The sequence below is a fragment of the Pleurodeles waltl genome, chromosome 7 (genome assembly GCF_031143425.1).
Source record: "Pleurodeles waltl isolate 20211129_DDA chromosome 7, aPleWal1.hap1.20221129, whole genome shotgun sequence".
Classification (NCBI taxonomy): Eukaryota; Metazoa; Chordata; class Amphibia; order Caudata; family Salamandridae; genus Pleurodeles; species Pleurodeles waltl.
Genome location: NC_090446.1, coordinates 673,349,012 through 673,493,190, shown reverse-complemented (window position 1 = coordinate 673,493,190; position 144,179 = coordinate 673,349,012).

The window sequence follows — 144,179 nt, the reverse complement described above, 5'->3', positions numbered from 1 at the left end:
CATTTCCTGCTACTTCAAGCTTAGATGATGCAAAACAATACTAAATGTTAAGTTAAACAGGGTCACACAAAAACAGGTGAAATATATCTTATCCATGACCCAAAAACCATTGAGATGACACTGGGTAGAGAGTTAGAGACAGAAGTCATCAGAGAGGGAAAGAGGTTTAGACAGTAAAATAAAATAGACAGAGTCAGATATAAAGATGGTTCCCTTTTCTGGGGGCCCCTTGGAAGTTGGGGGCCTTAGAAAAATGCTCCCTTTGGACATGCTTTCAAATATATTTGTTGAGTTTCAGCTTTGGAGTTCTCAATCATGCTCCATCCTCAATACCCATCGACACTCTGAACTCCAACATCCGAAGGTGACTAAAACAGTAGGCATTTTGCAAGATTCCTGTATTTCATGGAAATCAAAACTACTGAAACACAACTGGAAGGAAATGCTTTTCTTGCCAGAATACCCCTAAAGTTTTGGACTGATGCTGCTTGTTTTTCGACTAAGGGAGTGCATAGAGGCCAACTAACCGGACCTCAGTGCCAGGATTCTGACCCCTAAAAGTATATGCTGGATTGGCTTATACCCAAACGGCATACATTAACTTACTTATAAATCCCTAGTATCAAGAACCAGGGGTACCCAGGGCCTGAAAGTTAAAGTGTCCCACCAGGGCTGCAGCACTTATTATGCTACCTTGGGTGTGATAACATGAAAAACATGTCACCCAGCTGGCTACTGCAGACTGGTAGAGCAGTTCTAAACTGCTAACTCAACTTTGCCATTTAAATTAATGGAAAAGCCCAAACCTCCCTTTTTAATATACAAAAGTCACCTCTACAGCAGGCCTATTGAGTCCTAAGGTAGGGTGCTGTATATTAAAATGTTTGCCATGTATTTCTATATGTCCTAACAGTTAAAAATTCCAAATTGTCATTTGTGCTGTGGGAAGGCAAATAGCCCCATTGGTGAGTACAGGGTTACATGCTGACAACTCAGTTGTGCTAGCTCCTGAATGTCACATCTAAAGTTGGTACTTCAAGGTATCAAACTAATCATCACATTAAACCTGACTTGATGCCCACATTGATTTTAATGCAACATTTAATTTAAGGCAACTTTTAGAAAGTTGCCACTCTGTTGCCCAAGTTTTCCAGTTGCCAATTGCAGATGCTGGCCGCAATACAGCATTTTTCCTGGGAGGAATTGTGAAACACTGTTTGCAATGAGACTCTAGAAGCAATATATTACAATACACGCAGGTCATTTCTTTTAGGGAATGCAGAGTAAAATGTACAGAAAATTATTAAAAGTCAGTTGCAGTACAGTGACTCTTTGTCGTCCTTACAAGCAATAGAAGTATTTAAAAAGCAGATTAACACAAATGCAGATTAATCGAATCCCTTTAGAGAAGATTAGCATAATCTCAGAGCCAAAACCCCTTTCTCAAATTGCTATTTAAATATGTTTTGCTGACATAATTTAATTGCACTTAGCTAAATACGACTATAGCCAGGCATAAAAAGGTATAGTAACACAAAACTAGAACTATAAAGAATAGTTGTAGAAAATTAAATAGCAAAATAGTAGAAAATATTAAAAGTGAAACAAGTGATGGGTTAGGTTTCAGCTAAGGGTTGTGGTGAGGGAAAAGTTTGGGGTTAGGTTTAAATTGAGGTAAGGGCTAGGTTTAGGGTTAGATTAGAGGTTAGTAACAGGTTTGAAATAAGGGGTGTGGACAAACTTAGCATTAGAACAAAGGAAAGTTTAAATAAGTTCTAAAGGATGGTGTAAAAAAAAAGATGGATGGCATGGGAAATGATGCAAGTATTACACGGGTATCCCCTGAAAATGGCAGAGAATTTGGTATAGGGAAGATAAGCTAAGGTCAGTTTTAAGGAAGGAGTATCTGTAAGGTTTTAGGGTAAGTGTTAAAAGGTGTCTGTTCAATTCAGGAATTTAGTCGTAAACTTTTTACTTTTCATTTGTTTATTTTTGTGTTTGCCACAAAGGTATAGCTTAGCCTTAACCTTTTTACCTCTACTTTTTATTAATTCATTTATTTATAATGTATTTTAACATACAATTGCTTTTTCGTTGGAGGTGTAAGTGCTTCCACGGAATGCTGGAAACAAGAGTTTATGACATATTTACAAATTGACGGTGATATTAGCATAAACTCAGAATATACAGTGAATCTGTTGTAGGGTTTAAACGAGAAAATTAGTAGTTTACGTTATTTTAAAGCACTTTTAATGAGAGAAGTCACTCTCTAAAAATAAATCCTTTGTAGTGAAGTCGTTGGCATTAGCTTCCAGGCACTTCATTCAGTTGAGTAAAAAGTAACTCAAAGAAACTTTGCAGTTCGTAAAGTTGGAAAATTCAGGAAAATTCCCACGGTAATTTGAGATACACAAACAAATACCATTTTGCTGGCTTATTTTTCATAAAGGCAAGTGAAACAGCTTTACGAGATTTTTTGCTTATTTTACTGAAAATAAAGCATCCAGAACAACAACTTGCTGGATAACTTTGTATTAAAGGGATTTTTATGGAGACATTTGGATACAGCCTTATTGGTTTGAAAGATAAAACCCACACAGATGTGTGGAGTTCAATAATCATCAATTTATGTCAATCCCACAGAGTTAGTAAGGCCCATATTTATACTTTTTGACGCTAAACTGCGCTAACGCAGTTTAGCGTCAAAAAATTTAGCGCCGTCTAACGCCATTCTGAAGCGCCATGCGGGCGCCGTATTTATGGAATGGCGTTAGCCGGCGCTAGCAGACCGGCGCTGCCTGGTGTGCGTGGAAAAAAACCACGTAGACCAGGCAGCGCCGGCGTAGGGGGAAAATGGCGTTAGGGCGTCTTAAAATGGGGCAAGTCAGGTTGAGGCAAAAAAATCGCCTCAACCCGATTTGCGCCATTATTTTCGACGCCCAGACGCCATTTAAATGACTCCTGTCTTAGTAAAGACAGGAGTCATGCCCCCTTGCCCAATGGCCATGCCCAGGGGACTTATGTCCCCTGGGCATGGCCATTGGGCATAGTGGCATGTAGGGGGGCACAAATAAGGCCCCCCTATGCCACCCAAAAAAAATTAAAAAATATAAAAAATTATACTTACCTGAACTTACCTGAATGTCCCTGGGGTGGGTCCCTCCATCCTTGGGTGTCCTCCTGGGGTGGGCAGGGGTGGCAGGGGGGGTCCCTGGGGGCAGGGGAGGGCACCTGTGGGCTCATTTTGAGCCCACAGGCCCCTTAACGCCTACCCTGACCCAGGCGTTAAATAGTGGCGCAAATGCGGGGTTTTTTGACCCGCCACCTCCCGGGCGTGATTTTTGGCCGGGAGTATAAATACGACGCATTTGCGTCGCCGTCATTTTTTTAGACGGGAACGCCTTCCTTGCATCTCATTAACGCAAGGAAGGCGTTCACGCAAAAAAATGACGCTATTTGCCCATACTTTGGCGCTAGACGCGTCTAACGCCAAAGTATAAATATGGCGTTAGTTTTGCGCCGAATTTGCGTCGAAAAAAACGACGTTAATTCGGCGCAAACGGAGTATAAATACGGGCCTAAGGCCCATATTTATACTTTTTGACGCTAAACTGCGCTAACACAGTTTAGCGTCAAAAAATTTAGCGCCGTCTAACGCCATTCTGAAGCGCCATGCGGGCGCCGTATTTATGGAATGCCGTTAGCCGGCGCTAGCAGACCGGCGCTGCCTGGTGTGCGTGGAAAAAAACCACGTAGACCAGGCAGCGCCGGCGTAGGGGGAAAATGGCGTTAGGGCGTCTTAAAATGGGGCAAGTCAGGTTGAGGCAAAAAAATCGCCTCAACCCGATTTGCGCCATTATTTTCGACGCCCAGACGCCATTTAAATGACTCCTGTCTTAGTAAAGACAGGAGTCATGCCCCCTTGCCCAATGGCCATGCCCAGGGGACTTATGTCCCCTGGGCATGGTCATTGGGCATAGTGGCATGTAGGGGGGCACAAATAAGGCCCCCCTATGCCACCCAAAAAAAATTTAAAAATATAAAAAATTATACTTACCTGAACTTACCTGAATGTCCCTGGGGTGGGTCCCTCCATCCTTGGGTGTCCTCCTGGGGTGGGCAGGGGTGGCAGGGGGGGTCCCTGGGGGCAGGGGAGGGCACCTGTGGGCTCATTTTGAGCCCACAGGCCCCTTAACACCTACCCTGACCCAGGCGTTAAATAGTGGCGCAAATGCGGGGTTTTTTGACCCGCCACCTCCCGGGCGTGATTTTTGCCCGGGAGTATAAATACGCCGCATTTGCGTCGCCGTCATTTTTTTAGACGGGAACGCCTTCCTTGCATCTCATTAACGCAAGGAAGGCGTTCACGCAAAAAAATGACGCTATTTGCCCATACTTTGGCGCTAGACGCGTCTAACGCCAAAGTATAAATATGGCGTTAGTTTTGCGCCGAATTTGCGTCGAAAAAAACGACGCTAATTCGGCGCAAACGGAGTATAAATACGGGCCTAAATGTTTTGCCATCACTTAGAGGGGTATACAATGCAAAAAACGTTATCTACATTCATTTTTTTGGGAAATAAAGACTAAAAGCACATATTAGATTGTAAAACAACATTTACTTGTAACCCTGAACTTTATTAGTAATATCACACATTGTGAATGGAGTATGATGCCACAGACTGCATAGTGCTCTTGTAAACTGTGCGAACATGCACACACACTCCCTTCGGAAATGAAGAGTATATCATTTTATGCCCTCCTATCCTAGATTTGGGGTACGCTGTGGCACCACGTGCAGAGTGAATGTACCCAGAAGAGTTAATGTTAACTGCTGTCTTAGTAGTAATTGCCTACTTGGCTTGCCATGTGTATTTTTTCCACTGTAAAATCTTGATTATGAATGCCTCGTTAATTAACAATCCCCACTTAAACACCTATTTGCACATGGATTGCAAGTGCATTTGTAATAATTCAAAGGCATGGATGTGTGGCCATTTTTTTATGGATTTTAGTAAAAAAGTAAGAAAAACATTTTAAACATGTTTGCTCCTGTATTCACATTCATAGGCTGTAATCTGTGACTGTCTTATACTTCAAGAAAACTATTAAACAAATAATCGGCAAAACCAATAGCTTAGCAGCTATATTGGATTTGACAATGTTTTCTTATATATATATATTATGCAGTCCAGCTCCTACGAGTTGCATCAAAAATAACAACACATTTCCTCACCTCGGAAGCAGAACTGGGTAGGAACCCTACGAGTGGGACTGAATCTTGTGTACAATATGTCGTCTCAAATTTCTTTGGGTTGTTTAGGACACAGCCCATGGTCTTCTGCTAATATGCATGCTTCAGACTAGTTGGATGCCCCAAACAGACCCAGCCCCCATATAATATGTTGGTTTGACCAGCATATGACTGCTCTGAGCCATTAGAAAAATGGATCGACTTTAACAAAAATATCACTTTTGAAAAATGACAGTAGGGATTGACGTGGATACTTAGAACCTGTTCATAATTAGGGGGGACCTTTAACACACCTCTCCTCACAAGTATAACTAAGCCAGTGTTCCCGCACCCAGATTTCCAATGCTTGGTAACACGGAAAATGTTTTAATTTAATTTTGAGAAAATCTGGCCAGTAAAATCACATGAGGGTCGAGTGGCTTGTGGTCCCCTCCTAACCCCTTCATGTCGTGGGTGAAGCACAAAACACTCAAGAACACTCCTCCCTACCTTCTACAATCTCTGCTGCCAACAAATGTCACACTCCCTGCATCACCCCACATCCCATTTACCACCGGCTTAGAGTAGCTGGTGAATGGAAATTATTTGTTCCTGTCATTGAGTCACCACAAGTTTGGCTAAATCTCGGGCCCTAAATTTTCCTCATTCAGGCTACAAATGCTCATGATAATCAGATTTGTGTGCTGGGATACTGGCTTGATGCATTATTTACTGACACGCGGCATACCAGCACATACATCAGAGCCCTTGTAGTCAGCCAAAGGTGCATCTGGACAGAGGGGAGAAGAGGGGGGAAGAGTGGATCACCTCAGTACTGAATACCAGCAGGAATCACAGCACAGGGACTTTACAGGTCACATCACCGAGACCGGCTTTAGCGCTGGTGGAGGTGCCAGGTGTGACAATCTTTTGGGCTTTCCCTCTCCCCTCCAATGACCTTATTCTCCACAAATTCCCTCACTACTACCCTCCCCATGTACCCCTCATTTCTCCATAGCACTTCTCTGACATACATTTCATCTTTTTTATAGCGCTACTGGTTCACTTATTCTCACTTCTGCGAAATGCATGGTGCACGTTCTTTGAAGCCGGCATGTTGACCCTCTGAGGTACTTGAGAATAAGTCAGAACTGCCACTGGACAAAACTACCACCTCTCTCCAACAGGAATGTTAATCACCAGTTAGCTTGACACGTTTTTGTTGGATGACAAGCGCTTGGTATACACGGAAATCGGCAACACTGATTTTATGCACGTTATGTTTTTAACACAGCGCCAACACCCCATTGCCCTCCTCCCCTGAGTCAGGACTAGGTTCGGCAGCAACTCCCAAAGCCGGCGCTGCACATCCTTCAAGTGCAACAGCTTGTTTCCACTGTAAATATTAATACGCAAGTGAAAGGACGAGCCCCTACCTTCCGCGTCCCCAATGTCAGCTGTACCTTTCACTTGAGAAAAACTCCAATAAACCTCCTGAGGATTGTCCTCGAACCCTGCCAGTTGAAAAAAGAAGCAAGCAAATAAACTTGATATATGCTGAACTCTCAAACCGCGTTCCACGCATCTGCTGTTCCAGAACATTCTGCACATTTATAGAACGTCGCGCCATACCTACCAGGTATCATTTTTGCTCTCACGTAGAGGGAGATGCTCTGGGAATTCTGCCTGTGTACGAGTGCCCGTACTCTCCAGCCAGACACGTGCTCCTCTGTACCATGACAGATGCAAGAGCAGTGCAATTAGTCAATCGCTGCCACATCCTGGCAGCATCACCGAGGGCGCGGGGAGCCTGTAGACACCCTCTTTGTAACGGGGCCCTACCACCAGAATACTAATGAGCGCGCTTCTCCCCCCTTCTTTGTCGGAGAGAATAATCTCTTACAGTTTGCAGGAACCGCCCCCTCCCTTTAGTCTTTCAGCGGAACATCACCCTTAAACTACAGACGAATGGCTGATAATTGTTGTTAATGATAATTACCGTATTTGTTAACTCCTCCCACTGATTAGCCAAACCTGTTCGTTGTTGCTGGCACTGAGTTAGGGTGTGTTTATTATGCAGACTGCAGCATACTTCATACTTAAAATGTGTTTTTCAACACAGATATCAAGGAATGGTTTGTGGTGATGAACTCCCCGTTGCCAGGCTTGTAGGCAGCGCATGCATGGGGAAAGCGACATTGCTGGCGTTCATTTTGAAAATATGTTTTTTCGGGGCAAGTCAATTTTCCATGAGAAATAGTAGCCATTTGTCTTCCACAGTGCAAGAATGAGATTAAAGATGGTTGCACCCACTACCACGCCTCTTGCTTCAGAGAGAATTATTTTTCGCACAGAATCCAAATCATAGATTTCAGCGTCCACGTACAGCAATGGTCTTCAAAATGTAGTGTTGCTCTCTCCCTCGTGGAAAAAAATGCCATGGGGACCATAAACTTCTCTACTCACAATTATTCTATGAAATGTGCATTTCTGAACTTATTTAACAATCCAGACTTTGCAGTTCCATTCAGTTATTCTCGTTTCAAAATGCAAACACGAGATTGTCTATATTCTATTGCCGATCTGTCATACTAGTAGTGCCCACAGAGTCCTACTTTATCAGCAGCAAGGAGTGGGGACTTTAAGGGTTGGGCATCCACCTCTAGCCAGGCTATCAGTGACACAGTACATTACAGACAGCCATTGGAGAATACCTCACAGCCGCGTAGTCTTCCTCCGCTGAAAACAAAGCACTGCTTTCAGCAAGTTTGGTTGCAGTCCCCGGGTACTTAGTAAATACTCTTCTTGGTAAGAGCTCCACCCCTCCCAGGGGTTGCAGCTGTGACCCCTAGATTGCCCCTTGTGACCCCTGGCATTGCCTTTGCCCTTGGCATCAGAAGTGGCAAAATACATGCATGGAACACAGGGGCACCGCCTCCTAATCAACGTTGGTTAGGGTTCCCCTTTCCAGGATTTTATTACACATATAGTGAATACAATTATTCACTGTTAGAGTAATAAAAACGGTGTACAATTATCTGGAAATGATCCTATCTGGCAGCTGAGGTAGGTAAAAAAATACTTTAAAATGTATGTTGTATGCATGCTTGTGGGTGAGAGTGTGTTTATGTGTGAGAGTGCGTGAATGTGTGTATGTGCAAGCATGTGTGTGTATATGAAAGTAAAGGTCAAATGGTGTGTGATATCACTTCTGCTACCCCTGGGATTCTGGTGAATTGATGCCCATGACCCCTCCTCGCTTCATCTCCTCCTTCCTTCGCCCCAGATGAATTCAGCCACCCAGGTATGAACGCTCCACAGATCAAGGCCCATGACTTGCAGGAAGATTTCGAGTTTTGCTGGTGAGAGCCCACAAGTAGAGTGGGGCAGCAGGGAGTACAAACAGATTTATGACATACCCAGTGCTTAATTTGTGCTTTTTGTTTCCGGTGCAGAGCACCGGCACTTATTTTCGAGGGCCGGAGCTTATTTTTCTGCCTCAAGCATTTACTGTGAGCAAAAGAGACAAATGGGAAAGACGGAGGAGGAGAGAAACTAAAACGCGCCACAATGGTAGAAAGCAGAAAGCTGCAAGATTGAGCTGAAAGGGCAGGGAGTGGCTTTAAATGTATTGAAGAGGCCCGAGATGGCTTCAGGATTATGCAGCCTCAGTATTCAGTGTTTGCCCATTTAATTGCAGCAGCAGCCACATGTTTAAGAGGAGGGCTTTGAGCACTGGCACCTTTTTATATACAAATTAAGCACTGGATATACCAAAAACTCCCATAAGTTAAGTGAGACCTGCGTTCTCCACCAATCACAGACTGCCTCCTAAGAAGGATCCTCTCCACCAGCTGTTCATTATGAAAGATTAAAAAAACAGTTTTCGCTGCCCTCTTTTATAAGTATGATCTTGTGCCCGATCCCTATAGTAAGTAGCCAGTGATGTCTTTGTGTGTGACACACGTTCTTTCAGATTATGCTTTTCAACACGAAATGTAGCACTGGCTTTATCTTGGAGAAAGGCTGCAGACACGAGCACCATTGAAGCTCTTAACTGTCTAAAAAGGGAACTGCCCAATATTCAGTGAGCAATAATTGTATCAGAGATATTAATATGCCCTTAATAGAATAAATGATGCTCATTGGTGCTTGACTTGATGAAAATAAAACACTGGCAGGAAAAATATTAAACTGTTGCAAAGAAGAAAAAGCCTGCTTTATTACTATTATGATTCATGGAATCTGCGATCCCTGAAGGAAAGCCTGTCTCTAACTTCCTTTTTTTAGGTCTCGCCTGAGACAGCGAACGTTTAGTGGCCTCTCCAACAACTAGCACAACAGTTTTATCTCCATTGAGCTTTATTCATTTATGAATGCCCAAGACACAATGTTTTAGCATGATAATGGAGTTATTTGACCCTTGATCACACTGGATTTTGTTGGCGCAAGGGAAGGTGTTGAAGTCAAAGAGCCTGTTGAGGTTGCTCATGGAATAGGAGAAAAGGCTGATCCCTGTTCCACTCTGTAGGTGGCTGAAATTTCAGACAAGCAGAAGGTTGACTGAGCCACCAATTGGCACCATTTCTACAAAAAGGAGGCAAACCATTTTAAAGCCAGACTTTTAAATCCCACAGTCCTGAGTCGATCCAACGACAGTTTGTGGTTGACAGTATCAAAGGCTGTGGCGAGATCTGAAAGAATAATTCTTGTTCTAAACCCATTATCTTAACAAGCTCTTAGTTGGCCAAGAACTACCATTTGCAATACTGCTTTTTCCACCACCTTATCCACAAGAGGTTACCACCTTAGCCATAAGTGGTTACAAGGTTATGGGTCTGAAATGCTTTGGGTCGACAGTGATCCACTGTACCTTTTAGTACCTGTATGCACTGGTGTAGTCATCAAATAAGTTGCACCATTGGTTGTATGGGCATTTTGTGATCAACTGAAAGTGTATGGTGGGAGCTAACATCAGCACCAGTAAGTCAAATTACAGTGAACCTAATTTGGCTCCACAAAAACGATAGAGAGGATGGTTTCCAAACCATATAGGTTTATTAGCAGAACTAATGAGGTTACAACGCTTAGCAATTAAATAAATTACTTTATCAAATAACAATATGTATTGGAACATTGCTCAATCTGAGGTTATATATCATGTAGATGGCAATGCAAATTATCACAAGATACAAAAGGCAAATAAAAACAGTAATGGTTCCATGTAGTTACTTACCTAATCTAAATTAAGCATCAAGGGTGACAAAGGGACATTATAAGCCAAGAGTGACAGTCTCAAATTAGCTAATTGAAGGTTCATTGAAATAAGCAGTAATGTTCAGCAGATAAACTCAGGAACAAAGCACAGGGGAATCCAGCAGAGTTAGGGAACAATTTCCTTAAGTAACGTCAAGTCAAGATCTGCTAAATATTCTAAGGGACACACAAGTAAATCACACCAAATTCTTCTCAAACATCCTCCCTTTAATTCCCAACCAATGTAGCGAATCAGGGTGTATAGCCTTTGTGGAGCAGGTAATTTCTCACTGTACGACAAAGAAACACACAACTGCACAGCCTTAAGGATATCAACAGTCCAGTTGGCCTGGCACAGGAGGATCTTTCCCTTCCCAACACACATTGTAAATCAGAACAAGTATCCAATTAACGTGCTAAGGTAACATTTCCAAAATCAAAACAATGAGCTACTCTTTTAGCTATCATAGATTATTAGACACCTTCAATGAAAAGAAAAATGTGAAAGCATATTGAAATCAAATTGTATAATAGTAATCAACTTTGGACAACAAAAGGACGACTAGCAGTAAGGCCCATGTTAGTAACACATTTTGATTAATGTGAATATATTATAAACTAATGATTATAATAAAGATGTGTAAATGTGCCTTCCTTATATATGTGTGTACTGGTAGATATTAACCCACAGATTATTAGTTTAGCACACCGAGTAACCTGCAGATTAGTAATAATAATGGAGCACTACATTTCGTGACTTCATCTGTATTCATCTCTTGTTTCTTTAGAACCTTGTGCCTTGTTTTCTAATGCTTTACAACCTCTTTTTAGGTTTCGACTGCACAGCTCTTGAGCTGTGCTTACAAAATCTGTTGCATTTTAAAAAAATCTTAAAAGGGGCTCAAAAACCCACCTGTTACTTATCATTACTTACCATTGGCTTGCTTCCATGTGGCTCTCACTCCACTTTACTTACACTGGCTGGCTTCCACATGGCTCCTACGTCACTCTTATTTCCTTGCTTACTAGTGGTCAAAACCTCACCTCCATCTTCCTCCTGGGCTTCGAGTCAGAGTGTTTGTCCTGCCATGGAACTGGAGCCTGGGTCAAGTACTGCTTCTGGTGGCTAGTGCCTTCCACTGCATGTTCCTGCAGTGCAGGTATTCTTTTTTAAAATCTTTTCTCCATCTCTCCGGCCACTGAACTCCATTCACTCCTCCCCCGCCCCTAATCCCTTGGATGTTACCTGCACTCGCATGTTGAGAAGTGAGGCTGCGCCTATATTTAACACCTGGTAGACATGATGCACGTCATATACTTCTTGAGCCTGCAGAGCCTGCAGCATAATTTAAAGCCATGGTCATGTCCTGTAGTACTGCAAGACACACCTTGCAGAAAGGACCTCTATCGAAAAACGGTGTCTGATGAGTCTACTTTTTCTTCATCTCTCTGGACACTAAAATCCACCTGCCCCTCCCCCGCTCCCAGGCATTTGGAGTAACATGCACTGGATGTTGAGAATCCACATGCCTCTATTTAAAAATCGGTAGACAGGATGCATGTCATATACTTCTTGAGCCTGCAGCATAGTTGTAAAGCAGGGCCACGTCCTGCAGTACTGCGCAACACCCCATGCAGAAAGACCTCTTTTTAAAAGGGATGACTCATTGGTCCCTTTGTATTTGTGAAAAAGTCACACCCGAGAAATGAGTCTCCTCATAAGCTTACACCTTGGGAAATGAAACTCTCCACACTTCACGCACTGCTTGGAACTGCTCTGACTATGTGTCGGTCATTTACTCGTGTTAAGACTTCCTGACTCGTCTCTCTGGTGCCTGCTCACACCATCAGATGTGGGAGCGGTGTGTGTGCAGTGGCACAGGTTGCTTCCACACCTTGCATACTGCCTACCATTCACTGCCACGGTCGGTGGGGAGCTAGTGCAGGCCCTATGAGAGGATCTCCCACCACTGCCCTCCACCAGGGCTCACCAGCTCTTCAATCAGTGAGGCAGGAGACGGGGCTGGCCTTTATTAAAGTATCCCCCAAAAAAGCAGTTAAGCATCTGGGATTAGTTCATGAAAATCTAAGTCATTTCTCAATTCAGTAACCAGACTCAGTTTATCATTTCTAGAGAGCAAGTTGCAGAATGGAGCTGAGGGGTGTTGCTGCTTCGTTCTGTGCAGCCTCGCTTGAGGGTTTGCTTACAATGTATCTGTCTTTGTAAGGTGTGTGCACCAACGTCACAGTCATTGTTTTATTTGGACACTTTTCTAAAATGTGTTTGATTCATAATAATCAAAAGTGGTGAGATAGTAACACATACAAACATTAGAAGTGAAATCAGTTACATATTTATACCTCAACGAGTAGCTCTTTAAATGTTAATTATTTACTATGCTAAGGTAAAAAATATCTACTATTTACAGTTCGAAATGCATTTGGAAGAAGTGGTAAGAATAATATGAGCTGGCTCCATATTGCCATTTCTACTCAGCCCAATCCACGGAATGTGTAGATGTAAAAAACTCAATGTCACAACCAATAGATTCCACATAGGCAATACCTATTGGCTTTTTCAGTGTTTTTTTATAATTCCTCTGGAACTGATCTGATCCTAATGATGTGTTAATGGCCACTAAAACATGTTTCTTAGTGCCTGGGAATAATCCTTAAAAACCTTTACAGTCAGGGATCATCTGAAGAGGCTGGTCGTAATGAAAATATAATGCCCTTTAACTTTACAACAGAAGCAGCTCATAATCACCAAAATCTTTCAAAGCAAATAGGACACAGGGGCTTCCATATTTGCTGAAGTAATGCTAAAAATATTTGCAACCACACTGATGTTACCTACAGGTAAAAAAATCAGCAGACACTTGGCTATAAGCTTATTAGTTGGTCTCATGCTGAAACGAGCAGTAATGCTACTTACACCTTCATGTCTATAAGTCAAGGCTTCCAAGTTCGATATACATGCTAGGTTTTACTGAAAGTTGTACTTTAAGTCTTATTTTAAGTGCCTCAGACTACGAGACTGTGTACATTGTTTGCACTTGGCATAAGCCAGGTCTGATGGTTCAGTGGACCAATGCATTATTATTATTAATGTTCTTTGTAAAGTGCAGAACTGTCAGCTAAAAAAGGTATCCTGGCGCTGAACTAATTACAGACCCATCGAGACAAATAAGAACTTCAGAGCTTAGAGAGCCAGCTCTTCAAAGCTTTCATAAAGGCATAGAGATTGCTACTAGAAGCAAGACTACCAGGCATACTGTTCAACAAGCAAATCGCCTGTGTGGAAAGTGATCTACCACCCAGGCGGGTTTTCTTAAATTTAGGAACAAACGTGCATTCACAGAGCACAATGATGTAGTTGTAAGATAACATTGCAGCTTACATGGAATCAAAGGGGACCAGTGTGATGCAACGCTGTATGTGCTATGCCTAGTGCTTTAAACCTTACACGCTTGACCACTGGGAGCCAGTGAACAGAAAATAGAGCTACTGATGTAAAGAAAAAGTGTGGCCTTGAAAGATCCAGTTTTGCAGCCGCTGTTTGTATGCGATGGAGATGTTGTACAAGATATCTGGTCCACCTAAAAATAAGGCCTTGCCGTAGTCAAGTCTACTTTAAGTAATACTTTGTACAACAAGCAGGCGGAGATGCATTGGTAGCAAAGGTAGAATTGTAGGGAGTACCGTCATTAGCCCAAAACAAGCGGAGGATAGTTGATTAACATGAGTGGAGAGAGATAGATCATTATCCACGTAAACTCCCAGATTTCGAATGGCTGACCCTGGATTGGATCTGAGCTATCTGCCAGTGGAAAATATTGCTGCCAAAGGTTTAAAAATAGACCCTGAAAGACAATTCATTAACTCAGTCTTGTCCCCATTGAACTTAAAGGAATAAACTCTAAGCCACTGCAAGACATCTTGCATGCATTTATGAAAGCTGCCAATGGAGAATATGAGGTGCAGTCCAAAGTGAGGATTAGCTGAGTGTTGTCAGAAAAATTAACAAACTGTAGATCATAAGATATAACATGCTCGGCCAGTAATTTTAAAGATAAATTAAATAATGTTGAGCTGAGTGATGAGCCTGGGACACTCTCTGCTTCACTGGTAAAGCAGAGCAAAATGGGGCAAATAAGATGCCCATGTTCTTCCTTCCAAGAAGAAAGTCACCCATTGTTGAGCTTTTGCTTTCACTCCTATTTCTGCCAGCCCAGTGAGCAACACATCATGACTGACAGTGTCAAATGCAGCAGATTGATCACAGGTTCAAATCCCAGTGGATCACGTACTCTTCAAATGTTGATAAAATAAGTACCGTTGAGTATCAATAAAAATCAGGTATTTTAGAGAGTGTCAAAATGCTCTTGCTGGGTGAATGTATGATTTCCAAATACATATGTTATATTGGCATATTTTCCCTCACACCACTTTTGCGGGTTTTATCTAGCACAATTTGTGCAAGGAAAGAATTGCAGGGATCCAAGTTTTGAAGCTTGGATTGATGAAAAGGGAGGTTTTAAGGTGTTAGCCTATTTTCTGGGTTACAGAACTCAGAGTAAACCCTGCACACTGTAGGATCATATTTTTCATTACCTTTAATAATACACTTAATTAAAAAATAATTCAGTTTCTTAAACGTTTTGTAAAAATATGAAAATTATCTAAATTATTTAACTGCATATGTTTACAAAATTATAAATATTGCAAAACTGTTAGTGAGGCTGGGTTAATTTAATAGTAACTTTATCCTTGTAAATTCAGTCATAAGGCCATCCACCCTCTCATTTGAGGGATGGAGACTTGTAAATGCACACATAGGTGTAAATATCCACTCAGTAATTGAGAAGATCAACAAATGCAAATTTACTTTTTTGATTCGGACCCTATCTTCATATCAAGAACAAGTGAAACCATACAAAATTAGAAAGTGATAGTACAAATCGAGTTTATTTTCAGCTTTATAGTCATGTTAAGTTATCTCCCTATAATGATAAAGATCTGATTTGCATATTGTTTAAAAGTAATTTACACACCAAAGGAGATGCTTTCATGGCCCCCACTCCTTTCGGGGTTCCCTACCCCCTAAGGTGGGTGTGGGGCATTCAGCCCAAAGCCTACAATATTTGTGATATATTGGAGACATGAGACATTCTGCAGGAGGGCCACATACTATTGGATCACGCCACTCCCCCTTTAATACTCCGCTTCTACATACACGTACATCTGTGACGCTGAAACCTGACAAACTCTTTTTTTAACAACATCCTTTCCTGGAATTCCTGCCAGCACTTAGGTTGTTTTTTTCTGCAACCTGAAGGAGAAGAAAGGGTCTTCGTTTCTTAAGGATGGTTCTCCCTGCTAATAATGCATTGAATCCGCTGTGGGGAAAAAGAGCGAGGAGTTGTTTATTTTAATGTTTCAGTTTGGCTCGACATTTCAGTGCAACAGCAGGGGAAATCTTGACAGGAGCTGTACAGCTTGAATAAACATCCTAGCTTTTTATTCTGATTGTGTGTGGTTTAGTGGTGTGGTACTTGAAATAATAGACAGGAGCCCCGAGTGATGACAGCAAGGGTAGGAGACTGTATGCACGTTTCCAATTACAGCTCTGCTAATGCACCTCAGTTTACCCAGATCAGTATTGTTTGTGCCAGTCCTGCACAGCCTCCCAACTGAGCAGATTATGGACTTTATTATGACTTTGGTAATCTATTCCGTAGACAGCCGAAGTCACCACCGCCATATGACCGCCAATGCTGTCTTCAGACCGCCATATTATGGCTGCTGGCTGCTCTCCGCTACTATTTGGTGGAGAAGCCGCCAGCAGCATACTGGCGGTCGACGGTCTGGTGGAGCTTGCTCCGCTGCCACCGTCACGTCACCACAACACCACCCGCCTTGGAGCTAGTGCCATGGACCCCGTTCCCTCCCAGATGACCACAGCGACCACCAGGTAAGATGGTCATCTGACGGGGGGGTGTTGAGTGTTGTGTGCGTGAATGGGTGTGTGTGTGTGAATGGAATGGTGTGGGGGGGTGTTGTGTGTGTGTGTGCAAGTGTCTGTGTGCTTGTGTGAATGCGTCTATGCGGGGTGGAGGGAGTATGTGTGTGTGTATGGGGGAAGTATGTGTGCATGTATGCGGGGGTGTGGTGGCCATGTGAACATGTGTGTGTGAATGAGTGAGCGTGGATGTGTGCGTGTATGTGTGTAAGTGCGTGCGTTCCTGGATCGGAGGCAGTGGGGGTCAGTACGGTGATGGGGGCACAGGGGGGTCACTACGGTGATGGGGTGGGGGTCAGCACGGATATGGGGGAGGTATGGGTATTGCTGCTGGGAATGTGGGGGGCTCTTACATGGGGGACAGGGGTTGGGAGTCCTGTTGTGGTGACAAGAACTAGCATTCCTGTCACCAGTATACTTACCGCCAGGGATTTCGTGGTGGGGCTGCAACCAGGGAATCCCTGGCGGTAAGGATACTCATTATACCACTGCCGGTGTTAGGTGGACCACCAGGTCGAAGGTGGTCAACCTTCGGCCAGGCGGTCCCACCCCCCTGGCGGTACAGGCGGTGAACTGGCTGCGATGCAGCCAGTTCACTGAGGAGGTTCTTATTTGACCGCGACCGCAGGACTGCCAAGGTCATAATGACCACCTTAATGTCATTATAAAAACTGAGCTCCAACAATGCAAGGGGGGTGGGAATGTCATATCTCACACATTGATGAACACTGTGACCCTCAATTGCATTTATTTACTGACTGTGTCCAATCAAGAATTATGGATAGAGAACTGGTGACCTGTTTATATGAAGTATAGTGCTATGTTCATGACTCGTGATTCCCAAGCGAGACTGCTACTTTGACCTATCAACATATAATATGATTTATAATATTGTAACAGATGTATTGCGTATGCACTCATAGCCTGACTCAAAACCCGGTTTTCCTTTGCTATTATATCACAGCAGTCAAAAAAATATTTTTCTGCTGTTGCGCTATCCTCGGGAAGTTGATGTGTCCTTGGCCTGCTCCTGTGTTTCCCGGGTCTACAGTATTTGAGGGAAGTGGTGGAAATATAGGCACTTTGGTGATTCCTCTGGCCTTCACCCAAAGGATGCAGTGGGTTGGTGGGTGAGCTCCTTCACCTTCTTACCTGCCTCACTCTGGGTTATGCAGACCGAGGGAGGTATAGAACATGACACTATGGATCGTCCCCTTGCCATCTTCTTCACCTCCCACTGGTCAGTGGCGAGTTGCAGAACATAGGTTTTCTTTCAGTGCCGGCAACAACTCCGACGGAGGTGCTGCCACGACAAGCTCAGCTATCCGCCCCTGAGGACAGAGAGTGCTGCTTATGGTAGGGCGGGAGAGCAAAGACCAGAAGGTAGCTGTAAAAATGCCAGTTTTTTATTTTGTGATGGGGTGTTTCTGAGAAAGACAGAAAGGTGGCAGGGTGTTTAGTGTTATTTTTTCAAAGACAATCAAGATATTGAAGGAGAGAGGAAAAGGGGGGGTGGCATTATGCCAAGCATACTGTTTTAAATATATATCTAGCAAGTGGGAAAGAGTATGGAGTTGGGGGAAGGGGAGCAGTTCGTGCATGCCTCGCCGATGTATTGTCTATCCATGCAGAACTGCTCTTTGGTAAAAGGAGGAAGGATTAACATGGGGCTATACACAACATACAATTGTAGATGGAGTAGTTGTCAGTTTTATCAATGGGGAATATATGCCTCAGGGTTCTAATCACATTGTAGAACATTCAAGGTCCATCGTCTGTGCTGTTACTTGTAATAACTACATTTTAAACAATCCCATTACTGACACCTAATCAAAGTGATGGTTCCTGAACTTTAAAATTAAAGGGGTGTTAAACTGCGCAGAATGATATTTTGAAATGTGGGGTTCACTATTTTTCACATGTGGAAGCAAATTCCACTACTGATTATTAATAAGAAAGGGACGCACATGCAATATTTGTTCTGTGTTTAAAAATACTACCTTTAGGTTTGACCTAAGTAGGCCTAGTCCGGTTTTCAACTTGCACTTTTACAATGTGTGAGAGGTACAACCTGACACAGACTTGTCTTCTCTTTCTCTGCACCGAGAAGCCTCAAATATGGCCTTCATTTTTATATTAATTGTGCGAAATTCAGTTAGCTAAACGCTGTCCTTAGCTCTGTAACATGTGTACCTGTATACAATTGAAGGCAACTTTCCTAGGTCGAACAGAGGTGTTGTTTACATTTTTGAAAGTGCTTTTGTTTTCTTTCGAAGGACATAATACAGGATTATTCAGCAGATGCAGAGTGAAAGTCATATACCATGTGATGACATTTCAGTTTTATTACTGGATAGCTCAATGCAATTTTCCTCATTGTACCACAGTGGCTCTATATTTTCTCTGCTTAAAAGGCTATTAAAACTCACCATTTGGGAAACGAGCAAGGGTTCCTTCCCGCCCCCCTTAGAAAATAGACTTAATGTTATTCTATTTACTGAGTAAAACCTAGAATATTTTCCATGTTCTTCTCTCCTGCCTACTGAGCAGTCCTTATGATAATTGCTTCTTGACTTCTTATTTGCATTGTGCTAAGCCATATTAGGTTCTGGCCTTTAAGTAGATAAGGGCTCGGTTTCCACTTCCAGTGCCAATTTCCATTTATTTGCATTTATGAACATTTTTACTTAATTGCCTAACCATTGCCCTTCGCCTTCTGTATTGATTATAACGTTTAAGGAATCTTCATAGTTTGTTCTTTGAACTTTGTCTCATGTGGATTTCGAAGGTTTGAAGCAGCACTCATGAAGTATTCTAATACAATCAAGGTGCTACAAGCATGCAGGACCCTCATCTTGAGTATTGGTTGGTCTCCCTCTGCAAGAAAAACTGAAACTTGGTGGTAAGCCAAGAAATGATTCAGCAAAAATGTAGGATAAAACTACACAGGTGCAGAACATCAAGGTATGCACTTTGCAGCTAATTCTGGCAATGTTAGTGCACTGATTTGTTTTAACTCTGCCTGTTGCATTTGACATTGTTAATCTTACCTTCTTGCTGTATCACCTGCCAGTTCCAAAGATGACCATTTGAGCACATGGCTGGTTTAATTCCTTCTTTGTATCTGTTTTTCTTCATTCTTAGCCTCTCTTCTAGATTTTGGGTGCAGAGCCCCTCAGGGATCCACCCAATACTCTCATATGCTTAACCTGAATGCTGAGCCTTTGGCTGAGCTTAATGCTCCTTGAGTGTTAACGTTTACATGTAAGTCAATGGCACCCACCTCATTGCCAGGCGATGTGCAGGAAAGTAGCATCTTTCTGACATGGTTATACCCACTTTTTGCCTGGTGTCAGTGTGTTTAGACTGCAGTACACTGGGATCCTGCTAATCAGGATCGCAGTGTCTGTGCCCCCTCCTCCAAATTTGGTTTCTGGTAAACCTTTACACCCCTCAATTAGTATACTGGCACACCCATGTAAGTCCCTAATATATGGTATTTAGGTGCCCAGGGCATTGGTACACCAGGGGTGTTCCATGGGCTGCAACATGTATTATGCTGCCCATGGGAGCCCATGCAAACTGTGTCTGCCGGCACGCCTTTGCAGCCTGCGTGAAATGGTGCATACACCTTTCACTTAGGATAGAAGGCTTGCCGAATATTGCAGTCACTGCACTTGAACACTATACGTCACCCCTCGGGTAGGCCCTTCAGCCCAAGGGTAATGTGAATGTTCCTATGTGCGAGGGTACCCCTGCATGAGCAGAGGTACCCCTGCAAACCCCAGACTCCAATTCCTGGGCTTTGTAAGTGTGGGGAAGCCATTTTAAGGCATGTAGTAGACACTGGTCAACACAAGTGGTCCAACCACATAATGGCTTCTCTGAACGTAGGCATGTTTCGTATCCAACATGTTGAAATCATTCAACTACACTGATTCCAGTGCTAGTTGCATGATACCATGTCCTCTGGGGGTTCCTTAGAGGATCCCCCAGTTCTGTCTGTGCAGCCTTGAGGGTCTGCCTGCCAGCCCACGCTGCTGCAGATCCCAGACACAGTTCTGCCTTCCTGCTGCTGAGCCTAACTCAAGCAGGGGAAGAAAGAACAATGGGTTTACTGTAGGAAGAAAGGGTGACCTCCTTTCCTTTAGAACTAAGTGTCTCTGGGCTGGAATGGGGTGGCCTCCCAGCACCACCAAACTGCTTAGAAGGGCACATTTGGTTCCCTCCTTTCATAAACTGGTTTTGCACCAGTGCAGGAACCCTCAATTCCCACTCTGGCATGAAACCACACAAAGGACAGGGAAGTGACCACCACCCTGTCCAGCTCCTCCCCTAGGGAGGTGCACAGAGCTCTACCAGGAGGCCAGTGGATTCTGCCATCTTAGAAACAAGGTAGGCAGAGGCCCCTGGGAGCATCTGACTGGTCAAGCTAGGTAGACGATGTCCCTGACCCACTGTGATAGGTAGGTCACTACAGAGAATGACCATCCCCCTTTTAGGGTTACTTAAGAGCTTCCCCGAGGGTGGGTCCTCAGATTCGTTAAGCAAGACTCTACAAGGAACTCTCTACAAGACATCTTCTGCTCTTGACCTCCAGAACCGCCGAGGGTCTGCTTTTGGAACAAAACAAGACTGTATCCAGTTGGAATGGCTCGCACTGCAACATTGTGCCTTCAGCCCCTGCAAGAATTCTGCAACATCCGTGGCTGTGCATCCTCCAGGGTCACAAGGACTCTGTTTGTACCAAGCAGCAAGAAGGAATCTCAATTGGAGTGAAGGAGTCACTCCCCTGCATCCGCAGGCACCTTAAGGCGAGAACAACTGACTGGTGGATCCTGCTGTCCCATGGATATCAAAAGGCTCTGCAACACAGGTGATAATTCTGTGTGAACCCCCCTGGGTCCAACTTATCCTCTGACTAACGAGGGAGATGGTGGGCCCTTGCTGCAGCCACTTGAATGGAACCCCTGAGCACTGTGACTGTTGCTCTTACCAAGGCTTGTTGGCTATTCCTGCAAAAGATCTTCAAACTCCAAGAAGCCCCAGCCTCCATAACTCTGCAACTCCAAGATCAGCTTCCACTGTACAGCTTCTGAGACGAGGGACTCCTGTTTCATTGTGCTGCTGAGGCCTCCCTGTGAATCCATGTGCCTCTTGCCAGTGAGTCACTCGTGGGTGCTCCAAAAATTCCTCCTGGCTCTTCTGTGTACTGATGGTCACCCCTGACTCCCCTCCAAGAGTCGAGTCTCCTGGACCTTGCTGATTCCCCAAATCCTGCAAGCTTCCTGCAACTTCTTCCAGCATTTGTTAATGCTTGTTAGTGGTTCTGCTGAACACTAACCCTCATGCAATCCGGTGACCGACATGGGACAGCTTGTGGGTGACTCCAAGGATCCTCCTGCATCCCCTGGACTCCAAAGCTGGACTTGACCCTTCACCGACCTACAGGAACTTTACCCGTAGGAAGGTAGGCATTGCCTATCTGCATCTCCTGGACATGTTCAAGTGGTCTGGACTGTCTCCTTCTTTTTCAGGTTCTTCACATTTGGAATCCACCTTTGGGTTCCACTGACCTGGTGCACGGGTCCCAACAGCAGCTGGACAACCAAGGCTCCCGTTGACTCCAACAAGGGTTTCCAACATCACTTCACTCCTATGCATCTGGGTTCCCTGGTGTAGGTACTCCAATCTTCTGGGTATCTATTGTTTGGGGTACTAGTAACCGTTGTGCCAACTGGTTTCTTTGGGCGCCTCTGGGAAGAGTCCTGAATCCAGAAAATTCCAACCGTGACGGTCCTGTGTTAGCCTATGGACACCAGGCTTGATAACTACTTTTCACCCGTGCGCCTGTTGGATTTCTAATACTTACCTCTAGTAATTCTTTACCACCCCAGCCCTTGGTATTCTAAAACACTTACCTTGGTTGGGCACCTCCATTCTTATACCACTTTCTTAGTCTTTGGTTTTCCCCACCCTTGACCCCTCCCCCTCAAATAGGGTCCCATGTAATACTATGCTCTTCCTGCTTGTTGCTAAGGGTATATTTGTGTGTAGATATCTTCAAGTGGAGATATACCAATGTTAGTACAGAAGTAGTGTTGCAATAAAGAATTATTTATTTTTGCAACACCGTTCTTGTGTGACAATCACTGACTGACTAGTGTGGTATTACAAGTGCTTTACACTCCTCATGGATAAGCTTTAGCTGCTCATCACAGCTACCCCTTGAGAGCTTTTCCTATCTGGACACCTAAACACTATCACCCAGGGTTCCCTGGACTCAGTATAGAGTGCCACACCTTAGGTATACACCATAAACTGAGCCAGCCTCCTACAGCACGGTTCAATATTTCATCTGCTGCACAATTCCAGTGAGGTTAGAGACAGCCATTGCCTCAAACATAATGATAACAAGACACAGATGATAGAAGTTAAGGGCAGATCCAATTTGTTGATGCAGTCTTAATAGATGAGTGTTATGGGTAATCCAGTTATTACAGTGTGCAATTCAGGATCCAAATGGGAACTCAAGCTCACCATGACTGTCCAGAGCTATCCGTTAGTGTCATCCTGTTTTTTACACTTGGCAAAACTGAGAAATATAATTCACTTCCTTACGATAAGGAAAGAAGAGTAGCTCTAGATGCAGTCATTGACTGGTTTAGGTTAGTCTAGTGCTGCCTTCCCTGGCCTTCCTGAGTATCTACTAAACTATACTCAACCATTCTGTGTCAAAGCTGCCCAGGTAGCAAAAGGAGCAGATACATTTTCCAAGCTTATCATGTGTTGTTTGACTTCTATTGTCTCCCAGTTAAGAAACATACTACTTTCCAGGTACTTTGTACCACTCTTTGATCCCTTTAGGACCATGCACTCATAATTATTCAAAGTTGTATTTCCCCCTAAGTTACCAGTTTGGTGTAACATTCCTCTTTGCTAAATCTCCTCATTGTTGCTAAAGTTGCTTGTTGGTGGCATTTTCTCAGTAGAGCAACTGGCTAGCGATTTTTGCTTAATCAATCACTGAACTGTTTCAGGAAAATACATAAAACGTGAATGTTTCTAAAAAATTGTCGAGAGGTTGGTTTGAGTATAGCACCACAACCCCGAGTTTTAAATATTGTGTTACAAAACTATCATATAACCACTAAGGGTGTGGGGTAGTAGGGGTTGAGGGTGGAACTGGATCAGTGTTCCCTCAATAAGCGGTATCAACTTGGTCGCTTTGAGGGAACACTGATCCAGTTCCACCCTCAACCCCTACTACCCCACACCCTTAGTGGTTATATTGATTTCTCTTGGGAGGTGGTGTGGGGTAGCAATACTCCCAGTACTCTCTTTTCGTGTTCTATACAAAACTATCATAGTCAGCAAATCGATCAACAACGTATCATGTAGGTAAACATGATAAGCATACTATTCTAAGCTCCACATACATGTTAAGGTAATCTATATGTATACATTTCATATATATATATATATATATATATATATATATATACACACACATATGTGTATTGTATAGTGGTGGTCGTACTGTGTAGTTATACATGACCCAGAATTTCCAAAGGAGAGTATTTGTTTCTGCTAAGAATTTTGTCACCAGTTTAGTAATCTTCACCCAACTCTTAAAAAAAGGGTTCATCCACCTCAACGCATTCCTGGAAAGTTACGGGGTGATCTTTCAAGTTGGGGCAGACAAGAAGGGGTGGGGAGGTCCCAGTAGTCCATGTTTCTATGTTAAGTCCCACAGAAAACTTTGCTCTCCAATACATAGAAAATGGCAGAATGGAATTACATCAAATTTAGATAAAAGTTAGAACTTTACTCAGAAAGTGTGCTTTTTGTGATTTGTTGATGTTCATTCAGCGGTTTTTGAGGAATTAGCTTTTAAAGAAGTGCTTGGGGTGGGAATGAAGAGCTAAAAAACTTAGCTATATCTATACTGCTGGTGCTCAGATATGCACTGATTGTCTAATTTGAAGGGGATAGTCAATCCTGATTGGCTGGCCACACTATGAACACTATAGTGTGACAAACTTTACAAGACAATGAGACATGATCCCTACATCCTAATGAATGAAATAATATAATAGCAAACCCTGACCCCCCAGCCATTACAGGACTCGGGGTCATGGTCCCCATTTAAATACATTGTAGTGAAAGCCTGTTTTGAGGGTCACAAAAAGGTACACATATGAAGGGTGATATCAGATTTTAGTCACAATATAAATCATTTGTTGGTGGTGCTATACTTATTTTAGAAATGAAATTCTAGTGAGTTCTCAGGAGATTTTACCTTGCAAAAATGCATATTCTCTTTGTGAATATAATGAACCGTGTTTGAGTGTCATCTGTTCTCTGTCGTGATGTTCTCATAAAGGTTATAGAAAGTGCTCCAGAAGCTAAAATGAGAACAAATTAGTTCACACTATCTTCCTCAGCCGTTTGAGAACACAATCTGATTTTCTGAGTAAAACATGTTCTTCCAATAGCAGCTGTCATGAATTCAAACTAATAGCTGAGCTCTACTGCGGGCGGATCATGAGTGTCAGTAGAATATTTCACTCCTCATCCCTCTGTTACTCCCACCCAGGGCTAGACTTGAGTAAAGGAGGCCCCAGAGAAAAAGGAGATTGAAAGAGATACAGTGGCCAGTTGTTCACTGTAGCACTAGACGTGGATTGGTTACCTAACAATATAGAAATACACCAACTACTACAAATGTTGTAAAAGATGTGAATTTTATACAGACAAAGACTCTTGTCACCAACTTTTATACTACCTGAACTTTTTTGGCTGCCTGCACTCTGTTACAACACATATATATTATTGCCAGGAACTCTCTGTTTTAAAACAAAAATACATTTGCTTAGAACAAAAGAACAAGATCTGAGTGCAATTGTACATTAACAATTTTCCCCTCCTGCCATCTTTACCTTTTCTCATGAAAGTCTGATTTATAGGTCCAACAAAAACGTAGTTCAGTGACTTGCCAGGCATTCATAAAATAAATATACCGGAAATTAAACTGGTCCCAGGTTGTAGTCACTTTCAAACAAATAATGCCATGCTTTTAAATAATCTCCAAAGCAAAGGATATGCACATTACTAGCTCCTGAATAACTCTGTTGTTAGTCTTCTAAATCTACCTTTGTAAAGTCCTCAAGTCCAGCAACTGAAAACTCATAAATCCAAAGATGACCTTTGCAAACTCACTTTTAGTTAAGCAAATGAAAATTTATAACCCAAAGGAAAATAATAAATGCTGTTCCAAAGACCTTTACAAACTATTCAAGACAAGTAGCTGAAATTAATCGTAGTTAATGTCTTCACAATGCACATACCCAATTCGTCAGAGAAAGGGTAGTTTGGGAAGCATTATATTGATGTTCCCAAGACCTTTTAATGTAACAAATCACTGCATCAGCAAAGACCAGACCACAGTTTAAAAAACTTATTTATGAGGCTTGAACCTGGACAGTAGTTCAGTACTGCAATTCCTTTTCATTCTGATTGACTACTTCTATTCTATTCTACCAGGATTTATAGAGCGCATGGCTACCCAAAGGCTTCTCATCGCTATGCTTCTCAGTGACCCCTCTACAGATAAGGACTAAGCTAAATAGAGCCATGCTGCTAAATTCTTCTTAAACGTGAATTAATTCTCCATCAAACACAGGCTAATGGGCTTAGAGTTCCACAGCTTGGAAACAAGATAGCCGAAGGAGCACCCACCCCATCGTTTTCTGTGTATTTTGGGCACTTTCACAAGTTGAGCCTTGATTGACCTCAGAGCCCTGCTTAGTAAGTATGGTACCATAAGGGCCTGTAACAAAGGAGAACCTTTTGCATGAAGTCACTCTGTCACACTATGTGTCAGGCATAGAGCTTTGAACCTTCACCCGCTGACCAACGAGAATCCAGTGAAGAGAAACTAGGGCATTCATAGCTGAGATATGTCTTGGAACATTAAGCAGAAGGTGGGCCTGTGCGTTTTGGATGACTTGTGGCCTTCTGGTCACAAGTCGTGGGACCCCCAGTTATGGGAGGTTCGCATAATCCAAGCAAGAAAGTATGAAAGCCTGAACAACAATTGTCCCAGAGAGAAGGGGTAGCAGATCTATAATTTTTTAAAGTGTTCTAAGGAGACAATACCAGCTGGTGGCAATTTTTTGTGCCTGTGCTTCCATTTAAAGTGATTTGTTAAGCCACATCCCCAACATTTTTATTTGGGTATTAGGAGTTGGAGCTGAACCAACACAGTCAGGTCATCCTAGCATCAGTTGGAAATTTGGAATATTGCCCAACACCATAATATCCATTTATTCCTATTGAGCTTGAGGAAGCCGCTCACCATCCAACTAGTTACATTTTCCAAACAAAGGGCATGTTGTTGGGACTGTAGTCCCTGCCTTGGTGCAAGGGAGCTACATGGCTGTGTATCGTCTACATAAGAAACAATTGACAGCCTGTATTCAAGGACAATGTTTACCAGCGAATGCATGTTGAGGTTCAAAAGCATGGGACTGAGTGTGGATCCCTGTGGCACTCCGCACTTCAATCAATCAATCAATCAGTGATTTGTAAAGCACAACTAATCACTTATAGGGTCTCAAGGTGCTGTTTGTGGGTATGCTGCTAAGTCGAAGAGCTAGGTCTTGAGGTCCTTCCTACTTTATAATGCGGTCTGTCTGAGCTTGAGAGGTAGCGTGTTCCATGTCTGGGCTGCTAGGTAGCAAAAGGATCTTCCTCCTGCTGTGCTTTTCTGGATCTTGGGAATGGCTGCAAGGTCAAGCTGGGAAGAACGGAGATGTCTGTTGGGTACGTACTTCTAGGCGTGGTTGAGGTATGCCGGTCCTGTGTTGTGCAGTGCCTTGTAGGTGTGGATCAGGAGTTTGCATGTGATGCGCTTGTTGACTGGAAGCCAGTGTAGGTCTCTGAGGTGGTAGGAGGTGTGGCTGTGTCGTGGGATGTCCAGGATGAGTCTGGCTGCTGCATTCTGGATTCTTTGTAGTCTTGATTGTAGTTCTTGGTGATGCTGGCATAGAGTGCATTGCCGTAGTGAAGTTTGCTAGTGACGAGTGCATGTGTGACTATCTTCCTCGTGTTGGAGAAGATCCAATTGAAAATCTTTTGCAGGAGTCGGAGGGTGTGGAAGCATACTGATGAGATGGCAATGACTTGGTGGGTCATGGATAGAGAGGACTTAAGGATGATGCACAAATTGGGTGCGTGGTCCGTGGCGGTCTCCCAGTGGAGTGGGCCACCAGGAGTCATTCCAGGCAGAAGGGGTGGAGCCGATTATGAGGATCTCTGTCTTGTCCGAGTTGAGTTTGAGGCAGCTGGCTTCCATTCAGACGGTGACAGCTCTCATCGCATGGTGGAGATTTCTCTTGGACTTTGCAGAGTCCTCAGACTGGGAGAGGATCAGTTGGGTATCATCGGCATAGGAAACTATGTTTAGCCTCTGTTGTTTTGATGATCTTGGCAAGCAGTGCCATGCAGATGTTAAAAAGTGTTGGGCTTAGTGAAGAGCCTTGGGGCACTCCGCAGCATGTGTCTTTGGGTTCTAACATGAACTGTGGTAGTCTGACACTATGTGTTCTGCCGGTGAGGAAGGACCAGATCCAATCCAGTGCTTTATCTTGGATGCCAGCGTTGTGTAGTCTGGTGTAGAGGATAGAGTGGGAGACGGTGTCAAACGCAGAGGAGAGGTCAAGCAAGATGAGTGCGGCCGTGCGTCCGTGGTCTAGTATGGTGCGTATGTCTTCGGTGGCTACTTGGAGTGAGGTTTGTGTTCTGTGGTTGTGTCTGAATCCAGATTGGGATGGGCCTAGGATTTGGTGTGTCTCGAGGAATTCAGTGAGTTGCTCGTTGATGGCCTTTTCTGTTACTTTGGCTGGGAAACGGGGCAGAGAGATGGGTCTGTAGTTTTTCAGCTTCCTTGGGTCAGCGGTGGGTTTCATGTGCAACAGGTTAATCTCGTCGTGCTTCCAGTCTGATTGGAAGGTGGCGGTCTCGAAGGATCGGTATATAGTTTGGCAGAGCTCTGGTGGCGCTGGCCATGTTGAAGATATGATGAAGGTCTGGACCCGAGGATGGATGGAGTTCATGAGTCTTTGGGTGTCGTCTCTGGTAATGGGGGTCCAGAAGTTCAGGATCTGGTGAGGTGCTTGGTCTGGGGTGGTGGGCGGTGCAGGCGAGTTTTGGTTCCTGAAGCATTCATAAATGTCTTGGACTTTTCAGTGAAAGAAGGTGGCAAGGTCGTTGCAGAGGTCTTGAGAGAGGGGGGATGATTGAGGGGTCTCTTCCGGAGGTTTGTGAACTATTTGATGATGGTGAAGAGCTCTTGTAAGTGCTGGTGCCGAGGTGTTCTTGAATGGTTGCTTTTTTGGCGGCTCTGATGTTTTGGTGGTACATGGTGACTGCATTCTTGTAGGTTTCAGGGGGAAAGTGTCAGAATAACATTTTATTCACAAACCTCAAACTGCCTGTCCTCTAGAAAATAAGTGAGCCAATTCAGAGCATCACCTTTTATTCTGGCTCCACAAATTCTTTGAATAAGGATTTTGTGATCTACTGTATCAAATGCTGCACTCAGGTTGATGAGAATAAGGGTGGCAGACTCTCCCTTGTCCAGCAACATCTTATGCAGTTACTGCCAGGAGTGTGGTTTCAGTGCTGTGTACCAGTGCGAAACCAGTCTGAGTTGGGTACCAGATGGCGTTCTCTTCCAGGAACAAGTATAGGCTCTGATTTACCTGTTTTTCTAGAACTTTACCCACTGCAGAGAGCAGCAAGATAGGCCGGTAGTTCCTTGGACATAATGGGTCAAGATTATCCTTTTTTAATAGCAGTTTTACAACAACATGTTTCAAGGCTTGGGGGACTAAGCCACTAGATAGAGAGAGGTTGAGAAGATCCAGCAGGGCTGGGAACATACATTCTGCTCCTTCAAGAAGGATATGGGGTGGTGGCCAAGAGGGGGACCCAAGTTTAACTTTACTAAAGAGCGTTGGAAGTAGTTCAAATGGGATGACAGGAAAGGTTGTTAGGTATGTCATGGCTGTGTTTACCGTCTTCCCCCCTGGGATAGGGTCAGGTGTACTTTTTGCAATTTGTAAAGCAGAATAGATATTGGAGATTTGGAGATTTTCTTTAGAAATAACATTGCCGGGTCATTGCAGTAGGCTACAGTGGGCGCTGGAAGTATACTATCCTATTCAATGTAGTTAAATATTTAACAGTTTGGAATAGTTCCTTAGGTAAATTAGATGCCCTGTCAGTTTTGGATTCGAAGTAAGATGCTTGGGCAGATTTAATTTTGAGTAGAAAGTTTCTAATAGCCAGAGGGTTATTCTTTTTTTCCTGCTCCAATTTGGTGCCCGGGGACTGCCAGCCCCCCAGGACCCGGCCATCAAGTAATAGGAGGAGGGAACCTCTCAGCCCCCTCCTGGGCGGATTTTTGCCCTGGGGACCACCACTTCCTGGGGTCCGGCCATACACAAATTGGGGGAGGGAGCCAATGCGCCCCCCCTCTCCTGGCAGATTTCAGCCCCTGAGACCACTACCCCCTGGGGCCTGGCCATGTACAAATAGGGATGCTGTTTAAAGTCCCAGGGACCCCGACATCCGGCCTTGCCATGAAAAGGGAAGGGGGCTGGGAGGCTCCCCAACAAGAGCCATTAATGGTCCTAGGGACCCCATCCTCCACGGCCAGGTGCTCACCCTGGGACATAGCAGTTTCCGTGGCTGCACTAATGTGAGCAGGGAAACCCATGTTTGCTCTCACTTGGTGGGAGCTGTTTAAAGATCTTGCCAAGCAAGAGAAAACAGTAAGCCAGCTCCCAGTGGGCGGGAGGAGGAAAAATGCATCATCCCTCTGGTAGTGGAGTTCTCATCTGTTTCCCTGCCCACTGCAAAGTGGGCAAGGAAACAGATACAATAATTGCTCCCGCACACAGGGAGCAGCATTTAGTGCTAGCTCCCGCTGGAGGCAGGGAGCCAGCAGGGACCATGGGGGTATTGGGGCTCCTCCTGCGGCCCCCAACAGCAAAAAACTGAGTGCCCTGGGTGGATGCCAGGGCACTCAGGCTTTAGTGGTGAGCCCAGGGGATGGGATCTCCGAGGTCAACAATGGCCCTCTTTAGATGCTGGCCAGGCCCCAGGGATAGGGATCCCAGGGCCAATATAGATCCGGGCGGTGGGGCTGCATGCCCCACTCCCCTTTAGATGCTGGCCAGGCCCCAGGAGATTGGGCCCCAGGACCAATGTTGGCCCAGTGAGGGGGCTTGCATTCCCCCTTCCCATTAAGAATAAGGCCGGCCTGAGAAGATGGCATCCTTGTGGTAAAAATCAGCCCGGGAGGTGGGCAGCCTGCCCCTTCCCCGATGGGCTCCAGAGCATCCACCCTTCACTGTGCATGCCCTGATGGATGGGGTCCCAGGAGCCAATTTTGGCCCAGGGAGGGGGGCTGCGTACCCCCCTTCATATTAAGGCCATAATAAGGCCAGGCCTCAGGAGCTGGGGTCCCCGGGGCTGAAATCGGCCAGGGGAGGGGTGGCTGCATGCCCCTCTCCCTATAATATAAGTACAGAGCCATGAGTGATAGGGTCCCCTGGGCCAAATACTGCCCGGGCTGGGGGCCACGTACCCCCACCCTATAAAATGGTGGGGGACCAGTGGGGATGGTACCCTGTGGTCATAATCAGCCTGGGTAGGGTTGAATGCATTTGGGGGGGTTGGTCCAATCATGGCCAAAAGCAGCGTGCAGCAGAAGTTGGATTAATACTGTGATGCCGCGGACCACCGCGGCGTCCCTCTTGCAGGCCGCGGTCGGGTTGATGTTTCGGAATGCCAGAAACGCTGTGTCCCGTTTTTTGGTCCTTGGTCCTGGCCTGGCATTTTCTGTCGCAATGCAGCCCAGGAGTCTAATTTCAGGCTCCTGGTCATGCCGCAGCCCCTGGCAGCCTCCCTAATTTCCCTTTTCCCACTTACCTTCACTTGGGTCCTTTTTTTTTTTTCTTTCTTCGTGTCTTCTTTTTTCTTTGGGTGGCCATATTGTCTTTTTCTGTCTGTGGTTGTCCTTCCAGCATGCATTGTTTCTTTCCTTTTATACTTGGCCTTTCTTCCCATTCATTTCTATGTGGCTTTTCCCAATCCAAGATGGTGTCTTTTGTTCTTCTTGTTTGTCACTTCCTGTCTGATGGTATATGAGCACTACAGTTTCCTCTTTCCTTGCGTTGCAAACACTTCCGTCTTGGTGGTGCTCCTCACTCCTGTCTCCAGTTTTCCTACTCGCTTCTTCCTATTTTGTTCCTGCAGATTTGACTTCTATTTTTGCCTTTTTTCCATTGTTTATTTTCTTTTTCAGGAGTTCCTGTGGTAGAGGTTTTTCCCCGCTTGACGAATCACTCAAAAACTTTCAAGACAGCAGCAGAACTAACTTGTGTGCCTGTTTTGAAAATTGTGTAAAAATGCATCAAACATTGGCAAAGTTATTGGTGCTTTGACAATTTCAATTAGCTCCTAACTATAACTACCTACTGGCTATCACCAGTAGGGATATATATATATATATATATATATATATATATATATATACACACACACAAAGTTGTCCTTGAAAGGAAGCATACTCCCAAACAGGTTAACATTTATTTTGGAATGCAGCAAAGCCAGCAACATATAGAGAATTCTTTAACATTTGTCCAGGCCTTACTCATTTCAGACATCTCCGTCCTTGTTAGAATGACTTCTGATTTTTGACTACTCAGGATTAACTCTACATTTTAAGCTTAATGTTATTTATGCTACACAGCTTGATTTTGACATTTTTGTAATAAATCCTTTCATATTTTCCCATCTCAAATTTAGTCATGGAGAGGTCCCAGTTACTTATTTTTGCTCCTTTGCTAAACTGATGTTGGGTTGTTTGCCTTTTTCCACAATTATTTTCTGTGGGAGTACTGTATGAGGTTAACTTTTGGGGTTTCAAAATTTTGGTGTGTCTTAAAATATTGGGGTATGGTTTTGCTCCCACAATATCGTGGGAAAGCCATGACAAAACAAATTTGAACACTTTTTCAAAGTCTTTACATTTACCTAGGAAGAGATGATACACTGATTACATGATCCTCATATTTTTAAAATAAATTACAAAGTAATTTGTGTAAAGAAAATCAGACTGAAATTCATGTTCATGAAATGTTACATCAGATTTCTAGTGTGCCACCGTGGCATTTAATAACTCTCCAGAACATGATTTTTCAGGTCATGTTTATCAGTAACCGAATAGTTCTTAAGCCTTCTGGAAGGAGAAGACTAGCTAAAAAATATACCTTTTGAGCCTTTCTCAGAACAAGTGTGCTGGATTCAAGAATTGTCCCGCTGTATGGAACTGAATTTCAAAGGAAATTTTCTTGGTGCTTTATGAAGGTTCTATGGAGCGGTGGGCAAGATAGATTTGTGCTGGTTCTGGATCTTAGGTCAGCAGTACATTTAGTAATATCATTTTTAGGCCAACAGATCTGGTAATGGTGAAAAGCCCCATGTGTACACTGGAGCAACTTGTCTAGCACAGATGCTTTTGTCACAATGTCGTAGAGGATTTGTGCATTGAAGTTAAGTAAAAGGTACAATCTGAAAACAGTTCTCTTGAGACTAGTCAAGCTGAGAGATGCCCTAGGTGATACATAATGCTACTCTACCAAGAAAAGTAAACATGGAGAGTTTCTCAATATGGATCTGCATTTCATAACAGTAGATTTTGCTTTTTTAAATATAGGTGGCAAAGATAGAACTTGGTTAAAGACAATTCTCACTATATGTACTATAAGGAAAAGAGGTGGGATTGCCTGGTTGTTCCAAACTCCTAATGGCTGTGAGGACAGATCCCAAACCAGAAATTTCACAAAATTCCAGCTGGTGGTATGTCTGGGTTTGAAATACCTTTTTTGGGAAATTCCTGCATCCTTGGTAACTGTGCACAATATCCTGTCACTGTCCAACTAGGATATTCTGGGCCATCCAAAAGGAGTCCCTGGGTTGTTATCGAATTGTGTGGTAATTGCCTTTTCTAAGAGCTTTGCACAAATGACGTGCATTTTAGGCCCTAGTTGTTAAGATCAGTCAATTAGGAGAATTTATAATTTTTAGTAGCTGTGACAAACATTGTGATGTGTAGAACATTTTGGTTCTTTTTTTGTAGGGGCGATTTTATATCTTGACATATCCTAATGCCGCTGCATTTTGCATTTCTGAGTTTAAAAATGTCAACACTTTCGCTTCGAAGTTAGAAGATTGTATCTGAGCTATTTCCTGTTTTTTTGCCAACTTGCTTAAAGACTGTCCTTTAGTGTTGATGAGGACAGCATTATTATGTGCATGTTTTTCAGGCTTTAGTCAAAATCTAGTATACTTAAGTTTTAGCAGGAAAGACCCAGCCTAGATACATGATTATATGTGCTATTTCTATAGTGCAAAGTCAGCAGAGAGATATACAGGGTCAAAGATAAACATATCATCAACTAGTGATAGGAGATGTAGCTGTTTATTGGATTGCCACTGCATCATGATGTAGTGCTTTAAAGAGGTATGTAGTCAACTCTTTCCTAAATTGGAGCAGCGTTGGGCTGTCCTGATGGATGTTGTTCCAGGCACTAGGTGCATAGATGGAAAGGTCCTGCTGCTTTGTTTTTTTCTGATGGTGTCCTGGCTAAGGGTGTACTGAGAACCACCACAAAGGGGGATGCTGTATATTTGTAATGTTGCATGTCTTTAAAATCCATGCCTTTTTCACGCTTGCCTTTTACACATATATGCCTTTACCATGCATGCCACTTGTATGACTTTACTACACATGCCTCTACCTTGTAAGATAAGTGTGTTTAAGGTAAGTTAAATCCCTACCTCTATAAATCCCCCCCGTTTAATTAATGTTGCCACTCTGCAACTCACCCACCCCTAAACCGTAAAAATACCTATACCACCCTTTGCCCCTACACACCAATAAATACCCTTAACAAATTGTAACCCTACCCACCCCATAACCCTAAAGATACCCTTACCACACTACACACTTACCCAACGCTAAACTGTAAAAATACCTTTACCACCCTATACCCGACCCACCCCTAAACTCTAAAACTACTCTTACCACCCTAAACCCCTACTTAACACTAAACCATAAAAAGACCTTTACCACTCCATACCCCGAAATACCCCTAAACCCTAAAAATACTCTTTTCACCGTATATCCTTAAACACCCCTTGTTATAGTCAGGTCAATGTTTCCATAGGAAATACCTTTTTATGCTAATAACTTTGGCTCCATTTGACACATTTTAACGAAAAGTGCTTTTTTTTACCTAGTTTGTGCTCAGATATTTCTGGATTTATCCATCAATCTTAGACTAGGAAAAAAAGGGGGTCCAAACGCAAAATCCCAATTAATTTTCCATAGACTTTTTAAAGAAGCACTACTGCAAAAACTGCTGAATGGGATGACACCAAATCTAGCAGGAAGCTAGATAATGGTCCAGAAAGTGTGCTTTTTGTGACTTGGTGCAAATCCGTATACTAGTTTTCCCCATCAAAGCATACTCCCAGCTGGCTGGAGCTTCAAAAAATCTCTTGATGGGAGCAGGCTTTAGATCTGTTTCCCTGCCTGCAGTGATCTAAATATTGTTCCAGCCTACAGGGAGCAGCCTTAGGAGCTGGATGTGGGGAGCCGGCTGGGGCAGTGGTTGCTTTGGAGCTACCTAGTGGTTGCCTTGAGTTGGCACTAGAGCACCCACTTTCAAAGGGATGAGCCTCCCTGGGCCAAAGTCGACCTGGGGAGATGGGCCAAATGATGGTGTCCCACGGGCCAAAATCAGCTAAGAGAGGGGGACCACACGCTCCCTTCCCCTAAAAAGCATGCCGCTCTGTGGCAGATGGGAGTCCCTTTGATAATAATGCCTGTCCCCGGGTGATGGAGCCCCCAGATCTGAAATTGGCCCAGTGAGCAGGGCTGCGTGCCACCCTCCCCTAATAATCATGCCAGGCCCTGGGGGATGGGGTCCACGGGGTCGAAATCGGCCTGGGGAAGGGGGGCATCTAAGCATACTTTAAACAATACCCTAGAAATTCACTGAAAAAAACAAAGGATAAAGTGACGTTATAAAAAAATCTGTTTTTATTTTTTGCAAAAACCTTAGAATTTCTTAGAAAAAAACAAAGGTTAAAGTAATGTTACAGTTAGGTGAATTTGTCAGTGACAACATTAACATTTTGAATTAAGAAAACCAGAGAAATTTGTTGCACTAACTATAACTTGCGCCCCCACCCGTGCTTTAAATGGGCAGGTACTCACCGGTACTGAGTACAGACACTTGATAAGTTTCTCCGTTTGAGTACCGGAACTTCTCCTCTGCTGAGGACAGAACTGGTACAAGGCAGGTTCATTGGAGTTGGAATGTTCATCAGATATGCTCAACTACTACTGATGAAGTTGACAGACTAGAACATTTGTGTGAGACACTCTAAAAGCCAAGCACCAGGAGAGCCCTATGGACTTTATTTGCACACACATTTTATTTGCCACTCTCCCTCTACTGATCCCGACCTCCACCCATCTGTCATAAGCGGTGCCCAGATTGTGAAACAAATTGCATTTCCTGTAGGTGACAATGATACAGAAAGTGTGTCTTCTTAAGAAAATGCACTACACACCTATCCCTTATAGACTCAACAGTGTAGGTGCATAGTGCTTCTTCTACCAACATGGCCTACTTCCTCTCTAATCACTCCGCCATAGTGCTTGAATTATTGGAGCTCCAGACTTGTCTTGGCATGTCTTCCTTGGTGTATTTAGTACGCTGATTTACACTTATAATTTTTAATGATGATGAAGAGGAAGAGGGAAGAAAGAGGATGAGAGAAGGACAGCTAGGGAAAAGAAAGACCGATAAGATAGTGGGGAGTAGAAACAAGGGAAAAGAGAAGAAACAGGGCAAGACAGCAGAGAAATGGGAAGGAAAGGGGAGAGAGGCAATGAGAAAGGGAAAGAAGAAAGCTGAATGAGAGAAAGGGAAAATAAAGAGGTGGAGGATATAGTGCCGAGAAATATGTAAAGGGATAAAAGACCAAAAATGAACATGAGAAATATAGATCTTGGAGAAAAAAGAGCAAAAAGGGAAAGATGTAAGAGGAAGGAGAGATATCATGTGAAGATTCAGTAAATGCTTGTCTCCTCACACTGCTTGTAGACCTGCCTCTGGCCCCACCTCTAGTCCACAGCTCAGTAAGGTGAGTACCGGCACTTGTTTTATCCGTTTAAAGCATTGCCCCAACCCTTGCACTGGTTGTGACCTGACATGACATCACCTTCGACGTCCTATGACACCGCTGATGATATCACTGATGACATTATCCAAACTTATTTTGTACACATTGCTCTCTAAACGTGTATACCATTAGAGCTATGAAAGTAAGTGCAGAATAGTTTAGAATAATATGAAGCATCTTTAGTGCCATCATACATACAATCCCATCGGTAAAGCAAGCTTGTGTTATATGAAGCATCTTTAGAGTTATCAAACATACAACCGCCATAGGTAAAGCAAGCTTGTGTTATTTGCAACATTGATCCTGTACCATACACTTAATTTAATGGGTAGCCTAGTTCATGTTGACTATGAACCACAGAGGAATGGGTAACCTATCCTGCACATGGTGTTCAGTCTGTACACAACTGTTCAGGAAACCCATGGGGCAGATTTACAAGAAAGTGGCTCATCAATCCCGAGGTGCCACTTTTCTAGCGTTGCCCCTGCTCTATCTAACAACACCATAGTTGTGTCATATATACAATAGGGTGCACCATAGTGGTCATTAGGACAATAGTAGAGAAAGGCCTCCATGATGCTGCCATAGCATAAAAAAAATGATGCTAGGGCGGCGTAAGGTGGCGCTTGGGGCTTGTAAATATGCCGCCATTTTCCTCCAGTTATTTCAGCCCTGTTACATAACAAATCCCTTACTATGGACACTCTTCTCCTGTTTCAAACCCCTGACAGTCACTGAACCTACACTTAGAAATGAAGTTGGTATGAGTAGAAAAGTGGGCAGTGTTAACAGTGTTTACTCTATGGAGAGAGCTTACCCTGTACCACACTGTTTGCAGACAGTGAAACTCTTGTGAGAAATACACCACAGAGTATTAAAATGTATTGACTAAACGCATTGTACACTCTATGTAAAACCTATCCAAAGAGTGGCTATTCACCTAAAATAACCAAGGTATGAAAGTGCTAAAGATCATACAACCTGCAGCCTTTATACAGTGGTGAAAACTTTACAGCTCATCTTCTGAAGCAAAACAAGCACATGTAACTAGGTAAGTTCCTGGTGCACACAGTCTTTTATGTTAAGTAGAGATTGACATGCTGAGATGATTCTGTCTAATAAGTCAAGGCTGCTTACAATACTTAGGCCCAGATTTATGGTGGCCTAGCACCATTCCAATGCCATATTAGCATCATTGTTGTGACGCTAATGTGGCCTTGGAAGGGCAAAATCGCTGCGCCATAAATGCTTGCATTAAGCCACATTGTAACCCCTGCTCCGCATTATGCCTGCGCCAGGCATAATGTAAAGAAGGGAGGCGTTCCGGAGCTAGAGGGGCTGTAAAAATACTGCAAAGGAATCTATGAGATTCCTTTGCACCATTTCAATAAACACTTTTTAACCCCTGCTAAGTGCAGGGGTTAAAAAGAGGGTCCCATTGTGTTCAAAGAGCCTCTGGGTGCTTTACAGGATTAGCATCAACATTATTGAAGGTAGTCCAGCAAAACGCCAGGCTAGCATAAAAAATTATGACGTTAGTCCCCTTGACTACTGCCATGGTGCGCCGTATATCAAATATTGTGCACACATAGTGGAGTTAGGGGGGCGCTGCCACTTTTCATAAATCTGGGCCTCAGTATGTAGTAGTAGATCTTTGCCGTGCTGGAAACATTTTCTGCAGTACCAGAACACTTGTGGGGAACCTAATGAACACAAGTCCACTCCCACCTGTACACAGAGTTACTCTTCAAACAAAGATGTATAATGTGTTCAATACCTCTACACCACTGTGATGCATTAGTAGCAAATGCGTTTTGTAAACACGTATACCAATTAGCTGGACACAGGATGTACAAAATGAGGTAGGAAGTAATATGGTAGTTACCTGCCACTATGTAAAATATACAACAATCTAACATACTCAGTGGATGATGTCATCAGTGATGTCATTAGTGATGTCATAAATGACGTCATAAGCAGAGCATGGGGGAGCACAAGTTATAGTTAGCGCTGCTAACTGTAACTGGTGAATTTCTATGTTTTTTTTTTAGATCAAAACGTTAATGTTGTCCCTGACAAATTCACCTAACCATAACGTTATTTTAACCTTTGTTTTTTTCAGTGAATATATATATGGAGGTCGCCAGTAGTTAGTTTAAGATAGGACCTAGTATATATATATATATATATATCTATATATATATATCTATATATATATACCTATATCTATCTCTCTCTCTCTCTCTCTATATATATATATATATATACAGTATATATATATATATATATGTATCTCTCTCTCTCTCTCTCTCTCTCTCTCTCTCTCTCTCTCTCTCTCTATCTATATATATATATATATATATATGCAAAAAAGAGAATAGAGAACTCTGGGTAGTTCCCAAGTTTAGGTGGAGAGCAGCTCTAATAAGGAGCACCCTGCAACACCAGCTACACTCTAGATTTGCTCACCTCAAATGTCTGTTTATCTAGCAAAGTATTTAAGCATTGGATCAGCACAGTGCTATCCACGCCGAGCTAGATAGTGACAAGGGGGCATATTTATACTCCGTTTGCACCGAATTAGCGTCGTTTTTTTCGACGCAAATTCGGCGCAAAACTAACGCCATATTTATACTTTGGCGCTAGACGCGTCTAGCGCCAAAGTATGAGTAAAGAGCGTCATATTTTAGCGTGAACGCCTTCCTTGCGTTAATGAGATGCAAGGTAGGCGTTCCCGTCCAAAAAAATGACTGCGACGCAAATGTGTCGTATTTATACTCCCGGGCAAAAATCACGCCCGGGAGTTGGCAGGGCAGAAAACCCCGCATTTGCGCCACTTTTTAACGCCTGGGTCAGGGCAGGCGTTAAGGGACCAGTGGGCTCAAAATGAGCCCACAGCTGCCCTCCCATGCCCCCAGGGACCCCCCCTGCCACCCTTGCCCACCCCAGGAGGACACCCAAGGATGGAGGGACCCACCCCAGGGAAATTCAGGTAAGTTCAGGTAAGTATAAATATATATATATATATATTTTTTTTGTGGCATAGGGGGGCCTGATTTGTGCCCCCCTACATGCCTCAATGCCCAATGACCATGCCCAGGGGACATAAGTCCCCTGGGCATGGCCATTGGGCAAGGGGCATGACTCCTGTCTCTGCTAAGACAGGAGTCATGTAAATGGCGTCTGGGCGTCGTAAAAAATGGCGCAAATCGGGTGGAGGCGACTTTTTAGCGTCAACCTGACTTGCACCATTTTTAAGACGCCCTAACGCCATTTTTCCCTACGCCGGCACTGCCTGGTGTACGTGGTTTTTTTCCACGCACACCAGGCAGCGGCGGTCTGCTTGCGCCGGCTAACGCCATTCAATAAATACGGCGCCCGCATGGCGCTTCAGAATGGCGTTAGCCGGCGCAAAATTTTTTGGCGCTAAACTGCGTTAGCGCAGTTTAGCGTCAAAAAGTATAAATACGGGCCAAAGTCTTTTGCCATTTATACAGCAAAGTCTTTAAGCGTAGGTTTGACACAGTATCAACCTTGCCGAGCTGTAAAGTGACAAAAGCCATTTACCACTCCAGGCACAGTATTACAGCTTTGGACTGATAAAATACCATCCAAGCCAACCTGAAATGAGTAAAAGCAACCCCTGACACGTGTTTCGCTCTCATTAGAGCTCATCAGAGAGGTTTAGCTTTGTCCAGACACAAGGGAGCACCCAGTATAAATCAAAACAAATCCCTTTCAGGGTTAGAGTGACGCATAAATTATGCAAAAAAGAGAATAGAGAACTCTGGGTAGTTCCCAAGTTTAGGTGGAGAGCAGCTCTAGTAAGGAGCACCCTGCAATACCAGCGACACTCTAGATTTGCTCACCTCAAATGTCTGTTTATCTAGCAAAGTATTTAAGCATTGGATCAGCACAGTGCTATCCACGCCGAGCTAGATAGTGACAGAGGCCCGTATTTATACTCCGTTTGCGCCAAATTAGCGTCGTTTTTTTCGACGCAAATTCGGCGCAAAATGAACGCCATATTTATACTTTGGCGTTAGACGCGTCTAGCGCCAAAGTATGGTCAAATAGTGTCATTTTTTTGCGTGAACGCCTTCCTTGCGTTAATGAGATGCAAGGAAGGCGTTCCCGTCTAAAAAAATGACGGCGACGCAAATGCGTCGTATTTATACTCCCGGGCAAAAATCACGCCCGGGAGTTGGCGGGTCAAAAAACCCCGCATTTGCGCCACTATTTAACGCCTGGGTCAGGGTAGGCGTTAAGGGGCCTGTGGGCTCAAAATGAGCCCACAGGTGCCCTCCCCTGCCCCCAGGGACCCCCCCTGCCACCCCTGCCCACCCCAGGAGGACACCCAAGGATGGAGGGATCCACCCCAGGGACATTCAGGTAAGTTCAGGTAAGTATAATTTTTTATATTTTTTAATTTTTTTTGGTGGCATAGGGGGGCCTTATTTGTGCCCCCCTACATGCCACTATGCCCAATGACCATGCCCAGGGGACATAAGTCCCCTGGGCATGGCCATTGGGCAAGGGGGCATGACTCCTGTCTTTACTAAGACAGGAGTCATTTAAATGGCGTCTGGGCGTCGAAAAAAATGGCGCAAATCGGGTTGAGGCAATTTTTTTACCTCAACCTGACTTGCCCCATTTTAAGACGCCCTAACGCCATTTTCCCCCTACGCCAGCGCTGCCTGGTCTACGTGGTTTTTTTACACGCACACCAGGCAGCGCCGGTCTGCTAGCGCCGGCTAATGCCATTCCATAAATACGGCGCCCGCATGGCGCTTCAGAATGGCGTAAGACGGCGCTAAATTTTTTGACGCTAAACTGCGTTAGCGCAGTTTAGCGTCAAAAAGTATAAATATGGGCCAAAGTCTTTTGCCATTTATACAGCAAAGTCTTTAAGCGTAGGTTTGACACAGTATCAACCTTGCTGAGCTGTAAAATGACAAAAGCCATTTACCACTCCAGGCACAGTATTACAGCTTTGGACTGATAAAATACCATCCAAGCCAACCTGAAATGAGTAAAAGCAACCCCTGACACGTGTTTCGCTCTCATTAGAGCTCATCAGAGAGGTTTAGCTTTGTCCAGACACAAGGGAGCACCCAGTATAAATCAAAACAAATCCCTTTCAGGGTTAGAGTGACGCATAAATTATGCAAAAAAGAGAATAGAGAACTCTGGGTAGTTCCCAAGTTTAGGTGGAGAGCAGCTCTAGTAAGGAGCACCCTGCAACACCAGCGACACTCTAGATTTGCTCACCTCAAATGTCTGTTTATCTAGCAAAGTATTTAAGCATTGGATCAGCACAGTGCTATCCACGCCGAGCTAGATAGTGACAAAGTCTTTTGCCATTTATACAGCAAAGTCTTTAAGCGTAGGTTTGACACAGTATCAACCTTGCCGAGCTGTAAAATGACAAAAGCCATTTACCACTCCAGGCACAGTATTACAGCTTTGGACTGATAAAATACCATCCAAGCCAACCTGAAATGAGTAAAAGCAACCCCTGACATGTGTTTCGCTCTCATTAGAGCTCATCAGAGAGGTTTAGCTTTGTCCAGACACAAGGGAGCACCCAGTATAAAGCAAAACAAATCCCTTTCAGGGTTAGAGTGACGCATAAATTATGCAAAAAAGAGAATAGAGAACTCTGGGTAGTTTCCAAGTTTAGGTGGAGAGCAGCTCTAGTAAGGAGCACCCTGCAACACCAGCGACACTCTAGATTTGCTCACCTCAAATGTCTGTTTATCTAGCAAAGTATTTAAGCATTGGATCAGAACAGTGCTATCCACGCTGAGCTAGATAGTGACAAAGTCTTTTGCCATTTATACAGCAAAGTCTTTAAGCGTAGGTTTGACACAGTATCAATCTTGCCGAGCTGTAAAATGACAAAAGCCATTTACCACTCCAGGCACAGTATTACAGCTTTGGACTGATAAAATACCATCCAAGCCAACCTGAAATGAGTAAAAGCAACCCCTGACACGTGTTTCGCTCTCATTAGAGCTCATCAGAGAGGTTTAGCTTTGTCCCTTTCAGGGTTAGAGTGACGCATAAATTATGCAAAAAAGAGAATAGAGAACTCTGGGTAGTTCCCAAGTTTAGGTGGAGAGCAGCTCTAGTAAGGAGCACCCTGCAACACCAGCGACATTTGAGGTGAGCAAATCTAGAGTGTCGCTGGTGTTGCAGGGTGCTCCTTACTAGAGCTGCTCTCGACCTAAACTTGGGAACTACCCAGAGTTCTCTATTCTCTTTTTTGCATAATTTATGCATCATTCTAACCCTGAAAGGGATTTGTTTTGATTTATACTGGGTGCTCCCTTGTGTCTGGACAAAGCTAAACCTCTCTGATGAGCTCTAATGAGAGCGAAACACGTGTCAGGGGTTGCTTTTACTCATTTCAGGTTGGCTTGGATGGTATTTTATCAGTCCAAAGCTGTAATACTGTGCCTGGAGTGGTAAATGGCTTTTGTCATTTTACAGCTCAGCAAGGTTGATACTGTGTCAAACCTAAGCTTAAAGACTTTGCTGTATAAATGGCAAAAGACTTTGTCACTATCTAGCTCGGCGTGGATAGCACTGTGCTGATCCAATGCTTAAATACTTTGCTAGATAAACAGACATTTGAGGTGAGCAAATCTAGAGTGTTGCTGGTGTTGCAGGGTGCTCCTTACTAGAGCTGCTCTCCACCTAAACTTGGGAACTACCCAGAGTTCTCTATTCTCTTTTTTGCATAATTTATGTGTCACTCTAACCCAGAAAGGGATTTGTTTTGATATATATATATATATATATATATATATATATATATATATATATATATATATATATTTAACTAAGGAAAACAACGGGTACAGGGACATTGTAGTTAGATTCACAATTTACACACACAAAACCATGGAAATTCATATAGTTACAGTTATCTAAAGTAACTATAACTCATACAATAAGGTAACTATAGCTCTGCCACCACCAGGCACAGTTTTCTCATCAATACTTTTACTGCAAATGTTGCAGTTATATTAACAATGATCTCTTAAGAGATGTCATGACTGATGTAATATGTGGGCTTAGTAGCATTGCATGGCAAAGACACCCATTTCAAGCCTGTTGAAGGCCGCAGGAGAGCTTCAATAGCCCCACGGCCCGAGTCGGGTACGCACCTCTAGCGGAAGCCGCATTGCTCCCGCCCACATGTAAAAATACTTTTCTCATTATGGGAATCAGCAATTTTTTTAATTGTTTTCCTGGCTGCTTCACAGCAGGAAGGAAAATACATGAAAAGTCTGCTTCCAGAGGGCAGGAGCATTTTTTAGCAGACTTAGGCCCTGATTACAACCGTGGTGGTCGGTGTTAAATCAGCGGTAACACCGACAACAGGCTGGCGGTAAAAAAAATGGGATTACGACCACGGCGGAAACCGCCAACATAGACAGCCACTTTAACACTCCGACCGCCACGGCGGTAGCAACAAACACCGCGACAGACACCGCCAACAGACAGGTGGAAGACAATGTACCGCCCACCCTATTATGAGAGGCCAATCTGCCAGCTTTTCCGGGGCGGTACCAACAACATCAAAACCATGGTGGAAACAGTACATCGAAGGGGAACCACTCACCTTTTGACACTCCACGAAGAACCAGGACGCCATGGAGCCCGAACTGCAGATCCTCCCCATGTTGGTGTATCTTCTAATACACTAGGAAATAGAAAGAAGGCAGTGATGGCGACGACGGTGAGTACTGCACCTAGCACACATGGAAGGGAAAAGAGAGTGACACACACATGCGGCACGCAACACCCCCACCCTCACCCACAACAACATACACACAAACACATCCAACAACATTACTGATACACCCCGTCACCCCCTGGAAGAACGCAAGGACAAAAGGAAATGAGTTTAACCAGTGTTCTATTGGAACATTCAGATATAGCAGTAGAAATTTAAATAAACAGTGTATACAAACTTTTACATTATATACACAAGGCCGTACCCTGCCCCTTCAAATGTCCGTGGACCAGTGATCCCAAAAATCATGGGCGAAGCCCACACATGACACCTGACTCAAAAAGGAGAGAACACTGCAGGGGCATCAGGTCGAAAATAACACAGAAACCTCAGGAAGAAGGGGAGGGTGGGCACCTCAGCCGGAAGATGGTATGACGCCACTGCTCCTCGAGGGGGCTCCATGACCACTGCCTGGGTGGGTGGTTTGCCCACTGCTTGGTTCTTTGGAGTGCAAAGCCACAGTCTCTCAAGTGGGTGGTTTGCCCACTGCTTTATCCTGGGGAGTGCAAAGCCACAGTCTCTCAAGTCTCTCCAGTGGGTGATTTTCCCACTGCTTGGTCCTGTGGAATGCAAAGCCACAGTCTCTCAAGTGGGTGGTTTGCCCACTGCTTGGTCCTGGGGAGTGAAAAGCAACTGTCTCTCAAGTGGATGGTGTCTTCCACTGGTTCTGGAGGGAGCTTTGTGCCCAGAGTGCTTCATCCTGCCAAGAATAGGGGGAGTGGATGCCTTTCTCCACTGGTTCTGGAGGTGGCTTTTGCCCAGAGTGCTTCATACTGCCAAGGATAGGGGGAGAGGACGCCTTTCTCCACTCGTCCTGGAGGGGTCTTTGTGCCCAGTGATGCTGCACCTGGGGTGTGGCAGTTAACAACCTCTCACCTTGTTGTCTGAACCACGAGATGTACACGGAACAGGTAGCATGATACTCCATTGAGGCAGAGGCATACTCCATCCTGCGGCGACTTATGCTGCAAACTGCTGGTAGTGTCAGTGCTGGTGGTGGTGCCTCAAGTGGCGTGTCCAGGGTCCAGGACATCACCTGCAGCCTCGGACGGCTGCCTACTGGGGATGCTGCTGACATCCGATATAGTGGCACCGGCTGGGCACGTTGTGGTGCAGATGGTGGTGCAGGTGGCGGTGGCTGCGATGGAGATGCTGCCGGTGCTGCCCGTGGTACAGGTGTCTGTAGTGGTGGAGGGAGACACCAGACCGTCTCCCGCAGCCTCGGATGGCTGATCCTTGGGGAGGATGCTGCAGACTGACATTGTGGCAGCGGCGGGGCAGGTGGCGGTGCAGGTGGTGGTGCAGGTGGCGGTGGTGACCGTGGTACAGGTTGCTGGCATCTCTGATGGAATGGTGGTTACCAGCCACTCACCAGGATGCATCGTGCCCTGATGTGACTTGCCCTTTGTTTTGTGTCCCTTCCCCACCTTGGCAGTAGCTGCTGGGACCTTGGCACTGTCCTCTTTGTGTTTGGATGAGGCCTTGCTGGGTGGTGGTGCGATTGTGCCCCGCTGGATGCCCTCCTTCTTGACCTTGGCAGGTGGCGGAATCGGGTGGTCCTTCACATCTGTAGGTGGCACACTGGCAGCTCTGACGGGTGCCCTCTTCAATCTACCTGGACTTGCAAGGACCACAGCAGGTGCAGATTTGGTGGCTGGGGTGCTGGGCTGGGATCTATACATCCTGGCCCTAGGGGAAGGATGGGGGGGAGTAGGGAAGAGGTTAAAGTTAGCTAGGAAAAGCTTTTTGGACACCCTGGGATGGGAAGATGGAGGGAGTGTGGGAGTGGAGGAAGAGGTATTGGTTGTAAGAGGCTGTAGGCTGTTGTGAGCTGGATGTCTGTTTAGTGGGTGTGTGCCTGCGTTTGTGTACTTTGGGAGGAGGGCTCACAGACACACTGGGAGAGGACACAGGGAACGTATGAATGGTTGTGGGGGTGGTGATTGCTCGTGAGCAGTGTGTCTTGATGGGTGTGCTGGGGATGGAGGCAGTGGATGGTGATGTATTGCATGCAGGTGTAAGTGGAAACCAGACAGGGAGGGAGGTGGAGGACATGGAGGAGGGGGACACAGTGGAGGAAGTGGATGTTGGTATGTGTGCATGGGTATGGTGATTGTATGAGTGCCTGTGTGATGATGTGTGGTGCTTATGTTTTTCTGAGCCACTTTTGTGTGTTGATGTGTGTGCATGCTGGTCTGAAGGTGTGCTTGGGATAGGCTGAGGTGGAGGGGATTGGTTCTGGGTAGTGGAAGTTGGAGGGGGGAGGCTGGACACAGGGACAATGGCTGCCATCAGTGCTGAGGCCAGAGCCTGAAATACTCTCTGTTGGGTCGCCACACTAGAATTAATGCCCTCCAGGTATGCATTTGTTTGCTACAAATGCCTCTCGACACCTTGGATGACATTCAGAATGGTTGACTGCCCGACAGTGAGGGATCTCAGGAGGTCAATAGCCTCCTCACTCCAGGGCTAACTAGGGCAGGGCCTGAGCTGCCTGGGGAAAGGAGATGCCCACCCTCCTGGGTGAGAGGGCACGGGAAACATGCTGAGGGGCTGCTGGGAGGGCAGTGCTGGTACGAGGGGTGGCGGCTGTGCCTGTTGGTGGGGTGGGCACAGAGGTGTCCGCCACCACCAGGGAACTTCCAATATAGGAGGAGTCACTGTCGCTGGTATCCCTTCCTGTCGCCGTTGTGGAGCTCCCCTCGCCCTCCGTCCCACTGGTACCTTCACCCTCCGTGGACTCACCCTCATGGGCCATGTGGGATGCATCTCCCTCAGTCGCTGGTGCCTCAGCTCCTCCGCCAGATGATGCTAATGCACACAAGGACAGGGTGACAAAACAAGAAGGGGGGGGGAAGACAGAGGATACACATGGTCAATGCCAGCAACACCACTTCCGTTGGCAGACACAACACGCACTGAGCTGCCCTATGCACTAGGCCTTGCCCAACCACTCACTATGGTAGTCACTAGCCCATGGGGTACAATGCCTAACGCCAGCACCTGCACACTTCACACCCACAGGACCCTGCACACTAGTAGCTACCCAATTGTTCCATTGGGGTAGGGGTGCTTCAGAGCCTGCAAACAAGGGATCTACCCTGGCATGATCGCCCTGGCCTAGGGGCACCCAAAGCCCACACACCCCCACCCAGCTTGTTCCTAAACCACGCAGAGTCAGATTTCTGATACTGTACTCACCCTCCTGTGGCTGCTGTGATGCCCTCAAGTGCACATCCAACTCTGGATAGGCCATCACCAGGATTCAGAACATTAGGGGGGGCATGGTGCGATGGGCACCCCTTCCACATTGGGAGGCCAGCCCCAGCTGGGCCTCCGCCGTCTTCTTGCTCCAGCGGCGCAGGTCCTCCCATCTCATGCGGCAGTGGGTGCTCCGTCTATGATAGACCCCCAGGGTCCGCACCTCCTTGGCGATGGCACGCCAAATTCCCTTCTTCTGGTGGGTGCTGACCAAGAGGGTAAACAGAGGGAAAAGCTTTATTTACTAACCCGTCCGGACCGTCATACTCATTGCCTACCAGTTCCCACCCATGGCCTGATGCACATACACTGACCACCTTACATGCAGCACTCAGGGAACCCCCCGAACATGTGGCTTACATCCACACCACTCCAAACAGGCTTTGCCCATGCATCATGCTCACAGTGTACTCATCTGTTTGTCTGGAGGATCATAGAGTAGTGTGTACTGGGTGAGGACCCCATCTACCAGTTTGTCCAACTCCTCTGCTGTGAAGGCATGGGCCCTTTCCCCAGACACTGTAGCCATTGTCGCTTCCAGACTCAGGTCACAGCAGCACTTGCGGTGTAGATCCTGTTGATGGTCAGGTATCAAGTTAGTGAAGAGCGAGAAAATGGCGGTGACGTCACCGCCGGCGTACATCTCCATTGGCTCCTAGGGCCCATAAGGCCCAATGATAACCAATGCGGAGTTGCACGGCAGTCTTTGACCTCCTACCGCGACTCTGCACAACGCCAGCGCAATTACCTAATTTCCCCTTGTCTCTCCTTACAATTCAGGCAGCCGCCATTTCTGGGGAGCACATGGCCTATCACCCAACTGCGTCACAGCACATATTGGCACATAGAAGGAGTCAGGATTTCACACACGACTTCTGTAACATTAGTTCTGATACAGTTGTGCTATCTATGTGGTAAATGACTTTCTGCTCACCGTTCTCTTCCATAGGCTACACCCGCTGAGCCAGCTTATGAGATGGCGGCACCCTCCGGTGTACAGACCCCTGGTGGACCTGTCGACAATGGAAGACAGACACATCATAATCACATACAAACTTGATCGTGCCACAATCCAAGAACTGTGTGCCCATTTGGAGCCAGACCTGATGTTAGCTATCTGCCAACCCACAGGTATACCCCCTCAAGTGGCTCCTTCCAAACTACAGTGGACATGGCATCTGGGATGTCTCAGCCAATGTTCTCAAACGTGTTGAGCAGGGTGTTGTCTGCCCTGCTGAAACACATGCGCAGCTACACTGTGTTCCCTCAGGTGGAGGATTTGCCCAAAGGGAAAGCTGACTTCTATGCCCTGGGACATATCCCCAACATCATCGGTACCATTGATGGGACCCATGTTGCATTTGTTTCCCCCTTCAGAAATGAACAAGTGTACAGAAATAGAAAAAGCTACCATTCGATGAATGTGCAAATGGTGTGTTTGGCGGACCAGTACATCTCCCATGTGAATGCCAAGTATCCTGGCTGCATGCATGACGCCTATATCTTGAGGAATAGCAGCATCCCTTATGTGATGGGACAATTCCAGAGGCACCGGGTGTGGCTAATAGGTGAGCCCAAGGACCCAACACTGTATGAGTAGGTGACTGGGTATGGGGTAGTCCCTAAGGGTGAGTGTGTGTCTAACAGGTATCCCTCAAAATTTGCAGGTGACTCTGGTTACTCCAACCTCTCATAGCTTCTGACCCAGTGAGGAATGCCAGGAAAAGGGCAGAGGAACACAACAAAGAGGCACATGGGTGAACTAGGCGTATTATTGAGAGGAATTTCGGCCTTCTGAAGGCCAGATTCCGGTGCCTCCATCTGACAGGTGGCTCCCTGTACTACTCACCCAAGAAGGTGTGCCAGATCATCGTGGCATGCTGTATGTTGGACAACCTGGCCTTGAGACGCCAGGTGCCTTTTCTGCTGGAGGATGAGCCTGGTGATGGTCTTGTGGCAGCGGTGGAGCCTGTGGACAGTGAGGAAGAGGAGGCAGAGGAAGAAGATGTTGACAACAGAACACACATCATCCTGCAGTAATTCCAGTGACACACAGGTAAGGGACTGTAACTCCTCTTCACACATCAGTTAACTTTAGGACATTGAACATGGCAGCCTCTTAAACTTTATGTATGGCCACTGACTGTTCCCTTTGGATTTCCTTTTTCAGATCTGTGTACCCCATTCTGCCTTCTGCTATGTGTACTGCTGCCCAACAACTGTCATACATTGGTATGAGTAAATGGACATATACCTTGCATTTTTGTTGCTAATGTTGTAGTAATACATTTGTGAAGCATCCGACTGACTTCAGATTGTTATTTGTTTAAAGGGTGTTTATTTAGGTGCTAATGGGTATAGGGGTATGTGCAATCGGCTGGGGTGATTGTGGAGGAACGTCCAGTTAGAGTCCAGTCTCTTGCTATCACAGGTGCATTGTCCAAAGGGGCATAGGAAGGGTAGCAATGGCATTTGCATTTCACACATAAGCTTTCTTCGGCCACAGACCATCAAAGCAATATAATACAGTACAATATAAATATAAATAAACATCATAATATCATAGCAGAGTTTTAAAAAAAGTAGAGTCCATGTTTGCCCGACTTGGAACAATTTCAAATCATTGTAAATAAAAAATGCGTATGCGCCATGCCATTACTAAAAACTTACTTACTGCATAAATTGTCACATTTGAATTATGGCTTTTTAAAATCCTCAAAGCTAAAAGACATTTCCTTAAGTTCAATTCCCGACATATTTTGTGAATCCATTTGAACCTTGGGATTGAGTAAGCGGGACAAAAAAACATAAAATGTTCTACTGTTTCGGAAGAAGTGCCACATACAAGGCAGATATCAGAGCTTAACTTGGGTCCCCATCTGCTCGTCAAGGCCTTCAAAGGTAATGTTCCAAATCGAAATCTGGCATACAAACTTTTGCCTAGTAGATCAGGTATTATATCTAAATATAGTTCGAACTCCGGATACCATTTAAAGTCAATAAACAAATTAGTTAAATGACCATTCGATTTTTGAGAAATGTAATTATTACGTATGTGGGACCAGTAAGCTCCTTTCAGTACTTTTACATGGGACTTCACGAGTTGCTGGGGATTCTCCCAAAAGTTCCTCAATCCCAGCGTGCAAAACCAACCGGATACGTATTTGATCCATGGAATGGACGTCGAGTTAGGGCATTTTAACAATTCTAATAGAGAAAACTTATATATGGCCAGTTCGGGAACTACCCAAAGCCTCACCCAATATAATAGAGGCCGTAAGATAATTAAATCAGCTATTCGTTTAAACCCTAGGTCTAAAAATAGGGGGGTTAATGGGGTGCTAATAGGGCAAGCACATGAAGCCCGTGCAAAGCTATTCTCAATTTTTGTTATCCTACTACTATCTGATGTGCCCCAGATCTCTGCGCCGTAAACAGCAGCACCCTGTGCCTTAGCCACATAAATCTTTACTGCTGGAGACACAACTTTAGCGATCGTATTCCTATAGAGGCGCAATATGGATGCTGCCCGGTGTTACAAGAGCCCAGCACTCTTGCCAACTTGTTCCTCCCAAAGGAGTGAATCTGTAAGTCTCACACCCAAGTAGTCAATGGAGCTAACCTGGTCCAAAATAGCTCCATCTAACCTAATAGTACATTTCTTACGAGGGCCAGAGCGAAGCACCATCAATTTCGTTTTCTTCGTGTTCAGCTCCAAACCAAAGTTCCAGCAAAATGATTTAAATCTGTCCACAAGAATTTGCAACCCCATAGGGGTTTTTGAAATCAATAGAGAGTCATCCGCAAAAAGGAGAATTGGGATTTTCTGATTGACTAGGGTGGGGGCATCGTTCTGGCATGTCAATAGTTCTTGGACCACCTCGTTGATGAATAAAGAAAACAGAAGTGGTGCAAGCACACATCCCTGACGGACACCTCTTTTAATGAGAAATTTGTTAGTCAATTCGCCTTGATTGCCCCATCTTACTTGCGCATATGTACCTTCATGCATGCGTATTAATAGATGGATAATATCGGGTGGTGCCCCTATTTTGTGTAACACTCCCCAAAGCTTATCTCTTGGGACCAAATCAAAAGCAGAACGCAGATCAACAAAAATGACATATAAAGTTTGCTTTGCCAAGACTACATATTTCCAGTGTAGCACGGTCAACCTAAAAGCCTGGTCAACCGTGCTAACTCTGGAGCGGAACCCTGCCTGAAGCGGTGAAAGGATCTGCTGCTCCATCACCCAGCTCGATAGTCTGACTAGCAACTGTTTGGCAAAGGTTTTTTGTAAATTATCAATTAAACTGACCGGTCTGTAATTGATTGGAAGATTTGCATTACCCTTTTTGTAAATTGGGATAATTTCTGCACCCTTCCACGTCTCAGGGATCTGTCCTCCTTTTGTGATTTTATTTGACAGTAGGTTAATGTACCAGGTCCATATAGATAACTCTGATTTATAAAGGTCGCCTGGAATTTTATCAGGACCTGGGGCTTTACCTGACTTTAAAGAGTTGATAGCCTCTGCAGTTTCTTCTAAGGAGAAACAAATATAACTCTCAGAGTTATATAGATTCCCATCGAGTGGAGAAGTGGCAAGGTTAGTGTTTTGTAGAATTAGGGGGTCTAATCCCACTTTATCACAGTCAACAGCCCCAGTGGAGATAGTTCCTTCATACAAGAGAGAGAAGTGCTCCACCCAGGTTCTGGGTTGAATATGGTTCCTTAGATTAGACCTACCCCCTCTCTCATGCTTAGTCAGCAATTCCCAGAAAAGCGTATTGTTGTTTGCTTTTGTAGCATCTAACAAATCCTGCCAAATAACATCTTCCCAAGTTTTCTTTGATTGTAAAATTGCCTTTTTGTACATACATCTTGCTTGTTTGATCGCCCCCGTGGACCCGGCCTTTATGGCCTTTCTTAGCTCGATCTTAGCCCTCATACATGCATCATTAAACCATCTACTGTTAGATAAACCCCCGTGTTGCCGGCTTACCATGGCTGCCTTTTTATAAAAAACACTTTGAAGTTTGACCATCATATCTTCGTGGATATCAAGAAGTGGGATGGCTTCGGGCTCGAGGTCTTCGTAAGCTGACAAATTATCTAAAAACACTTGATAAATCTTACGTAGCAAATAGGGGTTTGACATGACTTTAGGCCATCTCACCTTTGTATTAGCGTTATTTAAAATAGGGGGAGGAACCATTGATGGTTACGTATTCGAGGTTCTGCCAAAGATATTCCCAGAAAGGGTAAGCAGCAGTGGGAAGTGATCACTCTCGCATCTTGAATCTACCCTCATGTCTAGCAGCAGTGGCCAAAGACGCACATCCACCAAAAAATAATCAATTACACTGGCCACAGAGCCTCGTAGGAATGTCGGTGCGAGGTTTAAATCAGAAGGGGTTCGACCATTGCAGGCCCTTAGGCCAATCTTTAAGCATAATGTAGCGAGCTGTGCTGCGACACGAGAGCGTGGAGGATAACTATCACCATCCAATTGTGCAATCCCCCATAATTCGTCCTCTTCCACAGTTAAATCACTAAGAAATGCAGAGGGTTCAAAAGTGCAATTAACATCCCCTGCGATAATTAAATAGGAATTAGTTTGTATCGTGTCTAAAAAGTCAGAGAGTAAGGTTAAAATATGTGATTCTGTACCACGGGCAACAGAGCGGGCATAAACATTGATAAGAGTTATGTTAAACTTTTGATGAAAAGAAATTTGTAAGCCCATCAAGTCGGGACAATCAAATTCTAAAACCTTATAATCACATTGGAGCTTTGAATTTAAAAGAATTAAAAGTCCCCCTTTTGCACGACCAGTTGCTTTCTCTGATGGCTGTGCAGGGATATTAAAAGAGAGAAACCCATCCATACTTGATTGGCCCTCGACCCAGGTTTCTTGAAACAGACACACGTCTTGTGACTTGATGTAGGCAACCCAGTCCACATCATCCAGTTTCCTAGCAAGGAAGTTCAAGGTGGACAGGGTAAAAGAGTGGGACAGAAGGGTGACAATCAGGAGAGTCTTATTTCCTGGCGGGGGTCTTGGCAATGTTCTCTGTCTTCTGCCTGGATCACAGGGACCATTTGCGGGGTGGTTCTCCTTCTGCAGGGGGTGGGCTGCTGGTGGCCTGTTGGTTCTGTGGAGGTTCTCCTGTCCACTAGCGCCGGCGGAGGTGGAAGGCTGTTCATTGGTTTGGCAAGTGTCATGGGCCCTTTGTTGAGATACTGGCACCCTCATGGTCTTGGCCATATCAGCCAGCACCCCTGGATGGTGACCAGAATGGTGTAGATTTTGGTGAGCCCATCCCTGATCCCATGTAGTGTCCCTCCTGCAGCCGCTGGGTCTCCTGAAACTTGGCCAGTACTGTGCCCATGGTCTCCTGGGAATGGTGGTATGCTCCCATGATGTTGGAGTGTGCATCGTTGAGAGTGGGTTCCCTGGGCCTGTCCTCCCCCTGTCGCACAGCAGTCCTTCCAGCTTCCCTGTTGTCCTGTGCCTCTGTACCCTGAACCGTGTGCCCACTGCCACTGACCCCATGTCCCTGATCGTCCTGTGTTTGCGGGGTTGCCTGGGGTCCCTGTAGTGGTGGACACACTGCTGATTGACATGTCCTGGGGACAGTGGCATGGGCCCACTGGGTGGGTGCTGTGCTGGTGTTTCCTGAGGGGGGAGGCTGTGTGGTGGGTTGGGACTGTAGCAAGGGAACCGACTGTCCAGAGGTCTCAGATGGGCCAGGCTGGTCATCATGATCCAGGCGTGCAGATCTGCTGTCATCACTGTAGGCCTCTTCTGTGGGGGGACTGAATGTAGCTGGCACCTCCTATCCGGTGACGTTGGGTAGGGGTCCTGTTGGGATGCAAATGCAGTGTTATTGTATCTGCGTGTGCCATCTTGTGCATGGATATGTTTCCCTCTATGATTATTATTAGCAAGGCACCTTTGGGTTGTGTGAGATGTTATTGGTGTGGCTAAGTGATTGTCACTAGTGTGCATGCTGTGGTGAAGGGTGTCCATGTAGGTCTGTGTTGGGGGTCCATGCATAGGTGTTGAATGCAGGGCTTGGTATTAGGATGTGTGGGTTGTGATGGTGTGGTATGTGTGAGGTGGTGGGGTGATGGGTGTGAGGGTGGGGTTATGTGATGGCATGCAGGTAGGGTGGGGGCTATAGTAATAAAGATTTGCCTTACCAGAGTCCAGACCTCCTGCTACTCCTGCGAGGCCCTCAGGATGCATGATCGCCAAGACTTGCTCCTCCCATGTTGTTAGTTGTGGGGGAGGAGGTGGGGGTCCACTGCCAGTCCTCTGTACTTCAATCTGGTGTCTTGAAACCACGGAACACACCTTCACCCATAGGTCGTTCCACCTCTTCCTGATGTCATCCCTGGTTCTTGGATGCTGTCCCACGGCGTTGACCCTGTTGATGATTCTCCGTCATAGCTCCATCTTCCTTGCAATGGACGTCTGCTGCACCTGTGATCCGAATAGCTGTGGCTCTACCCAGATGATTTCCGCCATCATGACCCTTAGCTCCTTCTCAGAATTCCTGGGGTGTCTTTGAGGTGCCATGATGTGGTGTGAGTGATATGTATGAGGTGATGTGTGGGGTGCTGTGTTGTGATGTATTATGTGATGTGCGTGGATGGTGTATGGGTGATGGTGTTCTGTGCCTCTGGGTGAAGGTGTGCTCTTTGCTTTTCTCTCTCTGCTTGTTCTAATTTGTTTGTTGAAAGGGTTGTGGGTAATGTGGGTGTGTGTTTTATAGTGGTCTGAGCGTGAGAGTGTGTGTATGTGTGTCAGGTGTGTGTATTTTGAATTGTCCAATGTGGTGCATTTTTGTAAGTGTGTGTGTATTTTGAGCGCGGCGGTATGTACTGCCAATGGGTTACCACGGTTGAAAGACCGCCGCGTTGATTCGTGGGTCATGATACTGTGGGCGTATTCTTGTTGGTACGACGGTGTGGGTTTTGCTATCTCCAGTTTATCACTGACCTTTGGTGTGGCGGACTTGTGTGGGTGTCTGTGTGTTGTGGCGGTATTCTCAGGGTGGGTCATTATACCCATAGAGGAATACCACCGCAGTCACAGTATGTTGGCGGCCATCGGCACGGCGGTAAGCGGAATTTACCGCCAGGGTTGTATTGAGGGCCTTAGTGTTTGTGCTCACCTAGCAGGAGCAAACAGAGGCTTCCCGCACTAGTGTGGGCAGGGAAACTGCTACGTTCTGGGATAGGCACCCAGGGACATAGCAGGAGCCTGGCCCTGGGGTTTGGGATCCCTAGGGCTATGAATGGCTGTGGGAGAGGGGGCATGTGGTGCCCTCTCTTTTACAGTGCGTGGCCAGGCCCCAGGGGAGGAGTTCCTTGGGGCAGAAAATGGTCTGGGGAGGGGGCAAATGGCCCCCTCCCTATTCTGTGATTCATCTGGGCCCTGGGGGATAGGATCCCAGGGACGAAATTGGCCTGGGATGGGGGCGACATGTGCACCTCTCCCCTTCATTATAAAAACGATATTCCCCCCATGGACCAGGCCCACCTGGGGGGTGAAATTAAAGCAGGTGCAGGTAATCCTGTGGATTTGCAAATCCTCCAGGAATTTGTGGGGATTTTTTTTTTTTTAATGTTTTGGGCTCCCGGCAGGGTCTGTGAGACCCCACCACCAGACCCAGGGGGTCAGGGCATTCCTAACCTGCCCCTTCTGTCTTTTTTCAGCTTTAATTTGGTCTCTGTGTCCCTGTAGATACAAATTCGTTTTTTTTTCTTTAGTATTTCAAAAACTACTGAATGGATTTATACCAAATAACAAAAATGGACCTTGCTGGACCAAGAGCTAACTTTCGGCCAAATTTGGTGTAATTCCACCCAGTAGTTCAGGTTCTATTCCTGTTCAAAATCCCTATACGAATTAACATGGGAAATGCAACTTTTTGGACCTCCCCTTTTTCTTGGGCAACGCTTGATGGATCACCCCAAAACTTTGTAGACAGCAGCTGATGTAAGCATCAAAATGTCTGGAAAATTTAGTGAAGCGCTTTGTCAACCGGAGCTAAAGATATAGGCAAGTAAAAAATGATTTTTCCATAGAAACTAGATGCTAATTATAACTACCTACTGGCAACTGCCAGTAGGTTTTTTACATATATATATATATATATATATATATATACACACACACAGACATACAGACACTTTCCTTAAATATACTTACCTTTTGTGTTAAAAGTGTGCGTGATAATAAACCCAGTGCATGGTAAAAGATTTATGGTAGAGGCATTGTGTGGGAAAAATGCATTGTAAAGCCTGGTTTCCTGTTTGTAAATTTGGTTCGCCATTGAACCACGCCTATATCCTTAAATCTGCACGTTGCTCCATTCTCAAAATGGATCGAAATGTCTATTCGTCAAAGGCAATATTCCACGTACAATGATGCTCTTGAAAATAGATGGCAAAGTAATCAGTACGGAAGGCATGTCAACTAGTTGGCATTCGATAATGCTGTTGTTATGATTTGTTTGAATGTTATAGTTAATTTAGAAAGACAAATCAGTTACTTATTGTAAGCAATGATTGCGTGCTTCTCCATTTCTCTGATTTTTTTGTGCTGGACTATTGTGAAGTTATGAGGCATGAGATTAGAGCAGACACAGTTAGTTAATTGACCAATTCTCTTTGTTTCAGGCTAACTCAAGGAAATGTGTCATGGTTGTCATGGTGGTGATGTGGGGTCATTAAGGGTACTTGTTAGCGTTTGTTTCACGTGAAAGGAAGAGGTTAGAGTGTTGTAATGTGTTCATTTGTTGAGGCTCTGCAGTTTGAGAATTATGTCTGAAAGTCTAAGTACAGAGGAGTGAGATTCTGAGCCGTGTACTGAAAGACCAAAGGTATCTGGATTGTTCATTGAAAATTCCACAAACAAAGAATTTACTCTACTAATATTTGATCACAATGCAGGGCCTTCTACCACCATACCAAGGTGCAAACCTGAGGTTCCAAGGTACTGCAAGTGCAGCACCAACAGGCCACTCGATTTTTAACTGCAACAGAATTTTCCATCTCTTCAGTCCAGTTCTTCACTCCTACTGTCTGAAGGGCATACAAAAATACACGAAGGTGACAGGGCAGGCTCCCCACTATACGACCCTCCAAAGATGTGAGGGGCTTACAATCGAAGATTTAGAAGAAACATTCAAATGTCTGATGGGAGGTAAATACTCGTGGATTTAAGGAATAGAGGGGTAATGCATGGCTATGATGTTATGATCTGGCCTAGAACAGTCTGTATAATGTCACCACCAGAGACTACCTCAGCACTTTTGGTGCTAAATTAAATGCGAAAACACCTGGTTAATGAATCATTCTTCTAGGTTTAAAGTTTAAGTGAGACGTAAGTCAAAAAATCCAGTTTTATTTCGGTCTTCAGCCAGGAAAACCTTCATAATCAGAGCATAAGAGCCCAGTTCATTAGACAGATTTGCCGAATTATGCTTTGTAAAAGGTTTAATTTATACTTGGAGAATATATAGAATTTTATAAAGGTGTCAAATTTGTTGTCAGTGCTTGAACTCCGACTGCGTAATGTACGCCCATGTGCGATACCCACGTAGCCATACATTGTGTTATTAGTTAAATCTGTAGGCATGGTTAATCAAGGAGTGCTAAGGAAAACCCAGTCAAGTAAGGTGTAGCATCGCAAAGAGGCAGAGAAATTGTATATTCACATACATTTGCTTTTATTGCGGTTGTATGCACACCAAATCTGCTTCTGAAAGATCCAGGAACCCAGGATCCAGGAAAGTGCCCCAGGGCGCTCTGGTATTATGGAAGGATCACCAGATGTTTGTACGGCCCCTTGTGTAATTCAGATCGTGCTGTGCATATTTTGCAACAGCACAGTGTCAGGGGGGGCGTTCCCTCCTTTACACGTGGCGGTGCAACCTCAGACAGACAAGAAAACATTTTGGATGCAGATGCAAAGAGGCCGTCAGTAGGCACTCTGCATGTACACTTACAGGTGACAGTCAGTCAGTCCTCTTCCTGAGGGTGCCTCTTGGAAGTGGGGAAAGGAGGATCACAGGGACCCTATTCCAGGCATCTCACTGCAGGCAGGTGCAGTCACTCACGGTACCCACTGGCAGGGTAATCTGTGCCCTCCTTTGAAACACCGACTAGGTTGCCACCTGCAAAGGAAGTCGGACCGGTGGCTTCAAACAGCTAGTTTGACTTTCATTAATACACTGTTTACATTTCAGTCAAATTTTCATGTCTGCAGTGTAAACAGTACATTAGCTTGCAATGTCTTGTTCTGTGCTACCCCGTAATGGATGAGATGCAGTGCACAGTAGATGAGCTGCAGTGCACAGTGGGTCAATGCACCACCCATCTCCCCCGCCAATCCCTCCCATGACCGGATCATGTACCAAACGCTCTGATTTTGGCCTCCGGGGTCCACTCTGGCATGGGGCGTGGCTCAAAGTGAATCCCATGAAAGGCTGCCCATTCCTCTCATATTCCTTAATACTTTTTGGCGCATCCCCTGGCTATGTTGATCGGGCGCTCCAACGCCTTGCTGCGATCCAGCCCTTCCTTCCATACCTCCAGGGAGGGGGCCTGGGCATCCTTCCATGGCTTCTCTATATCTATGTTGCCCTATGAGAAGGCTCAGCCAAAGCAAGGCCTGCTTGTATCTATTACCATCCACCTGGTCCGTGATGTGTAGCAGGGCATACTGCGGGGTCCTCGGCAAGGCCAAGCCCAACTCTCCTTCCAAACAATGAAATACCCCCTCACAGAAACAAGCCAAAACCTTGGCAGCCCCAAACTGTATAAAGAAATGTCCTGCCGTGGTCTGGCAGCGTAAGCAACTGGCAGATTTAATCAGCCTTCTCCTTCACAATCTCTCCCTGAGAAGTAAACTGATGCAAATAATGCAACTGTTCAGGCGGTACTGCTATGGGATGGCTGTCTCCTGCGTAGAGGCCAGCACCTCCCTCCAGTCCTTATACATAAGATGGCCCACATCCCGACAGAAGGTCTCTCGCCGGTGCCTGACGGCATCAGTGGCATTGGGACTACCAGTGACCGGTAAATATTGGAAAACATGTTCCAAGATATGCGTCAGAAGTACCTTAAGCAGTGGACTGACCTCCAGGACGCCTACCAAGAGTGTGATATAAAGGGTGAGGGTATAGAGGAGTTGCAAATACTTGAAGAATTGAGTTTGCATGAGGCCAAACTCCTCCTCGAGGTCATTGAATGTCTTAAATAATTGTTTGTGAAAAATATCTCCCAGCCGAGAGATACGATGAGGTCCCAGTGCTGAAAGCCCTGCAACTCAGCTGTCTGGCAGGGCAGTGCCCACACATAGGGGAGTCTCCAGGTTGAATTGTCCCCTCCATCCCATAGACGGTGTTACCTTTTTACAAACTTTAAGGTCAACACGAAGAGCTGGAGGGAGCCACCGAGGAGCTACCCCATACAGTAAATGCTGGAGAGGGGTCTCACTAAGCACCCACCCCTGTGACGCATAGGCCTAATGTCTGAGCCTGAATCCCCCAAACTACCATTCATTCAGGACTGCTAGCTGGGCTGCCTTGTAATAGGACCGCACACCCGGTGCAGCGATGCCACCATCGTAGGTTGACTTGCAACATTTGAAAAATGCAATCCGAGGACGAGGTAAACCCTCTCTCCACAGAAAACCCCCCCAAAGTGTCAATGCGCGTGAAGAGGGAGGCAGGGACGGGGAACAGCAAGTTTTGGAGCTGGTAAAGCAAAACGATAGCTGATTTCACCAAAAGGGAGAGAGGAAGAGATGCCCAGAACTTGAAATCCCCCACAAATCTGTCCCACTGGGGTTAGATGTTCCATTCCCATGCATGAGTCACATCCTTGGCAATATAAAAGGAATTCTGGATAAAAAAAAAACTAATTTAAGTCCTAGTCTTAAATGAGCAGATGTAACTCAAACGTAGCGCTAGAAAAATGGCATAAATGATTGTAGTTCTTTAGTAAATATCACAATTTACGCTTGCTGCTATCGAAAGTCATATCTTACAGTGCAGTCAACACCTTAAAAAGTCACAATTTACAAACATGCATAGTCGTAAATTATAATAGGCTTAACTTATGACCACCTTTGCAAATCGGGAGCTTGATTCTCTCACACTTCGCGCTGTTCTCACAATTCACCAGTCCCAAGTTGGTCTCCTTCATATCGCTCTTTAAATATTTATTATTTATGGATGCTCAAACATTTTCTTTTTGTTCTTGGAAGCCTTCCAAGGAGCAGCAAGCCTGAAATGTGAGTTTTCCATTTTTAACAGACTGATAGGGTGCATTTGTCAGTGAATCGCTGTAAATTGCTTTTGCTCTCGGCTTCCGCCTGCAGATGGCTGCAGTAAATAATACAGAAATCAAAATAGCTTCTAAATCTTGGAAATGGGATGGAAATACCCAATCCCCGTGAGCTTCAAACAGAGGCTCAACTAAACTATATATTGGTTAAAAAAAAGTTAAATACAAAGTCGACTAATAAACACTGTTTAGCATTTAGTTCAAAACTATTATCATATATTTCCAACGTTAGATATATATTTCTACTTACTGAGAACCGTGCAGAACCCTGGCCCCGCCAAATATAGTTAATCCCTCATTAAAGGCTGTCTGTGAGGAGACACATTTTTCTCCTTTTTCAGGCATGTCTTCTGTCAGTTTGACGAGAAGAGGTCTGTAAGATGGAATGACGTCCATTCGCTCACTAGCCATGTGGCTTCTGGTCACAAGCCAGAGCAACATTAATGCAATTTAATAAAGACATAAATAAGTACATTTGTATCTTGCTTCCTGCTCAACAATGACACTTTTAAAGTCTATGTGAGTAGGGTTAGTTGAAATCTTTCTCGGGAATGCTCCTGCTCACCCATGAACCATCTCGGTGTGAAAAACACCTACATTTGTTTCACCAGTGGACTAGAAGAAAGGGCAGATCCTGTCACAAAATACTAAAAGAAAGAACGTGTGCTCGGGTGTCCTTCGCCTCCCGAATTACAAAAAAAAAAAAGAAGTCTGGGAATGTGTTAGCTGTCCATTATTAAATCTGGTTAGACGAAGCGGCTATTGGAAGACCTTATAAAATACAAGCAAAAAAAGTGTTCAGGAGAACTACAGAGGGACAGGATAAAAAAAATGCAGAGAGGAAGAATAAAATGTTCAAGAAAGAAAGGAGCATCGCAAACTGGGTGGACGCAATCAGTATACTAGCTATGATCCTTGTAGAGAGGTTCGCCTATAGTGCATAGGCACTTTGGTTGTACAAAGCCAAAATCCAAGAGGCACAAAGAATGTTCGGTGTGGAACCTTGGCTAAAGTTTAGTAAGGGCTTTAGACAAAAGATGCAGAAGTGGTCAGTGATGAAGTGGTTACACAAGGACATAATCGGATATGTACACAAGATGGTCGCAACAAGGGAAGGGATAGAGAAGCCAGAGTATCCCTGTAAGAAAGCTGGGCCCTCACTGTTTGCTCCCATTTGGACACCTCAATGCTGTTTTTTTGGGTCTGATAATACACTGTGATCTGCTAACCAAACTCCAGTGTAAGTGTTTTCTCCCTAAATTATTTGTTGATGTGGTAATTCCCTGATTGGCAAAACATTACCCCCTTGTAAACCCCTAGTAAATGGTATCCAGAGTACCCAGGGAACAGGTGGTAAAGGGGTCTGCAGCATATGTTTGTGCCACCCTAGCTGACCAATGCAAATTACTGATGGCAGGGCTGCTATCGCAGACTGCTAGAGTGGTGCAAACTTCTTGAGTTTAATTGTTACCTCACTGTGAGAGGCACAGTCCCATGCACTGCCTTACCAATATGTCAGACCCCCATAAGCAAGGCCTCTGCTGCCCTGGAGGCAGTGTGAATTATATTTAATGTGCAGCATATAAGCACAAGCTTATATGTCTCTATAGTGTCCTTTCCATTTTGGAACACCATAAGTGCAGGCCGGTCAATAGGATGACATGTGACTTAAGCCCGGGCAGACCCCGGTTGCTAGCTCCATTATGGTACCGCCTAGATACGTCACATTTGGTGTCAAACAACTTGCTTTCTCTCCCGCGAATTGAATCTGATGTCGAGGGACAACTAGAATATACCCAGGTGGCACACTAGTGGTTGCCCACCTGTTTGCTACCCTTCTTTGTGCTCTGGATGGTAATCCTGCACTTTTTCCCATGCTTCCTGCCACCAAGACAGGTTTGTGACCTCCTGCCAGGCAGCGTGGTTCTCCCACAGATCAGGAACAAAGGCTTAGGCTGGAAGGAGGTCACACCTTCCGCCCCCCCCAGCCAGTCTAGTGAATAGAACCATCAGAGGGATGAGTTTTAAATGCGTCACTGCCCCTGATAGCCATCTGTGCTGTTCCCCAGCATGGAAAAAGCCTTCCCCTACCCCCAGGCTCGTTTGCTCATGGACAGGTAGGAAAATATGTAGGTACGATGGTGCACAACCCCAGTAGGCTGACCATATCTCCACGGTGAGAGGTCCAGTCTATGCACAAAATTTTGATTTCTGCCATTTTAGGAGTGGCAGAAACGAGTGTTCTGGGTAGCTAAAGGTGACCTGTCCCACTGGATGTGGTCACCTCAGGGGCAGATTAGCTGCAGGAGCTAGTTGTCCATTGGTCACTAGCCCCTACACCCCAAACTCCCCTAAATGCAGGATTTAAGTGACACCCCTGACACCAGAACCTCAGATTTATTGGACTAACTTCAAAGAATGGCAAAGAGGAGCTGTGCATCACCGGTAACCAGACTCTTCCCACTGCACCAAGATAAAAGAGGGATACTCTGTCCCTGAGGCAACAGACTCGGAACTGCGTGAACAACCCTTGTCCTTGGCTGAAATTCATCTAAAGATGCACTAGAACCAAAGAATTACCAGCCATTGGGCCCCTCAAGGGATCGATTGGATTCAGTTAGTGAAGTGAATTGTGGAAGTCATAGTCTGGCCTTACCCAAAGTTACAGGACGCTACCATATTCCCCCGAACCTCAAGACGTCTCCACAGCCTTTTCCTGTGCTTACCGCTCCCAAGGCTTGTTGGTCATCAGCCCGGTAACTGACCCCTTAACTTGATGCTGCAACAGGAGAGCCCTGCCCAGCACTTCTGACAGACATCAGTAATGACGCTGAGTTTTTGCATCCCCTTTGTCTCAGCACTGTGTGCATGGTAAAATCAGCACCAGTGTGAGTCCCGTTCAGCACCTCAGACATCCAGGACATCTCTGCACCCGGGTCCCATGGACAAGGTAGAAGTGAACTGACTGCTGTGGACTAGTCCCAGGACCTGCACAACCTTAATCATGCAAGGGTTCCCCACAGCTCGACCTCCTTGCAGTGGTCATTTGTCACAAGTGGCTCCCTGCTATTGACTTCAACATGAGTCCCATTCAGCACCATGGACAGCCACGACAACTCTGCACTCAGATGCCATGAGCCAAGTAAAATTGCACTTACTGTTGTGATATGATCCTAGAGACTGCACAACCCTAACCCTGTAAGGTCACTTTCTAAGTGCATTTTTTTAACCAGTGATATTTCTCCAGTAGACTTCAATGGAACTTTTAAACCCAGTTCTGCTGTGATTTAATATTGCTTCTAAACTCTATGACTCCAGTTATACTTGTTCATGTTCAATTCTGCTTGTTTTAGTGTGTAATTTGAGATAAAAAAATAAGCTCTATTTTGTGGTGCTCCTAAAGGTCAGGAACAAAGGCTGAGGCAGGAAGGAGGTCACAACTCCAGCACCCCCAGCCGGGCTAGTGAAGAGATCCATCAGGGGGTGAGCTTCAAAGGCGCCATCGCCCCAGATATCCATCTGTGCTGTCCCCAGCAAGGAAATAGCCACTCTCTACCCCCAGGCACGTTTGCTCATAGACAGGCTTGAATTTAGGTATGCAGGGCTGTGCATACCCCCAGCAGGCTGACCACGCCTCTAGGATGAGCAGTCCAGTCTGTGCACTAAATTCTGATTTCTGCCATCTTAGAAGTGGTAGAATGGAGGGTTCTGGGTAGCTAAAGGTGACCTGCACCACCGGATGTGTTCACCTCATGCCCCAATTAGCTGCAGGTGCTAGCTGCCCACTAGCCTCCAACATCTAAATCCCCTAAATCCAGAATTTAAGGGGCACTCCTGACACCAGATCCTCAGATTTGATGGACTAACTTCAAAGAGGAACAAAGAGGAGCTCTGCATCATTGACAACGGGACTCTTCCCACTGCGCCAAGGCAAAAGAGGGATACCCTGTCCCTGGGGCAACAGACTGGGAACTGCATGAACAACCCTTGTCCTTCGCTGAAACTCATCACTCCCGACCAGAGGGACCCCTGTGGAAGCCAGAAGCACCGTCAGTCTCCCTTGGACTAGTGGCACTTGTCCTCTGCAAACTGCAGGTAAAAAGACGCTCTGGAACTAAAGAATTGCTTGCCGTCAAGCCCGCCAAGGGATCAACTGCATCCAGTTGGTGAAGTGCATTATGGGAGTCGTAGACCGGCAGTTCATGGTGTTACAGGCCACTACCGTAATCCCCTGGACCTCCAGACATCCCCAAAGCATTTTGCTGTGCTTACCGCTACTAAGTCATGTTGGTCACCAGCCCGGTAACTGATCCCTTAACTCAATTCTGCTACAGGAGAACATTACCCAGCACTTGGGACTGACGTCAGCAACAGTGCCACAGCTGAGTTTTTGCATCCCCTTTGTCTCAGCACCATCTGCATAGTAAAATGACCACCAGCACAAGTCCTGTTCAGCACCACGGACAGCCAGGACAACACTGCACCGGGCCCTACAGACCTGGTAGATGTGAAATGACTGCTGTGGCGTAGTCCCAGGACCCGCACAGCTTTAACCCCACAAAGATTCCTTGCAGCACGACTTTCAAGTGGTCGTTTGTCATCAGTGGCTCCCTGCCATTGACTTCAATGTGAGTCCCGTTGCGCACCACGGACAGCAGTACAACTCTACACCCGGATGCCACGGGCCAGGAAAAACTGCACTAACTGCCATGAACGGTCCTAGGGACTGCACAACCTTAACCCTGTAATGGTTTCACACACCTTGCTTTCTAAATGCATTTTGGCATCCAGTGATATGTCTCCGATAGACTTCCATGCAACGTTTATCTGCTGTAGTTTAATATTGCTTCTAAAATTTATAACTCTGGTTATACTGGTTATACTTGTTCAAATCTGTTTGTTTTGGTGTCTATATTGAGATAAAATTAAACTCTGTTTTTATAAATTAGTGTCAGATTTCTTTCAAGTTGTGTCAATTAATTATTATCCATGTTTGTGCTGTGAAATGCTGAACACGTTCCTCTAAGTAAATCCTTACTGCTCTTTGCCACACTACCAGGAATGAGCTAAGGATTTACTAGTGTGAATCCAAGGACCATCTTTGGAGTATTGTGAGAGTATCACATGGTGAGTACTCACTCCCCACACCATATAATGATCCACTTTCCAACAATCCATTTCGCCAAGGTGGAGAAAACGGAGCAAGTGAATAGTAATAGTACAAATTTAATCCAACAGCAAGGATAAACACATACACACACCGAAGTGCACAGAAGGGAACAAGGGCCATATACTGAAAATAAAGGGGAATGCAAATGGGGTCTTTCTTGGAAATTTAAGCATGCATGTAGTAGCTTTGGAGGTGAATACACAACAGGGGAAGGCAGGTGTTCAGAGGGAGCAGTGGACAAGGAATTCCCTCTTACAAAGAAACAATACACAGAGTAGTACCCACCCCACCCTGGTCCTCATCCCACTTCGGGAAAGGGTGAGAAACAAGGCCCCAGAAGGGCAAGTTCCCAGGGAAGTAGGGTGATAAGAGGAAATAAGAGGACACATGAAGCATAGACACCAATCCAGCTAGCAGTTATTAGGGGGCAATTGAATGGTGACCACAAGAAAAAGAATGCCAGAAAACCGATAGAGAATTTCCAGCAAGTTTTGGTCATCCTGTGTAGCGGCATGTGCAGATCTGTGCCACGTAATAACCTTAAATCAGTGCAGGGTCACCAAGAGATAATCAAACAGAAGATAGAGAAGAGCTGACGTTGAGGAAGATGGCATTGCCATTTGAAGAGTGCCAGTCCATAAATCACCACTAAGCCCCGTCCAAAGTAGGAAGAAGGGCAGTTTTGAATGGTACGCAATCTTTCATATCCTGAGGGAGGGTCGGTGAATGTTGGAATAAACCCCGAGCAGTGGAGCAGTGCTCACATTCATAGACAAAGCCATGAAGTCAGTAAGGACTGCAGGGGAAGAGACAGAGATGGGCAAGGCAGATGTAGAGTCAGCTTGTTCACTTTTTACCAGTCCCCCCTCCCAGCAACTTCAAACTCCTGAGGTTTGCAGGACAATATTACTGTCTGTCAATGGCTTGTTTGGTGTCCTGCTCGAACATTGAGCTGTTAAGCATATTCTTGAACTGTGCGTTTACGGAACACGCACCGAGAGAGCCAGGCTCCATTATCGGGATGACTTCCTATTTATGGGGATGAAAGCGTCTTGTCAATGCAAGTCACTCTTGCACACATTCATTCATGTCACAGGTTAGTTGGGAGTGCCACTTGCAGCAGACTAAATGGCGGGGCCCGCGAAAGTGATCACCTTTCTGGGGATGGAGATAGATTTGGTAGAGGGAGTGTGCATGTCACCGGATAAAATATTGAAGAAACTCAAAGAAAAGTTGACCAAAATGAAAAGAAAAGCTAAGGCCACTCTAGATGAGGTCCAATCGCTGCTGGGGAAGCTGAATTTTATAAGGCGAGGAATACCACCAGGCAGGGCATGTGCAAGGCAGCTAGCATGGATAATGCCAGGGACAAAAGCAAAACTCCACCACATAAGAGTGAAGGCCGGGCCAGATCAGATGTGTTATTGTGAGAAGAATTCATCAAGAAATTCAATGAAACGCAGGTTTGGAGGGACCCATAAGTATCATCCAAGCAGCTGGAATTATACACAGACATAACGGACAGCAAGGGCTTTGGCATCATAGTGGGCAAGGCATGGTGTGTGGTGGGGTGCCAACAAGCTGGAAGGCACAAGGGTTCACGAGGAACATATCCCTGCCAGAGCAATATCCGATAGTGGTAGCAGCGCACAAGTGGCTGGAGAGGCTAAAGAGCAAAAAGATTGTAATGCAGTCAGACAGCGAAGGGGTGGTACAGCTCATGAACAAGGGGTCGGCAAACTGCCCAAGGGTCCTTGACCTATTGAGGCGGCTAGTGAGGTGCCAGCTGCAGGGTAGCATTGATCTGAAGGTGAAATGTGTCTTAGACGAAGTTAACTCAGTGGTGGATGGTCTCTCTCGATTACTGTGGTCACAGTTCCAGGAGGTGGCTCCACACAGAGAAGACGCCCTTCCCCCAAACTTACAAAATGCAATTGTATTATGTAAGTTTGTGCCGCTTTTGCGTTAAAAGCAGCGCTAATGCGGCACTAAAAAAGTATAAATATGGGCCTTAGTAAATGAAAAACAGACGAGGTAGAAAACAGCCTGATCAGCCGGTTGGATTGTATAGCAGACCAACAAGCATGCCCAGTTTCGCTGCTATTAGGGTACCTCTGGATTCGGCCAGTAGGAGAGGGCATGCTTCTTAATCATGGCAATGTAGAATATTTGCACATTTACGAGTTCCAGCCGGTAATAAAGAAGGCCTTACAAGCGCCAGCCTTCCAGCACTGGAGTAGGGCATACACTCATTCAGGATTGGGGCAGCAACCAGGGCAAGCCTTTGTGGTTTAGAGGACAGGAGAATCAAAAAGATAGGAAGATAGGAATCAGGAGAGCCCAGGTCCTAAATTAGAGAGAGGAAGTTTATATATATATATATATATATATATATATATATATATATATATATACAAAGAAGAAGAAAGAAATACAGACAAAGAAAGAAGAAAGTGGCATGGTTTGTGGGGCACTCCTACATTTCATGGGCCGGCGGTGGGCTGATGGGTGGAAAACCTTTGGGGGAGTTTGGCTGGGAGACACAGAGGTAAAATGGTTCAGGTTTCCAGGGATGAGGTGGGGTCAGCTCATCCTCGAAGTCAAAAAGGTCACTAGGAAAAACCATATCCCTGAGACAGCTGTAATCCACTTCAGGGGAAACAAATGAACAGAAATAAGCAGAAAAGATATTTTGGAAGCCATAACCAGGGACCTTGTTCCAATAGCAAGAGTATTTGGGAGAACCTAAATCGTATAGTCAGAACTACTATCCAGATTTGAGAAGAAGAAAGCAGAGACTCAAAGAATGGTAGAGATATCAAAGAGGAAGCTATACCAGGTGATGGGTAAATTCCATAGGAGCAGGGGTTTTAAGACAATGAGGCATGGTCTCATAAATCTAAGGATTCTGGAGTATTAACCAAAAGATGGGTGCACCTGGAGGCCATGGCCATCGATAGGTTTATCCTGCACATCCCGGGGGTATTAATGTTAGCATGCAGCACATAAAAAAAGACAGATGGGGAGGAGCACAAAAGTTGGGAATGGAGTAGCCACTAGGAACGTAGGCACTTCAGCAGCGTTATGAAAGAATGACAATGTGCCCACAATAAACAGTGGGCAAGGGTGGGAATGGTGGCTGAATAACTCAGTTATCCCTTATCTATGGGCAGTCATGGCTCACTGTGCTCACAAGGGACGGGTGTGGCGCGCTTGGTGGACAAAATTCAATAAAAACAATAAAAAATATAAAAAAACGTACCTAATCCACCACCGCGCCGCTCCTCTTTCTCCTGTCGCTAGAGTCGCAGGCTCCCAGCCTGCCCTGCACACTGCTCAGAGCAGCATCAGGATTGGCTGGGAGTGCCCAGCCAGGGAGCTCCCAGGCAGACTGGGAGCCTGTGACTGCTTTTTACAGCCCGGAAACACAGTGCCGGCTGGAGAGAGCACACTGCACATGTGTGTTCGGTCAGCCCGAGATGGCCGGCCAAACACCCATGCTCTCTGAGGGGAGTGCACAGTGCCCCCCCCCTGACTGATCATCACCCCTAATGCCCTGCTCATTTCACAGCAAAAGGATAATAAACACAGTTTATTATCCTTATGTTGTGAAAGGTTTTGCAGCTTTTGCTGCTAGCGGGGGGCGATGCTCCTCCACCCTAATGGAGGCGCTGCCGCTTTCTAAGGCCTTCTAATGCCGAACGGCATCTGCGAGAATATTCAGGGTGGCCGCGGTGCAGGTACACACTGGCAGGCCAGGTATGTCAGACGTCTGAACTGAGATGGTAGCAAGTGGAGGCTAGAATCCTGCAGGAGGTCACCACTGTTGAGAGTTGGTAAGAGGAAGCAAAAGAAAGGGGTACCGTAAAAGTAATTGTGAGAAGGTAGCCTCTTTCTAGCCTTGTTACCCCCACTTTTGGCCTGTTTGTGAGTGTATGTCAGGGTGTTTGTCACTGTTTTCACTGTCTCACTGGGATCCTGATAGCCAGGCCTCAGTGCTCATAGTGAAAACACTATGTTTTCAGTATGTTTGTTATGTGTCACTGGGATCCTGCTGGTCAGGACCCCAGTGCTCATAGGTTTGTGGCCTATATGTATGTGTCACTGGGACCCTGTCACACAGGGCCCCAGTGCTCATAGGTGTGCATGTATATGTTCCCTGTGTGGTGCCTAACTGTCTCACTGAGGCTCTGCTAACCAGAACCTCAGTGGTTATGCTCTCTCATTACTTTCAAATTGTCACTAACAGGCTAGTGACCAATTTTACCAATTTACATTGGCTTACTGGAACACCCTTATAATTCCCTAGTATATGGTACTGAGGTACCCAGGGTATTGGGGTTCCAGGAGATCCCTATGGGCTGCAGCATTTCTTTTGCCACCCATAGGGAGCTCTGACAATTCTTACACAGGCCTGCCACTGCAGCCTGAGTGAAATAACGTCCACGTTATTTCACAGCCATTTTACACTGCACTTAAGTAACTTATAAGTCACCTATATGTCTAACCTTTACCTGGTAAAGGTTAGGTGCAAAGTTACTTAGTGTGAGGGCACCCTGGCACTAGCCAAGGTGCCCCCACATTGTTCAGAGCCAATTCCCTGAACTTTGTGAGTTCGGGGACACCATTACACGCGTGCACTACATATAGGTCACTACCTATATGTAGCTTCACCATGGTAACTCCGAATATGGCCATGTAACATGTCTATGATCATGGAATTGCCCCCTCTATACCATCCTGGCATAGTTGGCACAATCCCATGATCCCAGTGGTCTGTAGCACAGACCCTGGTACTGCCAAACTGCCCTTCCTGGGGTTTCACTGCAGCTGCTGCTGCTGCCAACCCCTCAGACAGGAAGCTGCCCTCCTGGGGTCCAGCCAGGCCTGGCCCAGGATGGCAGAACAAAGAACTTCCTCTGAGAGAGGGTGTGACACCCTCTCCCTTTGGAAAATGGTGTGAAGGCAGGGGAGGAGTAGCCTCCCCCAGCCTCTGGAAATGCTTTGTTGGGCACAGATGTGCCCAATTCTGCATAAGCCAGTCTACACCGGTTCAGGGACCCCTTAGCCCCTGCTCTGGCGCGAAACTGGACAAAGGAAAGGGGAGTGACCACTCCCCTGACCTGCACCTCCCCTGGGAGGTGTCCAGAGCTCCTCCAGTGTGCTCCAGACCTCTGCCATCTTGGAAACAGAGGTGCTGCTGGCACACTGGACTGCTCTGAGTGGCCAGTGCCACCAGGTGACGTCAGAGACTCCTGCTGATAGGCTCCTTCATGTGTTAGTAGGCTTTCCTCTCTCCTAGGTAGCCAAACCCTCTTTTCTGGCTATTTAGGGTCTCTGTCTCTGGGGAAACTTTAGATAACGAATGCATGAGCTCAGCCGAGTTCCTCTGCATCTCTCTCTTCACCTTCTGATAAGGAAACGACCGCTGACCGCGCTGGAAGCCTGCAAACCTGCAACATAGTAGCAAAGACGACTACTGCAACTCTGTAACGCTGATCCTGCCGCCTTCTCGACTGTTTTCCTGCTTGTGCATGCTGTGGGGGTAGCCTGCCTCCTCTCTGCACCAGAAGCTCCGAAGAAATCTCCCGTGGGTCGACGGAATCTTCCCCCTGCAACCGCAGGCACCAAAAAGCTGCATTACCGGTCCCTTGGGTCTCCTCTCAGCACGACGAGCGAGGTCCCTCGAATCCAGCGATGCTGTCCAAGTGACCCCCACAGTCCAGTGACTCTTCAGCCCAAGTTTGGTGGAGGTAAGTCCTTGCCTCACCTCGCTGGGCTGCATTGCTGGGAACCGCGACTTTGCAGCTATTCCGGCCCCTGTGCACTTCCGGCGGAAATCCTTCGTGCACAGCCAAGCCTGTGTCCACGGCACTCTAACCTGCATTGCACGACTTTCTAAGTTGGTCTCCGGCGACGTGGGACTCCTTTGTGCAACTTCGGCGAGCACCGTTTCACGCATCCTTGTAGTGCCTGTTTCTGGCACTTCTCCGGTTGCTACCTGCTTCAGTGAGGGCTCTTTGTCTTGCTCGACGACCCTTCTCTCTGCAGGTCCAATTTGCAACCTCCTGGTCCCTCCTGGGCCCCAGCAGCGTCCAAAAACGCCAACCGCATGATTTGCGTGTAGCAAGGCTTGTTGGCGTCCTTTCGGTGGGAAAACACTTCTGCACGACTCTCCAAGGCGAGATGGATCCGTCCACCAAAGGGGAAGTCTCTAGCCCTTTTCGTTCCTGCAGAAACCTCAGCTTCTTCTGTCCAGTCGAAGCTTCTTTGCACCCGCAGCTGGCATTTCCTGGGCATCTGCCCATCTCCGACTTGCTTGTGACTTTTGGACTTGGTCCCCTTGTTCCACAGGTACCCTAGATTGGAAATCCACAGTTGTTGCATTGCTGGTTGGTGTCTTTCCTGCATTATTCCTCTAACACGACTCTTTTGTCCTTAGGGGAACTTTAGTGCACTTTGCACTCACTTTTCAGGGTCTTGGGGAGGGTTATTTTGCTAACTCTCACTATTTTCTAATAGTCCCAGCGACCCTCTACAAGGTCACATAGGTTTGGGGTCCATTCGTGGTTCGCATTCCACTTCTGGAGTATATGGTTTGTGTTGCCCCTATCCCTATGTTTCCCCATTGCATCCTATTGTAACTATACATTGTTTGCACTGTTTTCTAAGACTATACTGCATATTTTTGCTATTGTGTATATATATCTTGTGTATATTTCCTATCCTCTCACTGAGGGTACACTCTAAGATACTTTGGCATATTGTCATAAAAATAAAGTACCTTTATTTTTAGTATAACTGTGTATTGTGTTTTCTTATGATATTGTGCATATGACACTAGGTGGTACTGTAGTAGCTTCACACGTCTCCTAGTTCAGCCTAAGCTGCTCTGCTAAGCTACCATTATCTATCAGCCTAAGCTGCTAGACACCCTATACACTAATAAGGGATAACTGGGCCTGGTGCAAGGTGCAAGTACCCCTTGGTACTCACTACAAGCCAGTCCAGCCTCCTACATTGGTTGTGCAGTGGTGGGATAAGTGCTTGAGACTTCTTACCACTCTTGTCATTGTACTTTTCATAAGAGAAAAATATACAAAACAAGGTCAGTGTATATACACATAGCCAAAAAGTTTTGCATTTCCTCTTTTCACTCTTTTCTAAGTGCTGAAAAGTACTTCTAAACTTTCAAAAAGTTCTTAAAAGTTTAAAAAGTTTTTTCTGTCTTTCCAAAAAGTTCTGAAAACTTTTTTCTCTTTTTCTATCACTTTAACTCTCTCTAAAAAATGTCTGGCACAGGCAAAAATGTTGAACTGTCCAAACTTGCATATGATCACCTTAGCTGGAAAGGAGCAAGGAGTCTCTGCATAGAGAGAGGTTTGAGTGTAGGGAAGAATCCTTCCTTAGAACTGTTAATTAATATGCTTAGAGTACAGGATAAGGCCATAAGTGCCAAATCTGGTGAAAAAGTAGCTAATGGTTCTCAATCTGATCCAGGGACTCCCCCAGGAAAAGGTTCAGGAAAGAAACTTCTCAGCCTGCCCATTACTAGACAGTCTAGCATAGTTGGTACAGAGGTTGAATCACACCATACTGATGGTGTGCTCTCACATTATACTGGTAGCCAAGCTGTTAGGGTGCCCTCTGTAAGGGACAGGTCTCCTTCTGTTCATTCCCATCATACCTCTGTATCTAGAAATGTCCCTCCCACCAACCCTGATGACAGATTGTTAGAAAGGGAGCTCAATAGATTGAGAGTGGAACAAACCAGACTGAAGCTCAAGAAGCAACAGCTGGATTTGGATAGACAGTCTTTAGAAATAGAGAGGGAAAGACAGAAGTTGGGTTTAGAAACCCATGGTGGCAGCAGCAGTATTCCCCATAGTCATCCTGCAAAAGAGCATGATTCCAGGAATCTGCACAAGATAGTTCCCCCTTATAAGGAGGGGGATGACATTAACAAGTGGTTTGCTGCACTTGAGAGGGCCTGTGCTGTACAGGATGTCCCTCAAAAGCAGTGGGCTGCTATCCTATGGCTATCATTTAGTGGAAAAGGTAGGGATAGGCTCCTTACAGTGAAAGAAAATGATGCCAATAATTTCCAAGTTCTTAAGAATGCACTCCTGGATGGTTATGGCTTAACCACTGAACAATACAGGATAAAGTTCAGAGAGACCAAAAAGGAGTCTTCACAAGACTGGGTTGATTTCATTGACCATTCAGTGAAGGCCTTGGAGGGGTGGTTACATTGCAGTAAAGTTACTGATTATGAAAGCCTGTATAACACAATCCTGAGAGAGCATATACTTAATAATTGTGTGTCTGATTTGTTGCACCAGTACCTGGTAGACTCTGATCTGACCTCTCCCCAAGAATTGGGAAAGAAGGCAGACAAATGGGTCAGAACAAGGGTGAACAGAAAAGTTCATACAGGGGGTGACAAAGATGGCAATAAGAAGAAAGATGGTGAAAAATCTCAAGATAAGCATGGGGATAAGGGTAAAACCAAAGATCCCACTTCAAATCTTAAACACTCTTCAGAGGGTGGGGATAAAACAAATTCTTCCTCTTCTTCCCAACCTGCACACATTAAAAAGCCTTGGTGCTTTGTGTGTAAAAACAGAGGCCATAGGCCAGGGGATAAGTCCTGTCCAGGTAAACCCCCTGAGCCTACCACCACTAATACATCAAGCTCTAGTGCCCCTAGCAGTAGTGGTACTAGTGGTGGGACTGCTGGCAACAGTCAAGCAAAGGGTGTAGTTGGGTTCACTTATGGGTCCATAGTGGAAACTGATGTCATCAGTCCCAAGACAGTTTCTGTCACACCTAGTGGCATTGGCCTTGCCACACTGGCTGCTTGTCCCCTTACAATGGATAAGTACAGGCAGACAGTTTCAATAAATGGTGTTGAGGCCTTGGCCTACAGGGACACAGGTGCCAGTTTCACTTTGGTGACTGACAACCTAGTGCACCCTGATCAACACATCATTGGACAACAGTATAAGATTATTGATGTCCATAACTCCACTAAGTTTCTTCCCTTAGCTATAATTCAGTTTAGTTGGGGTGGAGTTACTGGCCCTAAGCAGGTGGTGGTATCACCTAGCTTACCTGTAGACTGTCTCTTAGGTAATGACCTAGAGGCCTCAGGTTGGGCTGATGTAGAGTTTTATGCCCATGCAGCCATGCTGGGCATCCCTGAGGAATTGTTCCCTCTCATTTCAAGTGAAATGAAAAAGCAAAGGAGAGAAGGCCTGAAAACTCAGGATCCCTCTCCATCAACAGGTAAAAAGGGTATCACAGTATCCCCTAACCACCCTACCATTCAGGATACCATTCCTGTGGTGGGAGAAACCTCTCCTGGGGTGGCACCTGTTCCAAGGGAATCATCAGCTGGCAAAGCTGGACTCCCTGAGGTGGAAGTACCTCTCTGTGGGATAACTAACATTGGTGAGAAAAACAGCACCATTTTAGTTAACATGGAGCATCCCTCCAACCCTCCCAGAGAAACTTTAGTGCAGAAACCCTGCACTACCTCACAACACTTAGGACAGCATCCCTGCCCTAGTGTGGAGCTCATAGGACAGCATCCCTGCCCTGCTCCAACTCAAGAGAAACAGCATCCCTGTTCTCTCTTCCAGCCAAATGGACAAAGTTTTTGCCCAGCTATGGCTTTACTGAGACAGCATCCCTGTCTGGCATTTCCATCATTACAAATAGGTTCAGTGGATAATTCCCACTGCTCTAAACTAAAACTTACTGATAGAAACTCTGAAAATACATCTTCACATTGTTGGTTAGCTAAAAAACTTCAAACAGGGTGGTTTACATCCCCACAGGGAAGTAACCATATAGTGGATGATAAAGGGAGTAACCAGTCTATTGCAGAGCTACTCTCTACTTATCACCACTTAGACAATAAAGTCTCAACTGGCCAAGGTTAGCCTTATTGTCCTTCGTTTGGGGGGGGGTTGTGTGAGAAGGTAGCCTCTTTCTAGCCTTGTTACCCCCACTTTTGGCCTGTTTGTGAGTGTATGTCAGGGTGTTTGTCACTGTTTTCACTGTCTCACTGGGATCCTGATAGCCAGGCCTCAGTGCTCATAGTGAAAACACTATGTTTTCAGTATGTTTGTTATGTGTCACTGGGATCCTGCTGGTCAGGACCCCAGTGCTCATAGGTTTGTGGCCTATATGTATGTGTCACTGGGACCCTGTCACACAGGGCCCCAGTGCTCATAGGTGTGCATGTATATGTTCCCTGTGTGGTGCCTAACTGTCTCACTGAGGCTCTGCTAACCAGAACCTCAGTGGTTATGCTCTCTCATTACTTTCAAATTGTCACTAACAGGCTAGTGACCAATTTTACCAATTTACATTGGCTTACTGGAACACCCTTATAATTCCCTAGTATATGGTACTGAGGTACCCAGGGTATTGGGGTTCCAGGAGATCCCTATGGGCTGCAGCATTTCTTTTGCCACCCATAGGGAGCTCTGACAATTCTTACACAGGCCTGCCACTGCAGCCTGAGTGAAATAACGTCCACGTTATTTCACAGCCATTTTACACTGCACTTAAGTAACTTATAAGTCACCTATATGTCTAACCTTTACCTGGTAAAGGTTAGGTGCAAAGTTACTTAGTGTGAGGGCACCCTGGCACTAGCCAAGGTGCCCCCACATTGTTCAGAGCCAATTCCCTGAACTTTGTGAGTGCGGGGACACCATTACATGCGTGCACTACATATAGGTCACTACCTATATGTAGCTTCACCATGGTAACTCCGAATATGGCCATGTAACATGTCTATGATCATGGAATTGCCCCCTCTATACCATCCTGGCATAGTTGGCACAATCCCATGATCCCAGTGGTCTGTAGCACAGACCCTGGTACTGCCAAACTGCCCTTCCTGGGGTTTCACTGCAGCTGCTGCTGCTGCCAACCCCTCAGACAGGAAGCTGCCCTCCTGGGGTCCAGCCAGGCCTGGCCCAGGATGGCAGAACAAAGAACTTCCTCTGAGAGAGGGTGTGACACCCTCTCCCTTTGGAAAATGGTGTGAAGGCAGGGGAGGAGTAGCCTCCCCCAGCCTCTGGAAATGCTTTGTTGGGCACAGATGTGCCCAATTCTGCATAAGCCAGTCTACACCGGTTCAGGGACCCCTTAGCCCCTGCTCTGGCGCGAAACTGGACAAAGGAAAGGGGAGTGACCACTCCCCTGAACTGCACCTCCCCTGGGAGGTGTCCAGAGCTCCTCCAGTGTGCTCCAGACCTCTGCCATCTTGGAAACAGAGGTGCTGCTGGCACACTGGACTGCTCTGAGTGGCCAGTGCCACCAGGTGACGTCAGAGACTCCTGCTGATAGGCTCCTTCAGGTGTTAGTAGCCTTTCCTCTCTCCTAGGTAGCCAAACCCTCTTTTCTGGCTATTTAGGGTCTCTGTCTCTGGGGAAACTTTAGATAACGAATGCATGAGCTCAGCCGAGTTCCTCTGCATCTCTCTCTTCACCTTCTGATAAGGAAACGACCGCTGACCGCGCTGGAAGCCTGCAAACCTGCAACATAGTAGCAAAGACGACTACTGCAACTCTGTAACGCTGATCCTGCCGCCTTCTCGACTGTTTTCCTGCTTGTGCATGCTGTGGGGGTAGCCTGCCTCCTCTCTGCACCAGAAGCTCCGAAGAAATCTCCTGTGGGTCGACGGAATCTTCCCCCTGCAACCACAGGCACCAAAAAGCTGCATTACCGGTCCCTTGGGTCTCCTCTCAGCACGACGAGCGAGGTCCCTCGAATCCAGCGACGCTGTCCAAGTGACCCCCACAGTCCAGTGACTCTTCAGCCCAAGTTTGGTGGAGGTAAGTCCTTGCCTCACCTCGCTGGGCTGCATTGCTGGGAACCACGACTTTGCAGCTATTCCGGCCCCTGTGAACTTCCGGCGGAAATCCTTCATGCACAGCCAAGCCTGGGTCCACGGCACTCTAACCTGCATTGCACGACTTTCTAAGTTGGTCTCCGGCGACGTGGGACTCCTTTGTGCAACTTCGGCGAGCACCGTTTCACGCATCCTCGTAGTGCCTGTTTCTGGCACTTCTCCGGGTGCTACCTGCTTCAGTGAGGGCTCCTTGTCTTGCTCGACGTCCCCTCTCTCTGCAGGTCCAATTTGCGACCTCCTGGTCCCTCCTGGGCCCCAGCAGCGTCCAAAAACGCCAACCGCACGATTTGCGTGTAGCAAGGCTTGTTGGCGTCCTTTCGGCGGGAAAATACTTCTGCACGACTCTCCAAGGCGAGAGGGATCCGTCCACCAAAGGGGAAGTCTCTAGCCCTTTTCGTTCCTGCAGAAACCTCAGCTTCTTCTGTCCAGTCGAAGCTTCTTTGCACCCGCAGCTGGCATTTCCTGGGCATCTGCCCATCTCCGACTTGCTTGTGACTTTTGGACTTGGTCCCCTTGTTCCACAGGTACCCTAGATTGGAAATCCACAGTTGTTGCATTGCTGGTTGGTGTCTTTCCTGCATTATTCCTCTAACACGACTCTTTTGTCCTTAGGGGAACTTTAGTGCACTTTGCACTCACTTTTCAGGGTCTTGGGGAGGGTTATTTTGCTAACTCTCACTATTTTCTAATAGTCCCAGCGACCCTCTACAAGGTCACATAGGTTTGGGGTCCATTCGTGGTTCGCATTCCACTTCTGGAGTATATGGTTTGTGTTGCCCCTATCCCTATGTTTCCCCATTGCATCCTATTGTAACTATACATTGTTTGCACTGTTTTCTAAGACTATACTGCATATTTTTGCTATTGTGTATATATATCTTGTGTATATTTCCTATCCTCTCACTGAGGGTACACTCTAAGATACTTTGGCATATTGTCATAAAAATAAAGTACCTTTATTTTTAGTATAACTGTGTATTGTGTTTTCTTATGATATTGTGCATATGACACTAGGTGGTACTGTAGTAGCTTCACACGTCTCCTAGTTCAGCCTAAGCTGCTCTGCTAAGCTACCATTATCTATCAGCCTAAGCTGCTAGACACCCTATACACTAATAAGGGATAACTGGGCCTGGTGCAAGGTGCAAGTACCCCTTGGTACTCACTACAAGCCAGTCCAGCCTCCTACAGTAATGCTGAGTAATTATGATTAAAATCAAAACCTTGAGAGTGATGTCCACCTGCAGGTGGATGAGACTGCTTAATAAAGGTACAGATTTTGAGATTAAGTCCACCTGGCATGTGCACAAAACTGTTAATAAACTGTAGTAATTTAATCCTAACAAAGTCTCAGAGTGTTTCTCAAAAGAACGGCAAGAGTGACCCGAGAGCAGAGGTTACTAATTGAGCGAAGTGGCCCGTCCCATTAAGTATTCAAGATCTCAGTAGCCTCTGCACTTCATGAGCCCGTGTAGTGAACTGCATGGGAAGAATGACCTGTTTTATAAGCCCTTCACTGGTTTTCCCTCTTATGCCACATACATGCCAGAGCTGGAACAAGCAGTAAGTATATCAGGAAACAATCCTTCTCCAGCCCCTTGACACTGCGGGCCTTGGAGGCCACTTGTGAGTGGACCTGAGATGTCTCTGCAGGGTCCATCACTCTGTCCCGTCCTGCCAACCCTCCAACCACCTCTTCCCCCAGGTTTTTGCAAGCAGACATAGAGTAATAAGGCAGTAGAGAGGCCAGTGTGCAGCCCTGCTGAGCGCAGTACTTTTTGCATCAACCCCCACCTTCCATCTGTGCACGTATGGCGGCAATGGCAGATTGTAGAGGTTAGTGACACAGTTCAGGCTATCATTTTAGAATACACACATCAGTTTTGGGGAGTGACTTATGGTTTTAACAAGAGGTGCGTCTCTCCTCCCAAAACAATTTAAACCTTTTTGGTGTGGCAGCACACAAAGCTTATCATCTCTACCAGGCCGCCATTGCTCCTCCACCAGATGCAAAGTCATGGTGAATTGGCCGATTCACATTGGCTGAATCCAGCCAAAGTAGCCCAGACTGCCAGAGATATTCATTACCTTCTGCAATGCCCTGCATCACATGATGGGACAAACAAGTTGTGCGACTCTCTGAAGCAAGGTCGGCCAGCACAAGCAAACTTCAGAGGTTGTGGGTCAGACAGGCACTGTGGAGTTCAACCTCAGTGTAGGAAAGTACCATCTTGCCTGGCATGTTACCCCCATTTTTCACTGTATATATGTTGTTTTAGTTGTATGTGTCACTGGGACCCTGCCAGCCACGGCCCCAGTGCTCATAAGTGTGCCTGAATGTGTTACCTGTGTTATGACTAACTGTCTCACTGAGGCTCTGCTAATCAGAACCTCAGTGGTTATGCTCTCTCATTTCTTTCAAATTGTCACTAACAGGCTAGTGACCAATTTTACTAATTTACATTGGCTTACTGGAACACCCTTATAATTCCCTAGTATATGGTACTGAGGTACCCAGGGTATTGGGGTTCCAGGAGATCCCTATGGGCTGCAGCATTTCTTTTGCCACCCATAGGGAGCTCTGACAATTCTTACACAGGCCTGCCACTGCAGCCTGAGTGAAATAACGTCCACGTTATTTCACAGCCATTTTACACTGCACTTAAGTAACTTATAAGTCACCTATATGTCTAACCTTTACCTGGTAAAGGTTAGGTGCAAAGTTACTTAGTGTGAGGGCACCCTGGCACTAGCCAAGGTGTCCCCACATTGTTCAGGGCCAATTCCCCGGACTTTGTGAGTGCGGAGACACCATTACACGCGTGCATTACATATAGGTCACTACCTATATGTAGCTTCACAATGGTAACTCTGAATATGGCCATGTAACATGTCTATGATCATGGAATTGCCCCCTCTATGCCATCCTGGCATAGTTGGCACAATCCCATGATCCCAGTGGTCTGTAGCACAGACCCTGGTACTGCCAAACTGCCTTTCCCGGGGTTTCACTGCAGCTGCTGCTGCTGCCAACTCTTCAGACAGGCTTCTGCCCTCCTGGGGTCCAGCCAGGCCTGGCCCAGGATGGCAGAACAAAGGACTTCCTCTGAGAGAGGGTGTTACACCCCCTCCCTTTGGAAAATGGTGTGAAGGCAGGGGAGGAGTAGCCTCCCCCAGCCTCTGGAAATGCTTTCATGGGCACACATGGTTCCCATTTCTGCATAAGCCAGTCTACACCAGTTCAGGGACCCCTCAGCCCTGCTCTGGCGCGAAACTGGACAAAGGAAAGGGGATTGACCACTCCCCTGACCTGCACCTCCCCTGGGAGGTGCCCAGAGCTCCTCCAGTGTGCTCCAGACATCTGCCATCTTGGAAACAGAGGTGCTGCTGGCACACTGGACTGCTCTGAGTGGCCAGTGCCAGCAGGTGACGTCAGAGACTCCTTCTGATAGGCTCCTTCAGGTGTTGCTAGCCTATCCTCTCTCCTAGGTAGCCAAATCCTCTTTTCTGGCTTTTTAGGGTCTCTGTCTTTGGGGATTCCTTAGATAACAAATGCAAGAGCTCATCCGAGTTCCTCTGCATCTCTCTCTTCACCTTCTGCCAAGGAATCGACTGCTGACCGCGCTGGAAGCCTGCAAAACTGCAACAAAGTAGCAAAGACAACTACTGCAACTCTGTAACGCTGATCCAGCCGCCTTCTCGACTGCTTTCCTGGTGGTGCATGCTGTGGGGGTAGTCTGCCTCCTCTCTGCACTAGAAGCTCTGAAGAAATTTCCCGTGGGTCGACGGAATCGTCCCCCTGCAACCGCAGGCACCAAAGAACTGCATCACCGGTACCCTGGGTCTCCTCTCAGCACAACGAGCGAGGTCCCTTGAATCCAGCAACTCTGTCCAAGTGACTCCCACAGTCCAGTGACTCTTCAGTCCAAGTTTGGTGGAGGTAAGTCCTTGCCTCCCCATGCCAGACTGCATTGCTGGGAACCGTGACTTTTGCAGCTACTCCGGCCTCCGTGCACTTCCGGCGGAAATTCTTTGTGCACAGTCCAGCCTGGGTCCACAGCACTCTAACCTGCATTGCACAACCTCCTAAGTTGTCCTCCGGCGACGTGGGACTCCTTTGTGCGACTTCGGGTGAGCACCATTTCACTCCACTTTGTAGTGCCTGTTCCAGCACTTCTGCGGGTGCTGCCTGCTTCTGAGAGATCTCCTTGTGTTGCTCGACGCCCCCTCTGTTCCCAGACGCAATTGGCGACATCCTGGTCCCTCCTGGGCCACAGCAGCGTCCAAAAACCCTAACCGTACGATTTGCAGCTAGCAAGGCTTGTTGGCAGTCTTTCTTCAGGAAAACACTTCTGCACGACTCTCCACGGCGTAGGGGATCCATCCTCCAAAGGGGAAGTCTCTAGCCCTTGTCGTTCCTGCAGAATCCTCAGCTTCTACTGTCCAGTAGCAGCTTCTTTGCATCTACAGCTGGCATTTCCTGGGCATCTGCCCATCTCCGACTTGCTTGTGACTTTTGGACTTGGTCCCCTTGTTCCACATGTACCCTCGACTGGAAATCCATCGTTGTTGCATTGCTGGTTTGTGTCTTTCCTGCAGAATTCCCCTATCACGACTTCTATGTCCTTTGGGGAACTTTAGTGCACTTTGCACTCACTTTTCAGGGTCTTGGGGTGGGCTATTTTTCTATCCCTAACTGTTTTCTTACAGTCCCAGTGACCCTCTACAAGGTCACATAGGTTTGGGGTCCATTCGTGGTTCGCATTCCACTTTTGGAGTATATGGTTTGTGTTGCATCCTATTGTAACTATACATTGTTTGCACTGTTTTCTAATACTATTACTACATATTTTGGTATTGTGTACATATATCTTGTGTATGTTTGCTATCCTCATACTGAGGGTACTCACTGAGATACTTTTGGCATATTGTCATCAAAATAAAGTACCTTTATTTTTAGTATATCTGTGTATTGTGTTTTCTTATGATATTGTGCATATGACACTAGTGGTACTGTAGGAGCTTCACTCGTCTCCTAGTTCAGCCTAGGCTGCTCTGCTAAGCTACTATTATCTATCGGCCTAAGCTGCTAGACACCCTATACACTAATAAGGGATAACTGGGTCTGGTGCAAGGTGTAAGTACCCCTCGGTACTCACTACAAGCCAGTCCAGTCTCCTACACTCAGGGGGTCATTCTGACCTCGGCGGTAAAAGGCGATTACCGCCGGTCAGAAGACCGCCATAACACCGCCGCGGCCGCGGAAAGCCGCCACGGTCATTCTGACCCACAACAGCCAAACCTCCAAAAATCCGACCTCCACTGCAGCCCGCCACATCAGCGGGCAGCGATAAACTGGAGATGACCAAACCTCCACCGTCACGCCAACAGAAAAACGCCCATGCCATTACGACCCACGAATCAACGCGGTGGGCTTTCCAACGCGGTATTCCATTGGCGGTACACACCTCCGCGGTCAAAATACACACACAACACCAAAACATAGGCACATTGGACAATTACAAATACACACACCTGATACACATACACAACCCACTCCCACACAATCAATCAACTATAAAACACACCCCCACATCACCCACAAACCCCTACGACCACAATTACTGAGAGAAGGAGAGAGAGACACAGCAGACAATCCATAGCAATACACACTGAGGCACACTACACCATCACACACACCACATAGTAGCACAAAGCACCACACACCAACATACTCATCATCACATACACCACCCCACACCTCACCCACACCACCCCATGGCACCCCAAAGGCACCCACGCTTTTCGGACCAAGAACTCCGGGTCATGGTGGAGGAAATCCTAAGAGTGGAACCCCAGCTCTTCGGCTCACAGGTGCAGCACACCAGTATAGCTAGGAAGGCGGAGCTATGGCAGCGGATTGTGGACAGGGTCAACGCGGTGGGACAGCATCCCAGGAATAGGGAGGACATCCGCAAACGATGGAACGACCTACGGGGAAAGGTCCGATCGATGGTCTCCAGGCACAACATTGCGGTCCAGAAGACTGGCGGCGGACCCCCACCCACCCCTCCCGAATTTACATCATGGGAGCAAGAGGTCTTCAACATCCTGCATCCTCAGGGCCTCGCAGGAGTAGCCGGAGGAATGGACTCTGGTAAGTCCAATCTCAACTACTAGATCCCCCCCACCCCACCAGCATGCCAACCCATACCCCCACCCTCACCCCCAACCCCCCAGCACACATCCTCCCTGACAATGTCTCACCAGCACAACCCACCCATCCCAACACCAACTCCTGCATGCCAACACAATCCATGGACACCCATCACCCAAGCATGACCACTGCACTTACCCCCCCCCCCCACTAACTACCCTCACAACACCTCCCTCAAGGGAATGCCTGCACTGGGGGACGAGGGCACCCATAACACGCACGCTATTGCACACACAGAAACAATAACCAAACTCTCTTACCCCATGCAGCACCCGATCGCCAAAACACCAGCCAGGAGGGTCCAGAAATGTCCACCCCACCCCCGGAACAGGCCCACAGTGAGGACAGCAGCTCTGTCGACACTGAACCTGATGACCAGCCCGGACCATCGGGGACCTCTGGGCAGTCGGTTCCCCTCACCCAGACACAGGCCACACCAGACGCGACCCCCTCTGCCAACACCAGCACAGCTCCCACCCAGCGGGCCCATGCCTCTGTCTCTAGGACACGTCAATCAGCGGTGTGTCTGCCACTACAGGGCACCCAGGCTAACCCAACACCCCAACAACAACAGGGACCTGGGGGCAGTGGGAGCGGGCACACCGACCAGGAGACAGAGGCCGGGGGAAACCGGGCAGCTCGGAGGGCTGCTGTGCGACAGGGGGGGGAGGAGAGGCCCAGGGAACCCACTCTCCAAGAGGCCCTCACCACCATCATGGGGGCCTACCACCACTCCCAAGAGACGATGGCGACGGTACTGGCCAGGTTCACGGAGATCCAGGCACAGCAGGAGGAACGCTACATGGGGTTCAGGGAGGAGCTGAGAATCATCGGGACCGCAATGGGGACCATCGTCCTGGCCCTCAACAGGATAGAAGACGCGTTGCGGGACCATGTGGCACCACAGCCCGGACCAGGAACAGCCTACCACCTCTGCCGGCGCTAGTGGACAGGAGGCCCCAACACCACGGCAGGCCACCAGAACCCCACCTCCTGCTGAAGAACAACCACCCCGTAAGAGGTGCCTGAGATCCAAAAAAAAGACAGAGTAGGATGTCAAGACCCCCGCCAGCAGGACATACCCCCTGAACTCTTCCCACTGTCCCACATTGCCACCCTGTCCAACCATGAACTGCCTCTGCTCCATCCTTCCACAGGCAAAAGGACAATGCACCTGTGAGACTGAGAACTGGACTCTGCCATGGACATTACTCCACCCCCACCCATCACCCTTATAATCACATGTACCAATATCTAGCCCTGTAAATAAATCACATATTGCACACAAATCAGTTTGGAGTCATGCTGTATTATTAGCAAATGTATTACATATTACTGTTCAATATCTGTTCTGTCAATTAGTGATGACAACATACCAATGTCAATAAGCTGTAGTTCATGGGCAAACCAAGCAGAAGTCAGGCACTGAGTCATACAGCACTGAGAAGGGAAGGGAAAAACAAAAATTACCCCAAAAGATCTGGTGGGAACTACAGAAAGTACAGATGCAGGAGGCTAGAACCAATTGTGAAATGGCGTGGGTGATTCTTACCTGGGTGTTACTGGAAATACTGTTGTATCACTCTGTCCCTATTGTCTGTGTCGTCCTCTGAGTCTTCCTCCTCTTCACTCTCCACAGGCTCCACGGCTTCTACAACACCACCATCTGGACCATCCTCCTGCAGGAAAGGCACCTGGCGTCGCAAAGCCAGGTTGTGAAGCATACAGCACGCCACGATGATATGGCACACCTTCATTGGTGAGTACATTAGGGATCCACCTGTCATATGCAGGCACCTAAACCTGGCCTTCAGGAGGCCAAAGGTTCGCTCAATCACCCTCCTAGTACGCCCATGGGCCTCATTGTACCGTTCCTCTGCCCTTGTCCGGGGATTCCTCACTGGGGTCAGTAGCCACGGCAGGTTGGGGTAACCAGAGTCACCTATTAGCCACACACGTTGTCTCTGTAGCTGCTCCATCACATAGGGGATGCTGCTATTTCGCATCACATACGCGTCATGCACTGACCCTGGGAACTTGGCATTTACACGGGAGATGTACTGGTCAGCCAAACAGACCACCTGGACATTCATCGAATGATAACTTTTTCTGTTTCGGTACACCTGCTCATCGTCTTTTGGGGGTACCAAAGCCACATGGGTCCCATCAATGGCACCAATGATGTTGGGGATATGTCCAAGGGCATAGAAATCACCCTTCACTGTAGGCAAGTCACCCTCCTCTGGGAAAATGATGTAGCTCCGCATGAGTTTCATCAGGGCAGACAACACTCTGCTCAAAATCTTAGAAAACATAGGCTGAGACATTCCAGATGACATGGCCACTGTGGTCTGGAATGACCCACTGGCCAAAAAATGGAGGACTGACAAAACCTGCACCAGAGGGGGAATCCCTGTGGGTTGGCGGATGGGGGACATCAGGGCTGGCTCCAGCTGGGCACACAGTTCATGGATAGTGGCACGGTCAAGTCTGTATCGAAGTAATATATGGCGTTCTTCCATTGTCGACAGGTCCACCAGCGGTCGGTACACGCGAGGATTCCTCCTTCTCATCGCAAGTCCCAGCGGACGGTGCCTAGGAAGGACAACATGGAGCACAGAGTCAGCCAAACCACAGGTACGTACAGACAGCTTGCACAGTTAAAGAATGGCAATGGGTTGAAAGGCGTGTATGTGTGGCAATGCAAGGCCTAGGCCTGTGTGTCGCAGTCAAAATTAAGCCATGTAGGCCCTTGAAATGGCGGCTGCCTGACCTGTGAAGTGGGACAATGGGATGTGAGGTCAATGCGCTGGCGGGGCACACCGTGGCGGTAGGCGGTCGAAGACCGCGGCGCAAAGCCGCATTGGTTAACATTGAAGCCTATGGGTTTCAGGAGCCAATGACGAAGTGCGCCGGCGGTCGCGGTACGCACCGCCGCGGTACGCACCGCCGCGGGCGTGACAGCCATTTTCTATCTGCTTAATCACTCGAGACCTGATCATCCACAGGAGAGGACCTATACTGCAAGTGCTGCTGTGACCTCGGTCTGGAAGATACAATGGCTGCTGCGACTGGGGAAAGGGCCCCTGCCTTCACGTCTGAAGAGTTGGAGAAGCTCGTGGATGGGGTCCTCCCCCAGTATGTGCTACCCTACGGTCCTCCAGACCAACAAGTGAGTACACCGGGTGCACATGGAATGGGCTATGCCTGTGTGGATTGGGGTGGATGTAAGTTGGTGGGGTGGGGGGCGAATGAGGAGTGCAACGCCCGACAGATGAGAGCATGTGCCATATGGCAAAGTTGGTGGGGGGGCCAATCACATCTAACATGCAGGTCATTCATGATTTCCTCCTTTCCACCCTGTACATGTCAAATAGGTCAGCGCCCATCAGAAGATCGAGATTTGGCGTGCCATCGCCAAGGAAGTCCGGAACTTGGGGGTCCACAACAGACGGGGCACCCACTGCCGCAAGAGGTGGGAGGACATCCGCCGCGGAACAAGGAAGACCGCAGAAACACTGCTGGGGATGGCCTCCCAACCTAGGAGGGGTGCCAGTCGCACCATGACCCCCCTGATGTCCCGGATCCTGGCGGTGGCCTACCCTGAATTGGATGGGCGCTTTAAGACATCACAGCAGACACAAGGGGGTGAGTATCAGCACATTCTCCTATCTTTCTGCGCAGTGGAGGCATCTGGGTGGGGGAGGAGGGCTGTGGGTGACATTAGGCCAGGGCGCTTTCTGTAGTGTAGTCCTCTCCCTTAGGCATGGCCCTGTGCCCCCGGCCCCCACCTCGGTAGGGTGACAAGTACAGCCATTGAAGGTCCAGCATCTCCCATGTGCGTGTTTGACGTCTCTTGGCCTGTTGTCTTAGTCAGTAGTACTGAGTAGTGTACCCCGAATGCGCGGCTTAGTGCATTAGGCACCTGTGTCTGTCCTCTCCGCCAACGGTGTTGACATTGCATGCACTCAACCTGGTCTTCTTTTTTCTCCCCCCACCCTTTCTCTTCATCTTCTTGTGCATGTGTGCATTAGCATCATCAGGCGGAGGAGATTTGGCATCGGAGCACGAGGGAGCTGCAGGACACAAGGCCCCGGTGGGCCCAGGAACAGACACCGAGGGCACCAGTGATCCGGAGGGCGAGGGGAGCACCACGACGGGGACCGCTGGTGAGAGCAGCGAAAGCGACACGTCCTCGGATGGGAGCTCCCTGGGGGTGGCGGCAACATCCGTGCCCCCCGCCTCTACAGGTACAGCCGCCACCCAGCGCACCAGCCCCGCCCTCCCAGCAGCCCCTCAGTCTTCGCTCCGTGCCGGTTCGCCCAGGAAGGCGCGCGTCTCCTTCGCCCCAGGCACCTCAGCCCCTGCCCCTGTTGCCCCTGCTGCCCTCAGTGCGGAGCTCATTGACCTGGTAAGGACGCTCATTGTTGGGCAGACGACCCTTTTGAATGCCATCCAGGGTGTGCAAAGGGAGGTGCAACAGAGCAATGCGTACCTGGAGGGCATTCATTCGGGTCAGGCTGCCCATCAACGAGCGTTCACTGCTCTGGCCTCAGCACTGACGGCAGCCATTGTCCCTGTTTCCAGCCTCCCTCTTCTTACTGCCTCCAGCCTTTCTCTGTCTCCTGTTCCTCAGCCTATCCCATCCACACCATCAGACCAGCCTGCACACACCTCAACACCCAAGAGCAGCTCATCCAAACACAAGCACCACAGATCCCACAAACACTCACCCAAGCAACACCCAGATGCAGACATGCCAACTGCCACTGCCACCCCTGTGTCCCCCTCCTCCTCGTCTCCCTCCTCCCTCCCTGTGACGTCTACACTCACACCTGCATGCACCCCAACATCAGCCAGTGCTTCCATCACCACCTCACCCTCCAGTACAGTCCACACTCGTGCAGTCACAACCCCCACTGCCATTTACACGTCCCCTGTGTCCTCTCCCACTGTGTCTGTCACCCCCTCTTCCAAGACACACAAACGCAGGCAGACACCCACCCAACAGCCATCCACCTCACGACAGCCTACAGCACCAGCACCTTCACCCAATGACAGCACACCTGACTCTCCTACAACCACCTCCTCTACCTCCACTTCCATCTCCACTTCTCCTACCCTTTACCTTGGCCCTAAAAAACTTTTCCTGGCTAACCTTAACCTCTTTCCCCCCTATGAGCTCCCCCATCCATCTTCAAAGAGTCCCAAGAGCACCGCAGCCACCACCAGCCCAGCTTCGGGTGTCACTGTTGTGCCTGGGTTCTGGAGCCCACCCTTTGCCAGCAGTGACACATCGATCAGCAGCAAGGACACGTCCAGCCCCCCCCCCCGGCAAGAGGACCCGCAAAAACAAGGGCCGCTGTGCGAGGACCGACAGGGCTGCCCCCAAGGAGCAATGTGCGGCCACTTCACCACCCACACCATCTAGGGGAGGCAAGGGCCCGAGAGCCCCATCAAAGGAGCGGAAGGGCAGCAGGAGCGCAGAGAAGGTGGACCCCACATGCCACATCCCAGCTGGGAAGGAGGACACTAAGGAGGCCAGGCGTCCGTCCCCGAAGGGTCCAGAAACGTCACGGTCCGAGGGCGACTGAGCAGGGAGTCCAGGCCAGGTCTGGCTCCCTTGACCTGCTGGATGAGCACCGCTGAACAGGGCCCGCGGTGCAGAAGAGCACAGCTGAACAGGGCTCCGCTGTGGAGTAGAGCACCGCTGAACAGGGCCCCGCCGTGGAGTAGAGCACCGCTGAACAGGGCCTGCGGTGCAGAAGAGCACCGCTGAACAGGGCCTGCTGTGGAGATAGGCACCGCTGAACAGGGCCAGCGGTGCAGAAGAGCACCGCTGAACAGGGCCCGCCGTGGAGTAGAGCACCGCTGAACAGGGCCCGCGGTGCAGAAGAGCACCGCTGAACAGGGCCCGCCGTGGAGATAGGCACCGCTGAACAGGGCCCGCGGTGCAGAAGAGCACCGCTGAACAGGGCCCGCCGTGGAGTAGAGCACCGCTGAACAGGGCCCGCGGTGCAGAAGAGCACCGCTGAACAGGGCCCGCCGTGGAGATAGGCACTGCTGAACAGGGCCCGCCGTGGAGAAGAGCACCGCTGAACAGGGCCCCGCCGTGGAGAAGAGCACCGCTGAACAGGGCCCTGCCGTGGAGAAGAGCACCGCTGAACAGGGCCCCGCCGTGGAGTAGAGCACCGCTGAACAGGGCCCGCAGTGAAGAAGAGCACCGCTGAACAGGGCCCCGCCGTGGAGATAGGCATCGCTGAAATGGGCCCGCGGTGCAGAAGAGCACCGCTGAACAGGGCCCGCCGTGGAGATAGGCACCGCTGAACAGGGCCCGCGGTGCAGAAGAGCACAGCTGAACAGGGCCCGCCGTGGAGATAGGCACCGCTGAACAGGGCCCGCGGTGCAGAAGAGCACCGCTGAAGAGGGCCCCGCCGTGGAGATAGGCACCGCTGAACAGGGCCCGCGGTGAAGAAGAGCACCGCTGAACAGGGCCCGCCGTGGAGAAGAGCACCGCTGAACAGGGCCCGCTGTGCATAAGAGCACCGCTGAACAGGGCCCGCCGTGGAGAAGAGCACCGCTGAACAGGGCCCGCGGTGCAGAAGAGCACCGCTGAACAGGGCCCGCCGTGGAGAAGAGCACCGCTGAACAGGGCCCCGCGTGGAGAAGAGCACCGCTGAACAGGGCCCCGCCATCTCAAGCACCGCTCCGCTGGGCCCTTCCTCTCAAGCACAGCTCCGCTGGGCCCTTCATCTCAAGCACCGCTCCGCTGGGCCCTTCCTCTCAAGCACCGCTCCGCTGGGCCCCGCCATCTCAAGCACCGCTCCGCTGGGCCCTTCCTCTCAAGCACCGCTACGCTGGGCACCGCCGTCTCAAGCACCGCTCCGCTGGGCCCTTCATCTCAAGCACCGCTCCGCTGGGCCCTTCCTCTCAAGCACCGCTCCGCTGGGCCCTTCCTCTCAAGCACCGCTCTGCTGGGCACCGCCGTCTCAAGCACCGCTCCGCTGGGCCCTTCATCTCAAGCACCGCTCCGCTGGGCACCGCCGTCTCAAGCACCGCTCTGCTGGGCCATTCCTCTCAAGCACCGCTACGCTGGGCACCGCCGTCTCAAGCACCGCTCCGCTGGGCCCTTCATCTCAAGCACCGCTCCGCTGGGCCCTTCCTCTCAAGCACCGCTCCGCTGGGCCCTGCCATCTCAAGCACCGCTCCGCTGGGCCCTTCCTCTCAAGCACCGCTCCGCTGGGCACCGCCGTCTCAAGCACCGCTCCGCTGGGCAATTCATCTCAAGCACCGCTCCGCTGGGCCCTTCCTCTCAAGCACCGCTCCGCTGGGCCCTTCCTCTCAAGCACCGCTCCGCTGAGCACCGCCGTCTCAAGCACCGCTCCGCTGGGCCCTTCCTCTCAAGCACCACTCCGCTGGGCACCGCCGTCTCAAGCACCGCTCCGCTGGGCCATTCCTCTCAAGCACCGCTACGCTGGGCACCGCCGTCTCAAGCACCGCTCCGCTGGGCCCTTCATCTCAAGCACCGCTCCGCTGGGCCCTTCCTCTCAAGCACCGCTCCGCTGGGCCCTTCCTCTCAAGCACCGCTCCGCTGGGCACCGCCGTCTCAAGCACCGCTCCGCTGGGCCCTTCATCTCAAGCACCGCTCCGCTGGGCCCTTCCTCTCAAGCACCGCTCCGCTGGGCACCGCCGTCTCAAGCACCGCTCCGCTGGGCCCTTCCTCTCAAGTACCGCTCCGCTGGGCCCTTCCTCTCAAGCACCGCTCCGATGGGCCCTTCATCTCAAGCACCGCTCCGCTGGGCCCTTCCTCTCAAGCACCGCTCCGCTGGGCCCTTCATCTCAAGCACCGCTCCGCTGGGCCCTTCATCTCAAGCACCGCTCTGCTGGGCCCTTCCTCTCAAGCACCGCTCCGCTGGGCACTGCCGTCTCAAGCACCGCTCCGCTGGGCCCTTCATCTCAAGCACCGCTCCGCTGGGCCCTTCCTCTCAAGCACCGCTCCGCTGGGCACCGCCGTCTCAAGCACCGCTCCGCTGGGCCCTTCATCTCAAGCACCGCTCCGCTGGGCCCTTCCTCTCAAGCACCGCTCCGCTGGGCACCGCCGTCTCAAGCACCGCTCCGCTGGGCCCTTCATCTCAAGCACCGCTCCGCTGGGCCCTTCCTCTCAAGCACCGCTCCGCTGGGCCCTTCATCTCAAGCACCGCTCCGCTGGGCCCTTCCTCTCAAGCACCGCTCCGCTGGGCCCTTCATCTCAAGCACCGCTCCGTTGGGCCCTTCCTGTCAAGCACCGCTACGCTGGGCACCGCCGTCTCAAGCACCGCTCCGCTGGGCCCTTCATCTCAAGCACTGCTCCGCTGGGCACCGCCATCTCAAGCACCGCTCCGCTGGGCCCTTCATCTCAAGCACCGCTCCGCTGGGCCCTTCATCTCAAGCACCGCTCCGCTGGGCCCTTCATCTCAAGCACCGCTCCGCTGGGCCCTTCCTCTCAAGCACCGCTACACTGGGCCCTTCCTCTCAAGCACCGCTCCGCTGGGCACCGCCATCTCAAGCACCGCTCCGCTGGGCACCGCCGTCTCAAGCACCGTTTATGGTTCACTGTGCCCACCATGCCTCCTCCTTGACCAGTGGAGACTGTCATCCACCTGATGGATTGTGGCTTTGCACTCCCCAGGATGGTCCAGTGGGCAGCCCACCCACTGTAGAGACATTGAGAGACTGTGGCTTTGCACTCCCCAAGATGGTCCAGTGGGCAGCCCACCCACTGTAGAGACATTGAGAGACTGTGGCTTTGCACTCCCCAGGATGGTCCAGTGGGCAGCCCACCCACTGTAGAGACATTGAGAGACTGTGGCTTTGCACTCCCCAGGATGGTCCAGTGGGCATGGTGGCTCCTCGTGGATCTGGCGTCGTGGACTCATGTGGCTGTGGTGCCCCCCCCTTCCCTTCCCCCTGAGGTGCCTGTAGTTTTTACATCTGATGCCCCTGCAGTGTTCTCTCCAAAGGACTCAGGTCTCCTGTGTGGGCTTTGCCCTTATTTCTCAAGACTTTGGCCCACGGACATGCTGAATTCGTAGGATGTGCAGGACTTGGTACTTCAGTTATACACTGATGTGTATGTCATTAGTTTTGTTGTGAATATCTTTCATGGTTGTACGATAATTTTCTGGAGCTTTTTGGTACATAAATATTTATTCCAAATTTGATTATGTCCTAGCATTTTTCAGGGGTGTTTGGGTGGTGTCACTGTGACTTGGTGCTCTGCATTGGTGAGTACATAGTTGGGGGGGGGGGGTCGCATATGTGTGTGCCCGTAACCTTTCGTCCTCCCCCTCCCGTGTGTCGTAGGTGCAGTACTCACCGTTGTCGTCTGCGCCGGACTTCGTACTCGTGGTAGATGAGAAGGTAGACGAGAACAGGTAGGATGTTTAATTCGGGTTCCATGCTGTCCTCCTTCCTCCTGGAGTGCGTAGTGGTGAGCGTTTTCCCGTCCGTAGTCTGTTTCCGCCGTGTTTTTATCGGCGGTGCTCCCGCCCCGGAAAAGGTGGCGTATTGGTGAGTTGGAATAGTGTGGGCGGTACATTGTCTGCCGCCTGTCTGTTGGCGGTGACCGCCGCGCTGTTTGTTTGTACCGCCGTGGCGGTCGGAGTGTTAAGGTGGCTGTCTGTGTTGGCGGTTCCCGCCAGGCTCAGAATCCCATTTTTTTTACCGCCAGCCTGTTGGCGGGTTGGCCGCCGCTTTAACACCGACCGCCAGGGTTAGAATCACCCCCTCAGTCTTTGTTTTGTCCAGACTGCCTGTGCTGAGCTGGCAGTAGACAATGGCCTCACTGAGAGATTAATTTTTGACATCAAGTAAGGCTCCGTTATAAGTAGAGCAGAGCTACAGAGACTGGCTGGTTCCCCACACAAATAACGTTTCACCTCCAGTGTTGTGTGTAGCCTATTCCATTACTGTGTTCTAGCATACACTGAAGAATAATGAACAGGGGGATAGGGAGGAATGATGGTCCAGTGTATAACCTCCCGTAATTAATACTATGCAAATAAAAAAGATACACTGTTCCGAAGAAGAGATAGGCAAGAGGATACAGAGGAGTCCTAAATTTTAGGAGAAAAAGTCCTCACACACCCAAATGGGTGTCATGCTTCATCATCAGAGTTGGTCCTCATCAGACCGGCGCTGCAATGTCTGACAAGCAGCCCCCGAAAAGGGGGGGCACTTTGCCGCAGATCTTTTCTCGATGATGCCAAGACCCCAAAGGTGAGTTTGGAAAAGGGAGAAAACTAGGAGAGTCTAACTGGAAGTTAAAATTGGCTCACAAACCCAAAAGCACAGGGTAACAGTTTTATTAATCCATGAGGGGGGTTGAGACCAAGATTAAAAAACGGTCAAGAGAGTGAAACAGAGACAATGGTCAATCACTCTTTCCCACAGAAATGCAGAAAAAGGATTACACCCACTAGTTGTTGCGAGTTGTATTCGATAGAAGGAACAGCCCCTTTTAAGACTATTGTCTACTGAGGGCATGAACGATTGATTTCTATTGTTTCACCTTGACTTCGAGGTATTCTTCCATTAGCTCTTTCTTTTGACTTTACTTTCTAACAGTCACACCATTATGATACCTTATCAGCTAATTTTGACGTATGTCCTTTTTTTTTTGTACTTCCAGTCACTGTATGGGGATTTTTCTGTTTGACAGATGCCCGTTAATTAGCTATTAAAATTCTGTAAATTCTGTATGACCAGATTTTCCATTTCACACAATAACGGACTTTGTTGTTGTTTGTCGATTATTTACCCTAATCTTAGAGTGTTTGCGCCTGGCTCTAGGCCGATGCTGTCCCAGGAAGTATGTTCCTCGACAGGGAGGGCAAGCTGATATTTTCCCTGCATACATATGTGTGCCACGTCTTCCACCTTCACCATGTTGCTCACTATTTGACACCGTCTGTCCTATGATTCAAACTCATGATGTAGTCACAATGTAATTATGTGCTGATTTCACTACCTTTGAGTGACCTGTGTTTATTTAATTACAGGGTGACATTTAGGAACAGTACGCTCAAGTTTTTACCGGACTAGAGTAAGTGACTGGATACACCATAACTGATAATCTCAGGTTATAATCAGTCCCTTCAGTTTACAATTAGGAGAAGCATGTAGTCATTAGGTCCTGAAGAAGCGTTGCTCAATCCAGCTGGAGCGTAGAGACGCGAAACATGTTGACCCTTCTTTAGGGATGGTTTGGTAGTTCCGCACCACTTTTTCTGCATTTCTGTGGGAAAGAGTGATTGACCATTGTCTCTGTTTCACTCTCTTGATCATTTTTTAATCTTGGCCTCAACCCCCCTCATGGATTAATAAAACTGTTACCCTGTGCTTTTGGGTTTGTGAGACAATTTAAACTTCCAGTTAGACTCTCCTAGTTTTCTCTCTTTTCCAAACTCACTTTTTGGGTCTTGGCATCATCGACAAAAGATCTCCGGAAAAGAGGCCCCCCTTTTCGGGGAGTGCCCGTCAGACATTGCAGCGCCGGTCTGACGAGGAGGAACTCCAATGATGAAGCATGACACCCATTTGGGTGTGTGAGGACTTTTGCTCCTAAAATTTAGGACTCCTTTGTATCCTCTTGCCTATCTCTCCTTTGGAACAGTGTATCTTGTTTATTTGCCTAGCATACACTGCGCCTATTCCCTACTTCCCAACGGACCTTCCACAGAGTGGGTCATATTTAATTACAATGTATTTAAGTAGTACTGATAATCAGTTGCAACTTTAAGGCGCTATGACTTTATATAGGTGTATAAACCAATAGGTTTCCAAACGCTTACTATCTTCCCAGCCTATCAAGTAACCTTCTCTTTTCAGGGTGCTCAGGTACTGCTCTTTCCAGCAGGTTTAGTTATAAAACAGAGAACTGTTTTGGCCCATCTGTTCATGTTCAGTCTCTTTCCCCTGATTATTGTCTTGCTTTACTGCACAGCTGTTACCAAACAATTTTGTAAGAATCCCCAGGAGAGGGGATTGGCCCTGCGCACATGTTGGGAGCAAGGAGTACATGTTTTGATTGGGCAAAAGCTGTCTGCTTCCAAGCAAAAAATGCTATTTAAAGCTATCAACCTACTTGGTTTCTCCATCCCCCATAAGATAGTGGGTGAAGGGGAACCACAGAGGTTCGCATTTGGGAAGAGACCTTTGATGAAAGTTTGTCTGCAAGGTCCACCTGCCTCCTAACCCTCATGGAGCTCTACAAGGGATGCTACAAAAGAAATGCGGACAAAGAGACCAAATGGATCAGTATGTATGGCATATATAAGTATAGTGAATAGAAATTTCCCAACTGAATGCACACACATAGGATACTAACAGGATTTTTGTGAGGTCCTGATGAAAACCAACTAGCCCAGTTAGGAATTGGTGTGATTGCTGAAACATGTTGACCCAGAGTTACAAAGGATACTAGTCTCCCTAGTGCAGAGGTCTTCAAACTGGGGGGCGGGCCCCCCTTGGGGGGCCTCAAGTGATCCTAGGGGGGGGCGCCAAACTCTGGCCACAAGAAATATTATACAGATAACATGCCTTTGTTTTAAGCAGAAGCATGTTATTGCAGTTTAAAAAAGGTAACAGTGCTTAACTGCAATGTTTAAATAGGCTTAGAACTATTTAAACATTGCCATCTTTCTAAAATAATTGTGAAAAATTCTGCGGGGGCCCAATGATTTTTATTTTTCAACTGGGGGGGCGCGGCATAAAAAAGTTTGAAGACATCTGCCCTAGTGCTTCCATGCTTATTTTTAACTTTGTCAGGGTGCCCTTTGTAAATAAAATTAACCCTTTGGACACCTGAGATCAGCGTTTTTTAACTTTTTGACATCTGTGGTCCTCCTCTTTATCATTACTGGAACCTGGGGACCCCCACTGAATCATTATTGGAATCCGTGGACTCACCACAGAGTCATTTCAGGAAGCTGGGGACCCTGGCCTAAACATTGCCGATGACTGGAACCACAAAACAATACACATAAAATACAGAAACAAGCATTCATCAAATAACATACATAAATAATAACACATTTTATTTAATTTGCAAACAAATATAAATAAGAAAATAAAAACTTTAATTATAATAGGAAGTTTGAAGCTTTTCTAAATTCAATTGAAGCCATACACTGTCCATAATATATTCTGTTTGATGCAATTACATTGCTCCCACAAATCAATCTGAGGGTACTAATTTAATTTTTAGCCTCCAACTTCAAATTCCTTGACATTTACAATAAATTTTAAAATGTTCAATTGTACATTTAGCCACTTTATTCATATACGCTTTATTAATCTGTAGTCACGGACCCCCTGAGGAGGCTTCGCAGACCCCCTAGCGGGTCCCCAGACCACAAGTTGGGAACCACTGCCCTAGACTATTTTAAAACTAGGATCACACCCAATAACCAAACACCTTCCTTGGCTACCAAGGTTGAACCTGTACAGATACACTAGGGGCCAGATTTAAGAAAAGTGGTGCTGCACTCAGTGCAGCGCCACTTTTCTTGCGCCCCTTAGCGCCCCCCTAATGCCACCATGTGTGCACCGTATTTAAGCTATGGCGCACCATGTCAGTAGTTAGAGAACTAGTGTCAAAATGTTTGATGCTGGTTCGGAGCTTTGCAGGATTTGCGTAAAAATGTTGACGCTAATCCTGCAAATCCCATTGAGGCCGATTGTAAACAATGGTGTGCCTCCTTTTAACGCCTGCTCTAAGCAGGTGTTAAAAGTGCTGAAATAAATGACGCAAAAAAATCTCTTAGATTTCTTTGCACCATTTTTTCAGCCCCCCTAAAGGGGGAACACCCCCTTTGTATACAGTATTCCTGGCACAGCCATAATGTAGTGCAAAGAATTACAAAGTGGCGCAATGCATGCATTGCACAACCTTGTAAATTAGACGCAGCGATTTTGGCCTCGTTGGGCCACATTAGCATAAAAAAAGATACTATGGGGTGCAAGGAGGTGCCAGGGGCTCTTAAATCTGCCCCTAGGTGTCTGGATGAGGACTCTATGATGAAGCATGCCACTTGGAATCCCAGTGGGTGAAAATCATTTTAACACCTATTGGTGATCCCCTTGGGTGGGCACAAAGAGATATAATAAGCATAGTAGGCGTTCCCTCTGGCTGTTTTTGAATTATTTTATATGCAGCCACCTCAAAAGACCAACAAAATATCTACAGAATATTTTTTTTTTAGCCATACCTTTGACCCTGCCCCCAAACTCACTGACCCTGCACACATTGCGTTCAGGATCATATATCCCATACTTTTTTTAATGCACTTTAACCACTGCTGGATGTATTCAGGGTGAACAGGAAGAATGTGTAAATGTAATGGGAGAGTGCATCTATGAGTGTAGAATAATGGTAGGTCTTATGGGTGCAGAGTGTTTCTGTGTGCTTGTAGGGTGAGTGGTGAGCCTGTGTACTTGCAGGCAGAGTTGTATGTATGGGAACTGTATAGTGAGTAATGAATCTGTGAGCCTGCATGATCCCATAATGGATGGTATGCCTGGGCTACTGCAAGGGAAGGTGTGTCTGTAGTGAGAGTAGTGATTTGCACCTTTGAGTGCGGGATGAGGTGAGTTTCTATGTGAATGCAGAGTGTTTCTGTGTGCATGTGGGCTGAATAGTGTACCTATATGCATGCAGGTTACTTTGGGTGCCAGTGTGCTTGCAGACAGAGAGGTATACGAAGTGACTGGTGTGTTTGCATGATTGCAGGGAGCGCAGTGTGTTTGTATGAGTGCAGAATGAGTGGTGTGCCTGTGTGAGTGCAGTGTGACTGATGTGCCTCCATGAGTGCAGGGTGAGTAGTGTGTATGTGTGAGTGCAGGGTGAAAGGTGTACCTGGTGAGTGTAGAATGAGCGGTATGCTTGTGTGAGTGCAAGGGGAGAGGTGTCTGTATCAATGAAGAGCGAGAGATACCTGTATGACCTCAAGGTGAGTAGTGTGCTTGTATGCTTGCAGTCAAGAGGTGGGCAGGGTTAGGAGTATGTCTGTGTGCGAGGAGGATGAATACTGTGCATGTGTGGGTCCAGGTTAAACAGTGAGTGCAGGGTGAGAAGTGTCTTTGTGGGTCGAAGGTGAGCAGTATACCTGTGTGAGTGCAAGGGGAAATATGTCTCTAGGAGAGCAGAATTAGTTATGCTTGTATGAGTGCAGTGTATGTATAAGTGCTGAGTGAGGAAATTTACTTTGTGAGTCCCGGGTACTTCTATGTGCATGCAAGGGAGTGATGTACCCATTCGAGTGTCTGGGTTACATAGACGTTGATTCTCCAAAATGCCAGGAGTAGTGGAAATGACATCACATAACCTTTGACCTTAATGACATCACAGGAAGTCACATCTTATGACCCATGACCATGATTTATTTCCAAGAAGGCATGCCACATGACCTAACATCGCAACAATTGAGGATTTGTGTTGAATAGTGTCACAATGTGACACAGTTGCGCTGGCGACCCCTAGATGACATCCATTCTGGTTTAGGTTGTGAATGTACGAGCAGGGCCGAGGAGCTCCTGTGTGAGTTTATGGTGAGTTGTGTGCTGAGTGATGTCTGCATGATTGCAGGGTGAGCTATGCACCTGTGCTATTTCAGGGTAAGAGGAGTACCTGTGTGTGCATGGTGAGCAGTGTGCCTTTTTGAGAGCATGGCACGAAACCTATAAGCTTGTTTTAATGAATGATTTGCCATCTTTCAATCAGAAAAGCCTGCTGTTTCAGACTATTACAGAAATTGAGAATGTCTGCCATCAGCCAAGCAATGCTTCTACTCTCTGATTTACTGATAGCAGTCTGTTCAGAAATTGCCATGTTCTGTGCCTTCCAACCTGTCACGGGCTACTCTGTGTCTGGCAGTATGGGTGGTGGGTAATCTCGCAACAGTTTGTGGGGCGGTGCAAGGTCACTGTCTGCCTTCTGTCTTCTTCCATCTGAGGGGGGGCACAAGCAGATCTGAAAATTCTTAGATTTGCACCACGATATGCCTCCTCTTGCTGGGAGTGAAAAAAACATATTTTCGCAGGCTTAGGAGCATTATTCTTGGATATGATAGCTTCCATCAGTGTGTTTAAAGGGGAACCAACGGATAAACATTCTCTTTCCTCTAAATTTTCTCAAATAAAAATAGCATGCAGGAAATGGATTAATGATAAACAAGCACAGACAGAAAGAGCCAGAGAGAAAATCAAGCTGAATACGCTGGTCATGTCATTAGAGTGTTAATTTGTACTCTCTAGGCAAAATCACCATCCACTAACTGAATAGTAAACCATTTGTTTCTACAAAGTCACGATTCTGCCTTCAAGAGCCGACACGTTCGGATGCCCTCTCAGTCCAATATTTCAGCTCACATCACCAGATGAGGGGCCAATGTCTCCTGAGTAAAGACTTTCTTTTATGTCTTCTTTTTAAAAAAAAAATTTCAATGTTGTTCTCCTGGTGCAGGAGGATTGTCTCTCAAATCCTCAACCTTCTTGCTTGACCTTACCAACTAATGCTGCCTTCTTCTAGGATTGAGCCCCTGCTACAGTAAGTGTCCTATCAGCCCATAGACTGTGAATAATCCCTAGATACAGATATCTAATTAACAATTACTAAGTGTAGCCATTTGTGAACACCTCTGTCTCAAGAGTGAGATCAAGTGGGCATTCATCTGAGACACAGACCTACAGACCTTAGGTTCTAGAGTATGAGTACGTTCATGTGTTCAAAATAGCCAGGAGAATTGACACTGTTATGTTATGTAAAGTGTCTCCACTGATATGTCACTCTAGCGTTTTCTTGATTTCGGTGTCATTATCGTGTGTTTTTTTTCATCTGCAGAGGCAGCAAGGATGACTATGCTTCTGACTCTTCTGGGATGTCCAGAAAACCCTGTAAGACTGTTGGTAGCACTGCTGGGGGTCCTTCATTGAGCTTCCAGGGTGCATGGAATCATACTTCCAATACTTACAACAGTATTGGGGCATGATTCCAACATGTTTGATACCAAACATGCCCAGGTTTGGAGTTACCATTGTGTAGCTGGATATAGGTAGTGACCTATGTTCAGTACACACGTACAATGGTGTCCCTGCACTCACAAAGTCCAGGAAAATTAATCTGGAGTTTGTGGGTGCACCTCTGCAAGTGCAGGGGTGCCCTCACACTCAGGTACCTGCACCCTGCCCTTTGGGCTGAGAGGGCCTTCCATAGGGGTGACTTACAGTGACCTGGTGCAGTGACGTGTCGTGAAAACGGGTGCATGCACCCATTTCACGCAGGCAGCAATGGCAGGCCTACAGAACCCTTTGCATGGGCTCCCTATGGGTGACAGAATAACTGCTGCAGCCCCCAAGGTACACCTGGGTACCTAGGTACAATAGACTAGGGATTTATATGGGGTGACGAACATGCCAATTATGGAAGTAAAAGGTACATTTTACAGGATAGAGCAAAACTACTGGGGTCCTGGTTGGCAAAATCCCAGTAGACACAGTCAAACACATTGATAACAGGCAGAAAATGGGGGTACCTATGCCAAGAAAGAGGGTACTTTCCTTCAACAACTGAACAGGCATTGATTAGTTACAAGACTAATTACTTTTTGTTCTAATAAATCACCATTATATATCACACCTAATGTCTGAATCCCTTCAAATCACCTGTGATATTTCATTTTAAATTTACACAGCTAAGTTCCAACTCAATCATCCTTCCACTGTTAATGTTCTCCTTATGTATTTCTTCAAAAAAAAGGAAAACCTCTATAATTATGTCTCAGGTATTACAATAGCCCTAAAACTACACTCACAAAAAAGAGAAAATTACAGTAGTCTGATATTATTTTTGTTAGAGTTGCCCATGCAATCTCTACGCGTGTCTCCTTCCATAATTTGGACCTTCCATAAGCTTCACCTCTTTCTTAAACCTACATGTAAGGAGAAAGGAGTAATCACTTCCTTTCTATGCTTGATGTGAAAGCGAAAGTGAATGCTTACTTTGCATACTCTTATTTACTCCAGGGCTCTTCTAGAATCCAGCTGTGAGTGTTTCACTGCCTGTAATATTAACAAAGAAATCATGTCATCTGTTTTTCTCGCTGCTTTGTGGTACCTTAGGGTGCCATTTTAAAATCTTGTTGTGAAAACTGATGGGGACTACCTGTCCCAAACTTTCCTGGGGCAATGGAGGAGCCCCACTTTTGCTGCACCTGATCACTTGTGCTATATAACACCATCTGTGCTCCAGCGGTGCGGGAGAAACTGCTGGGGACTTCCTGTCCCAAACTTTGCTGGGGCAGAAGAGGAGCCCCGCTTTTGACGCACTTGATCCTGCTCACTTGCACTATACAGCACCATCTGTGATACTGAGGTGTGGGATGAACTGCTGAGGATATGCCTACCTGTTCCAAAGGTTTGGTGGGGCAGAGGAGGAGCCCCCACTTTTGCCGCACCTGATCTTGCTCACTTGCACAATATAGCTCCATTTGTGCTCCCGCGGTGTGGGACGCATATAGCCCGGGGCCGGGCAAAGCCTGGGCCAAGGGTGGGCCTGTCTTGTGCCTGCCATCACCTGGAAGAGGCGGGGCTGGGCCACTTCTCTTGGTTTTGCTGTCACCAAGCATCCTGCAGTCTGTTGAGAAGCCTTCGTCCGTGCCAAGGTAGGATGCCATTCAATTCTCTCTGTGCACTGTTTCCCCTTACCTGCTTCCACTTTGTTCACTATTCTTAATAACTTATTAGCACAAACGGGCAAAAGAAAAACTACAGCTGGGGTTACAAGCACTCTCACCCCACCATTGAAAGTTTGCTGGTTTGTGCCGTGAACGTCAGTGCAAAAGAGCTTCAGTCAGCTGAACATAGGCTTTCCCTCACAACTGAGGAGCTCAGTGATCATCCTACCCCTTCACCAGCGCTCCATCTGCTGGGTGAGCCTCATGGTGATGTGCTGCGGGTTGATGGCGATAATAGCAGTAGATTGTTGATTGACTCTTCTGGGGTGGCACATGCTTCAGGCAAAACTCCCATGGAAGGGCCTCATGAGGATGAGGACATAAACGGTAGTTTCAGTGCAACTCATGCCTTCATACCTTGGTCCTAGGATTAAGCGGAGGAACATTTTGGCTAAATCTAAGGGGGGGCAGGCTAAAGCCATAATCTCTAGCAAACGACAGCTGCCTTGAACCTATAGTCCTTCAAACTTCCACTCAGCCCCAGGGGATCCTTGGGAAAGTTTTTAAGGGAGGTTAAATGACCTTGCATATATAAAACTTCACCCCCTGCATGAGTGCCTTTTAGCCATTGAGGAACAATTAATATACTAACAAAAAAATCTCAGGAACGGTCACTGGCTCCTTTTCAGGCCCAGCCCTGTGATGAAAGGAGAGTATCATGCTCCTTAACCTTAACTGGAACCATCACTCGCTCTGATGATGGGGGTTCTCAAGAAAGGTGCCATGTAAACACTCAGCATAGGTTATCTCACTGGATGGCCCATGTGGGCAGGAGCCAAAGAGCATAAGGCTCCTGAGGAAGGATGGTGGCCCTTTGGTTGCAACCAGGTTACAACTTAGTCTGAACCCTCTCCTGGTAATAAACCTGCTCGCTGCCTCTTGCCCATACATGGTTGTGTTAACGAACATTTTCTGCTTACCACCTGGGGATACGGAGTCTACTTCAGATCTAAAAAAGAAGGCAGCGCACTGAATCTACAATAACATTGGCTCATCCCTTAATCTTCATGATGAAATAGTCTTGTGTGCAGGGTGAGGGGAATTGGACTATACCCTAGCGTGCATAAGAGTGACTGCATCATTGTAAACTTTCAGAAGCCATTGATTTTCCGGAGAAATTCTGATTCAAGTTAGGATAGTCGTATCTAAGTCGGGTGCAATAAATGCTCTTCCTTTGGGCTTTTTTTTACCAACACCTAACTTTCCCCACTCCTTCGTTAAACTGACATCAGCTTAAACAACCACTCTGCCACAATCAGTCTCTGCTTGGGAACAGAAATGCGGTACTCGCCAACCTTGAGGACATTGACTGACAAAGAGAGTGGGAGTGTGCATCCTGAATTTCATCAGTGAATAAGATCACGTCCCACACGGATATCTCTCAAGTAGTACCCAGATCATCTACGTCATCCAGCTCTAGGTGGGGATGTTCTGACTTTTTTGTGACTTCATTTGATTCTACCCGTGTGCTCAGTGGCCAAAATGAACAACCTGCCTCGCATTTGAGGGTATTAAAGGGTACAGTTAATCCTCAACCTGCTCTTGGGATTATTCTGACTGAGCAAATGTCATCTTCTGCCTGTGAAACCAACATTGAAGAGAAAACTGTTCTTGACTCCTTAGATGAAACATTGCTGTTTGCCATCTGAACTGTTTAATGATAAATGGATTGCCCTTATTAGAGCTTATGATCTGGTCACGGGACGATATTTGCTTTGATAGGTATACTTGCTTTGATCTTGTCGCTTCTCCTTCTAGTGTGAGGCGGGCAAAGGGTGGGTTGGTTACATGGTCTAAAGTAGGTATTAGATTAAAGAAATCCAGGTTCCAACGGAAAGGAACTATTTTCAAGCTTTCAACTTAAAGAGGGGCCTGAAACTTGGAGTTACATTGGTAAATTTAAACAACTTTTTAGGCAGGGTAACTGGACTTTGCAAGCGCCATTTACTAGGATAGATAGAATAGTAGCAAACCATACTCAATCACGAGGTTCTCTGAATTTATTATTGGCAGGCGATTTTAACGCAAAGATGTTGCCTTTGCCCTTTCCCTCTTTTGCGACTTCCACCCCAGAGTCTGATGTGCAAAATTATACAGCTCAGGATGTTATGGACCCAAGAGGGCAATTACTGCCACGTTTTTTCTAATACACAATCTGGATAGTGCTGTTCCTCCCTTGGCATCTGGTAACTTCCTGACCTACACTGGAAGGGGGCAGGGATCAGTAATTGATTACATTGTGGGGTCACAGAGCTTGCGTCCTTCGTTTCTGACCAGAAAGTCCTTCCTATGGTGTATAGTGACCACAAACCCTTAGCCCTTTTCATTGCTATTGGGAAAATGGAATGCACTGACAGGGTTAAGGCGCACACTAGCCACTAATGATGCAGGTCGCATGTTGGTTTGGCACTCTGCAGATGTGAACATAATAATGGAGCAGGTGGCTGGAGAGTGTGCTGATTTGGTGGCTGGGTGTACATCAGAATCACTGGGGCCTTCAGAAGTTTTATCAAGCTTTGCTGAACTAACCCTTCATATTAGGGATCTTCTGACAAAGCCTATGAAAATTAAGGATGGTAACATAAAGTCATGGTATAATAAAGCATGTAGAACACCCAACAATAAGTTACGTTGGGCTTTGAAGAACTCTCCTAGAGATCAGAGGCGAATTAGTGGCTGTACTAAGGCCTAAAGCTGGGTTCGTAAAAATAGGAAGTTGGGAATCAGCGAAGAAAGACAGGATACCTTGGTAGTTTCATGCCAGTCCAAGGACACGCAGGCCTTTTGGAAGTCTGTTCATGCAGTTTTTTTCTTCAGGGATTCCCCTGACATTGTGACCACTCAGATTGGCCCTGAAATCCAGATTGATCACTTCAGCTGAGTATCTGAATATATCAGTCCGGTATTTCTTGTGTCGGGGACCGGCTGAGTAAGGCACCTTTACAGCTATGCATCAACTTTTTCGTTGATGAAGTCCTGAAGGTCAGCACCAATATTCCTCTAAATAAAGGCCCCGCCCCAGATGGTCTTTAATCAAGTCTAATCCAGAGTTTTGCTTCCCGCTAGTTGCTAATGTTTTTTATTCTGTGTGCAAGGTAGGGGTTCCTCCATCATGACGCAAGTCCATCATTGTGCCTTTCTTTAAAAATGGCAATAGGCATGAGCCCAAATGCTACAGACCATCCTCCCTGCTCGATTCTGTCACAAACATTGTTGGGTGTGTCATACTGGATCACCTTCTTGACTGGACCTCGGAGAGAAGTAATGTTTCCCCAGCCCAGCATGGGTTTAGAAAAGGACTTGGCACTGTTGAGCATTGTTTAAATCTCCATTTGCATGTCTTTAAATATAAGTGGGTCAAGGGTGATTCTCTGCAGCTGGCATTCATAGATCTGTCAAGCACTTTTGAGTGTGTGAATCACTCCAAATTGTGGAATATATTATCTTCCACAGGCCTGGAAGCTGGTATGATTTCCTTTTTACAACATCTTCATTAGGACCTAAGGGCATCTGTGAGACATGGGGAAAATGGGGAGTGCTCCTCCACACTGATGGTTAATACGGGTGTACAACAGGGGCGTGTCCTTCCCCAACACTCTTTTTGTTATATATGAATGATTAGGAGGCAGCACTTAATAAAGTGGGGGCTGATGTGCCCATGATTAAAAATAAACCCATGCTGACCTTATTCTATGCGGATGAGGCTGTGTTTTTTGCTAGAACTGCAAATGGGTTAAAATTGTTAATTTCTGGTTTTGTGAGTTTTATGGATAAACTTGATCCACAGAGTAATCTCACAAAGACATTTATAATGGTTGCCAGCCCTAAGAACGTGTCCCATATACATTGGGGGCAATTCAATTGTGAGTGTTAGACAGTTTCTCTATTTAGGCATGATGTTCGATGATGCTTGCACCTGGGCCCCTTGTGTGGGGAATAGAGTAAGGAGTTACTTGCGTGTGATTGGCTCTGTCTTTTTGCTAACCACCACCACAGGAGGAAAACTAGTTTCACTCCTTCTCGAGATCTACAGGAGGAAATGCCTCCCCACTCTGACCTACAGTTTGGGGATTTGGAGGTATGGGAATACCACCAGGATGCAAACAAAGGAAAATAGGGTCTGCAGGCTGCCCCTTTATTATTATGGTGCTCAATATGGTCAAATGATATGGCTAGTGTACACCGCAATATTATATCGAATTGTATCTCTTGTACACCCAGCCTCAACATCCCTTGGCTTAGGTACATCAGAGAGACTACTCTTGTCTTTGGTTGTCCCTACATGTTTGAGAAGCCAGAAAACATCAAAAAGAAGGACTAGTTATGGGTTAAGGACTGCTTTCTATCTTATAGGCAGTCTCAGAGAGGGGGCAAGAAGTAATGAAGCCAACAGCTGGGAAACACTGTCTTTATCTATCATTTACTAAAAGGTTTTTAATACCACTTTTACAGAACTATACGTTTAATGAATATAGAGCTGCCCTGATTTTCTTACATCAATTGGGAAGCCCTCTTACATGTAAGGCATTAGGATCCTTCTTAAAGCATGCTCTTTATCTGAGGAAATCTATGATATTTTAGATCATGATATACTGATGTATTCTTCAGCACTTCTGTGTTGGATAGGTTGGTTGCCTTATTATGCATCATTGAGTGCTTTTATCAATCTGTTTTTATCGTTTTTTATGTATTACTGTGATACTATTATGAGTGTATCTTTGATGATATTTTCTTATCAAGTTCGAATAAAGAATATTTTGATTGATTTTGATTGAAATATTGATGTAATGCACTACTTGCGGTTTATCATTTCATTGCAGAGCAGTGTGTACTAGCAGCACATCTGGAACCTGTGCTTTCTAGATGTTTTGGACCATACCAGCAGTTACATTTGCACAGTGACAGACTTATTGAATATATCAAAATGTTTTATTTGTATTACCATAAGTGAAATCACTTCTCAAACGTGTGGGAGATCAAAAAATACGTATAAAATTAGGGGTGATTCTGAGATGCTTATTGAAAAACGTATGTCTATAACTGACATCTTTTTGTGCAAGGCATTTATCATATTTGAAGAAAAACACTGACTGTTGTTGCCGCAATCATCACTTGTGCTATAGATTGGGGAAAGCAGCTGTTGATCCAGTCTTGTCTGAAAACCAACATTTCAGCAGGCAGATTAAAATTACTGCAAGTGGACAGTCCAAAAAGAAGCAATTTTTTTACATATCTATAAAAGAAAAATCTACTTAAAGTGAATCTAAATGGAACCTATTTATGTTGTCAGTGGCTATCCTGAAAACCAGGTAAGAATTTAGCAGAACTTGGGCCCTCGTGGAGATTCGTTGAACATTCCATGCATACAAGACAACAAGATAATTGAGGCAGGTTTTTAACGAAATTGTCAATACACAAGCATACGGTGCATCTCTGCAATTTTTGGATGCGCAAATGTTCATCAACTGAGCAACCTGCTAACCACCTGTGCCTAAATATAAAAGCAGCTAGACTACCCACATTATACCATTGACTTATAAAGGTATCACAATGACCAAACAATTTTGTAGCAGCACTTGCACTGACCCATCCATGCAAAATTACATTTGCACTGACTGATAAGTGGGAGAGTGATCATTGCCCAGACTAAAAATTACATCTGTCTAATACAAGAGGTACAACCTAATTGCCCAGTTGTGCAACACGCATTGGTAAAGCCAGAAGGCCTTACCTTTTTGACTTATTAGCTTTGACAATGCTTTAGGCCAACACTACGCAGCATAAGTTAAATGCAAAACACTTTCTTCCAATACTGTTCTGCATTAGCAAAAACAAGAGAGAAAAAAAGAAAAGGTATAATGGCCCAGGTCACTGCTGGCAGCTACGTTGTTCTTTAGATGCACACATGTATTACCGCACATGCAACTCTATAAATTGATGTGGGTGCCATTTTTATATTTACTGATCCAAGATGGCAGATGCCACCATGCTTGTTTAATAATAAAATTTAATTTTACTACATTAAAAGCAGGTGTTAGCATACAGGGAGGCAGGGTAGCAAATAGCAGCTGGCATGCCCTCCAAAAATAATTACATATTTATGTAAAGGCCCATGCGGAGCGAAGGATCATCGGAGTATTCGTAGGGCTGCGGGAGAAACAGAGGACTAGGGGGGAGGGAAGCAACAGAGAGTGGGAGGGGGGATTCAGAGAAAAACTAAAAGTAAAAGCTTGGGGGGGAAATAAACAACATGAAGTGCGTGGTTTTGGGGCAACTATAAACATAGAAGAACAGTAGAAGAAGCAGAAGCAGATGCGGGACAGAGCAAGAGGGGGAGCAGCACATGAGAGGGTGAGAGAGCAAGAAAACAAAAACATGCACTCTCACGGAGTGCCTAAATAAAAGGAAAAAGCGGGTCCTTAAGAGTCAGACTGGAAAGATACAAGTCAGTCAATCAAAAGAATGATAATGAGTCCATAGACGGGACAAACACAAGAAGGGAAAAGCCAACCACTGAACAAGAAGCAAGCACACGAGAGTGACAACAAAGGCAGTTAATGGTTCACAATGAGCAGGCTGAAAGCCCATTTTAAGTTATTGTACGGTCCACAAAAGGCTTACATCTTCAGACTACTAATCGGTGTCTAGGATGCAAGGCCTAAAAACTTACCGGTCACCAGTACAGTGCTAGTCTCCCAGACCCACATTGTATAACTCTGGCCACTGGAAGGACATGTCTGAATTCATGAGTGATAGACCTTTGAGCAGTTCTCATGTTCTGTATTAAGAGAGTTTCTCATTATCATACTACTATAAAACAGGCCGTCCAAGGGCCATCTTTATGATTTTAACTTGCCACTGTAGGCAATGATGGAACTGTATCCAGAAAGCCCCAGTCTTTGCACCACACATTGCACGAGAACCAATGGATAGACAGAAGTTGTGCGCATGCCCAGCGTATGCACATATTACGGGTCACTGGCTATGACACACTGGTAGCACAGTTAGAATATTGAAAACGTGCAAGCCCTGTTTGTGAATTTGGAATCTAGAACATTTTTTTAAATGGAGGAAATAAGCATGACGTGCCTTGGGCTCTGCGTGTTGTTTGAACTCAGGGAATTAGCAGGTATTTTAGGTTTCAGTACATTAAAACAAGCCCTCATTTTCAGACTTTGAACTCATGCGTATTATGATGAAATCAGAAATCACTAACAGCATTACTTACAGAAAGTTCAGTAAGCATGTAATGGAAATATTAGGCAGATACAATTATTGACATTTCTTTATGTGAAGTGTCATCGTGCCGTATGTCCTCAGGTTATGATAATGCATACATTTAAAGTAATGAAATATAGATCGATAGGACAAAATCAAGAAACATTTACAATAAAAGTGAGTGAGGGTGCATGAGCAGCAGAGCGCACAGCCTGGGTAGGATCACAAACATGTTTTACTGATAATATTGCATGTCTTTGGTGTTAAGTTAAGGTAGTGCCAGCATCAAACACTTTTTACCAGTGTGTAATGAAAACACGATTTTTGAGGTGATAATAAGTGTCAAGAACTTTTTACGTACATTTTTTTTATTTTGTTGCAATGATAGTATGTTCTATTGTTTTTATCTGCTCAGTAGTGCTATTGTTGTGTTGCAATCAAGTTTGACTTTTTTGTAAAATGCCCTTTTGTTATAAAACGATGTGTCTGTTATTGAATTCGGTTCTGCTGTTTACAACAAGTGGTGCTACATTTCCAGTCAAAAGCAGCACATGCATTGAAAGTTGCTGGGCAGGCAACTTACTAAGGTGGTAAAATGGCTCTGCTGCAGCTCTTCGACTACTTTAGACACTAGTCAACCCAACACTGTGGCAGACAATGTGTTGCAACTTTGCGCTCCCAGTGCTCAATTTATATGATATGCCTACCGGTGAGTAAAATGACATCCCTCCTTCGTTAATAAAGTCACAAGGGTTGCACGAGTGCATCAAAATCTGTTGCTTCTATGCAGATTTTACGACAGGTCTTTCCCCCTAGAAATGCAAGGTACCTTTTGTTTGACGAATTGAGGCATAAAGAATTAGCTCCATGTACGCCTTAAAAATGAAGTAGATGTGAATAAACCAAGACTAAGACAAATGGTACCCGCTGAAACCCTCATTTTGAATGGCATAGACCTAAACTTGTTGCAAACTCAAGTTTGTTTCCGAATAGAAAGTGCAACTAGTGTGCACATTTCTCATTCAACATTTTTACTCACACACTGGCCCGAATTTAAAAAAAGTGGTCCTGCATCCAATGCAGTGCCACTTTTCTTGGGTCCCTTAGCACCCCACCTACTGCCACCATGTGTGCGCCGTATTTAATATATGGCACACCATGGTGCAGGGTAGGGGCAATAGCACCAATATCTTTGAAGCTTTTGATGTAGTGTGCAGGATTAGTGCCAAAATGTTGGCGCTAATCCTGCAGGGAACATAGGGGCCAATAGAATACAATCTTATGCCTCCTTTTAATGCTTACTTTGTGAAGGCATTAAAAATAGCTGCTAAAAATGGCGCACTGGAATCTCTTAGATTCCACTGCGCCATTTTTCTCTGTCCCCCTAATGGGGGAACTTCCCCTTGTCCCACATTATGCCTGGCACAGGCATAATGTGGGACAAGGATTTACAAAGTGGTACAATGCAGGCATTTCGCCATTTTGTAAATTTGGGGCTACGAATTTGGCCTCGTTGGGCCACATTAGCATAATAAAAAATGACACTAATGTGGCGCCAGGAGGCACTAGACCATCTTAAATCTAGGCCATAGTTTACTAGGTAATTCCTGGCTAATTTAGTACAGAGTAAAACACAAAATTATAGTTAAGGAATGGAGGAAAAAGGCAGTATTACTGCATTATCGCAGTACCCATAATCAAGAGGTAATACAACACCTGAAAAATAACGTGCACTGTGATATCAGTATTTGCTAGGGGTGGGTAAAAAATTGTAACAGAATACAGCCACATACACAATTCCGCCAGACCAAAGGTCAGTGATAAAGTGGTGGCCCCAAAACCTATACCGTTATGCCAACAAAACAACGCCCATCATATTATGACCCAGGAATCACCACGGCGGACATTCAACAGTGGTAAACCATTGGCGGTACACACCGCCGTGCTCAGAATGGTCACCCACATACAAAACAACACTACATTTGAAAATTCAAACAACACACACCTGACACCCATACACACACCACATCCACACCACTATAAAACACACACCCACATTACTCACAACCCCTTACGAACAACAATTGCCACCAGGAGACTGAGAAGAATAGAACAGAGACAACTAGACACACACCACATAAACCCATACACCTCTCACGCACTCCACATCACACACCCTACCACATTATCCAACAAACCCTCACCAACACAAATCATACAACACCAATGGCACCACAAAGGCACCCCCGTTTCACTGAAGAGGAGTTAAGGGTCATGGTGGAAGAACTCATCTGGGTAGAGCCACAGTTCTTTGGAGCACAGGTACAGCAAATATCTATAGCAAGGAAGATGAAGCTATGGCAGAGAATCCTGGACAGGGTGAATGCCATGGGACAGCACCCAAGAACAAGGGATGACATCAGGAAGAGGTGGAACAACCTATGGGGGAAGGTATATTCCATAGCAGCAAGACTCCAGCTCGCCATACAGATGACTGGCGGTGGACCTCCACCTCCTCCCCCTCAGCTCACAGCATCATAGGAGCAAGTCTTGGCATTAATGCATCCTGAGGGACTCTCTGGAATTGCTGGAGGACTGGACACTGGCAAGTCAACATTTAACAATTATCACCCCCATACCTGCATGCCATCACACACCTCCTATCACTCCACCACATACCACACACTCCACCAACACATCTCACTAATCACAATGCCAGGCCCTGCATGATGTACCAATGCGTGGACACCCCTCCCAGCTATGCATGAACACCCATCACTAAAGCATGCACAGCATAGGGAAACTAACAATCCCACAAAATACCAACATACACAAGCAAAAGCTGGCAGGGTAACAACAACCAAAGAGGGGAAGATACAGAAGTACAAATGTTATACACTTAAAGCATAATACATCATTTACTTCCCCACAGGTACCCCAGCCAATTTCAGTGGAGAGAAGGTGCCACCACAACCAGTCCCCCAAAAGAGAGGCCCCCAGTGATGACAGTAACTTTGGACTTCTGGATCTGGAGGACCTACCTGACCCATCAAGGACCACTGGACAGCCGGTCACCCAAGCCCACTCACAGACCACCTTAGAGGCTCCACCATTAGAAATCAACACCACAGCACCCACCCAGCGTACCCATGCCTCTGTCCCCAGGGCACGTCAATCAGCAGTGTGCCCACCTGTACAGGAACCGCAGCCCACACCTCGCCCACAAGACAATCAGGTACCTGGGGCCAGTGGCAGTAGGCACACCATTCAGGGGACAGAGGCACAGGCTAACAGGGACACTGGGAGGACTGCTGTGTGCCAGGGGGAGGGCAGGCCCAGGAAACCGACTCTCCAGGAGGCACTCACTGAGATCCTGGGAGCCTACCAACATTCCCAGGACACGATGTGCCAGATCCTAGACAACCTGCAGGAGAACAGGCAGCTGCAGGAGGGACAGTATCAGGGGATTAGGGAGGACTTGCAGGCCATCAACACCACCCTGATCTCCATAGAAGGGGTGCTGGCAGACATGGGCAACATCATGAGGGAGGCTCCAGATTTGTATGGGTGTGGCCACAACGCTTGGCTGACGCTCGGACTGTAATTAAAGATTTACAAATCTTTATCGGTACATATGCTGTTGCGGATGTCCAGTCGGACCAGGGCCCTGCTTTCGTCTCAAGGGCATTCAGGGACGCCATGGCTTTGTTGGGGGTCCAACTCCAGTACTCGTCTCCATTCCATCCTGAGGGAAATAGTGTTGTGGAGCGATTAAGCCATGATTTAAAGCAATCCTTAACAGCCAGAGTCTTAGGTACGGGTCGTAGTTGGCTTAATCACCTGTATGGAGTCCAGAAAATACCAAATAATCTGCCTGGAAGGTCCCTGGGGGGTCGTAGTTCATATAAGTGCCTGTTCGGAACTCAAATGTATGTTCCGGATCTTGATGGTCCTGGCGTGGAGGCAGCAGAAACACCTTTTGACATAAATGAACGTGTCACTGTCTTACAGGAATTGCAACAGTTCTGTGATGATAATTCTTAAAAAAGTGCCGCCTCCACAGGAATTGGGGATGTGCCTGTAACATCTACCGGCTGGATTCCCAGAGTTGGGGATCTTGTACGTGAAAATGTCGCAGTGAAAAATAAATTTGGCCCTTCTTATCGAGCACCAGTCCCTGTACTAGGGATACACGGTACTAGTACTGTCATTCTACCACCGTTGGCGGGTGCCAAAGAAAATAGTTTTGCCTCTATTGACAATGTCAAACTACACCATGCAGCCGATCCTGCACAGCCGACCAAGAGGAAAGTCCAGTAGTTCCCAAATCTCTCTCACTACTGGTGAAGAAGTTCCTCTACAAGTTGTTTACACCAACACCAACACCTCTCCGAGCTTGGGGAGGGTAGAAGATGATCTTGCATTAGTTCCATTAACGTCAACTAACTTAGAAACATTTGACCAAGTCAACTCGACTTCAAGCCAAACGGATGGTGCTGTCTATAGTGTGCCACCGCAGGAAACACCAACTCCACCACTGATAACGGCTCCGCCATTTGCACGAACTGCCTCTGGTTATTTTGCCGACTTCAACGATGATTTCCCAAGCTCATTCGCCTCTTCGACAGCTGATTTGTCAAGTACACATAAGCTAACAAACTGGCTTAAAGAAACATATTTTATTTTTCCATGGAACTCTCTATGGCTCTCTTTGTCCTAGCTTTTCTACTTTGGATTGGTTTTGTCATTACCTTTTTCTTATTAATACATGGTCATTTTCTTCCTGAAAGATCAACAGTTAAACTGGTGGAGGAGGTTTTGAAACCTAATTTTTCATCACATAAAGTCCGAAGAGATTTATCCTTTGTGAACATTTACGCAGTGCCAATTCCTGATGGGATTGTTTGGGACAAAGTAATGTTTGATATATATGGTCCCATGGAAGTTATTCAAATACCGTATGTGTTCAAATTATCAATGAATGATATAGTGATACCAGGCTTTGTTTCTGATGATTGGGATGTGAAAACAGTTGATTCTATGATGACTGAATTGCAATATTATACTGTCTTTGAAAACGAAGATGTTTACCAATTTAAAGAAAATTATGGTGATATCTTTTGCTATAATTACTATGGGCATCATTTCATACATAGAGCGAGCAGTCCCAAAACTGTATTTAGTTACACGCAATAGGAACATTGCTCAACTCCACCGCAAGGGAGTTCAAAAACATATTCTGAAAAGTTTGCATTTTTTTCTGGGCACAATCAAAAGAATGCTGAGTCATAATTTTTTAAGGTACCACCTATTAAGGATATACACATGTTATTGATGAATACTAAATTAATATATTCGGAATCCTTTGTTTCCCGGCTATTGATAGAAGGCTAAGAATATTGGTTCTAATGAATTGATCTAAAAAGTGTCTGGGGAACAAAAAAATGGCAAATTAAGGGAAAAGAAACATTGTTTAGAGCATGTCTTATTCCTGTTCAAATTATTTTTTTATGAAACAGTGCAACAAATGAGTTGTTTAGGCTTAGCAACAATCAGGGAATTAAAAATGCCCAGTATACCTGCCCCTGCAAAATTTTACAAATGGCAAAAGTATACGAATGTCACTGAAGATGAGCTTGATGAGTGGGTCCAGAATGGTACATTTAGTGCTTCACTGACATGTCCTGGCGGGTGGTTATTATGGCCAATAGATACCAATGGGTGTCATCAACGTTTTATTAACTCCTCAGGGGGTTTTAGGATGAGTAGGCCAGACCCTCGCTATATACCACCAGAGCATGCAGATATAATTACAACATATAGTGTGGGAAAAGTATGCCAACAGTGGGTAAAATCATCCTCACTGAACGCGGTTAGCGAACACCTCAACCTCCTGTCTAACTCCACTGACTTACAAGATTTCTTGTCAGGCCCCAGAAACCCACGTAGGAAGCGTTTCTTATATGCAGTATACAATGAGATATGGATACTTTCCCAGCAAGATGCTGCTGCCCGGTTAAGGCAAATAGATCAGGAAAATCTAACAAAGGCATTAGCTGTTGTGGATAATGGGATTAACACCTTGTCCGACCAGATATATACAATTAACAACATTGTCTCTTCTGCTATAGACATTATACAATCCGATATGTCTTCTTTACACCATGGACAGAGTCAGATCAGGTCCATTATGCAGTTAAGTTGGACGCTTAAAACATTGAAAGCAGGTCACGTTCCATGGCAGCACGTCAGTGCAAGGGAGATATTTTCTTCTTTTAATCTAATGCGACAACAACAACTAATGGCTAAATGGAAGCGACTTATGTCATGCTCAACATCGAGAAATTAGAAAAGTTGCCTTTTACCGTGGCCGAAATACCATCGGCTGAGTGGTTAATACATGGGGTTATTAATCGGCCTATTTCCACACTACAATTCACCTCCTGTTTAAAACACATTCCAGTAGGCAGATATGAAAAGCTGGGAGATAGTTACATCCATGAGGTGTGGGAGCTTCCCTTCTCGTACAAATGCTTCAATGGCATGAAAGAGGTCGTTCTTAGCGGCAGTGAATGCGAGACTTCAGTCAGCCATTCGATGATTTGTAAACAGCTGTCCTTGCATGGGGCGTATAATGCCTCGGCTGCAAACTTGGCTTGTTATCTTAAGGGAGTCCCAGTCCCTTTGATTAGACCTACGTTCCAGGTGCTTTCAAACGGCAGCTACGTCCTTCTCAATAGTGCAAGCTGTTGTGGCATGCGGGCCGGAGTAGCTTACGTTGTTTCGGTCTCTAAGGTCATTACATGCTGTGGGAACGTATTGTTTCCCCCCACTAAATTTAACGAGGTAGCTGATATTTGGCCTTACATTGCTACTTCAAACGTGAATTTTGACAAGTTGAGTAGACTCGAGGCTTTACTGTTTCAAAAGCATTTGGCCCTTACATCTGCGCGTGAGACCTACGCACTTCAAGGGGCAAGGTCATCAGCAGAAATATAGTCCCTGTTAAATACAAACTTTGGTGAACTCGTGGGACGAATATCTAATGTGTCCAGCATGACTGGAATTGCAAATTTTTTCAAAGCTGTTGGTTCTGGTTTCGTTCACACCTTCTCCTCCATATTCGGTTTGATATCTTCAGCTATCCACTCAATTTCCGGTATTATTTTTGGGGGATTTCCGATAACTTTGGCTTTATTAGCTGGCATCCTGCTGTTGCTGTTATTTATGCGCAATGGTTGTCCTGCCGCAACAAGGAGAAATAATGGCTCTCCCATCAGTGCAGCTGTGTCGTGAGCATATGATGCAGCATTTTGGAGCAACACTCCAGGAGCAATTGGAGTGTGATTGGTCTTTGTCATTCAGACCGGTTCTGTATTGTGTGCAGCCCGTGTTTCGGTGCCTCTGGTGCTCTTTCGAACATGCACTGGAAGTTTGTCTTTCACAGCAGCACCCCCCAGCAATAGATGCTGATCTGTTGATGTTCTCACTGAGGGTTCATTACCAGACATGCGCACTGAGGTTGCGTTTGCTACGTGAAGCTAATTATGAGTTACCCTTCCTGGAGGAAGTTGCCAGCAACTCATCAATGGGCACTCCATGGGATGCCGCCTTGGTTGACACTGGGGCTATGGAACACAGTTGCTCCTTGATCTTTTTTGGTGTGGATTTTCCGGTTCTGACACCTGCCGAAGTGGAAGATCTCCTGTTCTCCATGGCTCGTACTTAGTTTGGAACTTTTCTAAATTGACATGCCCATTGAATTCGGTGATAAGCTACATGCTCATGTTTTAAATTGCCACGTAGTATGCTGGTGTGTCCTTTTAACTTGTCAAAATTGACCTGGTTTTTTATATGTATCTTAGGCTGAGCTTTTAGCAATGACATTTTCGTTTTGGCTTTGAACCACTTTAACCGACAAGGGGAGGGTGTTGTGTAGCCATTTTAGTTATAGCTCCATGCACATTAGTTTAACACACTAGGCCGCTGTACACTTTGACCTAGATATATTTTATTCGGCTTTGCATTCTCATTATTACAATAACCAGTTTTAAGGTCTTGTTTTATTTTCATTTATCTAACTGTTTTTGCTTAGCCCAGCACTGTGTTCTCAAACAAGACATTCTTGATCACTTCGTGCTTCAGTCAAGGCTACAGTTTGGTACAGTGCCGGTGAACGTGGTAGAAGTTTAGTTTCCAACATTCATAGAAAATACACATCCTTACATAGGGACATTTTCTTAGAACATCAGCTGTGTTATTATAAAAACACTTCCTAGTCCCTTTACATGTTAAGAGGGAGATTCCAGCCAGGGAACCACAACTGTATGCTGGTTGCTGAATGCTTCGCTGCAGATACTAATGTAGACTACAGGCCTTTGCTCAGGTATGAGGGTTGATGTCCTCCCGGGGGAACCTGAAAGGCAGAATTAGAGCTTAACATGCTGTGCTCAGATTATGACGTAGATAGGAAATAGTCCATAGATTCTAGTGACAATATGATAGCGCTATTCTTATGCTTCACTCTCCTCGTCACCATTTTAATATTGTCATGTTGTGTCGTCCTGGTTATTGCAGCTCACTCTTTGCTGTCTAAAATGCAGTTGTTTTATTAAACCAGTCTTTAAAAATCATACTGCCTCTTATTGTCATTTACATATGAGACCGAATTGTGAATGAGAGAACCGGATGCGACCTGAGTGACCATGACTTCCCTGAGAAGTATAATATGTCATGCGCTTGGCTGCCCAATCGTCTCTATCTCTTGGTGGAGATGAGGCACTGCTAGTTAACCAGAGCAAAACCCGGATTTAGGGCGACAGGTGTCACCTGCAGTGGGTCAGACTCAGTCTCCCACACCGTGGGCGATCTTGCTGCTCCAAATCCAGTAGTCTCATTAGAATAATGAGAGACTACGCAACAAGGTGAGTACACTGTGGGAACGATGCATGTGGCATGAATGCATGGAATTGTGTGTGAAGGCATCATGTAAGGGGGTGGATTTCCTCTTGGCGGTTTATATGGTGTGCTCTGGGCTATGTGTGTGCCAATGGTAATATAAACGGGTATGGTGGGCCATTAGTGTGACAAGCTGCACTGTTTGTCTAATGGTGATCTCCTGTCTGTATTGCCTCTGCAGGTCAGTGGTCATCAAAAGAATGGAATATGGTGTGTCATCGCCAAGGACGTGCAAACCCTGGGGGTCTATGGCACATGGAGCACCCACTGTCGGAAACAGTGGGAGGACCTGAGACGCTAGGCATAGAAGACTGCAGAGGCCCAGCTGGGTATGGCCTTCCAACGAGGAAGGGATGCCTATCAGACCATGACCCCCTTGATGGCCCGCATACTGGTGGTGGCCTACCTTGAGCTGTATGGGCAATTGAGGGCATCACAGCAGCCACAAGGGGGTGAGTACAGTGGCTATCATTACAACTTATGGCTGGTGGGGTGGTATCTGGGTGGTGATTGTGTGTTAGTGGGTGCCCCTAAGACTAGGCCAGACATAGCAGCGTAGGTCCTCTGGAGGCTAAGGGTTGAATGGAAAACACTGGTTACCTAGCTTGTTAGTATTCACTTCTAGGCAGGGCTGTGTGGGTCCCAGGTGTGCTGCGGTTGGTGTAAGTGTCCCTCCTTATGCCTTGGTGACTAGCCATTTCACTGGTAGTTCAATGCATATTGCGTAGGCCTGTTCCCTGTGTGTGAGTGTGCTGCGTACGCCAACGGTGGTGTTGGTGTATTGACCCTGTGTATCCTTTGGCTCTCTCCCCCCTTTCTTGTTTTGTCATCCTGTCCTTATGTGCATTAGCATCATCTGTCAGAGGAGCAGAGGCACCGGCAACAGAGGGAACTGCATCCCACAGGACCCTGGAGGTGGAGTCCACTGACGCCGGGGGAACCAGTGGGACGGAGGGCGAGGGGAGCACCACGGCGGAGACTGGAGGGGACAACACAGAATCTGATACCTCTTCCGATGGGAGCTCCCTGGTGGTGGCGGACACCTCTGTGACCACCCCAGTGGCAGGTACAGCAGCCACCCCGTACCAGCACCACCTTCCCAGTAGCTCCTCAGTGAGTTGCCTGCGCCCGCACACCCAGGAGGGTGGGCATCTCCTTCACCTCACACCCTGCCTCAGTGAGCCCTGCTGCCCTGAGTGAGGAGGCTATTGACCTCCTGAGATAAATCTCTGTAGGGCAATCAACCATTGTGAATGCCATCCAGGGGTTGTCATCCCAGATGCAGCAATGCAATGCATTCCTGGAGGGCATTCACGGTGGGTTGGCGGCCCAACAGAGATCGATTCAGGCTCTGGCCTCCTCTCTGATAGCAGCCATTGTCCCTGTTTCAACCGTCCCCCCTTCAACTTCCACTTCCCAGTCCCATTCTCCTCAACCCCAACCCATCCCAAGCACACAGGCAGATGAGCATGCACACAAGACAACACACAAACGTGGCACAGGCAAACATAAGAACCACACTTCATCCCATAGGCACTCACACAAACAGCATACAGTTACAGACACAGTAACATCCACTGCCTCCACTGCCTCCCCCTCCTTCTGCTCCTCCACTTCCCACCCAGTTACGTCCACACTCACACCTGCATGCACTACAACAATATCCACTACCAGCATCATCGCCACACCAAGCAGAACACACACCTCACTGTCAGACACCTCCACAACATCCATGCAGGCGTCCCCTGTGTCCTCTCCCACTGTGTCTGCCCCCCCTCCTAAAGGACACAAACGCAAGCACTCAGACACCCAACAGCCATCCACCTCTCAACAGCATACAGCCCATGCACCTGCACCCAAATCCAGCAGACATACTCCTCCAACAACCACTTCCTCATCCTCCACTCCCATTACTCCTCCCGCCCAAACATCCCTAAAATGTTTTTCCTTTCCCAGATTGACCTCTTCCCTACCCCTTGCCCTGTTCTGAATGTATGGGAGGGGTACCAAGGACACAGCCAGGCACCTCAGCCAAACAGTCTCCGGGGACAGTGGTAGCACCACCTACTCGTGGTGGTAGGAATACAAGACCAACAACACTGAAGGGGAAGGAGCCAGCACCACCTGGGTGAAAGGGAAGAGCCCGGCACCAGCTGTGAGGAAGGGGAAGGAGTCTACACCAGCCGTGAAGAAGTGGAAGGAGCCTGCACAAGCTGTGAGGAAGGGGAAGGAGCCTACACCACTTGGCTGAGAGGGGTTGAGCCCATCCACCCCTGCCAGGAAGGGTAAGGGATCCCCAACCCATGACCAGGAGGACAAGAGGCACTCTACACCAGCGGAAGCTGTCAGGCAAACACCGTTACCACCAGCAGCTGTCTCGGGGTCCCCATCGCCAGTCGTGGATGTGCAGCCATCACTGAGTGCAGGGGCTGCCCAGGAGCCCCCACCAAACACAACCACCATGCAACCATCAGTGAGTGCAGGGGAGCCCCATTAGCCTCCCCCAACCACCACCGGCATTCAGCCATCACCGCCGGCGGACGCCATGTAGTCCACCCTCCAGGGGCTACTGTGCAGGCTTCCCCTTCCAGAACCAGTGGGCAAGTCACCCACTCTAGAGACTGTGGCCTTGCACTCCCCGGGACAAAGAGCAATGGGCATGATGCTCCCTCCAGAACCAGTGGGCGAATCACCCACTCGAGAAACTGTGGCCTTGCACTCCCCAGGACAAAGAGCAATGGGCATGTTGCCCATCCAGAACCAGTGGGCAAGACACCCACTTGAGAGACTGTGGCCTTGCACTCCCCAGGACAAACAGCAATGGGCATGTTGCCCCCTCCAGAACCAGTGGGCAAGTCACCCACTTCAGAGATTGTGGGCTTGCACTCCCCAGGACAAAGAGCAATGGGCATGTTGCCCCCTCCAGAACCAGTGGGCAAGTCACCCACTTGAGAGACTTGTGTTCTTGCACTCCCCAGGACAAAGCAATGTGCATGTTGCCCCTTCCAGAACCAGTGGGTAAGACACCCACTTGAGAGACTGTGGCCTTGCACTCCCCAGGACAAAGAGCAATGGGCATGCTGCCCTCTCCAGAACCAGTGGGCTTGTTCCCGCATCTGCTGAGGTGCCCCTCCCTCCCCCTGAGGTGTCTGCCTATTTACAAACTGATGCCCCTGGAGTGTTCTATCCGGATGTGGTCAGGATTTGAGTTGGGCTTTCAACTGTGCCCTGTGGCCATGTGGGCCCTTTGAACTTTGGACTGGGCACTGTCCCTGTTTTATGCATGTGTACATATCTGTTTCATTGCCAAATCAGGTTATCAATTTTGATGTTGAACTGATTACAATCACTTTCGTCAATTCCTGTTGTCCTTGCATTATTCTGCAGATTCTTGGGGTCAAATGGTTTTTGTAGTGCAGCCGGTTGTGTTTAAGGTGTGTGGGTGTGTGTCGGGTATGTGTGGTGTGTGTATGTCACTCTCTTTTTCCTCCCATCTTCCCTTGTGTGCTAGGCAGCTGTACTCACCGTCGTCAGCTGTGGTGGCTGTTGTTTCCGCCTTGGCAGTTGGTGTGGTACATTGGCTGTCTATGGGAGTTATCACCACCAAGGTCATAATTTGGTGGTACTTACTGCCAGCCTGTTAGCAGTATTACCGCCACTTTATCACCCACTGCCAGGGTTGTAATGAGGGCATTGGTCTTTTAATTTTAATTTATAAGGGGACGCGTTAGAGGTTCAATAGACCTTTTGACTACGCTTAGAGTGATTCCACCATAGGTCCTTAATTCACTGTCATTTCATCATCATCATTAATAAACAACATCAAATACTCTTTGGAATCAGTGATCTTTTACGCCATGATCCATTTGGACACGAATAACCACACTTTTATGTAAAAGTTAGAAAGTCTATTTTCCTATATAAACAACGTCAATGTCATGTAAATTAGTCTCAAAACCAAATGGTAAACATACTGTACATAAACAACACCGGTTGACCAAATCTTCTAAAGAATCTCAATTTACCCAAAGCATTGACAATTAAGCATTCAAGAGTCACAGTACAAATCAATAGCAAGAATAAATGTGCAACAGAAATTACAGACATCTAGATTTAACAGGCGAAGAACATCAATTCTTGGTTAGTTGGAATTGTCAATTTTTCCTGGACTCCCTAACTAACCTTCTGATTAGAATAACATGATTGGAGCTAAACAATTTTAGTTACAATTAATTTGGAAAACATCTAAACTATGGCTCTATCAAAATAGCGGTTGGTGCCTAGAAACAAAATAACAAATCTACAACCAGAGCAGTAGCATTTTGTTATGCCTCTCCTCAATTTGGATCTGAAAGCTGCGATTTTCTTCGTCAGTTGGACATCCGTCTGGTCATCTGCAGGAAAAGGACAATAAAAAGGGAATGGCTCAGACACAGGGACTCTAAGCTATCTGAACCATTTAAGAAGCAATCTCCAAGGAATCAGCATTCACCACTAGCAATTAAAGTAATAGAGTCAAAGATAGAAATTAAGTCATCAGGAACAATCCAGCCCCTCAAACAGAATCTCTGCGGGAAAATCAGAATAGAAAAAAGCACGCCACTCCTCTGTGCAGTCGGGCTAGGTTGAAATCTGCTAAAGAACTTCCCACACTGTCATTGGTCAGAAAATCATCCGTTTACAGTTAATCCAATAGAAATTAAACCCCAGATCTAAGATATAACCAAACTGTCTTCTACTGTCTTCACACGTCGATGACTGGCTCTTCTTCTCCTGTTCCCAATGTCAAACTCGTCAGGCAACCTTCTTGTAGCAATCCGTACTCCAGTCAGAGCATCCATTGTTGGTTCCTGGGAAAATCACTGCCTCAAGCATCAAACAGTACAATGTTTCAACTTCTAGTACAAGACATTCTAACAAGAAGTTCTCAGGAGAAAGTTAAAGTCATCTTGCTACACGTTTGGTCAACACAGTGTGAACAATAAATGCATTGATTTCTCTGGACATACATTCCCACAATGTTATTAATCATTACAGCTTAATATGAGGCTGTGCAGACTAAGCTCGAAACCTTGCTTACTTAAGGCCCCTAACGTATAAAGCAAATACATAATATAAGATCATTAATATGATGCTACTACAATTTTCTTTACTCCTGTACTTCTACTAATATTATTATGCATTTAATAAGAGCATTACATATTAAATGGCAGCCACTCAAGAGGGCATATTTTCTAAGTCACACATTATTTTCTCGATTAGCCGAATTGTATGCAAATTGTTAACTCATTTTAAATGCAATTCAGTAGTAAAAAATCCAGCGTTCACAAGAGTCAGGGAGTGTGTGGAAGTGGATTAAAGAAGCTTCAGGTGGAATCAAGACTATGCAGTCTTGGTGTTTGGCACCCCTACCTTCCTTATTCGGGCTGCGGTCGTCTGAACAACACTTTGGACTGCGGTACCTATTCTTTTACAAATTAAGTACTGCTAAAAAGGGATCTCTGTGTCCAGCAGTAGGGTATCTCCACTAAAGCTACCTCCAGCTAACTCACAAAGCATCAAATTATGATAGTCGAAACCATTTCCAATAAGGGGTTGTATCATGATGGGTTTTCCAGTACAGCACGGAACTGAGGGCCAGATGTATCAAAGGATTCTGCATTCGCAAACGGTGCGAATCGCAAAATTCCACCGTTTGCAGATGCAAAATCGTCTTTCATGATTTATGAAAGGAATTCGCAGTGCAGTTTTAAGGAATCCCAAAAACAGTGGGTCCTTAAAATTACGGCTCCATTTAGGGAATCGCAAATTGCGATTCTCTAAATAGGAAATCTCAAATAGGAAATTCCTATTTGCGATTTCCAAAGCACATATATCATGCAATTCCTAAATGCGAATTGGGCATTTAGGAAATGCAATTACCACCATATCCAATTTGGTGGTAACCATGTGCATTTTTTAAAATGACATGTAGTGCACACATGCCCCTTGGGGCATGTCCACAAATATTTTTTTGGGGTGCATCAAAGGGGGCCTTATGCCCCAGCACCCTGGGGTTTGCATTAACTAATTTGCGAATTCCTAACAGGAATTTGCAAATTAGGTAATGCAAAACCATTCGCACCTATGGGCTTGGCCCATAGGGATGAATGGAGTCCCATTCCCCACTTGCGATTCAGTAATAGCGATTGCGACTTTTAAGAAATCGCTATTACCGAATTGCAATTTTCATACATCCCATTGTGCATTTCTTAAATAGCGATTTCTTTAAAATTGCTATATAGCAAATGCAAACCGGGAAGATAATACATCTGGCCCTGAATGCCTATTTTATGCACCTGCAGTGCGTGAAGTGAATTCCTTTAATTCATTTCTGTGATAATGCTTTATTTTCACATGGCACAGTTCAGAAACAGTAAGAGGCACTACTTGCTCACTGTTCCCAAGCTTTAGATTAAAAAAAAAAACGAACTCAAAGGAAATATTGAGTTAAATAAATTCACTTTACGATCTGCAGGCATATAAAACAGGCGCTCCCTGCTCCTGAAAAAAGCCATCTACAGAGTAAAAATGACCAGCAGAGGGTGCCCCTCACTTTGCAAATTAATGCAGGTGCAGAACAAGACTGATTACTGATGTTCCTTTAAATGGAGCCAATCAGAGCAGCGTTCCATGCAAACATCTTAAGCCCACGTTACCTAATTGACAAATGATATGTGGAAACCACTGCTCTATGATGACAAACGGCAAGCGGACAACAAGAGCACTTACTTTTAAGCTGAAACTCTTAAATATTTTATAAAACTTCATGCCAAGCAGATCAATAAAATAAAATGCAGTACACTTCACCGTCTACTCTTGGAGTCACAGTTGTGCGACAGTCGGAGCCTCGTGAACCAGTTTGCCAAGAGCTCGGATCTCGGCTGTCAGCAGATTCTGCAATAATTCATCTGCATGGCAAGGCACTGTCACATTTGGTAGGTATTCTGTTATTTCATAACCCAGAATTTTTATGTTGTTCTGCCAGTTTACGACCTTCATCAAATGAAGGACGGTATCACATGGGCACAATGTCATTAAAAGATTAAAACTGCTTGCCTATTTCTGTGACTGAATACTGTGACAATTGTCTGACTTTTGGAAAAAAAACTGAAGAATTTCCAAATGGCTACGAATTTAGCAATTGTACAAACAGCTGAGTCTTGGGGTGACCTACTACCATCGCCTTGGCACTGTAGGTCCACTCCACCAACCATCCATCTGCCACCTGGAACAACGATGCAAGGTCAGAAAGTGCACAGATCCATTGAGTTGAGGGCATTACCATCACCTCGCAGGTAAGTGAGGAGAGGGGGTGGGCAGACAGACATGAATTTGTGTGTGAAGTCCATGAAGAACGATAGAGCAGTCATGAAAAGGTTCAGTTGCTTCTTCGTTATCCACCTCGCACACAGCCTCTACAGATCGATTCACACATTTCTAACCAAACACCGAATGTGGATCCTACAATAGGGCAACTGATGATGTAATTCCTGTCAGGGCTGCACTGCTCACAAAGACAAACAGGATACCACCTATCCACCTCCTTTAACTAAAAGCAAATAACCAGCCCGCCCATCCTATCTGAAGAAAGCAACTCCTAACAAAAAGGAAAATAAGTCCTGAAGAATCCTTGGAACATGAACGGTTCTTACTTGTTTAGCGATACTCGGTTCATGTTTCATCAACTTTACCACCCGCATAAAACATTTTAATCCCTCTTTTAATGTGGGTGGCTTCACCACAACCTTGTCTCCAATTACAACTCGTGGTTCATGCAAAATCTTCTGTAGCTCATAAATTGCCTTCCTATGAGCCATCCATGCCTCTTCGTTCACAAGAACATCACCTTTGTCCCATAGGACACTATTCTCTTTCTCATGTTTTGCCCAGCCAGAAGCCAAAAGGGTCCTTGCCTTCCTTCTCTGTAAAATATCGGTCTCCATGATTTATCTGAGCTTTACCACAATTGAATAGCGTCCTTTATTGTTCGATTAAGCCACTCAACAAGACAATTGCTTGCCGGATGGTTGCTGGAGGACAACTTGTGAACTATTCCCCTGCATTGCAAAAACATGTTCCAAAGAACAGGATACCACATGGGGCCCATTGTGAGTAAGCAAGGTACACAGTAGGCCTTGTCTGTTAAACGCTTTACCCAGAAAATCAGTAACAGGCTTGGTTTATGTGTTAGAAACCTCTTAAATTCCTGGCCATCTTAAAGAAAGATCAGCTAAAACCAGTATCTACAATGAAGATCAGTTACCTTGTAATGGCCCAATTATGTAAAAAATTAGAGCTGTTTGGATAATTGTTGCAGTCATGGGTGGGTCCTGATTTTTTCATTTTGTCACTCATACTGCAGTCTATGCAATCCCTTATGATCCTCTCCTTCTGGCTTGGCCACCAATATTCACATAATTACCCACTTTGGGTCTTGCTGACGCCTTGATCCCATTCATGCACTAGGTCTAGCAGCCTATGATGCAGTGATGTTAGTGGCACTAATGCAGTTCCTCTTACAATCTATCATCTTCCACAGTCAGTTCATCTTTCACAATGCAAAATCCAGATAAATCACCATAGTTATTCTTGATATGTGGCCACTCTAAAGTAATCTAACTTTATACCTTAACTAAAATGAAATCTTTACAGATAGTTTGCTTCCAGTCCGCTAACGACACTACACCATGCGAAACAGAACACACCTCTAAGAAATCCTGTTCAACATCACTATCAACAATAGGGCAAATGTTATATTCAGAATTTGTCACTCTACAGAGGCAGTCTGCTGACTTTTTATAGAACAACGGAATGTTCTTTATTTCATAGTACTTTTGCCAAGCTACTATCCATTAAATCAAGTCCTTCACTCCTTAAAACTTCAACTAATTGGTTATGGTCAGACCAAATTTCAAAATTTGCCCCATGGAATGTTTTTTCATTTTTTGATTACCCAAAAAAAAAAACCCAACCAATGTGCTCTACTCTATTACTAAATAGTTACGTTTTCACCTTTAAGCTTCTTAAAGCAAAAGCGATTGATTTTTACCACGACTTATGTGTGAATCGGAGCAACTAAGCACCAAGACTTCTAGAACTTGCCTTGTCATAACACAACACTTCTTCTTGGGATCGAAACTTTGCAGAGCAGGTATATAATTAAGGTCCTGCTTTACTTCCTGCAATGCTCTCTCGCATTCATTTGATCAGGCCACATCTGTTCGTTTTTTGTGTATTCATCGTACTTCAATTGTATTTGAAGCCAGTCTGTCACATCCATTTGTGAGTATTTCAATGTGTGTGAGTGTCCTTGTTTGTGTGAATGTGTGCCTGTGAGTGATTGTGTGAAAACAGAGGGCCATATTTTGCGCATTCTTAACAAAATGACAACTTTCTCTGCAGTGGAGTAACAGAACCTGAGAGGGCCCTATAAAATTCATGGAGTGGCTCTCCGGCCAGCCCCCCGTCACCCGTGCACAGTGCAGGAGAGGCCCCGTGAAGCTCGTCCCACCGCGGGGCCCTGGGATCTTTTGTTATGCCATTGTTTCTCTGGTATAACAGCTGACTATACCGAGTACTGTATTGACATTTTGTTAAAAATTTAAAATGTAAATATTTAAACTTAGGAATATTTGAAAGAAATGTTCTGACAATGCTGTTTTGAGTGATAGTTTGCACTATTTAAAAGTATAAGAAACATGACCTATTATATATCCAAATTAAAGTTTATTGAACTATAAATCAATGCACTTTTTGCGCAGTGCACTCTACAGAAGGTTCCACATTTGGTTGTTAAACAAGGCCATGTCTGCATTGACACTTTTTGGCCATGGTCATAAAAACTTCGGGCTCATAGGCTAAGCAACAGGAACGGACAAACCCTATGCTGTGTGGCTGTGAGGGAAAGTGGACTGTCTCTCGGGCAAACATTTATTGCACAAATTGGACTCCTACAGACAAACAAAACCCACGAAATAGCACAATAAAATTTTGATACATTTTGCAAATTTCACATAGAATGAAATGTACAAATCACGCAAATTTCAGTGGCATAATTAACATTTGGCCCAGGCTTAGACATGTATAGATATGATTTCACAATTAAAGCATACCATCGGCATTTTCAAAGAGGCAAACTAAAGTTGACATGGTTTTACATTTAGCCAATGACATTACCCATTATGAACTCTGATTTCTCCAATAATATACTGAAGGGTGATGACGGCAGCCCTATTGAATTTTGTAAGACTTTCCCTGATGTTCGTCACCCAATAGCACTTTGTTATTCAGCACAGCTGTGGTCTGGCCAAAACAACCCTGAGTCAAGCAAGCATTATCATAGTTGAAAAGAAGCTCACAGTTGTTGGAGGTAGGTAATTAGTTGTGTAGCCTGCATAAGTAATGGGTCTGCACTTGACCACCACTGGGAACCAAACACCAAATTGTACCCCTTGACTCTCATAGGGTAGCACTGCAGAGCAGTCCAAGACTTACTCAAGAGAGGTGGTGCGGGCTAGTTATCACCATTCACAAGCACACAAGAATGACACTCAATGAATGATTGTCCAGTCTATGCCTTTTTTTGTATAAATTAAATGTACATTTATTAGACACACACAGTTCTTAATACTACGCAACAATTTACAAATATACGCAAGCTGATGGGATTACTTTTGAATGACATTGCATAATCATTCTGGTCTCTCCCAAAGGGTGATATAAACCAACAACCCACATGGCAAAATATTAACTTGTATTTCAATACAATATTTGATTGTAACTTGGTGTGAGAGAACCTAATAAAGTGCATCTACTTTGATCACTAGTGGCTGTCACCCTCGTTACCCAAACAAGCATTACCAAGAAACATGTATAGGCATGTTGGAATGATTTGTGCTGTCACGATAACTAGCAGCATGATCTATGTAGTCTAACCACACCCCTCAAGGGGGTTGGCAAAGGTGCATCATATTCCCAGTTGAACATTCACATAAAAATGATGCACATTTGACATAGTCCCTAAAGGACATCTCTTGGTTGTTAAAAGTTAGATAATACCTTCTTTCACACCAGAGGGTGTCTTTCCATTTGACCATACAAATGTCACATAATTGTCCACAATGCTGCAGCCATACATTTTTAATCACATTTAGCATAAAATGCATCCATTGTACCATAGTGCTTAAAGAACTTCATTATTGTACAAATACCTGTAATTACAGCCTTTCAACTCTGAGGGTGCTCACCATTATAACAATCCTGTTATTAGTACCATTCAGGCAACTAGGGCTGCAGCATGATTTTCATCCTAGAGCGTGCAGTTCCAGCATCCTGAATAAAATATTTTCCCCTGGAACTTACTCAGAAGCACATTGGAACCCTGGAGGGGTTTTCATATCCAAGTCCCACCCAACACAAAACCTCCTGTTAGGGGAGGCTAGGCTGCTCCTGCAGCTCCCCTATCCATTTAGCTTCCATTGGTGGTGACTCCATCTTCCTCGGGCCACCACAGGCTGAGAAAGTGCACTTTCTGGGGCCACACCATTGTGCCTTGCAAGGCGTTATGGGGAGTTCCTCGCTGGAACATGCATATTTTACTAGCAGCTCTCCAACTTTACTGGGTAGAGCCGCGTTGCTGCTGGGTAGGGATCACTGCCTCTGGGGGTGTCCGGTCCCACCCAGACATCCCCAGTCCAGGTGAGTCCTTCTTTGGGGTGCAGTGCAGAAAGCCCCCCCAGCTGCTCCCACTGGCTCCCAGAATTGCCAGCACTTTCCTGTGCTGCTATGGGGGCCGGCTTCTGGAGGTAAGTCTGCCCACTCCAGCAGGCAGATACGCCTGGAGCTGCATATGGGTGGGCCATGGGTGGAGTGCAGTGGTACTCTCCCCTCCTCTGTGCCATTGGGGCCCAAGAGTTGGGTCCTGGGATCCCGCTTCCACCTTCATGGGGAGCGCGATGCCACTCCCCAACTTCTTTTTAGGCTGGGGGGTGGACATATTTATGTGGAGCGTGACGCTTCTCCCCAACTTTGCTTATTTGTGGGGCACCAGGATAGGGTCAGGGGCCCCTGTTGCTATCTCCACAGGGGGTGCAATGGCATCCCCGACTGGACTTCTTTGTGGGGCCCTAGGATGGAGCTCTGGGCCCCCCCTCCACCATGACATGCCTGTCTTTACTTCTTTGTGGGGCCCTGGGATGGGATCTGGGGCCTCCTGGGCCATCCTCATGGGGGGCACAATAGTATCCCCCAGTTTAACTTCTCTGTGCTGGGGCCCAGGGATGAGGTTCTGGGCTCCTCACTCTCAAGGGAGTGTGACAGCGCTGCCTCCACACAGCCTCTTCGCCGGGGATGCATGACAACGCTCCCCGACTCCATTATTCATTGGGGACAGACCCTGGGCCCTGGTCCACACCAGGGGCCTCAATGGAAATGGCGACGGAGACCCACACACTTCGTCACTAGTCCGGCCAAAGGTCAAATGTCGCCCAGCTTTACCAGGACATGTCTCGGTCCCCGATGGCCCGTTTTTGACGATCTTCAGCTCATTTTGCTCCTGGTGGTAAGCCCTTTCCACCTGAATCACTTTCTTTAGGCTTTCCAGCCTACAAGGTTCCCCAGTTGGTAGGGAGCCAGTCCCACTGACTCTCTGCACAAGCCTTTCATCTGGGTACCTTCTTTTCTTCTGAGCAGCACACTCTTCTTGCGCCAGGGCCCAATCTTTCCTCCAACTGGTCCTCAGGGCGTTTAAGGGGAACAGTTTACCTGATCCTGGAGTGTGCCCCACTGGGAGTGGGGTAATTCAGGGGCAAAGTCCTTGCCCCAGTGGTCAATCAGGGGGTTCTTCTTTCCAGTTGTCCATGATGGCCTGTCTTCAGACCCAGTGTTCAGCAGAGAAGCACATATAAGAGAGAGAACCCTACCCTGTGCAAGATCTTTTAAGTGGGGACAGAAGTGTCCAGCAGAGTGGTGCCTCTGGCCTATACTGATGTGCCACATCAATTCTCCGCCCCAGTCTCAACCTTCCTGCACAATCTTCTGGGATAGCTTAAGGATGGCATTGTCCAGGAGTCGTTTGACACACATACTCTGAGAGAGACAGTTACTCCTCCCGGGCATTCCTGCCAGGGCCTCTCCCTGAAATTCCTCCAAGAAGCCCCTCCTCGCTGAGGGGCATGGGGCATGTCTGGTTCCTGGCACAGAATGACAGCTGGCTGATTAATGCAATACCCTGCTCCTGCAGCTGTTCAGAGCAGTAATTCTTATTAATCCTGAGTTGAGTCAGAGAAAGATGACATTCCTGGATGACCCATAAGCTGGACAATTAAGTTTTGTAACCTACTGCATTATTCTTTCCATACAGGTTGCCATGGACATTGGCACTACTTTAGAGTCTGTGGACCCTATGGAACTGGAGTAGAGCTCTAGGCCAGCCTTACCCATTATAATGGAGTGCCACTGCAGTCAAGACAGTAAAGCACACTGACTCCTCTCACATGTGTACACCCATCTCATAAGGCCTACTCCAGGTCAACACCCACTCCACATGGTCCCTTCTGTGCCAGGCTACCTAAGTGCAGTTCTTGAGCTGTGTACGCCAGGAATTCTCCCCACACAGCCCTCACATGGGTGCATGCGTGTTGCACACATACAAACATGTACCCGTCCTGGGCCTCCTACCTTTGCTGAGTCACAGCAGCCTTAGCTTCACAAGGTGGCACTGGCAGCAAACCCATGCAGTCTATTTTACAATATGTTTACTGTAACTGAGTCCCAAACTATGAGGCTCCCTCAGAATAAAAGGTCAAAAACCAGGTGATCCAAAAAAAAAGAAAAAAAAAATCGGGCAGACTAGATAGTCTAGATAGTCAGAACCGTCCTCTCACACCGGGTGCCACATTCTGTGGCCCATATTTATACTTTTTTTGCTCTGCATTTGTATCATTTTTTATGCAAATTCGGTGCAAACTTACAAAATACAATTATATTTTGTAATTTTGCACCGCTTTTGAGTCAAAAAATTGCGCAAATGCAGCGCAATTAGAGTATAAATATGGGCCTGTGTGTCCTATACTTCATAGATTTGGGAAAGATTTTGGCAAATCATCTCACATTACAACTATTCTCTTTTATTTCAAAAGAACAGTGTTTATCCCTGACAGGAATATAAATGAACCAATCAACACAACCTACATCACTTGGCATAGAAGTCGCTATGAGGGGAAGTATTTCTTTATGCACAAAAGGTTTTTGACAAGGTTTATGTCTTGCTATTGCTATTGCTTTACAGAAGTATGTACATCAGCTTTTCAAAATCTATACTCACATTGTTGCATTAATTGGAACCTGTACGAACAGTGCTTAATTTATAAAAGGAGTGCCGGTGCACACAGCTCTGCTCAGAAACTCTCAGAATGTAGAATACCATGGGAGATACTTATTCTTGTTTTGCGCCGAATTTCCGTCTTTTTTTAATGCAAATTCAGTGCAAAACTAACTCCATATTTATACTTAGGCACTAGACCCATCTAGCGCCAAATTTATGGAGTTAAAGTCATTTTTTGGACATGGAAACCTATTTTGCGTCAATGAAATGCAAAGTAGGTGTTCCCGTGCGAAAAAAGACTCTATGGCCTTAGCACCCTATTTATCCCCCGTGCTAAAATCACACACGGGGGGAGGAGGGGGTCAAATAATGGTGCAAAGCTTGCTTTGTACCATTCTTTAATGCCTGGGTCAGGGCAGGCGTTAGGGGACCTGTGGTCCCACCATGGAATAAGCCCACAGGTGCCCTCTCCAGGCCCCAGGGACACCCCCACCCACTGCAAAAGGACAGCGGAGGATGGGGGACCCCATCCCAGGTAAGTATAGGTAAGTACAGGTAATTATTTTATTTTTATTTTTTAAGTGCCATTGGGGGCCTTGAAGTGGGCCCCCCTACATGGCACTGGGTGCAATGGCTATGCCCAGGGGACTCTTGTCCCCTGTCCTGGCCATTAGGGTGATGGGCATGACTCCTGTCTTTTCTAAGACAGAAGTCATGTGGTATGGATGGTTTTGCGTCAGAAAATGACGCTAGGCCGGTTAGAGTCTTATTTTATTTTTATTCTAACCTGCCTAACGTTATTTTTTGGTTCAAAACCCCCTTCTTCCATACTGCCTGCCCCACCTGGCTAACGTTATTTTTTTTAACACTAGCCTACCCTTTCACCTAGCTTGCACCATGCCATAAATATGGTGCCCGGCTGGTGCTCAGAAATGGTGCAAGCCAGTGCTAAACGTTTTGGTGCAAAACTGCATTGGTGCAGTTTTGCACCAAAAAGTATAAATCAGGGCCCAAGTGTGGCAGTCTTAAAACCACCTAGTCCCTCCTTACTTAGCTACCAACCCCTCCCTGCCACGTTATCCCACTCTTGCAGGCTCTTGCTTTCTTCCTCCTGACAGTGTAGGTGTCCTTCTCTTCCTCCATCTCTCCACACTGCTGTTTTCCTACTCTTCCGCTCTGGAAATATGGGATACAGGAAAATAATTCCTGATCCCCAATCATTGTTGCTCAGGCCTCCCCCACTGGAAACCACCGGCTCAAATTAAGCCTGTTGCTTGAGCCTCTTCATGCCGAGAATATTTAACAGCGCTTGTGGCAATCTAGAGTGTACTCCACCTGAAAACAAGTTATGAAATAGACCTTGAACATACAGAATAAAGGAAGTGTGTACATGTTGGCTTGTGATCTACAGTCTATATGTGTAACACAAAGTGTTTCACTCTCAAGAGCTTACCACAATGCCCCCGAAGTATTCCAAGGGGGTGGTAATAGAGATACCAGCTACATATAAACAAGTCAAACCCGCTGAAGAGGCCACGAACATGTGCTTTTTATACCTCATTTTGAAGGGCAGAACTCATGATAAATGCTATTTATTGCACCTGTTAAATGCCGAAATCCAGCATATCAGTTTTTTACAGGCACAATAAATTATGCATCACTCTTCAGGCCATATAGCTTCTGCCTCTGCAGTGATCCATACCTTCATGACGAACAGTATTTCATGAGATGGTTATAGCAAGTCATGATTTTTAATTTGCTTTGTCAAATTCGAGCCTGTAAATGGAGAAGTGTGTACTTCAGCTGCATGAGCTCAACAGAAGTAAAGTAATTTTATCTGCCGCAAGAGAAGTGCGGCATTGATATCAAGAGAACGCTGAGTTCGATATTGCTGATCAATAGTATCTAATGTCAAAGTGATATTGGCGTATGCTCTGCTAAGGGGATGGTGTAGGCGGGTGGGCTCAGCTGGGTTCTTCCCACTCCAAAGAAATGGAAAGCCACTTCCAAGGGGAATTCCTTGCCCGACCTCCCCCTCCCTGCTCAGCACAGCTGTCAGTCCCACCAGTATGTGTCACGCATGCAAGCAAGGATCTGAGCTCCCAGGGGTGACTAGTCTTATGAGCTGGTCGGACAACACGCAGCATGCGTCTTTGCCCTTCCCAGCTCTTACAAGGTCATCCACAGCTTCAAGCATAGCAGAGCAGCCGCGCTCAGACGATCCTGAATTCTCCCACTTGGGTTAGACAAAGTTGAAATTAAAGAATATTTCATTTGATCATTTTAGCGGTTTATTTGTTTATTTGATATTTCATTTCCTGAAAATATAATAATGTTGGACAGCAATTCAGTGAACCGCAACATTACCGGTATAATGAAAAGGCTAGCGATCCAATAAACTTCACAATTTTTCATAGCTGCGGGGGAGAAGGGTGTGTTGGGGGAGTGGGGGTGGGCGGAAGACGGCCAAAGGGTTGTTAGGGCTGAGCCACTCCAGCATAGGAGCGCAGAAAGAGGGACTGCTCTCCTGCACTTTCTCTGCTACATCTGGTATTAAAAGTGCATTACAGGAGGGTACGCAGGCATGCACCCTGTCCATGTGAGAGTGGGCACATTCAATGATGTCCCTAACACGCTTGTACAGTGTGCGTGAGACAACACCCACTGCCAAACACGGTAGTTTATTTAATAGGCCAGCAGAGAAAGCTTAACTCACAAAGCTATATTGTTGTTGTAAAATACATCTTTTTGCTGATAATTCCTATGCCATTTGCTACGTCCTCAAATTAAAGTTTCTTTTTACTGTTCCACTTATGGAGGCCAACATATTTTGAACTGAAAGCTTTTCAAAAACCTATAACATCAAGTCCACATTTTATAGGCTTTCTGCCTCATTGAGGATGACAAGGTTTAGAGTAAGACACATTAAGAGGGCTTGACTGCAAGACAATCTAAACACAAGTGTCTTTACAATCATTCAGAGCTAATATTGCTTCTGTAGTTTAAGGCATATGTAACCCTTATCTTTTGCATCTTATTTACTGTACAATGGACTGTCAAAGACGTTTAGCTGCATAAGAGAATGCTTCATATCAGTGAGTAAGCTCTTTACAGAGTAAAGATGCTCAGCTAAATTTCAAGTCACTTGATCAAATTATTTCTATATACTTTAACATATCAAATAAATATCCTTCACGATATGCCATTGGGCTCTTCAAGAATGCCACCAAAAACAAAACAAAATAGTTCCAGATTTCTGAGGGTGAAAGGGTGACCTTCATTCTCCTGCAATCTAATTTCAGTGGTCAATTCTGCTAAATATTTGCTGCTCTAGGTATACTTTTTTCCATCTAGACACTTTGCTGATAGCTGTCCTGTTTTGTATGAACTCAGTTTTGGTCTCTAACACGTCATGGTCTCTGTCATTAATGCAATTTATAGTGAACGTTCCCCAAATGAAGTTTATGCAATCTTAATCCACCAAGGCGCTTCTTTCCCTAAGCTTAGAGTGACAAAGCAGAAATGTCTTATGGCTGCTGTTAGATCTGGGTCACCTACCCCTCCCTTTGCACAACACCTGTTTAACGTCTTCTTGACACCACTCATGCTATCCGGCTCCAAGAGGCCCTGTCATTGTAACCAGTAGAGCAATTCTTAACAGCCAGTGTCTTATGTGCATCCAGCCTCAGGAGCAGGGCTAGTGGCTCACCTAAAATGTATTTTCACTATTATAACATTTTTTAAATATGAAAAATAACTTTGAAAGTTCCATTATTTTTTCAGGCAAAATTACAGAAAAGAGGCTTTTACTCATAGCTGAGCTTGTTCATGGAATACACAGTTTTACCAACAGAGCAACTACAACCATTCATAGTGGAGACATAAAAGCCATTTTATATGACGCTAATGTAGCTCAACAAGGCCAAATTGTCCGCATCAGATTTACAAAGTGGCGCGATGCATGCAATGCACCACTCTGTAACCCCTTGTCCCAGGCATAATGTATGCAAGAGGTGTGTTCCCCTGTTAGGGGGACCACAAAAATGGCGCAATGGAATCTATGAGATTCCAGGGCACCATTTTTAGCAGCTATTTTTAACACCTGCACTGAGCAGGCATTAAAAGGGGGTACACAATTATTCTTAATGGGTCCTTCTGTACCTTGCAGGATTAGCTCCATAATTTTTGGCGCTAATCCTGCAATGTACTATAATAGCATCAAAAAATGTGATGCTATTGTCCCTAAACTGCGCCATGGTGCGCCATTTGTTTAAAATGCTGCACACATAGTGGCATTGGGGGGGCGCTGATGGGCACAATATTTAGACTGTCCCACTCTTTTATTTAACACCCAGTCTATGGTCCTACAAGGCACACTATAAGGGTTACAGAGATAATATGTTGAAGTAGCTTTTCTACATGGAAATTCAATTGATTTTGTCATGGGGCACTACAGTGCTTTTAAATTCTAGTCCAGCCAGAGCAAAATTGGTGCCCTCTGAAGCCATACATGTTGATCATATATGTGGCTTGTGTAACTATACACTGCAGACCACAAATAAAATGGGGTAATTTGTGCATCAACATATCATGACCTTACTGGGGAGTTAAAGGAGCCAACTAGGAGAAACAATTGTAGAGTACATGTATAAGGTTAGATGCAAACATGCACACTATTGGTTTGGCAGTGTCGCAGTTCAAACAGTGGTAAAGCAAGTAAAATTGGAAACAGTGCATGTCCTTTCTTACAATTTTGTAGACCAAATGCTTCATGGACTAGGGAAAAAATCCATGTTGAGTACTTTCTTCAACATCTGCAGCAACTATGGAGCATAATCTTTAACAAAACATTTACAAAAAGTTTTTGAAAAGTCATCAAGCACAGGAGCTCGGAAAGTGAGCCTCTTGGGTGGGTCCTCAGATTCGATGTGCAAGATTCCAGAAGAACTCCTCTGCATCATTTACTTCATCGTCTGGCCACTTGGACTGCAACTGGACCCTCCAGAAACTGAAACTTCAGTGACAACTCTGTTCCTCAACAGTGTTTCTCTGGCTCCTTGTAGCAACTGCATCATTTCCCCAGCTGTACGTCCTCTGAGGGCAACAAGTCTTCAGCCTGCACAAGAGGTAAAAAGGAATCTCCAACTGCAACAGCAACTATCTGCATGGATATTCTCTCTTCCGGAGCTGTGTGGATCCTGCATCACAAGTGGTAGTCTGGAGTGGTTCCTTTGGTCCTCTCTATCAGCTGTCTAACATGGGAGATGGTAAGCCTTTGCCTCTCCTTGCAAGACAGTATGCCTGTGCACCGCAACTCTTGCAACTACCAAGGCTTGTTTGTTCCTCCTCCAAGGGATCTTCAAGCTCCATGTAGCCCCAGCCCCGGCATTTCTTTCTGCAAAGCACACTGCCCTGCCTGCTGCTCCAGCGACGTGGGACACTCCTCCAGGTGTGCTGAGTGGGCCTCACTGCGACTTTTGTGCCTACTGCCAGTGGGTAAGCAGTGGGGGCTGCATCCTCTTCTTGTGACTCTCCCAGCTGCTGAGGGTGACCCAGGACTCCCCTCCTTGGGTCGAGTCCCCTGGACCTTGCTGGTCCTCTTCAGCCTTGCAAACTTTTGTCTATGTCTTTTGCATTTGCCAAGGCTTGTTGGTGGTTTCCCAACACCACTGACTGACTGCATCTCAACCACTGACATGGAACATCACTTTCATCACCTCTGGGACTCTGGTGGCCATCCATGTCCACCATTGTCCTTTTCCTGCATCCACAGAAGGGTGGGTAGTGTCTCCTGCCAGAACCAGACATTCCATCACAAACTGGATTTAGTCCCCTTCCTTTGCATGCCCTCTTCTGTCAGTATTCACCTTTGGGTTCTTTCAGTCTTGATTGGGTCTTGTATAATCCTTTTCCAAAGTCCTCCTGTTGGTTTTTGGGAAAACCAGGTACTTACCTCTGTTCTCCTGGTCGCTGGGGGTCCCTCTGGTACTCACCTCTTGGGGTACCTTGTTCATCCAGCTTCCTTTTACTGATTCCAATACCTTGGGTGAGGGACTGCCTTTCACATTCCTCTTTTTTAGTATACGGTTTGGCCCTCCCCCAGGGCCCTCACTATTTGCTATTGCTTTTACCAATGCCTATTGCTTTCTATGCCATTTACTGATCGTTTATGTGCATATAATAGTGTGTTTACTCACCTACTAGTAGAGTATTGCCTATACAGTATTTTAGTATTTGTGTTACTACAACAAAGTACCTTTATTTTTGTAACAATGCGTGGTTCTTTCAAGTGTGAGTGCTGTGTGTCTGTAGTGGTATTGCATTTGCTTTGCATGTCTCCTAGATAAGTCTTGCTGCTCATCCACAGCTACCTCTAAAGATCCCTGGCTTCCTAGACACTTCTTGCACTTCACTAATAGGGGATACCTGGACCTGGTAGAAGGTGATAAGCCCATAGGTGCTCTCCACACACCAGGTCAGCGTCCTACACCTTTAATGACATATAATTTCCAAAAACAATCTGTTTTTTCCAATGTCTTGTTTCTATTACTGATTCTACTAAAGAATGCGATAGAGAATTTAAATTGGGAGTCAAAAACTGTGCAGTTGCTTGTAGAATGTCGGGACAGTACAAAATTACAATGTATTACCAGGCAGAGACAGTCACTTGCATTCTGCACATGTGTAAACCCATCAGCACTTATTATTTATTGCTTAGTATTCCACATTCCCTTCTGTCAGGTCAGACTATGGGTGTACTGCCCTCGATAGCAGAGAAGAGACTGCCATAGTTAGTGATCTCTTCCAGGCAGGTGGAGAGCTCTGTGCCTTCAAAAGCTCAGATTAACTTAGTGAAGCTTTGCTGGGGTGCCATTTCAATGCCCTTTAGCAGAAAAGCTATTTCTTTTACAAACACGAACTCTCAACAGGAGAGTTTCTTATTGAAAAACAAAAAAAACGAATGGCCCTGACATGCTTGGCGGTTTCTCACAGCACATGTGTGTAATTCATTTATTGCCTGTTTGGGACAGGCAAGCTTTCCTTGATGGTTCTGAACAGTAAAAAATGATATTGCAACATCCGCCCTCAATAAGGCGGATGGTCTGACCTCTATTTTCTGGCAGCTCAGAGTCAGTCAGGCCACTGGTCAAAGGTTTCCACTGGCAGAACATCATTGGAAACATGGTGGTTCCCATGACTCTATTTGGAGCATGGAACCATGGTCTATGTTTATACTTTTTGTACGCTGCATTTGCGTCATTTTTTGACAAAAAAGCGGCACAAATGTACAAAATACTATTGTATTTTGTAAGTTTGCGCCGCTTTTACGTCAACAAATTATGCAAATGCAGTGCAAAAAAAGTATAAATATGGGCCCATGTGTTTGGTGGGCACAGTACTCTGCAACGTTTTTGGCAAGTACCCTATCTGCCAAACTCTAAACAATCGTTTTAACGACAGGTACCAATACAATAGCAGTGACTCATCTACTGACCAAACGAAAGTGAACCTCACCAGAGAAGCATTAAGCTTTACCTCATATAAATCATACTCGTCCTAATCCTGAAAACGGATTCTAAAACCTGAGACTGTGAACAAGTCCTAACAGCTGTAACATATATCGAGCTATGTCAACACCAGACTCAGCCTCACATCACTACAAGACTTTCACGTTAATAGTTTATGCTGCAAGAGGAAAAATAACCACTAAATCAGCGTTTGTCAATTTAGGGACATGTCAGATTCATAATGATGTCATTCAGTGAGTAGCTTGTTAGTACACATTTTCCCCTGGGGCGGGAGAGGGGGATCCAGAATTCAGCAGGCTTTCTGATCCTGCCAGCAAGCCTCAACTATAAAAACTTAACGAGCCTTAATAGTAATATTCATCATAATAAAACTATGCACTGCATAATCAGGTCGGCTTGACATTCTGTGTGTAAAATATTTGACAGGCGAGCAGTAGGCAGTCTTATCAATTTCTCTGCCTGAATCCTTAGTTCTCTGCAATATCAGAACATCCAAATCCACATGCTTTCTCACTACCAAAAAAACACGGATAATACAATCATTGGAATTAATTTCCAATACACGTGTTCCTCCTACTGTACATGTAAAATGTTGCTAATACTGATCCACTTCACTCTTCCTGGCAGATGTCTATGCTACTAAGCTTGTGTATGCAGCTACTCCATGAAGCACACATATCTCCCCAGGGTTGCTGTACCCGTGCTTCAGACTTTCAATCCACAAATGCCTTTTTTCCTTTTCCCAGGTATTTCCTCCCCAAGGACTCTATTTCAATATTTATTATTTGTTTTTTTGTTTGCCTATAGTTCTCCTGCAGTCTTTATTTGAAGAATACCTTATCCAACTTTAAATCGTTGTATACCTCAGAGCGTTCCTTGAGCTCTCAAAAGGTTGCACACTTCTCTTAATGTTTTAGTTGTGTTCCAATCCTCTCAATCATTTTCTTCATGGCTTTAAGAAACTCCTTACTCATTTTACACATCAACTTGTTTGAAGATCATTGAGGTCACCAAGTCTCAACTTTTACAATGATTTTGTATCCGATTGTATGTCAGAATATCTTGTTTTATATTATTGTGTTAACGTACTAACATAGCAAACATATGGATGACCAAGATATTGAAAAAAGTAACTGTAAATAGGTAAGCAGGGACTTCATATTTTAACCCCACATCTACATTCTTTGAAGATATATGTAGTGTCAAAGTACATGAGTGACGAGTTAAGAACAGTGCACCTATTTTTACCCATTTATACTAACCTTGTTAATATTTTGTTACTGGTGTGTGCAGTGGAGAATGGTATCGTGTGTACATTAGTGCTACTAGGTCAGTCTGTGACAGACAGCACCATGAATATGTAAGTCATTATTCTAAACTTGCATTACACACATTATAAGATAGACAGCTACAAAATGTGCAAAATTGTTTTAAGATAAAAACCTTACTTCCAAAATATAGATTTTAGTAATACTCAGACTATATGTAGTGCAATTATTTCATAACTGTCTTTTCAAAGCACACAATTCACATCTCAGATTGTAAGTATCTTGTCATAACACACAAAAGAATAAATATTTGTCTTCAGGAATTAAATGTTAGTTAAAGCCCATACTAGCTTCCAAGCTCCCTTTATGTTTGTGGATTGACCAGTTCCTCACATTTACATTTCCTTCAGGCAAGCAGGCACCCTGGCAAGAAAGCTTATTAAGCTGTCTGCCCCTCCCTTGATTTCACAGTCCAGGAGACTCCTTGCCCTACATGTCAGCTGAAGCATTTCATCTCTCCTAATTATGCGTCCCCGGATGGTGGTCTTTTCGAGAAAAGTAGGGAAACTGTTTTTGACAAATTAAAGTAGTATGGCTACGTCATGCTTCTCAGATCCTGTCCACTTGTAGCACTGCTTCTTGAGGATATCCTGAAGGTGGCATCAGTTCTGATTTGGCCCCACAGAACAACCCCACTTCTGTAATGGTGAGTGTGCTGATGCCAGGACACTCGCAGCAAGCACACTTTCAGGGGAAAATGCTTAAAGGGCAGAAGTCTGTCTGATGGAGAGAACTCTTATTTTCATTATCAGCAAGTCCTCTTATACTTCCTTTTGCCCAGTAGTGGGTCTGGCTTGATGCCCTTGGAGGTCAAACACAGCACAGCTGGCACAGCAGATCTGACATCCACACCCAGTAGCCCATCAAGAGAGACAAAGACACCCATGCAGTATAACTTCAAAAATTGAAAAGAGTTTGAAATAAATTTTAAAGAGTTTTTTGTTACTTTCTTAGTCTTTCAATCTATGGAAGATACGTAGATTTATGCATGCTCTTTAGAAAAGCCAGCTATGTCCTTCTATTTTTCTAAGTACAATTATTTTACATAATATATGCCATGTAATGTTATGTTATGTCATGTTTTGGATTATTATGATATAAAAAAACTCTACACTACGCTACCACCCACAGGTCTGTTGGTGCTAAACAGCCTAATCAGCAGCAGTTACTGAAAGAAATTAATTCAAGCATCTTAAGGATTGAACATTCATGGTTGTTTGACTTTTTTGGAACATGCGTCTTTGTTTATCATCTTAATTTACCTCAATTATTGTTTTGAGTGAATTCTGTTCACTTGGGACACAATGCACTGTATAGGTGCTTTTGCTATATGACACACATGATTACATTTGTGATTTTGAGTGATGGTTTCTTCTTTTTAAGTTATTTGCCATAATTGATCTAATTA